At 47.0% G+C, this 144,179-nt stretch overlaps 1 protein-coding gene and 2 long non-coding RNA genes across 3 annotated transcripts; 2 read left to right on the forward strand and 1 right to left on the reverse strand.

The window, feature by feature from the left end:
- The first annotated feature begins 14,803 nt into the window (after window positions 1-14,803).
- Window positions 14,804-75,930, forward strand: LOC309368842 (hemoglobin subunit beta-1-like). Its single transcript, XM_081909150.1, has 3 exons — window positions 14,804-15,020; window positions 74,107-74,233; window positions 75,756-75,930. Exons 1-3 carry the CDS (start codon window positions 14,929-14,931, stop codon window positions 75,888-75,890), a joined length of 354 nt encoding a protein of 117 aa, XP_081765276.1. The 5' UTR covers window positions 14,804-14,928; the 3' UTR covers window positions 75,891-75,930.
- On the forward strand, window positions 15,142-16,397 carry LOC309369437. Its single transcript, XR_014168132.1, has 2 exons — window positions 15,142-15,263; window positions 16,148-16,397. It is a non-coding gene; the product is annotated as an uncharacterized lncRNA (long non-coding RNA).
- LOC309369372 lies at window positions 36,250-65,174 on the reverse strand. The gene is made up of 4 exons (XR_014168058.1): window positions 65,019-65,174; window positions 61,614-62,069; window positions 61,324-61,499; window positions 36,250-36,505 (listed from the first exon to the last, which is right to left on the reverse strand). It is a non-coding gene; the product is annotated as an uncharacterized lncRNA (long non-coding RNA).
- Window positions 75,931-144,179: the final 68,249 nt, after the last annotated feature.

Genomic DNA, 144,179 nt, shown 5'->3' on the forward strand with positions numbered 1-144,179 from the left:
TCCAATTTGTAGCAAATGTAACCAGCAAAGTCCTCGTAGCAAAGTTCTCTTTTTATTCTTCCACTTTGACAGCTCCTTTGACAGCTGTCAAAACCTCTATTTCTCCTCTCCCGGCGCTCTTATGGATCGCTCCCGGGGTTCCGGGGGGGGGGGTGCATTTAGTTCACCTTCCACTTTTCTCCTCCAGCCCAGTCTTATAATTTTCCATCGCGAAATTAATAACTTTAACAAAAAAAGGTTACACTCGATCTTAGTTGTCAAATCCTTTGCTTTAGCTCCTCTACAACAGGGGGGAGGCTGACTTCCTTTTTTGCACCTCCCCCGCTCGCTCCGAATTTAAAAAAGAATTTTTCCCCCTTTTTAGTCCAAGTTCCAATTACTCACGGGTTATCTTTTAGAGTCCAAATTCTCAATGGAAGAAGTCAGCGCTCTCCGTCGAATGACATGTGGCTTCGCTCGGCGGGGGAGCGGAGGACTCACAGCACCCCCCCCCGTCACCCACTCCGCAGCCTTTAAAAAGGCTCCTTCGCGCGGTCGGGGGGGGGCAAAAGGTGCCCGCCGAGTCACCATGCCCATGGGTTTCAGCGCCCATGGTTTTTGAGGGTCCCCACGTCGCCGGCGCGGTAGAACCCAGCCCCTGCTGAGCAGGCTCCCTCCGGAGCTCGGAGGGAGTCCACCATTCGGCGATGGCACCAACCCGGAAGTCTGTATTCCCTATTCCTTTCAATGGCTGTGTTCTACCCAATCAGAACCATGCATTCGCTTTGCAGAGCTAGCTCCGCAAGCTCCTGCACGCCTCATTTATCCTCTTGACAAGCTGCTGACGGCTCCCCGCTGGGAGAACAATGGAAATCCTGCAACAATGTATCTATTTTGTTTCCAACTTCACTTATCAATATAAGAATGGACTGAAACGGACTAAAAACTTCTAAAATTCGTATAAAATCCACCGCAGCTCCGATTTCCTTGGTTTTGGTGTCGATCGACTCAGTTTCTTCAGGACTCCATGACACCTCCTCTGCCTCCATAATCCCTCGAGCGAGGAGTCACATACTCAGGAAGACCCTAATCCAGTCAAATCACTCTGCCCAACCTTTCCTCCGGGCAATGCCAGGTGGCAGACTTTACATACTTGGACTATTGTCTTCTCATCACCGGCACTCAGGAAGCGCTTATCTGCGCATATCTCCAGCTCTGCATATTCCCCCTCCCTCTTCCATATGTTAATCTGTGTAATCCAACCTCTCTTTAAAATATTCATGATGTAATCTGTGTAACCCAACCTCTCTCTAATGTATTCATGATGTAACTATGATGTATTTTGCACTGTATTCTGGGACGTGGAGGGAAGTTTCAAAAACTCATGTCACCCCTTTCCTGCTGTTCAATCTCGCCTTGAACCTGTTGCGCAATAAACTTGGATCTTCTGCAGCTTGCTCCTGTCTCTGGCTGAGCTCATTTTAAAAAAAAATAAATTAATTTTTATTAATTTTCCAGTTTTAAAACAAAACAACAACAACACACAAACATCCACAAATACAAACACACACAAAAATATCAATTCTTAACCTCATTTTCCTAAACCTCCTTTCTCGGACTTCCCCATACCTCACCCTTTTTGCATCCTTGTTTTACAGTTTTTCAGCAACCCTTTTTGCCAATTAAATTTAAACTTGTTATCTTTTTCAATTTTACCTTAAATCATCAAACAATTTCAGCTGTAATTATGCATCTTCCTTTCCCTTGACATTTTAGCACTCCTCAATTTTACAATAGTCCTTAATATATACTTTAAACTTCTTCCAGTCTTCCATCACCGTCTCCTTCTCTTGGTCACGGATTCTGCCAGTCATTTCTGCCAATCCCATAAAGTCAATCACTTTCGTCTGCCATTCTTCCAGTGTGGGTAGTTCTTGTGTCTTCCAATACTTTGCTAGAAGAATCCTTGCTGCTGTAGTGGCGTACATAAAGAAAGTCCTATCCTTCCTTGACACCAATTGACCGACCATGCCCAAGAGAAATGCCTCTGGTTTCTTATGAAAAGTACATTTAAGTACCTTCTTAATTTCATTATAAATCATTTCCCAAAAGGCTTTAATCTTTGGGCAGGTCCACCAAAGGTGAAAGAAGGTACCTTCAGTCTCATTACATTTCCAACATTTGTTATTGGGCAAATGATAAATCTTCGCTAGCTTGACTGGGGTCATGTACCACCTATAAATCATTTTCATAATATTTTCTCTTAGGGCATTACATGCCGTAAATTTAATACCGGTGGTCCATAACTGTTCCCAGTCAGCAAACATAATGTCATGACCTAGGTCTTGTGCCCATTTAATCACAGCTGATTTGACTGTCTCATCTATTGTATTCCACCTCAGCAACAGATTATACATTCTTGATAAATTCTTAGTATTGGGTTCTAACAGTTCTGTTTCTAGTTTCGATTTCTCCACCTGGAAGCCAATTTTCCTGTCTTGTTTGAAGGTCTCCATTATTTGATAATAATGGAGCCAGTCTCGTACTTTTGACTTCAATTTCTCAAAACTCTGTAGTTTAAATTCACCACTTTCTTGTTCTAAAATTTCAGAATATTTTGGCCATTTAGATTCCATATTAAGTTTCTTCACCTCCTTAGCCTCCATTGGTGATAGCCACCTAGGAGTTTTATTTTCCAACAAATCCTTATATCGAATCCAGACATTGTATAATGCCTTCCTTACAATATGATTTTTGAAACCCTTGTGAACTTTAACCTTGTCATACCATATATATGCATGCCAACCAAACCTGTTGTCAAATCCTTCCAGATCTAGAATGTCTGCATTCTCAAGAAGTAGCCAATCTTTCAACCAGCAGAAAGCTGCCGATTCATAGTACAGTCTTAAGTCCGGCAGGGCAAACCCCCCTCTTTCTTTTGCATCAGTAAGTATCTTAAATTTTATTCTGGGCTTTTTGCCCTGCCAGACAAATTTAGATATATCTTTCTGCCACTTCTTGAAACAATCAAATTTATCCACAATTTGTAATGTCTGAAACAAAAATAACATTCTAGGCAATACATTCATTTTGATCACAGCGATTCGGCCTAACAAGGAAAGCTTCAAATTCGACCATATTTCTAGATCTTTCTTTACCTCTGCCTAGCATTTATCATAGTTATCTTTAAATAAATTCACATCCGGCTGAGCTCATTTTCCTCCGCAGGGACCCGCGGACTTAGTCCGACGAGCTGGGTGGCAGAGCAGCCTCGCACCCAGATTTTACCGTAACACTGTCAGAACACATTTCTGAACATTTAATCGGAATCTCCTTTCTTGCAACTTGAAGCCATTGGTTCAAGTCCTCCTCACCAGAGCAGGAGAAAACAAGGTTGTTCCCTCTTCCATGGGACAACCCTTGAGATATTTGAAGATGGCTCTCATATCTCCTCTCAGTCTCTTCTTGCCACTCCTCTTTTGTTGGTATTTCTTCTTGCTTCCATCTTTGGGCTAGTAATATTCTTGCTGTAGTAGTCACATATAAAAACAGGGTTTTTAAAAATCATTCTTATGTATTTCTAAACCTACCAAAAGACCTTCTATTTTTTTGGGGGGGGGGGTATATTTCAACATTTTTAACATTTCATTATAAATCATTTCCCAGACGTCTTTCACTTTTTTACATTCCCACCACGTGTGGTAAAATGTGCCCTCTTTTTCTTTACATTTCCAACATTTATTATTTGTTTTGTACATTTTGGCTAGTTTTACCGGTGTTCTATAGCATCTGTACATCATTTCTGTTATATTTTAATGCACTGCAGGCTGTAAAGTTTATTCCCTCTTTCCATAACCTCCCCCAATCGTCTCTTGGTATATTATGCCCTAGTTCCTCCCCTTTAAATTATTGGATACTAGTTCCTCCCCTTTAAATGCCCAAGGGCTTAAAAGGATGATAAGAAATGACTCTGTTAACAACTCACCAACTCAAACTATGGATGAAGTGAGGTCCTGTCAAGTCTTGCAAACGAACCAGATAATGCTTGAGATTCACCGATACACTCACAGGTGGCTGAACCGCAGACAAATTACTATGTCCTTGTCTCAGCTCCTGAATTACCATTACCGAAATGTAGATCTAGAAAATTTCCACTTCCTGCCTACCTTGAGAAACACCATGCGCCTATTTATGACCTTTAGGTCATCAACCCTCCCATCTCGACTCATGGAGATAAAGGATACCCTATGGTGGTTCCATTCTCTCCGCCCAGTGAGGGTATTTAGGGACGAAACAAGGAGGCAATTGCTCCCTTGCATAGAGTCAAAGCTAATGCAGATAAGGGAAACCAAGCTCAACACTAGAAAAACTAATTGCCCGAAGGAAGAAAAGAACTCTGTAAGCCTAGAATTACAAGACCTGAAGAAGAGGCTAATGAGTATAAAGACTGAGATTTCTACCCAAAATATAAGGACAGTAGAGCCTAGAGCACAATATTTAAAGACATCCAACAGCTCTTTATCCCATAGAAAGACATCAGTGCAACTCCCTGTTCCCTATTCAAACGACACCAAATTAGATGAGGAATTTGGCGCCTCCGACATTTCTATGGCAACAACACATAAATAACTCTATGTTGCTGACAATCTGGAGATCTCCAGCACCAAATCTACATCTGGACCTTTGCCTAATGTTCCAAAAACTTACCAGAATGATCAGCCTTCTCTACTGTACTCCTGGCGAGACAGGATGGACAGATCTTCCGAATTCGAATTTGGCTCTTTGTTGGCCAGTGATCCACATCTTATAACACATACCTCATTAATACTTCCACAGCCACAGATAGAACCAACAATCCTCCAATTAACCCAGGAGGAAGAGGGGGATTGACAGTTAATGAAACACCATGGGACTGTCCCCCCCGCTTGGGGTGCGGTTGGCTGGGTTTTATCTTCTAGGGATACTTACCCTATCAGACCTCCACCTCTTTCCCATACCACTTTGACCCATGAGTCCTGGCCAAAGGATGACTTGTTATTGAGGGGATGTTACCCTCTATTGGGGAGGCTAGTATGGGATCTGGGATTTCCACAATTGAAGGGCTAGGGAGGAATGGCGGTGGGGCTAGATACCTCTATCGGCGAAGGGTTTCGAGATGCAGTGATCCTTGAACCCCTTCCAATCTACGCCCCATCCCAAGGGATGATGGTAGGGAGAGCAAGGATTACACACCTCCGTCATTGGTGCTGTGCAATGCCAGGTCCATAGGCAACAAAACCGCCACAATGCATGACTTTTTTGTCTCACGGGATTGACCTGGATTGCGTGACAGAGACCTGGGTACGGGAAGGCGAAGTAGTCTCCCTACATGAGATAACACCCCCAGGTTTCTCTGTCCTCCATCAATCGCGGACTGTGGGTCGGGGGGGGGGAGGAATAGCGTTGTTATTCCAGGAGGATTGCTCTTTCAGAGCTCTGCCATCACCAGCGATCTCCAGCATTGAATGTGTTGGTCTCGTGTGGGGCACCAAGGAGAGCTTGGCTGTCTGGCTGGTGTACCGACCACCCAGCAAACCTGCAGCCACCCTGTCAGACCTGCTGGAGGTGGTGGCAGGCTGGGCCTTGGAGTTCCCAAACCTACTGGTTTTGGGAGACTTCAATGTCCATCCTGATGCCGCTCCCTCCTCACAGGCTCTGGACCTAGTGACTTCCATGGCAACACTAGGGCTCTCCCAGGTTGTTTTGGGCCCCACTCATCAAGCAGGCCACACGCTAGATCTGATCTTTGGGGCTGGCATAGATGTGATCATGCTCCCTGCTGTGGAAGTGCCATGGTCTGATCACTACGCTCTGAAAGCCAAGATAGACTTCCCGCTCCTCCCCGGCTCGGGTGGCGAACCTATTTGGGCTCGTCCGCGAAAACTGATGGATCCTGATAGATTCCAACAAGCCTTGCGGAACCCTGCTCCTCCTGGCGACTCATTAGATGACCTTGTTGAGGACTGGAATAACCGGCTCTTGGCAGCCATTGATGAGATCGCGCCTAAGTGCCCTCTGCGATCCCGTCGAAACCGGGCCCCTTGGTTTACTGAGGAGCTCCGGAAAATGAAGCGGGATCTCAGACAGCTAGAGCGAGTATGGCAACGGACTCGGGACGGAGCCTCAAGAACATCTTATAGGACACTTATGAAAGCCTATGAGATGGCTATGAAAGCTGCTAAGAAATCTTACTTTGCAGCTTCCATTGCATCCGCTAGCTCTCACCCGGCACAACTTTTAAAAATAATTAGGTCAATAATGTCCTTAGGAGGACAACCAAATTTAAACACAAATTCGACCCACAGCTGTGAGGCATTCGCGAGTTTTTTTGCGGAGAAAATCCTGTTGCTCCGCCGTGACCTCCCTGCCAATTTAGATTCAGTGACTGAACTGGAGGCCCCTCGACTGACTTCAGGTCCAGTGTTGGACCATTTCGATCGGATACTCCCTACTGATGTGGATAGATTCCTCCAAGTTGGTAGGCCCACCACCTGCCTCCTTGATCCGTGCCTGTCTTGGCTGATTAGGGAGTGTCCAGATGTTGTGCGGACCCTCCTGGTTGCAATTATCAATTTGTCCCTTGACACGGGGACATTCCCAGGGGAATTAAAGGAAGCAGTGGTGTCTCCACTCTTAAAAAAAACTTCATTAGATCCCTTAGACCTATCCAATTACCGCCCAGTTTCAAATCTTCCATACCTGGGTAAGGTAATTGAGAGAGCGGTTGCTGAACAGCTTGGTAGGTTTCTGGAGGAAACATCGGCATTAGATCCATTTCAGTCCGGTTTCCGTCCTGGTTTTGGGACGGAGACGGCTCTGGTTGCCCTAACAGATGATCTCCGTAGACAACTGGATCGAGGCGGGTCAGGATCGCTGATCCTTTTAGATTTGTCAGCAGCTTTTGACATGGTCGATCATGATCTTCTGGACCACCGCCTTGCAGACGTGGGGATACAGGGCATAGCCCGTAACTGGCTGTGCTCTTTTATCTCTGGTCGGGGACAGAGGGTGGCACTAGGGAGGGAAATGTCGTCGCGCCACTCCTTGGTGTGTGGAGTGCCGCAGGGCGCAATTCTCTCCCCAATGCTTTTTAACATCTTTATGCGCCCCCTTGCCCAGATTATCCGGAGCTTTGGGCTGGGCTGTCACCAATATGCTGATGACACTCAGCTCTATCTGCTGATGGATGGCCACACTGACTCGGCCCCGAACACACTGACCAGATGCTTGGAAGCTGTGGCTGGATGGTTTCGTGGGAGCTGATTGAAACTAAATCCTTCAAAGACAGAGGGACTATGGCTAGGTCGGGATGGCATAGGTCGGGGATGAGGGACCAACTCCCTTCTCTTGCGGGGGCCCAATTAGTGCCATTGCCTTCCGTTAAGAGTTTGGGTGTAATCCTTGACGCCTCCCTTTCCATGGAGGCGCAAGTTACAGCAACAGCCAAGGCGACATTTTTCCACCTTCGCCGCATCAAGCAGTTGGTCCCTTACCTTTCCCGCCCCGACCTGGCCACAGTGATCCATGCGACGGTCATCTCCAGGCTTGACTACTGTAATTCTCTCTATGCAGGGCTGCCCTTGAAGCTGTCCCAGAAACTCCAGCGGGTACAGAATGCTGCAGCGAGGCTCCTCACGGGGTCTCTGCCATGGGAGCATATTCACCCAGTGCTTTTCAAGCTGCACTGGCTCCCGGTGGAGTACAGGGTCAGATTTAAGGTGCTGCTTTTGACCTTTAAAGCCCTTCACGGCCTAGGACCCTCGTACCTACGGGACCGCCTCTCCTGGTATGCCCCACATAGAGCCTCAAGGTCCATAAATAACAACACCCTAGTGGTCCCAGGCCCTAAAGAAGTTAGATTGGCTTCAACCAGAGCCAGGGCCTTCTCAACTCTGGCTCCGGCCTGGTGGAACGCTCTGCCTCATGAGACCAGGGCCCTGCAGGATCTGATTTCTCTCCGCAGGGCCTGAAAGACAGAGTTGTTTTGCCTGGCCTTTGGCTAGGAGCCAATTTGATTCCCTCCCTCTCTCTTTTTTTTCTTCTTTTCTTTCTTTTCCTTCTCCTGCGATGAGGCTACATTTTAATATTTTAATGTTCCATTATTTTAATGTTGTATTTTATTTTTGTTTTTAAGTTGTAATCATTCATCTTGTTTTTATTATTGCTTGTAAGCCGCTCTGAGCCCGGCCTTGGCTGGGGAGGGCGGGGTATAAATAAAAATTATTATTATTATTATTATTATTATTATTATTATTATTATTATTATATCTTAGCCCAATGTATCATTACTGATTTAACTTCTTTGTCTTTTACATGCCATTTCAATAGTAATTTGTACATTTTAGATCATATTTTAAACTTATTGTTTAACAATTCCAATTCAAACTTCGATTTAGTATATCCGAATCCCTTTTTCTTTAATCTTCTTTAAACATTTCATTGACTTGATGATAATGCAACCAATCATTCACAAAAAAATTAACCTGTTCATACGGCTTTAATTTCCATTGGTTTCATATTTATCTTTTCCACACTCATAGCCTCTAAAGGTGAGAGCCACCATGGTGTTTTACATTCCAATAGTTTTTTATATCTCTCCCATACTTCATACAGTGACTTATGAAATATGTTGTTTCCAAATCCTTTGTGAACTTTGAATTTATCATACCATAGATATGCATGCCATCCGAATCTGTTATCAAAACCTTCCAAATCTAAAAGATATATATTCCCTAAAAACAGTCCAATCCCTCAACCAACAGAGGCAGGAAGCCTCATTGTACAATTTCAAATCTGGCAAGGAGAAGCCGCCTCTTTCTTTAACATCTGTTAAAAGTTTAAATTTAATTATTGTTTTCGGACTTCCGCTTGAGGTGCCACATGCAGTTCTCGGTGTGTCTAGCTAGAGGGATGTTACGGAAATTACGGGGAGGGGGCCACATCTTTAAAGTTAAATATTACAAACATTATGCCTCAATATATTCTTCCAACTTGACAGCTCAGGGAAGTCACATCTCCTTTCCCATTTCCCCCCATTCCAAAATCATCTCCTTTCCCAGCTCCCCCCATTCCAAAGCTATTTTCCCCTTGCAAAAGGACTCCAGGAAGCTCTCAGAGGTGACAATTGCTGGGCTCATTGTTGTTAGAGTTCAGAACTTAACTGGTTAAAGTTGTTCTGAGTAGTGCGTCACATTCTGACGTCAGTTTTCGAAGCTGGGAGGAGCTTGTACTTTTCTCTGTGTCTTTGAGAGAGAAGGACGCGTCTTTGCTATGGCTGAAAGAAGCCCAGGATTGTTTTGCTGAAATGTCGCAATAAATAACTGTTTAATGGACACAAGTGCTTGCTGTGTTTATCTGAAGCTAGGCGACGGCTTTGACCGCTGTGTTTACTCTGCAAGGCGTGACTGGACGGAGCAGAATTGCCGCAGCTTGTGAGGAAGCGTGCCGGACCACTGTAAATGGCTAATTGGCTATCGTAAAGCAATTAGCAGGTCACGTCCCAATCAATAATACTGACAGGTTATGGGTGACGTCATAAATCGCTTGTAAAGCTGTCGCTGGAGCTGCCGGAACGCTTTGAAGTCGGCGTTCTGAGGCAGAGAAGCTGGCCGGAGGCAAGAGAGAGCTGTGAGCTGAGCTGAGAGCAGCTGGAAAATCATTTCTCCACGGACGGGTGCTGGAAAAGCTGATACGTGAGTAAGCATGGGCCCCCTTGGGAGAACGGAAGAGAATGGCAGCCAGCCAGGTTCCTTGAGGACATACCGCTTGAAAAGCTAACTTTAACAAGTTGGCCAACCTGGTCAAAAAGAGTAAGGGGTTGGTTCCTGGTCACAGGGCTTTGGGAAGTAAGCCAGAGGGAGCCAGTAACCCCTACGCAAGACGTTGCAGGCTTTGAGGCTGCGTTGGCTGAAGATAGCCAGCAGAGAATGCAAAGAGAGCTTGATATGCTGAAGGCATGCGTACATGCATCGCTGAAACCCCATCTGGAGGGCGTAAAGTCAGCAAGGCTGCCTGGGAGGTGCTGAGAAGTTTGTGTGAAACTTCAGCAGGAGGCCAGAGCCCTGGAGAAGCTGGACAAGCAGGCCCAGTTCCCGATGAATCAGCCTCAAGGAACGCTGTTGAGCAGATCGGGGGGGGGGGAAGAATTCCAAAGGCAAGTTTAAAGAATTTTCCACTGTGAGTTCTGGAGTGGAAGGCCGTTTCAGAGGGGGCGGGGCTGGCATGAGGCGCTTTTCCGGAAGAAGGAGGGCCAGGCCAGCAGAAAGGAGCCCCGGGCAGTGTTTTTCCACTGGAGTCGAGCGTTTGCGACGCAATTGCCCCCACCGGAGCAGAGAATCGAAGCAGGATGTTGCCAAGGTCACTTCCCATGGGAACCAGCCGGGTTTCCATGGCAACCAGCCTAGCAAGGCAGGCAGGCGTGGAGCTGAACGTGGCAAACAAGAGGAGGCTTATCAACTGACTGCCAGTATGGCTTTGTTTGAGAACAGCTGTGTGAGAAACTCTGAGCTTTGCTTTGTGATTGACTCAGCAGCTAACCGCAACATGGTTCCAGAGACCCCTGCAATTAAGATGTGGAATTGCAAGGCAGTTCCAGCTGGACAAACTGTTTTATTTGCAAATGGACAAAAAAGGAATGTATCTAACTATGCTACAATATTCCTTTCTGTTTTGCAGGAGGAGGTCGAAGTGTGCACCATCCCAGAGATGCCTCACTGTCTTTTGTCTGTGCCTTATTTGTTAAAAAAGGGGTTTACGGTTTGTTTCCAGAACGACATCTGCAAAATCTCCAAGGAAGGGAGGCAGCTTGTCGAAGTGAGAAAGGGGCAGAATGATCTTTTCATTCTTAAAACGTCTCTTGGGGGTGAGGGGAAGGTTGAGAAAGCACAAGCCCTGCGTGCTACAATTCCCGCTCATGTTACTTGTGCTTGTGTATGGCACCAGAGGACAATTCATGGTTCTCTAGAAGAACTGCAGGTGCTACCAGAGGTTGCCAAAGGGTGTAAGATTAAAGATTGTGGAAGTGCCATAAATTGTGACACTTGCAGACAGGCAAAGGTAAGAGGGTGCAGTTACCCAAAGGTGGAGAGGGTAACCACTAAACCTTTTGATCTTGTCCACATAGATCTGTTTGGTCCCGTAGAGGAACCTAGTCTGGGAGGGGCCAAGTTTCTGCTAACGATACAGGACAGTTTTTCGCAGAACACCTGGACTCACGGTCTCAAGTCCAAGGGAGACGCAGCACAGCTGATCAAAAGCTGGATTGAAGCGGTGGAACTAAGGTTCTCCACCAGAGTGCGAGCGGTCACCAGTGACAGACACGCTACGTTTACTGGTTCTGCTTTGCAGAGGTTCTTTCACAAGAAAGGGATACATCACACAGTTACTTCTCCCCAGCAGAGGGGGGTGGCAGAGCTTAGGAGTGAAGCTCTGGTTAAGGCTGCACAGGTGATGCTGACAGATGCTGGGTTACCTCCAAAGTTTTGGTTGGAGGCGGTCAGTTATGTGTGCTTCACCTGGAATCGTACCTACAATTCACTGGTAGGTGACACACCTTACTTCATGTTGCATGGCAGGAAACCCCAGATTCACTTTCTGCGCACGTTTGGATCACCTGCATCTGTGCCGGTGCCTAAGGCTTTGCGAGGGCCAGATGGATCCAAATTCCAGAAAATGATCTTCTGTGGGTATGAGCCAGCAGCTTGTGCATGGAGATTTGCATACCCATCAGGTGATCAGAGTAAACTGCTGATCAGTAAACACGCTGAGTTCTATGAGCAGGATGAAAGGCCAAAGATTCCTGCACAGCGTGATGTTCTTTCAGAATGTCTTTCTGATGCAGAACAGGAAGGTTCAGATGAGGAGGAAGGAGAGGCTGAGTCTGCTGATGATGACCAGGTCACTGACCAGGGTCAAGAGCAGGATGGGGCATCTCAACAAGTTGTTAAAAGAGAGCCCAAGAGTGAGCCTAGTTCTCCTGTGAGTGTAATGGAGAGGATTTGAAGACGCTTTAAGTCAGAGGGGGAATCCCGTGATGCAGAGGACACACCTGCTGACCACAGTGAGTCAGAGGAAACCCCTGAGTTTGTGCCCAGGCGGTCCAGTCGCACAACGAAGGGTATTCCACCTGAGAGGTATCAGGCCACAGGTGCGTGGGTAAGTTTCGCACAGTGCGAATCTGAGAGTTGTGAGGTTGTTCCACAGTTGCCTAACAGGAACGCCAGGAGAGGGCGCAAGGCATTGGGGGAGGGATTGATCTCACAGAGTTTTGCTGAGGATGTTCCACAGGTCTTGTCAGAACGCGACGCAAGAGGGGGTGTTAGAGTTCAGAACTTAACTGGTTAAAGTTGTTCTGAGTAGTGCGTCACATTCTGACGTCAGTTTTCGAAGCTGGGAGGAGCTTGTACTTTTCTCTGTGTCTTTGAGAGAGAAGGACGCGTCTTTGCTATGGCTGAAAGAAGCCCAGGATTGTTTTGCTGAAATGTCGCAATAAATAACTGTTTAATGGACACAAGTGCTTGCTGTGTTTATCTGAAGATAGGCGACGGCTTTGACCGCTGTGTTTACTCTGCAAGGTGTGACTGGACGGAGCAGAATTGCCGCAGCTTGTGAGGAAGCGTGCCGGACCGCTGTAAATGGCTAATTGGCGATCGTAAAGCAATTAGCAGGTCACGTCCCAATCAATAATACTGACAATTGTTAGCCAAAGGAAGCCAAATCTCATCACCTGACTCGCCTCAGGCTCCAGACATGCAAAGGAACTTCTATTTTACTTTTGGGTGGTGGTACTTAAGACATATTTGTCTATGCTAATCTTATACCTGAGTCTTGCCCTGCCATGTCGGCTTATGCTAAAGTTGTACCAAGGATTTGTCTGAACATGTTTGCCAAGGTTAACCCCTCCCCTTCGAACTGGGATATGGTGGGAAAGTTTTAAAAGTCTTTGTCACCCCATCCTCGGGGTTCAAAATTCCTTTTTGAACCTATTGCGCAATAAACTTTGGTCTACAGCTATTTGCTCCGGTTGGTGGCTGGACTCCTTCCTTCATTCCGCAGGGACCCGTGGGCTCTGCCCGACCAGCTGGGGGACTGAGCAGCCTCGCACCTAGATTTTTCCCTAACAGGAATGTCTTCAGATTGGACCAAGCTCCATTTAGCCCAGTGCTCTGTCACTGATGGTGGTCAGCCAGGGCATGAGGGTGATGGGTTTTTCTGCCAAAAGAGGAAGACCGCTGATGTACGGGTAGCTTTCAGGCCCTGATCATGCACAAGACCTTTGGTGCTTTTTTCTCACAGGAAAGTGTTTCTGGTTTTGTTTTGTTCAGAACTTTCCCCAGCCCTGCATCTGGGAACTGGTCAGTCAAAAAACCAGGCAGCAACAGGACATAGAACCCCAAGTCAAGTGCTTTTCATATCAGCGTTGAGGGTCTTTTCTGCCTTGCAATGCACCAGTTACTCCACTAATGTTTTCATTTGCTTTTGCCAAGGAATTATGGGTGCATCAACACCAGAAACTTAATTCATCTGTGTTATGTACTGAAGTTCTCAACCTGGGCCAGCAGGGGGATACTATAGATAGTTATGCAAATGAAGGATCGAAAAGTGACGTTCAGTGATTGGATAGTTTTAGAAAATGGCAACAGTTACATTGTTCTGGAGCTCTATATAAGCAGGCTGACTGAGCCCCTCAATTTATTTCTGTTCTGACATCTGAATAAAGAAGAGCTGTTTGAAGAATCGCTGTGTCGTCTGCTATTTTCACCCACAACTTAACAATCTGCAAATCACTTCTGCTCCTTGCACTAAATAACCTCAGGTGCAGTAGGTTTCTTGAGTTTATATTTCTGTTAAGAGACCGCTGACACTTTTACACTTTTACACGCCCCAAGGTTGGTAGCAAGAATGAATCTTCAGTGGGAGATCTGCTCAGTTGTCTGCTGGGTGCCGTCTGGGGGACAGCCTGTCCTTTGGATTGTGGGGAATGAATTCAGCCACGGTGTTGAGGGAGGGGGGGACATGTGTTCTTTCCCATGAGCTCAAGTGTGTGCTGGGTGAATCCTTTAGACTCCGCAAAGGACACCCCCTTCCATCTCTGCTTTCTCTAGCAGCACTTGTCATGGCGGACTAGCACGGCCTTTCTTAATGGCGCTGCAACTTGCAAAGCTCATCAGGAGCATAAGGGGGCAATGTATTAGGCACCTCTGAGAAGCCCAGAAATGCTGCCTGATGGTTAGCAATGAATACTCTAGCACAAGATGGGGAAACCCAAATCTTCTCAGGCTCTGTACTCAATGTACAGTGAAAGCACATGATTTCCCCCAAGGACTTCTGGGAAGTGTAGTTTACCCCCTCAAAGAGCCACAATACTTAACAAACTGCAGCTCCCGTGATTCATCTGGAAGCTGAATCTTTGTCTTCAGTGCTGGAGATGGGACAATGTTCTCTCCTGCACCTGAAGGCAGCAAGCCAGCTTGGGGGCGGCGGGCTGTGTTTGTCCTACGATGCCTCACCACTGTGTCCTCCTGCCCAGCATCTGCCCCTGAAGCAGCCACCTCACTCCCAATGACAGGGGTGGCCCTGGGCAATCCTGGCCACATGCCCTGATCTGAACCAGGGCCCAAGAAAGCATTGCAAATAGAGTTGCAATTACGTGTTTCTTGAGGATAATTGAGCCCATTGAGGATAATTAAGTGCACTTACAGTTGATGATTATTACTTCACCATGTATCAATTGAGGGCCCTTGGAATGTAGGACAGGACTCTGCCCCAGGGAGCTCACATTCAGGATTTCTCAGGGGAAATTAGGGATGTCTTCATGAAAAGCAGGACATTCTTAGATCAAATCAGAAACCAGGACAGCTTCTGTAAATCTGGGAGGAGGAGCTTTGGCGCAGGATATAAAAGGCTCCAGCCATGGAAGAAGCTCCAACTCAGCCCAGAAGGTTTTCTCCAGCAGCCAAGAGAAGCTCCCAGCCCACAGCCAGCCTTGGGTGGGGATTCCCTTGGTGAGTAAGGCCAGGCGCTGGTTGCCTCTCTAGGCAGGAGCTCCTCTTTCCACCTGGATAATAACCATCCATGCCTCTCCCTTTCTCCTTCCTTCCTTCTTTCCTTTGTTCCTTTGAACCCTCTCCAGCTGTCCCTCTCATTAGGAACCTCTCCAGCCCTCTTTGCACGAGGTCCAGGAGGCTTTTTCTGAGCTGCGTGAACTGCTCTGCGACAATCTCCACATGGACCCCCTCAACTTCAGGGTGAGGCTGCTCCCCCGCCCCAAGGGGATGCCTGGCGGGGGAGGGGGGACTGGGGATGTCATTTGTGTGTGTGTGTGTGTGTGTGTCACTCTGGGTGGCTTACAGGATATAAAACATTAGACATTAAAAATTTCCTGATACAGGGTTGCCTTCAGATTTCAGTTAGTTTTTCATTTCCTTGACATCTGGTGGGAGGGCATTCGACAGGGCGGGCGCCACAACTAAGAAGGCCCTCTGCCTGGTTCCCTGTAACCTCACCTCTCACAGTGAGGGAACCGCCAAAAGGGAGCTGGACCTCAGAGTCTGGGCTGAACAATGGGGGTGGAGACCCTCCTTTGGGTATACAGGGCTGAGGCCTTTTAGGGCTTTCAAGGTCAGCACCAAAACTTTGAATTGTGCTCGGCGATCTTAGCAGCCAGTCACCAGTCTAGCTGCCGCATTCTGGATTAGTTGCAGTTTCCACGTCACCTTCAAAGGTAGCCCCACATGGGGGGCATTGCAGTAGTCCAAGCGGGAGATAACTAGAGCATGCACCACTCTGGTGAGACAGTCTGCGGGCAGGTAGGGTCTCATCCAGTGGACCAGATGGAGCTGGGAGACAGCTGCCCTGGAAACAGAAATGACCTGCGCCTCCATGGACAGCTGTGAGTCCAAAATGACTCCCAGGGTCCGCACCTGGTCCTTCAGGGGCACAGTTACCCCATTCAGGACCAGGGAGTCCCCCCCCCACACCTGCCTGCTCCCAGTCCACCCCAAACAGTGCTTCTGCCTTGTCAGAATTCAGTCTCAATCTGTTGAATCTGCTCTGGGATCTGTTGTGGGGAGAGTGTGTCCCACACATGGGCCCCCTGGCAGAAGGAGTCACCCTCTTTTTTCTCTTCCAGCTCCTGGGCACCTTCCTCGTCATCATCCAGCTACCCCCCCTTTAGACAGGAATTTATCCCTGCTTGCCACCATGCCTTCCACAAGCTGGTCGGGGTGGTGCCTCATGCGCTGGCCCGCCGGTCCCACTGAGACACCCCCCAGGGAGAAGCGGCCGCCTCCTGCTGGTCTCACCACACACCGGGTGGGGTGGGGGACACCCCTTCCTGCCCCCATGTGACGCTTGACCCTCTAATAAATCCTCCCTGTGCATCTGACCTGGCTTCCCGTGTCTCCTTCTCTGGGACGGAGGGAGGGGACTGGCCTGGGCGTGGGGGTAGAAACACCGCCTGTAAGTTGGGGGGCTGGGAAAGGGGGGGCTTCTCTGTCACTCAAGAGGAACCATTGAGCACCACTGGGGGGGGGGTTTCAGGACTCTGTGGCACTTTGCCCCCCTCCCTGAAGCTGGAGTGCTTTTCGGAACCAGGGACCCTCACTGTTTCCCCAAATCCTTCACCCTCAAAGCTCCGGCCAGACTGACCCCCCCATGGCCCAATTGCCCCCCCCGGTCATCTCCCCACCCAGTTCTGGCAAGTTGCCCTCTCTGTGATTCCTTTTGTGGAGAAATTGGGCGCGAAAGACTCAGAGGGGGATGCGGACCCTTCCCCTGCTCTGGATTCCATCCCTCTGAATAAGGGGTGGGGGTATCAACATGGCCACCCAGGGAGACCCCCAAGGGCCACTCTCCCCCCCCCCGCAATACCCCTCCCTGCCTCTTTCCAGATGTGTGTCGGGGACGGAGCTGCCTCTTAATCGGCAGAGAGAGGGGGCCATTCATTTCGATTTATCCATTTATTTGTTTATTAAATTTGGAGGTTCACAGGATGGAATTACGATATAAAAACACAAAACACATAATCAAATAAAAACAAATACAAACCAATAAACACCCTCGCCAACATATTTCACACCCATAATAACATCAAAGGAGTTTACCACTTTCATTGGAATGTCAAACAAAGCGATCCAAAATAAAACGCCAGAGGGGCAGCGAATCCGGCAAGTCGCCCTTTGGGGGTCCCAGGCGGAGGTCTATGGGGGTATGGGGCAGATCTCCCCTAACCTTCAGAGGGTATAGAATGGGCACGACCCGCGCTCGTCCGGTAATTTATTTGGGGGGGTTTGTGAGCCGGGATGGAAATCGCTGCCTCCCAGACGAAGAAGAGGCGAGGTTCTCCCCCAGTCCCAGGCTTGAAAGCAGCCCCTCCCCCTGTGGCTTTTGTCCTTCTGACTGCCAACCAGGTGTCCTCGGGCGCAGAGCAAGCGCCTTCCTTGCGCCCTCAGGCCATTCGCTGGCCCAGAAAGCTGCCTGGCTCCTTCAGCAAAGGATTTCAAACTGTCCCCGAACAGCCCTGGCCAACTCCCGTGGGGAGGGCGGGGAACAGCTTTGAATGGGGACAGAATTGGCAAGCGAAGAGGCTCCCGCCCCCGTGGAAGAGATCCTGATTTCTGCTGCAGGAGAAGAGCATCTGTGTGGGAAGAGGCTGATTTCTGCTTTGCTTGAACGGGGAAGGAGGGGAGGGAATGTTTTCAGTTATGGGGCTTTTTCGGGATCTGCGTCATCTCCCTTCCCCTGAAGCAAGGAATGCAAAGATTTCGGGAAGAGCGGACTTTAAATTTGCCTCTTTAAATTTGCCTCTGGATTAATTTTAGAAGTCAGGACTTTGCCTGAAAGAAGATGGAGAGCAACAACCTTGAGGGACTTTTGAGGGATTTTGACCCCCCCTTGGGACTTCCTTATGAGAAATAAAAGCAGTAAAGAAGAAAAGAGGGGTGACAACTGGATCTACTGTCTGCTAAGCAGGAAGATTTCTGAGTTCAGGGGGGGAGGAAGGAGAGGAGAGCAGGATTTTGTGGAGATTACCGTATTTGTTGCTCTATGAGACTCACTTTTTCCCTCCTAAAAAGTCAGGGGAAATGTGTGTGTGTCTTATGGAGCTAATGCAGGCTGCGCAGGTAGCCCAGAAGCCAGAACAGCAAGAGGGATTGCTGCTTTCACTGTGAAATGATCCCTCTTGCTGTTCAGGCTTCTGAGATTCAGAATTATTATTTTTCCCTCCTCCCAAAACTAGGTGCGTCTGGTGGTCTGGTGAGTCTTATAGAGCGAAAAATACGGTACCTTCCTGAAGAAACCAGAGGCCTTTCTCCTGGGCATGGTCGGCCAATTGCTGCCAAAGAAGGATAGAAGTTTCTTCATGTATGCTACAGCAGCAGCAAGAATACTCATCACAAAGTATTGGAAGACACAAGATTTACCCACCTTGGAAGAATGGCAGATGAAAGTAATGGACTATATGGAATTGGCGGAAATGACCGGCAGAATCCGAGACCAGGGAGAAGAGTTGGAGGAAGACTGGAAGAAATTTAAAGACTATTTACAGAAACACTGCAAAATTATTGAATGTTAATGATGTTGGAACGAAATGAAATGGTTTTAGCAATAAGGCAAAAGGAATATGTAAAAATGGATTGATATTAGATGAAAATTCGAAGTTATAATATGTGAAGATAAGAAATTAAGGGTAAACAAAGAGGGTATGGATTTGCTGAACTAATTATTAAATGGAATACAAAAAAGGGAGGTGTGAGGAAGTCATGAAAATAAGTAAATGAGTGGTAAGATAATAGAAAGAGGGATTTAACTGTTTTTACTTTTCTTTACTATTTTTACTTTTCTGGTTTTTGTATTTTCTGCATTTTTTTATTATTTATGTAACTTTTCTCTTGTTGAAAAATTTAATAAATATCATTTAAAAAGAAGAAGACTGGAAAAAGTTTAAAGACTATTTACAGAAATACTGTAATGAATGTTAGAAAAACGTTGGAATGAAGTTATATGGCTTTAGTATAAATATTATAAGGAATTAAGTATATATAAATTAATAGAGTATTAAAGGAAAAAATAAGGTTAGAATATGTTAAGATAATTATAGGATAGAAAACAGAGGAAGATGGAAAGTAATTGCTGAAACAATTAACAGAAGTGGAATACAAAAAGGAAGGTGTGAGGAGGTCGTTGAAATAAGTGAATGAAAGATAAAATATTGAAATTGTTTGATGTGTTTTAAATTGTTTTTACAGTGGTGCATCGCAAGACGAAATTAATCCATTCCGCGAGTCTCTTCGTCTTGTGGCTTTTTCGTCTTGCAAAGCACGGCTATTAGTGGCTTAGCGGCTATTAACGGCTTAGCGGCTTTAAGAAAAAGGAAACAAACTCGCAAGAACTCGCAAGACGTTTCGTCTTGCGAAGCAAGCCCATAGGGAAATTTGTCTTGCAGAACGACTCAAAAAATGAAAAACTCTTTTGTCTTGTGCGTTTTTCATATTGCGAGGCATTCATCTTGCGAGGTACGGCTGTATTTTGTTTTGTTAGTCTAATGTGTTTGTTTTGTTAGTCTAATGTGTTAGTGTTATGTAGTGTTTTTGTATTGTATTGTTCATTTTGTTTTGTAGTGTTTAAATTGTTGGAAAAGTAATAAACAGTATTTTTTTAAAAAAAGAAGAAAAAAAATGCAAGAAGTGAGATTCCGGCTGATCATTCGGAAAAGCTCTCTGACAGTAAGAACAGTTCAGCAGTACAACAGACTCTGACAAGCGGAGGTAGACTCTCCTTCCTTGGAGGTTTTGAAGCAGAGGTTGAATAGCCAATTGCCAGGGATGCTTCAGCTGAGATTCCTGGGTTGCAGAGGGCTGGACTAGATGACCCCTGGAGTCCCTTACAGTCTACGATTAAGTTTCTAGATCTCTTGGCCCTTGCAAAGCCAACCTGCTCTGCTAGTAACTTGGCACGTGGGCCTCAGTCCAAGGACGGCTGTCGTAACTTGTGTGTTGCACAAACACTGTGGGCTGCATGGCATTGGCACCAGGCTGGGGAGTGGACTGAAACAGTCGATTGGACAGCGGTCCCTCTTAATGGATGCCACGTGGCTGTTGCATCAAAGTGCCGGCTGCCCTGACATACCTCTCCGTCTGGTGGAAATAGGGACATCCTATTCCATAAGAGAATATAATTCATGCCTTGCCCATCTGACTGGGTTGCCACAGCCACTCTCGGCGGCTTCCAACATATACAAAAACACAATAAAACATTCACAAACTTCCCTTTCCGGGGCTGCCTTCAGATGTCTTCTAAAGGTCGTATAGTTACTTATTTCCTTGGCTCGGGGGTTGCATGACTCCATACCCTCCACCATTTCCCCGATGAAAACAGGGATATCCTAAGGGAAAGTGGGACATTCCGGGATCAAATCAGAAACTGGGAAAGAGGGACGCTTGAAGGGCCTTCCTTGAATGTCATGCTTAGAACTAGGAGCAGCCTCTCCTTTATCGATCCTGGTTGTGTCCTAGTAATCTGCGAAGGAGTTTGGGATATGGGTCTTCTTGTCCCATTGAATCCCCACAAAGACCCTGGGAGGGGGGCCAGGCCAAAGCAGAGGCGAGCTTTTGGGCAGGGGTTCGAACGCAAGTCTCCTTGGCCCTTTATCCTGCACCCGACGACAGCTGCCTCTCCTTCAACACTCCCTAAGTCCATGGCACATATTGGGCTGCTTCTGTTTTCAATGTGCATTTCGTTTTTTTACGTTGTGATTTTATCCTGTGAACCGCCTGAAACCTGAGGGTATAGGGTGGCCTACCAATTTTGATGATGATGATGATGATGAAGTCCTATCATGGCGCCTTGTAGCTGCCTCTTCTCTCCACTCAGAGCTCCCCTTGCTTTCTTCACAGGGCTGTGTTACGGCTAAAATCTGGGTGCAGGGCTACACTGCCACCCAGCTCGTCGGACTAAGTGTCCCCGGGTCCCTGCGGAAGAAAATGAGCTCAGCCGGGCAGGAGCAAAATGCGGAGATGCAAGGTTTATTGCGCAACAGGTTCAAGACGAGATTGAACAGCGAGAAAGGGGTGACATGAACTTTTGAAACTCCCTCCATGTCCCAGAATACAGTGCAAAATACATCCCAGTTACATCATGAATATATTAAGGAAAGGTTGGGTTACACAGATTGTTGTAATTGCAGAGTCCTTTACACAGCAGAAGGATGAGCAGTACATGCCACATGCTTAACTTTACTTTATTTACACTTCAATGCTGAGAGATTACAAGCAGGCATCTTGCCTCTGCGAGAGCAGAGAAACAACTCCTTCTCCTCGGAAACAAAGAACTCCAAGAGAACTGTGAAAAACAGGAAACCAGTGTACGTCACATCCAGTCTCCTATTCCCGTGGGAAACCCAACAGTGCTTTGACTGTGGAATGCAAAACATTGTCCCGTGACAAGCACTTCGCTGCACAGTGAAGGAAGCAGAAACCAACACAGATTACATCATGAATACATTAAGGAGAAGTTGGGTTACACCGGATTAACATATGGAGGAGGGAGGGGGAAATATGCAGAGCTGGAGATATGCACAGATAAGCGCTTCCTGAGTGCCGGTGATGGGAAGACAATGGTCCATGTATGCATAGTCTGTCACCTGGCATTGCCCGGAGGAAAGGTTTGGCAGAGTGATTTGACAGGATTAGGGTCTTGACACCTTACTTGAGGGATTATGGAGGACAGGGGAGGGGTGATGGAGTCCTAGAGAAATTGAGCAAATATATTGTAGTGAAGAAGGTGAAGAAGACATGCCCCCCCCTTCCGTAACAGTCCCCCATTCGGAGATAGATTTGCATTAAAGTTCTGTAAGAACTTGCAAATCTTTTCTCCGCACCCTAAATCTTGGTGAAGGTATGGGTGCCCTGTGAATGGGAATAGGATCTAATGGAAAAGGAGGTGGGTTGATCAGGGCAGCAAAGGAGGGAGCAACACGGACCAATACAATGTACGCGCGTGTTATATAGATGTGCGCTAAATAATAACTTGGTATCTACCGTACCAGATGTGTGGGTTTATGCAAACCTGAAGGGGACTTGCAAGCCATGCCTCTCAAGGTCATTTGCAAGTATAGTAGCAGATAGCTGGATATAGGATATCGCATAAAAGAACACCTGTTGTATTTTGTTCAATAGTGGTCTATGCTTTACATTTAGCAGGAAGGTCCACTACTGACTGGGGGGAAAATGCAGTTTGATTTTTTTTTTAGCTCCACCATTTTTGTGTTCTCAGGTGCGAAGGTAGCTCTTCTGTGGTCTCACACCGGCATGGTGACACAGTAGTGGCAATCCCTGGTGAATCCACTTAGGGCTTTCATATTAACCATGTTGCCTGGCACCCACCACAGCTGGCACAAAACAAACTAAGTATCAGTTGCATATCTTGAGACAATTGTGATATTTTTACACATGTATCTTGAGGTTCAAAAGTGAGAAAATGTCCTTGCAATTCAACTCCACCCCCCTTTGTCAGCCCCACTCCCCCGTCAGTCTATAGTCTTTGAAAGAGATAGCTGTGGGCATTTTGAAAACTCTGGTGTCTGTTGTTGCAGGTCTTGTGATGGTGAAGAACTGAGTTGAGGGGTTCTTGCTGCTTTTTCATCATTGCACATATGTAGAAGTGATATCCTGTAAGGGGGCAGGGGTTTTTTGGGACTTAGAGTTAGAAAAGGAAGGGGCAAAAGCCCCCCAAATCTCCTTGAGTTATCTTAGCACGTTAAGCATTTTACTCATTTTAATATTATTATCACATTTTCATATAATTACTGTTATTATCTGCTACGTTTGTTTGCTTTCCTTCAGTTAGTTTTTGTTGTTGTTTTTTCATATTATTAAATAAAAAATTACTCCATATGTAGAGAAAGAGAACTGTAAGAAAATACAAGGTTAAAATAATAACACACACACACACACACACACACACACAATGACCTATGAGGAACCAAAAGTAAATAAATGCTAAGACACACAATTTTAAGAAATCTGAAGTAACAATGAAAATAAAAGAGTGTTTCTTGATGTGACAACATCGGCTAGAATGTTAATAGCAAAATACTGGGAAATGACTTAATGGCAATTTAAAGTTGTGCAAGTACCTTGAACTAGCCAAAATGACAGAATTAATAAGAAATGCTCAGGCAAAAGGTAAACAAATACCATTCCACAAACAATGTTTGGTTGTGCTTCGATTAACTTCATAGACATCATGGAAAAACGGATTAAATAAGTGAAAACAGATTATTTGTAACTCTAAAAGTGTCAAAGCCACAAAGAGATGGAAGTCACTAATATAGTAGGGATTCAGACTAGTTTCACAGAACAGAAAGAAAGTTGCTGTGGGAGGAAAAGGGGACAAACACTTTGTTATCGGGGTTCACATATCCTGTTAAAATGCACAAAGTCTGTGATTTTAATCCCATTGAGGGGTGGAATGCTTTGATATTTACCTGTGAAAAGAATGTGGCATGTTAAGATTTCAAACTTGGGACACATTAAGGGTGATTTCTCTCAATGGTTCCAAGTTTTACATAAACCTCCTCTCCCCCCCCTTACAGTTCCCCCTCCTTCCTCTCTCTCTTTTCTTTTCCTATCCTTTTTTTTTTTGCTGATCTAGCCTCTGTGCATGTGCGGAGTTCATGTCTCAGCAAACTTTTTATACTATTGAAAATGTTGCATCTTTTGGCTAAATTAGAATTTGAATAAGGGAAGGGTAAGGAGTAGATTTTAAAAATAGGGTTAGATTTGAAAACAAAAAAGAGAAACTCAGTAATTGAAGTATTCACCAACCAAAGCTAGCAATTTCAGCCCAAGCAAAAGGACTGCTTCCTTTATGTACAGGAAAGGGCTAATATCCCTCTGGCCATTCGCGGAACAATGCCACGCCCTTATATACGGAAAAAATGGCCAGAGAGTCAGAATTCATAGGATTTTTAACATTCTAAGTCATTCCAGCCTTACCATTTGCAGACAAAAATTTTCCTGCCCTTTATTTACAGGATTGGTCAAGGCCCATATGTATTTGTATGTGCTTAAACTTTGAATTGACTTTGAAGTCTGATTTTAAATAGTAGACAAAATGATAAACACTGTAATCACTCAAATGCTTGATATTACCAGTTGTGCTTCAAAACATCACAGCTTCACCTCTCACCTTTTAAAACTAAAGAGCAAAGCTAGGCTGAATTTCAACTCCATCACCACACCAGAATTTAAGAATTACCCTCCAATGCTTGCGAACACATGTCCTTCCACACAGCCACAAATTGGGAGAGTTGAAAGGGACCCTGGGGTCATCTAGTCCAACCCTCCAAAATATAGGGTTCACAGCAAGATTTCACAGCAAGGTTTGTACTACCAAAGAGACACACACATAGTTATGTACACAGGCACTACTGGGGAAGAGAGCACAACCAATGCTCCTATCATGTACTAAGGAAGAGGAAAATAAAAGTACCCAGCTTTATACAGAACCCTCTAAAGGAAGAACAGTTTTCCTAAGATAAGATAGGAAGAGAATCTGGGAGAGAATATTTTATAAGAATAGGGTTATTTTAGTTGATATACCCACTCAAATAATAAAACCAGTCATGGATTTGATTTAAACGGGATACAAAAGTTAATAATGTCTCTGCATAGGAATAGTACGCCTAACTACGATTTTTTAAATAACGATACATAGGAAAGTGAGATGTCGGGTACTTTTAGCAAAGAATGTGCCCCCTCCCTTGTTGAAGGAAGCTTACTCAGAAGTAAGAAGGGGGGGGACCTGAAAGAGACTGAAACAAGTGGGGGAGGTATTTTCCAATAAGAAGCCAGGAAACCCTGGTTGATCTTAGAGACTGATATCAGGACTGGACTCTATAGATAGACAATTGTTGTCTATCAAAGCTTCTACCTTTTATTAACAATTTTCTTAGAAGGAACACCTATTTTCATAGGCATGAAATACATACACTGCATTTTAGCTTGAGAGAGCAGTTGGCTCAACTAGGCTTTTGCAGCAGAAACATTAGTTTCTTCACAGCATATTTCAAAATACTGGAAAAAGGACTGGAACACGGATGTAGAATCACAAACTCAAAGGTTGCAACATAACATTATCTACCATCAACTTAAAATCATACTCCTCACTTAAGCTACTCGGAGAAAGACTCTTCGGAGCCTCTCTGAAATAACAAACATTTGCACCCTTCATTCTCATTTTGTTTCCCTAGATATAAATTTTGAAGCAAGCTTGCAGTTTAAACTATGCACACTTAAGAAAGCCAGTCTGTCAGAGACAGAAGGAACAGACAACACACATAACAGACAACATGTAAACATACATATTTTCATATATGTATTAACAGACAACACACATAACAGACAACATGTAAACATATATATTCTCATTCTTTAGTTGGTTATTGCAAGGAGTTGGGCCGCTTCCTTTGGCTTCATTAAGTGAAATTAGTAGGAAGGTCCCACATGGTTTTAAGACCCTCCTTGCCTCTTCAAACACAACCAGTTAACCAAACTGGCAGGGCTCACAATGCTTAGTTGACTGGGTACCCCTTTATATATGCATGCGTTGTTGTTGCTTTTTGTTGTTGTTTTTTCTCTTTTTTGGGGGGGTAGAGAAGGGAGAAAGAGAGGGGTTGATTTGGATTTGGGTAACTTGTACAGGGGGCTATTTAGGGTTTTTCCTTTTCCTTTTTGCTTGGCAACTTCCTAACAATTTAACGAGCTTCACCCACTCGGTTCCTTTTTCTATTCCTTTCCTATTTCCTATTTAATAACCTGGGGTCCTTTTCCACTCTGCCGATCCCGCCCAATTCCTCATGGGCTATCCCTCCTGGCAATCTCCTACCTATCGTCACAATCTCAGGAAAAGGGGCCCTACTGAACGCCCGCGCCGTGCGGTGCCAGATCGGGTGACCCCTGGATAGAGCTTTGAACCGAAAATCCCCCTTGCTTTTGGAAGCGGGCTCACGCACGATACACGTGTTACGTGGCACCGACCAGTGCAGCTGGGATTGGGATAGAAAGCCAGACCCCTTCCTGCCCCCTCCGTAAGGGCACTCGGGAAGTTCGGAAGAAGAACTCCAGCCCCTTGCTTTCAACTGAGATGCCCGTTGCAGAGAGTCGGCTGTCTTTCCAAGCCGGATCTCTCCGTCTTACTTTTGGACTCTCAATTGGTGCGGCTGACTGGAGGGTTTGAGAGGAGAAAGAGATAGAGCTCAGAACCCCCCTTTTGGGTCGAGCAGCAGGTCACGGTCTCTCTCACCAATTGGACCAAGAGATAGGCGAGAAGGAGCGATAGAGAGGAGGGCAGAGAATTCAGTTGCCAGGAGACTTCCACCCCCTTCCCACCAGTGCACTGGATTTTCATTTTCCTTCCTTATACTCACGCGTCCTTTATGATGATCCCAGGATCGATGAATAAGCCAGCTGGATCCCTCTTTGCTCCCCGGCTGAACTCCTGGGGCTTTCGATTACCGCCCGGAAGATGGCCGGGGGTCCAAAGGATCTTCCCAGGCAAAATGGCCTGGTGCCGGCTGAAGATTTTGGGGCCCCTGGTCAGCAACGCGGGAGAACTGCATGCCCCACGTTGTGGGCGCCAACTGTTACGGCTAAATCTGGGTGCGGGGCTACACTGCCACCCAGCTCGTCGGACTAAGTGTCCGCGGGTCCCTGCGGAAGAAAAATGAGCTCAGCTGGACAGGAGCAAAATGCAGAGATCCAAGGTTTATTGCGCAACAGGTTCAAGACGAGATTGAACAGCGAGAAAGGGGTGACATGAACTTTTGAAACTCCCTCCATGTCCCAGAATACAGTGCAAAATACATCCCAGTAACATCATGAATACATTAAGGAAAGGTTGGGTTACACAGATTACATCATGAATATATTAAGGAGAGGTTGGGTTACACCGGATTAACATAAGGAGTAGGGAGGGGGGAATATGCAGAGCTACACCGGATTAACATAAGGAGGAGGGAGGGGGGGATATGCAGAGCTGAAGATATGCGCAGATAAGCGCTTCCTGAGTGTATGCATAGTCTGTCACCTGGCATTGCCCGGAGGAAGGTTTGGCAGAGTGATTTTGACAGGATTAGGGTCTTGACACCTTACTTGAGGGATTATGGATATGGATTTTATAGATTTTAGTTCCCTTTGACATTGACAATTGGGAATAAATGGATATATTGTAGTGAAGAAGGTGAAGAAGACATGCCCCCCCCTTCTGTAGCAACGGGAAAATCCGAGGGCTCCCTTGGACGAAAACAAAGACACCAACCAGGATAACTTGGAGCAAAACAGCAGCCTGTGGGCTTGGCCTTTATTGATCTGTTGCAACACGGTGCTCCCCTCACTTGCAGGAGAGAGGAAGAACCCACAAAAATGGTGTGCAAGTGGACTTCCGGGTTAGCGCGATCGGCTAATGGCAGATTCCCTCCGAGCTCCGGAGGGAATCTGCTCAACGGGGGCTGGGTCTTGCCGTGCCGGCGACACGGGGACCCTTTAAAACTGCGGGCGCGAATGCCCGGGGACGTGGTGACTCGACGGGCACCGTTAACGCCCTCCCGACCCGCGAAGGAGCCTTTTTAAAGGCTACGGAACGGGTGCCGGGGAGCGGCGTGGTGCTGTGAGTCCTCTGCTTCCCCCGCTGAGTGAAGCCGCATGCCATTTGCCGGACAGCGCTGACTTCTTCCGTCTAAAATTCGGACTTAAATTTAAGAACAACAACCCGTGAGTAATCTGGAACCGAACTTTTGAAATTATTTTACATATAGATCTGGCACGAGCGGGGGTAGGTGAAAAGAGGAAGTCCGCCTCACTCCCATTGTAAACAGCTTAACAGCAAGGATCTGTCAACTAAGGTTGTGAGAAGAGTCGTTGGTTATCTTTAGTTGATCGGATAAAAGATATTAATTCCACGGATTTTAAAAGATTAAGTTATCGTGCTGGAGGGCAAGAGCTTAGATATTTGGATTAAGTACCACTTTTCTAAAGACTGGGAGTAACTTGTGAAAGAGCCTGTGGTGGACTTACAAGCCTTTGACAGCTGTCAGATTAGCTGTCAAGGTCTGGAAAGAACTGAAAGTTTTAACATTTAGCCGAATATCTGGATATAAAGTAATTTAAAGCAAAGGAAGATTGATACAAATAACATTGACTTTTGAGTCGGAAGTGAAAGGAATACTAAATAACAAGAATCCCTCTAGAGGGGATCCACGGACACTACAAGATGGAAATATGTCGGGAAATACGAGCAGAGCTGCAAGAGCTGGTCGTTCTCATGAGAAAGCTGCAAGAGACGTACGAGCAAGGTCATGTTTGGTCTACAAGCCCTTCAAAGCTGAAACCAACAGAAAATATAATCACTGAGATGGAAAAGGGCCTGATACTCAAAACACCGGCAGCTGGACAAGAAAGGAAACTAAAGAAAGAAGAGGAGGAAAAGACATTTGTTAAACAAGGGACGGCCAAAGTGATACAGAAGACAAATGAGAGCCGAGGACCTATCAAGATGACTTCAAACCCGACCAGAGTGAAAGTTGGACTAGCTGGGATGTATGAACTTAAGAAACAAAGACGGAGTTTCACACTTAAACAACTTGACTTGGTTGAAAAAATCACTGACAGTATTGGGAAAGTACTTTTTCGAGTTTGGGTATTTAACATAAAAGATTTCCAAAAAAGCCGGCTGAGAGGGACTGAAGGGGACTTGAGAGCCTCGGACGTTAGGGCACCGGGCTAAAAAGATAGATTTACGGACCTAGGTTTGGGGTTGAAACTGGGGATGGAAAAGGAAGGCTTGGGAGCCCGAAGGGGGCCTGATTTTCACTATGCAGTGTAAAAATCCTTTTCTCTTTCTTTTTTATTCATTAGTAATAAAATGGGGAATTCTTGGATGGGAACCAGGGACAACCTTAGGAAAAATATTTTTATTTTTATTTTCTATTTTCTCTGCTCTTCTATCCTGTTTATATATGAACAAGATACATAGTTTAAGTGTCTTTGATTAGATTAAAGTAAATATAATACTGGGAAAAAAACCAAAAATGGTGTGCAAGACCTTATAAAGACTTTTGAAATCTACAGCCACCCTGTAGATCAAGACCACCCCCAGAATCATCATACATACATCACAGATAGGAGGGGTTGAGGGAGGGGTTGTGGTGGTAACCTGAGTGTCCTGGCACCTGGCTGGTTCCCCCTTTCCCCCTCCCCATGAGTGCTTTCCAGGTGACAGAGGGGAGTTTGCAGTTTCCTGCCCCAAGAGGGAAGAGCTGATTATTGTCCTTTGTTCCAGTCCATGCTGAATCCACTCCCATATGCAAGTTCTTTGTGATCTTGATGGTCTTCTGTCTAGGACCATCAGGGTTGGCATAGCAACTGGGCAGGGCTCCTGTGGATGTGCTGGTATGCTGAAGGGATTATGGCTGCCCTGTATCAAACCTTCCCCATTTTGTAGTCCTTCCTTCATGGAGTAAAATAAAAGTGGAACAGTGCAAATCCGATGTATGGTTGATTTTCTATGAATTTATAACAGAAGCGTAGCGTATGTAGTGTGTGAGTGTGAGTGTGTGTGAAGTTTGTACAAACTGAATGATTGGGGGGGGTTTCCTGCGACAGGGGGGGACAAAGTGCCACAGAGCCATGAACACCCCCCCCACTGGTGCTCAATGGTTCCTCTTAAGTGACAGAGAACCCCCCTTTCCTAGCCCCCCAACTAACTTGAGATGTTTCCACCCACCCCCAGGCCTGCCCCCTCCCTCCGTCCCAGAGAAAAAGACACAGGAAACCAGGTCACATTGCAGAGGGAGGATTTATTAGAGGGTCAAGCGTCACATGGGGGCTGGTAGGAGTGGGCCCCACCCCACCCGGTGGGTGGAAAGACCAGAAGACCCTGGGGGTGTCTCAATGGTACCGGTACCTGTCTCTCCTCTCCACTCAGAACTCCCCTTGCTTTCTTCACAGGGCTGGAACAGGAGCTGCTCTGGCATCCCTTTCTGGAAGGCTGTGGTGCACGGTCCCTGCTTCGGGGTCCTGATCCTGCAGCCCCTTCTCTTTACCACTTTGCAAACCTGCCCAGCCTCCTGCTGAGTCAGGCCTGGCCCCCCCTGATAACTCTGCTGCAAGAGGCCGACCTGTTGCTCAGGAGGAGGTGAAAATGACTCTGCTGCAGATCACCCAAGCAGCAGCGATTCTGACACAGCAAAAATATACCTTCGCCCAGCGAGCATTGGAATTAAAGGAGCATAACTCAGTCTGCAGGAGCATCACTGGTTGTTTGCGGGACTCGTTTTACAACAGAGAGAAACTGAACCTTTCGTGTCCTTAGGCCAGTGGAACTCTCTGTCACTGGAGATTCAGGGGGCGCCTTCCATGCAAAGCTTTAGTGGCCTGCTGAAAACATTTCTACTCCTCCCGGACTGTGCAGGCAATTAAGAATGCATCCTTTTGCAAATGGTTAATTGATGTCTGTTGTTCACTTTTTCAAAGGTTAAACAGGTATTATGTCTTTACTGATGTAAATCTCTTGGATTTAGTTTTGTATGACACAGTGGTGTACACATATTTTTATAAATGAATATGAAATGTTTTTATAAATACATGTGAATGAAGGAAATAAACAAATGAGGAGAGCTGGGCTCCCCTTGCTCCCACTGGCCAACCAGATTTCCAATGGAAGCCCCCCTCCCCCAGCCCCCCTCCCGTGCTTTGCTCTCCCCACCCCAGTCACAGGCACTCAGTGGCTCAGAGCATATCCCCTCTACTGTGCCAGAACAAATGGGACATCTCATTTTTCCCTGCGTGAGCTTGGCAGTCATTTGGGGGCCCCTGCTCTCAGGCGATGTCGGAATGCGATCTCCCCTCAAAAAAGCACATTGGGGGGCCAGGGGCCTTGTGTGGGTCAGGTGATTCACACAGGAGTGCGGCCCCAGAAGATGGGGTCCCGCTCCCCCCCCCCCGTGGCATTTGACAGTGTGCCATGGGCTGGCTGAAAGGAGCCTGGTAACCACTGTGCCCAAAGTCCATGAAAAGGTCGTCTTCTGCTGCTGTGAATGTAATATCTTATTCTGAAATATTGTTTTGAGTTTGGGGTGGGTGGCTTAGCCTGTATGATGCTGGAGCGAGTCCCTTCTCATTCCTGGACCCAGCAAGGGTTGAAATCCTTTGCTGAAGGAGCCCGGCACTTTCTGGGCCAGCGAATGGCCGGAGGGCTCAAGGAAGGCGCTTGCTCTGCGCCCGAGGACACCTGGCTGGCAGTCAGAAAGACAAAAGTCACAGGGGGAGCGGCTGCTTCCAAGCCTGGGACTGGGGGAGAACCTCGCCTCTTCTTCGACTGGGAGACAGGGATTTCCATCCCGGCTCACAAACCCCCCAAAATAAATTAACGGACGGCCGCAGATCATACCCTTTCGATACCCTCAGAAGATTAGGGGAGACCTGCCCCTTTCCAGCATTGATCTCCCCTGGGACCCGCAAAACGCAACTTGCCCCCCTGGCGTTTTACTTTGGATCTATTTGTTTGATGTTTCAATGAAGGTGGTAAACTCCTTTCATGTGTGGGTCACCCACACAGCCAGTGTGGTGTAGTGGTTAAGAGCGGTAGACTCGTTATCTGGGGAACCGGGTTCGTGTCTCCGCTCCTCCACCTGCAGCTGCTGGGTGACCTTGGGCCAGTCACACTTCTCTGAAGTCTCTCAGCCCCACTCACCTCACAGAGTGTTTGTTGTGGGGGAGGAAGGAAAAGGAGAATGGTAGCTGCTTTGAGACTCCTTAAAGGGAGTGAAAGGCGGGATATCAAATCCAAACTCCTCTTCTTCTCTTCTTCTCTCCCCACAACAGATCCCACAACGCATTCAACAGATTGAGGCTGAATTCTGATAAGAAAGAATTACTGTTTTGGGGGGACATAGGCTGACCCCCCTAGTCCTGAACGGACACCCTAGTCCAAGGCCTTCTGATGGTTCCCTCACTGTGAGAGGTGAGGTTACAGGGAACGAGGCAGAGGGCCTTCTTGGTAGTGGCCCCTGCCCTGTGGAATGCCTTCACATGAGGGGTCAAGGAAATAAACAACTAACTGAAATCTGAATGCAACCCTGTATCAGGATTTTTTAAATGTTTTATGTCCTGTAAGCCACCCAGAGTGACACACACACACACACACACACACACGGCACCCCCCCCCCCTCAGCAGCCCCTTGGGGCAGGGGAGCAGCCTCACCCTGAAGCTGACAGGGTCCACGTGGAGCAGTTCACTCAACTTGGAAAAGGTCTCCTTGACCTTGTCGAGGTCTATTGATTGTGAAGGGGAAGAAGGGGAAGGGGGACAACAAGAAAAAAAATTCTCCCCCTCTCTGCCCAGCGCCCTTCAGCAAAGCGGCAGGAGGTGCTGCGCAGAGAGGGGTTGAATTTCCCCCCTCTTGTTTTCCCGCTCTAAAACAAGGTGCTGTTTAAGGTGCATTCAGGCAGCTACCTTGGAAGCCTGGAGAGCAAGAGGGGTCGGTGCACAACGAACCCTCTCGCTCTCCAGGCTGCAGGTTCCGTTCGACCTGCTCTTTGCGGCTGGTGGGGGGAAGCCCACCACCAGCCCCGAAGAACACGCCAGGGAGCAGCGGAAAGGCGCAGTGGAGAGGCTCCTGCCATAGCCACGCGTCACCGCTCCAGCCAGGAGAGGGTCGCGGGGCTATGGCGTCTTCGCTCCCTAGGACGCACACACATTTCCCCTTCATTTTTGAAGGGGGAAAAGTGTGTCCTATAGAGCGAAAAATATGGCGATTGTGAGAATATAGTTCCATTCCACCTTAACAGGGTCAGGCATGACTGTTGTGGATCACATGCCTGTTTATGTCCAGCACAGTCTGCTTGGAACTCCCGTTGTATGTTGGTTTTGTGTTACGGCTGTTGTGCCGGAGATGAAGGGATGCAGACATGTTTTCCTGTGTTCCTGAACAATGCTGAATAAATGCTGTAAATAATGCTTAAATCTTCCTCTGTCTGTCACATCTGCTGTGTGATAATTTACACACTCTGCTGAAAGAGCGTGCATGGGTCTCTAAGCATATCTGAGGCTTGTGTCACTGACGGACTGAAGCTGTTCCACAGAAAACCGGTGATCATCCGGAGTAAGCTGGTGGCCTGCCTGATGCCCCCGTTTCCCCGGCAGTATCCCAACAGTAATGCCACCCCCGAGCCAAGGAGACAAGCAACTATACAACTTTTAAAAGACACTTGAAGGCAGCCCTGGATAGGGAAGTCCCAAAGGAGCGTCTCCACCCCATTGCTCATGACTCATGAATCACCCAGACTCATGGAGGAGAAGCTATCAATGGCTCCCATGGCTGGCTCTGCTCTCCCTCCACCATCTGAGGCAGCGATGCTTCTGGATCCCATGTGTGTATTTGCCCAGACTGATTCAGGTGGCATTTCAAGGGGCGCAGAATCATCTTTCTCCTGAGAAACACCTGCCTGGGACCTTAACTTTTCTGGCTGTAGGACTTTGGGTCACTTTAGAATTCTTCAATTCTTTCCTCACTCCTGCCCCCTTTTGTACACCTCTTCTGCTTCAAATCCCATATTCTGAGTGAAGCTCTTGCTCAGGGCTGGGGAACCTGAGGTCTTACGGATGTGGTCTGACTCTGCTTCCCATTGGCAGGCAGTGGGCTCCCAATCCTTGCCCTTGTTGAATCTCCCTGTCTTCCTACCCCTGCCGCTTCCAACTCTCCCTCTGCTTTTCTCTCCCCATGCTGTTAAACCTGAATGTGAGCTCCCTGGGGCAGAGTCCTGTCCTACATTTCAAGGGCCCTCAATTGATAAATGGCAAAATAATAATAATGACCATCATCATCTGAAAGTGCAATTAATTATCCTCGATGGGCTCAATTATCCTCAAGAGACAAGCAATTGAAACTCTGTTCACAATGCTTTCTTAGGCCCTGCTTCCTCCCCGACAACATCCACACCTTCCTCCCTTACCTGGCCTTGAACATGGCTGTCCGACCTCCAGCCCCCATAACCAGCAACTCAGCCTCACTAGAGCGGACTGCAGAGGGTGAACATGAAACCCCATGGGGTTTTTTGTATAAATATATAATATACATCCCCTCCTGTAACACTCCCAATCTCCCAGCGCCACCCACCCTTCACATTGCTCCAAATTTAATCCTCAGTTTTACATACAACCAGCTCATTAAGAAATATGCAGAATCCATTTCTCTTCTTTTGCGTCTCAGAAGCCGTCAAGATGCTGCACAATGTGGTCCCTCCTGTCCCTTTCGCTGCTCTTGTTTCCACCTTCAGGCTCCAAGGAGGGGGGGTGATGTACCGTATTTTTCGCTCTATAAGACGCACCAGACGCCTCTAGTTTTTGGAGGAGGAAATCAAGAAAAAAAAAATCTGAATCTCAGAAGCCTGAACAGCAAGAGGGATCATTTCACAGTGAAAGCAGCAATCCCTCTTGCTGTTCTGGCTTCTGGGCTACCTGCGCAGCCTGCATTAGCTCCATAAGACACACACACATTTCCCCTGACTTTTTAGGAGGGAAAAAGTGAGTCTCATAGAGCAACAAATACGGTAATCTCCACAAAATCCTGCTCTCCTCTCCTTCCTCCCCCCTGAACTCAGAAATCTTCCTGCTTAGCAGACAGTCGATCCAGTTGTCCCCCCTCTTTTCTTCTTTACTGCTTTTATTTCTCATAAGGAAGTCCCAAGGGGTGTGTGTGTCAAAATCCCTCAAAAGTCCCTCAAGGTTGTTGCTCTCCATCTTCTTTCAGGCAAAGTCCTTACTTCTAAAATTAATCCATCGCAAAGAGGCAAATTTAAAGTCCGCTCCTCCCAAAATCTTTGCATTCCTTGCTTCAGGGGAAGGGAGATGAAGCAGATTCCGAAAAAGCCCCATAACTTAAAACATTCCCTCCCCTCCTTGCCCCGTTCAAGCAAAGCAGAAATCAGCCTCTTTCCACACAGATACTCTTCTCCTGCAGCAGAAATCAGGATCCCTTTGAAGGGGGCGTGTGGCTCTTCGCTCGCCAATTGTGTCCCCATTCAAAGCGGTTCCCCGCCCTCCCCACGGGAGTTGGCCAGGGCTGTTCTGGGACAGAAATCCTTTGCTGAAGGAGCCAGGCAGCTTTCTGGGCCAGCGAATGGCCTGAGGGCGCCAGGAAGGCGCTTGCTCTGCGCCCGAGGACACCTGGCTGGCAGTCAGAAGGACAAAAGCCACAGGGGGAGGGGCTGCTTCCAAGCCTGGGACTGGGGGAGAACCTCGCCTCTTCTTCGTCTGGGAGACAGGGATGTCCATCCCGGCTCACAACCCGCCCCCCCCAATAAATTACCGGACGAGGGCGGGTCGTGCCTATTCTATACCCTCGGACGAGTAGGGGAGACCTGCCCCATACCCCCATAGACCTCCGCCTGGGACCCCCAAAGGGTGACTTGCCGGGTTCGCTGCCCCCCTGGCTTTGTTTGACATTCCAATGAAGGTGGTAAACTCCTTTGATGTTATTATGGGTGTGAAATATGTTGGCGGGGGTGTTTATTGGTTTGCATTTGTTTTTATTTGATTACGTGTTTTGTGTTTTTATATCATAATTCCATCTTGTGAACCCCCAGATTTAATGAAGAAATAAATGGATAAAACGAAATGAATGGCCCTCTCTTTCTGCCGATTAAGAGGCAGCTCCGTCCCCGACACCCATCTGGAAAGAGGCAAGGAGGGGCATTGCGGGGGGGGGGAGTGGCCCTTGGGAGTCTCCCTGGGTGGCCATGTTGGTACCTCCACCCCTTATTCTGGGGGATGGAATCCAGAGCAGGGGAAGGGTCCGCATCCCCCTCTGAGTCTCTCACCCCCAATTTCTCCAGAGTAGAAAGAACAGAGAGGGCAACAGAACAGGAGCAAATACCAAGAAATGGATGGGGAGACAACCAATGAGACCGGGGGGGGGGCTGGGAGCATCGGGGGGGATCTTGCCAGGAATTTTGGGGATAAAAGATTTGGGGACACAGCAGGGGTCTCTGGCTCTGAAAAGCACTGCAGCTTGGAGGGGGCAAAATACCATAGCGCCCTAAAACCCCCACTGATGCTTAATGATTCCTCTTGAGTGACAGAGAAGACCCCCCCTTTCCACGCCCCCCAACTAACCCCCCACCCCCAGGCCTGTCCCCTCCCTCTGTCCCAGAGAAGAAGACATAGGACGCCAGGTCAGATTGCAGAGGGAGGATTTATTAGAGGGTCAAGCGTCACATGGGGGCTGGAAGGGGTGGCCCCCACCAAACCTGGTGAGTGGCGAGAGCAGAAGGAGGCAGCCGCTTCTCCCTGGGGGGTGTCTCAGTGGGACCGGCAGGCCAGCGCATGAGCCACCACCCTGACCAGCTTGTGGAAGGCATGGTGGTAAGCAGGGGTGAATTCCTGTCCAAGGGGGGGCTAGCAGGAGGGTGATGAGGACCTCGCCCAGGAGCTGGAAGAGAAAAGAGAGGGTGACTCCTTCTGCCAGGGGGCCCATGTATGGGGCACCCTCTCCCCACAACAGATCCCACAGCAGATTCAACAGACTGAGGCTGAATCCTGACAAGACAGAATTACTGTTTGGGGGGGACAGGAGGCAGGCAGGTGTGGGGGACTCCCTAGTCCTAAATGGGGCAACTGTGCCCCTGAAGGACCAGGTGGGCAGCCTGGGAGTCATTTTGGACTCACAGCTGTCCATGGAGGCACAGGTCATTTCTGTGTCCAGGGCAGCTGTGTCCCAGCTCCATCTGGTCCACAGGATGAGACCCCACCCGCCCTCAGCTTGTCTCGCCAGAGTGGTGCATGCTCTGGCTATCTCCCACTTGGACTACTGCAATGCCCCCCATGTGGGGCTACCTTTGAAGGCGACCCTTTTGGCGGTTCCCTCACTGTGAGAGGTGAGGTTACAGGAAACCAGGCAGAGGGCCTTCTCGGTTGTTGTGCCTGCCCTGTGGAATGCCCTCCCACCAGATGTCAAGGAACTGAAAAACTAACTGAAATCTGAATGCAACCCTGTAACAGGAAATGTCTAATGTCTTCCCATGTTTTATGTCCTATAAGCCACCCAGAGTGACACACACACAGCACCGCCCAGTCCCCCCCCCACCAGGCATCTCCTTGGGGCGGGGGAGCAGCCTCACCCTGAAGTTGAGGGGGTCCACGTGGAGATTGTCGCAGAGCAGTTCACGCAGCTCGGAAAAAGCCTCCTGGACCTTGTGCAAAGAGGGCTGGAGAGGTTCCTAATGAGAGGGCAGGGCCAGAGAGGTCCCCAAAATTAGGGTCCAGGGGAAACAAACGCCGGGCCCAGGGGTAGACGATCACCAAGCTGGAGAGAAGGAAGGAAGGAAGGAAGGAAGGAAGGAAGGAAGGAAGGAAGGAAGGAAGGAAGGAAGGAGAAGGTAGAGGCACGGATGGTTATTATCCAGGTGGAAAGAGGAGTTCCTGCCCAACCTGCTTAGACAGGCGACCACCCCTGGACTTACCAGTGTTACCGGACAATCCGAGGGCTCCCTTGGACAAACAGAGACACCAACCAGAGCAAGTCAGAGCAAAACAGCAGCCAGTAGGCTTGGTCTTTATTAGAAGAAAGACTGTCGCGACAGGGCTCCCACCGCCCACAAGGTGAAGCAAGATGGAAGCCCCGAACAAAGGATGACCCTAACTTTTATTAGTTGCTAATTCCCCAAACTACACCCCCAGAATTACATCATATTTACATCATGATTATATTAGAATGAGGAGGAGTCGAGGAGGGGCTCCACAGGTAATCTGAGTGTCCCGACACCTGGCCAGAGCCTGCTCCCTCCTCCCCACATGAGTCACTCTGAAAACAAAGGAGAAGGGCGAAGTCTTCCTGCCCCCTGAGGGGAATCCGGTCAGTGGCCTTTGTGAGAGTCCGCGCAAAATACACTAAGATATGCAAGTTATTGTATCCGTGATAGCCCTGTGTCTGAGCCCATCACGAGGGCTATCAAGGTTGTCTTGTCAGCGGGGAAAGGTCGCAGAGTACATGACTGCTCGGTCAAGGGATTATGGCCACTCCGTCCCAAGTCACCCCCCTTTGATAGTCCTTGTAACATGCAGAGGAATAAAAGTGGTCCGATGAAAATCCGACGTACGGCTGATTTTTGGTGAATATAAAACGGCGAAAGACTTTGAAGTTCAAACCAGCTCCAAGTTCAGGAAACAATGTAGCAAGGTCTTGATTGGATCAGTCACGGTTGACTGAACTCGGAAACGTTGTATCAGTGAGCTGTCAAACAGGGACGCAGTGAATGCCGGCTGCAGTACCAGCGCAGCCGCCACCAGGGGCGCTGTTCGGCAACAATGATTGGCTGAGGCGGCCGCTGTTTGACCTAGAGTTCAGGCGCCCGGTCTACTCACAGTAAAATGGGGCGAAGCGGAGCGCTTATGGCGAACGGTTGTCAGTCTAGCGCTTCCTTATTTACGGAAGGCTTTTAGGAGATGACCCTCTAAAGGGACATCTCTCGGGCGAGGGAGGGGAGATGCGTGTATGTGTGTGTGGTGCTTGTGTGGTACGCGTGTAGATGAGGGGGGGGGTGATTTCCGGTGACACCAGGAAATGATGTCCCCACCCAATTCTGCCACGTCGCCTGTCATCATGACACTTGCCATGATGGCTGGCTGTGGGCTGGGAGCTTCTCTCGGCTGCTGGAGAAAACCTTCTGAGTTGAGCTGGAGCTTCTTCCAGGGCTGGAGCCTTTTATACCCTGGGCCAAAGCTCCTCCTCCTGGATTTACAGAAGCTGACCTGGTTTCTGATTTGATCGAAGAATGCTGTAATTTTCCTTATGACATTCCTATTTTCCACTGAGAAATCCTGGAGAGTATGGAGTAATGCCACCCCTGTGCCAAGGGGATAAGCAAGTATAAAGGCTTTAGAAGACATCTGAAGGCAGCCCCAAAGGAGCGTCTCCACCCCCATCGCTTGGCCTGGACATTGAGGTCCTCCTCTGGTGACTCAGCTACAGGGTACCAGGCAAAGGGCCTTCTTGGCAGTGGCTCCCTCCCTGTGGAAAGACATCAGATGTCAACCTGGGTGGCCTGAAAGAAGGACTAGGCAGACTTATGGAGGAGAGGCTATCAATGGCTCCTAGTCTGGCTGGCTCTGCTCTCCCTCCACCATCAGAGGCAGCGATGCTTCTGAATCCCATGTATGTATTTGCCCAGACTAGTTCAGGTGACCTTTCAAGGGGCGCAGAATCATGTTTCTCCAGAGAAACGCCTGCTTGTGACCTCAACTTTTCTGGCTGTACGACTTTGGGTTACATTAGAAGTCCTCAATTCTTTCCTCACTCCTGCCCCCTTTTGTACACCTGTTCTGCTTGAAAGCCCATATTCTGAGCGAAGCTCTTGCTCAGAGATGGGGAACCTGAGGTCTTCCGGATGTGGTCTGACTCTTCTTCCCATTGGCAGGCCGTGGGCTCCCAATCCCTGCCCTTGTTTAACCTCCCAGTCATCCTACCTTTGCCACTTCCAACTCTCCCTCTGCTGTTCTCTCCCCACGCTGTCAAACCTGAATGTGAGCTCCCTGGGACAGAATCCTGTCCTACATTCCAAGAGCCCTCACTTGATAAATGGTGAAGTAATAATAACAGTAATAATCTGAAAGTTCAATTAATTATCCTCAATGGGCTCAATTATCCTCAAGCGATTGCAAATCTGTTTGCAATGCTTTCTTGGGCCCTGGTTCAGATCAGGGCATGTGGCCAGGATTGCCCAGGGCCACCCCTGTCATTGGGAGTGAGGTGGCTGCTTCAGGGGCAAATGCTGGGCTGGAGGACACAGTGGTGAGGCATCGTAGGACAAACACAGCCTGCCACCCCCAAGCTGGCTTGCTGCTCTGTCACTGATGGTGGTCAGCCAGGGCATGAGGGTGATGGGTTTTGTCCCCACCCTCAGCAAGGATGGGGAAAACCAAATCTTCTCAGGCCCTGTACTCAACGTACAGTGAAAGCACATGATTTCCCCCAAGGACTTCTGGGAAGTGTAGTTTACCCCCTCAAAGAGCCACAATACTTAACAAACTGCAGCTCCCGTGATTCAGCTGGAAGCTGAATCTTTGTCTTCAGTGCTGGAGATGGGACAATGTTCTCTCCTGCACCTGAAGGCAGCAAGCCAGCTTGGGGGTGGCAGGCTGTGTTTGTCCTACGATGCCTCACCCCTGTGTCCTCCAGCCCAGCATCTGCCCCTGAAGCAGCCACCTCACTCCCAATGACAGGGGTGGCCCTGGGCAATCGTGGCCACATGCCCTAATCTGTACCAGGGCCGAAGAAAGCATGGCAAACAGAGATGCAATCGCTTGCATCTTGGGGATATTTGAGCCCATTGAAGATAATTAATTGCACTTTCAGATGAATATTATTATTTCACCATTAATCAAGTGACGGCCCTTGGAATGTAGGACAGGACTCTGCCCCAGGGAGCTCATATTCAGGTTTGACAGCTTGGGGAGAAAACAGCAGAGGGAGAGTTGGAAGCGGCAGGGGTAGGAAGACAGGGAGGTTAAACAAGGGCAGGGATTGGGAGCCCACTGCCTGTCTTTTTGGGGTTTATGAGCCGGGATGGAAATCCCTTTCTCCCAGACGGAGCAGAGGCGAGGTTCTCCCCCAGTCCCAGGCTTGGAAGCAGCCGCTCCCCCTGTGACTTTTGTCCTTCTGACTGCCAGCCAGGTGTCCTCGGGCGCAGAGAAAGCGCCTTCCTTGCGCCCTCCAGCCATTCGCTGGCCCAGAAAGGTGCCTGGCTCCTTCAGCAGAGGATTTCAACCCTTGCTGGGTCCAGGAATGAGAAGGGACTCGCTCCAGCATCATATGGGCTAAGCCACCCACCCCAAACTCAAAACAATATTTCAGAATAAGATATTACATTCATAGCAGCAGAAGATGACCTTTCCGTGGACCTTGGGCACAGTGGCTACCAGGCTCCTTTAAGCCAGCCCATGGCACACTGTCAAATGCCACATGGGAAAAGCGGGGCCCCATCTTCTGGGGCCACACTCCTGCATGAATCACCTGACGCACACAAGGTCCCTGGCCCCCCAATGTGCTTTTTTGAGTGGAAATCACATTCCGACATTGCCTGAGAGCAGGGGGGCCAAATGACTGCCATGCTCACGCAGGGAAAAATGAGATGTCCCGTTAGTTCTGGCACAGTTGAGGGGATATGCTCTGAGCCACTGAGTGCCTGTGACTGGGGGAGGGGCGAGCAAAGCACGGGAGGGGGGCTGGGGGAGGGGGGGCTTCCGTTGGACATCTGGTTGGCCAGTGGGAGGAACGGGAGCCCAGCTCTCCTCATTTGTTTATTTCCTTCATTCACGTGTATTTATAAAAACATTTCATATTTATTTATAAAAACATTTCATATTTATTTATAAAAACATTTCATATTTATTTATAAAAACATTTCATATTTATTTATAAAAATATTTGTACACCACTGTGTCATCCAAAAGTATATCCAAGAGATTTACATCAGTAAAGACCTAATACCTGTTTAACCTTTGAAAAAGTGAACAACAGACATCGATTAACCATTTGTAAAAGGATGCATTCTTAATTGCCAGCACAGTCCGGGAGGAATAGAAATGTTTTCAGCAGGCAACTACAGCTTTGCATGGAAGGCGCCCCCTGAATCTCCAGTGGCAGAGAGTTCCACTAGCCTGAGGACACAAAAGGTTCAGTTTCTCTCTGTTGTAAAACGAGTCTCGCCAACAACCAGTGATGCTCCTGCAGACTGAGTTATGCTCCTTTTATTCCAATGCTCGCTTGGCAAAGGTATATTTTTGCTGTGTCAGAATTGCTGCTGCTTGGGTGATCTGCAGCAGAGTCATTTTCATCTCCTCCTGAGCAACAGGTTGGCCTCTTGCAGCCGGAGCTATCAGGGGGAGCCAGGCCTGAGTCAGCAGGAGGCTGGGCAGATCTGCAAAGTGGTGAAGAGAAGGCGCTGCAGGATCAGGACCCTGAAGCAGGGTCCGTGCACCACAGCCTTCCAGAAAGGGATGCCAGAGCAGCTCCTGTTCCAGCCCTGTGAAGAAAGCAAGGGGAGCTCTGAGTGGAGAGGAGAGGCAGCTACAAGGCGCCATGATAGTACTTCATCATCATCATCATCATCAAAATTGGTAGGCCACCCTATACCCCGCAGGTCTCAGGCAGTTCACAGGATAAAAGAACAATGTAAAAACACGAAATGCCTATTGAAAACAGAAGCAGCCCAATATGTGCCATGGACTTGGGGAGTGTTGAAGGAGAGGCAGCTGTTGTCAGCTGCAGGATAAAGGGCCAAGGAGAATTGCGTTTGAACCCCGCCAAAAAGCTCTGCTCTGCTTTGGCCTTGCCCCCCTCCCAGGGTCTTTGTGGGGATTCAATGGGACAAGAAGACCCATATCCCAAACTCCTTCGCAGATTACTAGGACACAACCAGGATTGATAAAGGAGAGGCTACTCCTAGTTCTAAGCATGACATTCAAGGCAGGCCCTCCAAGCATCCCTATTCCCAGTTTCTGATTTGATCCTGGAATGTCCCACTTTCCCTTAGGATATCCCTGTTTTCATCAGGGAAATGGTGGGGGTCATGCAACCCCCGAGCCAAGGAAATAAGTAACTATACGACCTTTAGAAGACATCTGAAGGCAGCTCTGGAAAGGGAAGCTTGTGAATGTTTTATTGAGTTTTTGTATATGTTGGAAGCCGCCGAGAGTGGCTGTGGCAACCCAGTCAGATGGGCAAGGCATGAATTATATTCTGTTATGGAATAGGATGTCCCCATTTCCACCAGACGGAGAGGTATGTCAGGGCAGCCGGAACTTTGATGCAACAGCCACGTGGCATCCATTAAGAGGGACCGCTGCCCAATCGCCTGTTTCAGCCCACTCCCCAGCCTGGTGCCAACGCCACGCAGCCCACAGTGTTTGCGCAACACACAAGTTACGACAGCCGTCCTTGGACTGAGGCCCACGTGCCGAGTTACTAGCAGAGCAGGTTGGCTTTGCAAGAGCCAAGAGATCCAGAAACTTAATCGTAGACCTGTAAGGGACTCCAGGGGTCATCTAGTCCAGCCCTCTGCAACGCAGGAATCTCAGCTGAAGCATCCCTGGCAATTACTATTCAACCTCTGCTTCAAAACCTCCAAGGAAGGAGAGTCCACCTCCGCTTGTCGGAGTCTGTTGCACTGCTCTGAACTGTTCTTACTGTCAGAGAGCTTTTCCAAATGATCAGCTGGAATCTCCTTTCTTGCATCTTGAAGCCTTTGGTTCGAGTCCTGCCCTCCAGAGCAGGAGAAAACAAGCCCGCTCCCTCCTCCATGGGACAACCCTTGAGATATTTGAAGATGGCTCTCATATCTCCTCTCCGTCTCCTCTTCTCCAGGCTTAACATACCCAGCTCCTTCAACCGCTCCTCATACGGCTTGCCTTCCAGACCCTTGATCAACCTGGTCTCCCTCCTCTGCACACCTTCCAGCTTGTCCACATCCTTCTTAAACTGTGGTGCCCAGAAGTGGACACCATGTTCCAGGTGTGGTCTGCCCAAGGCAGAAGAGAGCAGGACTATGACTTCCCTGGATCTGGACACTAGACTTCTGTGGATGCAGACTAGAATGTTGTTGTTGTTTAGTCGTTTAGTCGTGTCCGACTCTTCGTGACCCCCTGGACAGAGCACGCCAGGCCCTCCTGTCTTCCACTGCCTCCCGCAGTTAGGTCAGACTCATGTTTGTAGCTTCGAGAACACTGTCCAACCATCTTGTCCTCTGTCGTCCCCTTCTCCTTGTGCCCTCCATCTTTCCCAACATCAGGGTCTTTTCCAGGGAGTCTTCTCTTCTCATGAGGTGGCCAAAGTATTGGAGCCTCAGCTTCAGGATCTGTCCTTCCAGTGAGCACTCAGGGCTGATTTCCTTCAGAATGGATAGGTTTGATCTTCTTGCAGTCCATGGGACTCTCAAGAGTCTCCTCCAGCACCAGAATTCAAAAGCATCCGTTCTTCGGCGATCAGCCTTCTTTATGGTCCAGCTCTCACTTCCATACATGACTACTGGGAAAACCATGGTTTTCACTCTGCGGACCTTTGTTGGCAAGGTGATGTCTCTGCTTTTGAAGATGCTGTCTAGGTTTGCCATCACCTTTCTCCCAAGAAGCAGGCGTCTTTTAATTTCGTGGCTGCTGTCACCCTCTGCAGTGATCATGGAGCCCAAGAAAGTAAAATCTCTCACTGCCTCCATTTCTTCCCCTTCTATTTGCCAGGAGGTGATGGGACCAGTGGCCATGATCTTCGTTTTTTTGATGTTGAGCTTCAGACCATATTTTGCGCTCTCCTCTTTCACCCTCATTAAAAGGTTCTTTAATTCCTCCTCACTTTCTGCCATCAAGGTTGTGTCATCTGCATATCTGAGGTTGTTGATATTTCTTCCGGCAATCTTAATTCCGGCTTGGGATTCATCCAGCCCAGCCTTTCGCATGATGAATTCTGCATATAAGTTAAATAAGCAGGCAGACAATATACAGCCTTGTCGTACTCCTTTCGCAATTTTGAACCAATCAGTTGTTCCATATCCAGTTTTAACTGTAGCTTCTTGTCCCACATAGAGATTTCTCAGGAGACAGATGAGGTGATCAGGCACTCCCATTTCTTTAAGAACTTGCCATAGTTTGCTGTGGTCGACACAGTCAAAGGCTTTTGCATAGTCAATGAAGCAGAAGTAGATGTCTTTCTGGAACTCTCTAGCTTTCTCCATAATCCAGCGCATGTTTGCAATTTGGTCTCTGGTTCCTCTGCCTCTTCTAAATCCAGCTTGCACTTCTGGGAGTTCTCGGTCCACATACTGCTTGAGCCTTCCTTGTAGAATTTTAAGCATAACCTTGCTAGCATGTGAAATGAGTGCAATTGTGCGGTAGTTGGAGCATTCTTTGGCACTGCCCTTCTTTGGGATTGGGATGTAGACTGATCTTCTCCAATCCTCTGGCCACTGCTGAGTTTTCCAAATTTGCTGGCATATTGAGTGTAGCACCTTAACAGCATCAACTTTTAAAATTTTAAATAGTTCAGCTGAAATATCATCACTTCCACTGGCCTTGTTATTTGCAGTGCTTTCTAAGGCCCATTTGACTTCACTCTCCAGGATGTCTGGCTCAAGGTCAGCAACCACACTACCTGGGGTGTACGAGCCATGCATATATTTCTGGTATATTTCCTCTGTGTATTCTTGCCACCTCTTCTTGATGTCTTCTGCTTCTGTTAGGTCCTTACCACTTTTGTCCTTTATTATGGTAATCTTTGTACGAAATGTTCCTTTCATATCTCCAATTTTCTTGAACAGATCTCTGGTTCTTCCCATTCTGTTGTTTTCCTCTATTTCTTGGCATTGCTCGTTTAAGAAGGCCTTCTTGTCTCTCCTTGCTATTTTTTGGAAATCTGCATTCAATTTCCTGTATCTTTCACTATCTCCCTTGCATTTTGCTTGCCTTCTCTCCCCTGCTATTTGTAAGGCCTCATTGGACAGCCACTTTGCTTTCTTCCATTTCCTTTTCATTGGGATGGTTTTCATTGCTGCCTCCTGAATAATGTTGCGAGCATCCACCCATAGTTCTTCAGGCACTCTGTCCAGCAAATCTAAATCCTTAAACCTGTTCCTCACTTCCACTGTGTATTCATAAGGGATTTGATTCAGATTGTATCTTACCGGCCCAGTGGTTTTTCCTACTTTCTTCAATTTAAGCTGGAATTTTGCTATAAGAAGCTGATGATCTGAGCCACAGTCCGTTCCAGGTCTTGTTTTTGCTGACTGTATAGAGCTTCTCCATCTTTGGCTGCAGAGAATATAATCAATCTGATTATGATGCTGCCCATCTGGTGATGTCCATGTGTAGAGTCGTCTCTTGTGTTGTTGGAAAAGCGTGTTTGTGATGACCAGCTTGTTCTCTTGACAGAACTCTATTAGCCTTTGCCCTGCTTCGTTTTGATCTCCAAGGCCAAACTTGCCAGTTGTTCCTTTTATCTCTTGATTCCCTACTTTAGCCTTCCAATCCCCTATAATGAGAAGAACATCCTTCTTTGGTGTCACTTCTATAAGGTCTTGTAAGTCTTCATAGAATTTGTCAATTTCAGTTTCTTCAGCACCAGTAGTTGGTGCATAAACTTGGATTACTGTGATGTTAAAAGGTCTGCCTTGGATTCGTATCGAGATCATTCTATCATTTTTGAGATTACATCCCAGTACAGCTTTTGCCACTCTTTTGTTGACTATGAGGGCCACTCCATTTCCTTTATGGGTTTCTTGCCCACAGTAGTAGATAAGATGGTCATCCAAACTGAATTCGCCCATTCCCGTCCATTTTAGTTCACTGATGCCCAGGATGTCAATATTTATTCTTGCCATCTCATTTTTGACCACATCCAACTTACCCAGGTTCATGGTTCTTACATTCCAGGTTCCTATGCAATATTTTTCTTTACAGCATTGGACTTTCTTTTCGCTTCCAGGCATATCCGCAACTGAGCGTCCTTTCGGCTTTGGCCCAGCCGCTTCATCAGCTCTGAATCTACTTGAACTTGTCCTCCGCTCTTCCTCAGTAGCATGTTGGATGCCTTCCGACCTGAGGGGCTCATCTTCCAGTGTCATAACTTTTATATGCCTATTGTCTTTGTCATGGAGTTTTCTTGGCAGGGATACTGGAGTGGCTTGCCGGTTCCTGCTCCAGGTGGATCACGTTTGGTCAAAACTCTCCACTATGACCTGTTCATCTTGGGTGCCCTGCTCGGCATAGTTCATAGCATCTCTGAGTTATTCAAGCCCCTTCGCCACAGCAAGGCAGTGATCCATGAAGGGGGCAGACTAGAATAGCATTCCCTTTTCTTTTCTTTTTTTTGCTGCTGCATCACACTGTTGAGCTTGTGGTCCACCAAGACCCCTAGATCCTTTTCACATGGACTGCTTCTGTTCCTTGCATTAAATAACCTCAGGTGCCATAGGTTTCTTGAGCTTAGATTTCTGTTAAGAGACCGCTGACACTTTTACACTTTTACACGCCCCAAGGTTGGTAGCAAGGATGAATATTCAGTTGTCTGCTGGGTGCCGTCTGGGGGACAGCCTGTCCTTTGGGTTGTGGGGAATGAATTCAGCCACGGTCGGGGGGGGGCATGTGTTCTTTCCCCATGAGCTCCAGCGTGTGCTGGGTGAATCCTTTAGACTCCGCAAAGGACACCCCCTTCCATCTCTGCTTTCTCTAGCAGCACTTGTCATGGCGGACTAGCACGGCCTTTCTTAATGGTGCTGCAACTTGCAAAGCTCATCAGGAGCATAAGGGGGCAATGTATTACGCACCTCTGAGAAGCCAAGACATGCTGCCTGATGGTTAGCAATGAATAATCTAGCACAGTCCTTCAAAGGAAGTCCCTATTATTCCCATTTGACAGATAAGAACATAGAGTGGAATGCAAACTAAGTTTGTTGAGCTTAGAACTCATCAAAATCAAATTAATCATGGCCAATACAAATGGGATTTAAGGGCAACAAGTAACAGCGCAGTTCTCGGCGTGTCTAGCTAGAGGGGTGTCTTCTTGAATTTGATGGGTCTAACTCACAGATATTGGGATGCGGGTGGCACTGTGGGTTAAACCACAGAGCCTAGGACTTGCTGATCAGAAGGTTGCGGTTCGAATCCCCGTGACGAGGTGAGCTCCCGTTGCTCGTTCCCTGATCCTGCCGACCCAACAGTTTGAAAGTATGCCAAAGTGCAACTAGATAAATAGGTACCGCTCCGGCCAGAAGGTAAACAATGTTTCCGTGCGCTGCTCTGGTTCACCAGAAGTGGCTTAGTCATGCTGACCACATGACCCGGAAGCTGTATGTCGGCTTCCTCGGCCAATAAAGCGAGATGAGCGCCACAACCCCAGAGTCGGCCACGACTGGACCTAATAGTCAGGGGTCCATTTACATTTACCCTTTTACTCACAGGTAACTCCCATCACAGAGAAATAGATACCTCTCGCAGAGTTTTAGGGCGAGTTCCTGGGAAATTTGAAACTGCCCTGTCAGACTGGACCAAGATCCATTTAGCCCAGTGCTCTGTCACTGATGGTGGTCAGCCAGGGCATGAGGGTGATGGGTTTTGTCCCCACCCTCAGCAAGGATGGGGAAAACCAAATCTTCTAAGGCTCTGTACTCAACGTACAGTGAAAGCACATGATTTCCCCCAAAGACTGCTGGGAAGTGTAGTTTACCCCCTCAAAGAGCCACAATACTTAACAAACTGCAGCTCCCATGATTCAGCTGGAAGCTGAATCTTTGTCTTCAGTGCTGGAGATGGGACAATGTTCTCTCCTGCACCTGAAGGCAGCAAGCCAGCTTGGGGGTGGCAGGCTGTGTTTGTCCTACGATGCCTCACCACTGTGTCCTCCAGCCCAGCATCTGCCCCTGAAGCAGCCACCTCACTCCCAATGACAGGGGTGGCCCTGCGCAATCCTGGCCACATGCCCTGATCTGTACCAGGGCCCAAGAAAGCATTGCAAACAGGGTTGAAATCGCTTGAGGATAATTGAGCCCATTGAGGATAATTAAGTGCACTTACAGATGTTGATTATTACTTGACCATGTATCAATTGAGGGCCCTTAGAATGTAGGACAGGACTCTGCCCCAGGGAGCTCACATTCAGGTTTGACAGCGTGGGGAGAGAACAGCAGATGGAGAGTTGGAAGCGGCAGGGGTAGGAAGACAGGGAGGTTAAACAAGGGCGCCCACTGCCTGCCAACGGTCAGTGGGGATGGGAAGCAGAGTCAGACCACATCCGGAAGACCTCAGCTTCCCCATCCCTGAGCAAGAGCTTTGTTCAAAATATGGGCCCCGGGATCTGGACCTCAGGGTCTGGGCTAAACAATGGGGGTGGAGACGCTCCTTTGGGTATAGAGGGCTGAGGCCTTCGATGGCTTTCAAGGTTGCAGTTTCCGGTTCACCTTCAAAGGTAACCCCACATGGGGGGCATTGCAGTAGTCCAAGCAGGAGATAACCAGAGCATGCACCACTCTGGTGAGACAAGCTGGGGACGGGTGGGGTCTCATCCTGCGTACCAGATGGAGCTGGGAGACAGCTGCCCTGGACACAGAAATGACCTGTGCCTGCATGCACAGCTGTGAGTCCAAAATGACTCCCAGGCTGTGCACCTGGTCCTTCAGGGGTACAGTTACCCCATTAGGGACCAGGGAGTCCAGGATGTTTCAATGAAGGTGAGTTTATGGGTGTGAAATATGTTGGCGGGGGTGTTTATTGGGTTGTTTTTGTTTTGTTTATGTGTTTTGTGTTTTTATATTGTAATTTCATCCTGTGAACCCCCAAATTTAATAAACAAATAAATGGATAAAACAAAATGAATTCGGGGGGCCACTGGGGGCGCATCGGAAGATGGCTGACAATAACATCTCTCCGACCAACACGAGGTAATTTGGAAGCTATGATGGGAGTAATTAGCCTCCCTACCCCCCCCCAGGATGGTGGGGGGTACTGCCCTTGCCTGCTGTGCCCTATACCACCCCCGAATTTGTGGGGATGGGGGCACTAGGCACAAAGCCCTCCTGTGGGATTCCGGTGCTCCTGATCCGCGCCACTAGCTGCAAGAACTTCAAAAGAAACAATTTGGATGAAGGAATGCACATATCTCAAGGAAGGAGGGGGAGTAAAGACTGCTAACAGAAGAGATCTCTGATAAAACAAGACAAGAATAAAACATGAGAAGATACCCCAAGATACGGTATGGCAAATGACTGATGGGGGAGGGGGAAAACCTTTCCTTTCTTTCCTTATGTGATTAAACCAGAATCCCCTCCTCTCAAGAGTCAGAATTGTTGTTTTAAGGACTTAAGCTGTGGATTTAAGGCTGTGTGGAGATAAACTTTCGAACCAAAGCATGTTTTAAGAAGAGCGTGGAATGTATAAGAGCTTTGGAATGACGCAGTTAAAAATGCCGTCGCCATATTGGGAAGTTCTGTCGGAGGACTTAAGTCTGAGAGGAGAAATAGAGAAATAGAGCTTTTTATATTGTGGGTGAAACTCCTCAGTGGGACTTAAGAATGACAGTTCTGTAATTAATGATGGAAAGAGCGCTGTTATCTATGAAGGTGATGATATATGGAAACCATCTCGATTTGAGGATTGGAAGAACGGAAAATTCACGCAGGATTATTATTAGTGTTTATCGGCTTAAGGAGACTATCAGAAGAGATCATAAAGAAAAAAGAGAAAATATATGAACAAGATGTGATGTGGAAACAGCAAGATAAGACTGGATAGAATTATGAACTCTGTTTGGACTGATTTGGATTGATTTGGACATTAACGCAGTAGCAAGAAGATGATCAGAATCCCCCTTCGGATCTTGAAATATGGGTTCCCCCAACAAAATTTAAAATTTGGCTTTGTAATTCGGCCGGTTAATAAAAATTATTTTTAAAAAACAACGAAATGAATTCCACCCTCTCCCTGCCGATTAAGAAGCAGCTCCGTCTGCGATACCCATCTGGAAAGAGGCAGGGATGTGCATTGTGGGGGGAGAGTGGCCCTTGGGGGTCTCCCTGGGTTGCCCATGTGGTACCTCTACCCCTTATTCAGAGGGATGGAATCCAGAGCAGGGGAAGGGTCCACCTCTCCCTCTGAGTCTCTCATCCCCAATTTCTCCAGAGTAGGAAGATCAGAGAGGGCAACAGACCAGAACTGGGTGGGGAGATGACCAACGAGACAGGGGGGGCAACTGGGGCATCAGGGGGTCAGTCTGGCAGGAGCTTTGAGAATGAAGGATTTGGGGAAACAGCGGGGGTCCCTGGCTCCCAAAAGCACTGCAGCTTTGGGGGTGTTAACGGAGAAATCCGAGGGCTCCCTTGGACAAAAACAAAGACACCAACCAGGATAACTTGGAGCAAAACAGCAGCCTGTAGGCTTGGCCTTTATTGATCTGTTGCAACAGGGTGCTCCCCTCACTTGCAGGAGAGAGGAAGGACCCACAAAAATGGTGTGCAAGACCTTATAAAGACTTTTGAAATTGCCACCCTATAGATCAAGACCACCCCCAGAAACATCATACATACATCACAGAAAGGAGGGGTTGAGGGAGGAGTTGTGGTGGTAACCTGAGTGTCCTGTCACCTGGCTGTTTCCCCCTTTCCCCCTCCTCATGAGTATTTTCCAGGTGACAGAGGGGAGTTTGCAGTTTCCTGCCCCAAGAGGGAAGAGCTGATTATTGTCCTTTGTTCCAGTCCATGCTGAATCCACTCCCATATGCAAGTTCCTTGTGATCTTGATGGTCTTCTGTCTAGGACCCTCAGGGTTGGCATAGCAACTGGGCAGGGCTCCTGTGGATGTGCTGGTATGCTGAAGGGATTATGGCTGCCCTGTATCAAACCTTCCCCATTTTGTAGTCCTTCCTTCATGGAGTAAAATAAAAGTGGAACAGTGCAAATCCGATGTATGGTTGATTTTCTATGAATTTATAACAGAAGCGTAGCGTATGTAGTGTGTGAGTGTGAGTGTGTGTGAAGTTTGTACAAACTGAATGATTGGGGGGGGGGTTTCCTGCGACAGGGGGGGACAAAGTGCCACAGAGCCATGAACACCCCCCCCACTGGTGCTCAATGGTTCCTCTTAAGTGACAGAGAACCCCCCCTTTCCTAGCCCCCCAACTAACTTGAGACATTTCCCCCCACCCCAGGCCTGCCCCCTCCCTCCGTCCCAGAGAAAAAGACACAGGAAACCAGGTCACATTGCAGAGGGAGGATTTATTAGAGGGTCAAGTGTCACATGGGGGCTGGTAGGAGTGGGCCCCACCCACCGGGTGGCAAGACCAGCAGGAGGCGGCTGCTTCTCCCTGGGGGTGTCTCAGTGGTACCAGAACCTGCCTCTTCTCTCCACTCAGAGCTCCCCTTGCTTTCTTCACAGGGCTGGAACAGGAGCTGCTCTGGCATCCCTTTCTGGAAGGCTGTGGTGCACGGTCCCTGCTTCATGGTCCTGATCCTGCAGCCCCTTCTCTTCACCACCCATGGGCTCTCCCCCCCCCTCCTGACTTGCTGCATGAGCTCCATATGCAGGGATGATTTTGCAGATCTGCCCAGCCTCCTGCTGAGTCAGGCCTGGCCCCCCCTGATAGCAAGAGGCCGACCTGTTGCTCAGGAGGAGGTGAAAATGACTCTGCTGCAGATCACCCAAGCAGCAGCGATTCTGACACAGCAAAAATATACCTTCGCCAAGCGAGCATTGGAATTAAAGGAGCATAACTCAGTCTGCAGGAGCATCACTGGTTGTTGGTGAGACTCGTTTGACAACAGAGTGAAACCGAGCCTTTCGTGTCCTCAGGAAAGTGGAACTCTTTGCCACTGGAGATTCAGGGGGTGACTTCCATGCAAAGCTTTAGTTGCCTGCCGTAAACATTTCTATTCCTCTCGGACTGTGCAGGCAATTAAGAATGTATCCTTTTACAAATGGTTAATTGATGTCTGTTGTTCACTTTTTCAAAGGTTAAACAGGTATTATGTCTTTACTGATGTAAATCTCTTGGATATACTTTTGTATGACACAGTGGTGTACAAATATTTTTATAAATGAATATGAAATGATTTTATAAATACATGTGAATGAAGGAAATAAACAAATGAGGAGAGCTGGGCTCCCGTTGCTCCCAGTGGCCAACCAGATGTACAACGGACGCCCCCCTCCCCCTCCCCTCCCATGCTTTCCTCTCCCCTCCCAAGTCACAGGCACTCAGTGGCTCAGAGCATATCCCCTCAACTGTGCCAGAACAAACGGGACATCTCATTTTCCCCAGCCTGAGCTTGGCAGTCATTTGGAGCCCCCTGCTCTCAGGTGATGTCGGAATGTGATCTCCCCTCAAAAAAGCACATTGGGGGCCAGGGACCTTGTGTGGGTCAGGTGATTCACACAGGAGTGCGGCCCCAGAAGATGGGGTCCTGCTTTCCCCCCATGTGGCATTTGACAGTGTGCCATGGGCTGGCTTAAAGGAGCCTGGTAGCCACTGTGCCCAAGGGCCATGAAAAGGTCATCTTCTGCTGCTATGAATGTAATATCTTATTCTGAAATATTGTTTTGAGTTTGGGGTGGGTGGCTTAGCCAGTATGATGCTGGAGCGAGTCCCTTCTCATTCCTGGACCCAGCAAGGGTTGAAATCCTTTGCTGAAGGAGCCAGGCAGCTTTCTGGGCCAGCGAATGGCCTGAGGGCACAAGGAAGGCGCTTGCTCTGCGCCCGAGGACACCTGGCTGGCAGTCAGAAGGACAAAAGCCACAGGGGGAGCGGCTGCTTCCAAGCCTGGGACTGGGGGAGAGCCTCGCCTCTGCTTCGTCTGGGAGACAGCGATTTCCATCATGGCTCACAAACCCCAAAATGACATTATCGGACGTCCGTAGATCATTCCCTTTCATACCCTTGGAAGATTAGGGGAGACCTGCCCCATACCCCCATAGACCTCTGCCTGGGACCCCCAAAGGGCGACTTGCTAGGTTCGCTGCCCCCCTGGCATTTTATTTTGCATCGCTTTGTTTGACATTCCAATGAAGGTGGTAAACTCCTTTGATGCTATTATGGGTGTGAAATATGTTAGTGGGGGTGTTTATTGGGTTGTCTTTGTTTTTATTTTGATACGGAAGGGGGGGCATGTCTTCTTCACCTTCTTCTTCTCTACAATATATCAATTTATTTCCAATTGTCAATGTCAAAAGGGACTAAAATCTATAAAATTCATAGAAAATCAACGTGCCAATTTCTCTAGGACTCCATCACACCTCTCCTGTCCTCCATAATCCCTCAAGCAAGGTGTCAAGACCCTAATCCTGTCAAATCACTCTGCCAAGCCTTTCCTCCGGGCAGTGCCAGTACATGGACCATTGTCTTCTCATCAGGATGTGCTCATTTTCCTCCGCAGGGACCCGCGGACTTAGTCCGATGAGCTGAGTGGCAGAGCAGTCGCGCACTCAGATTTTTACTGTAACAGATGGCGCCCAACGTGGGGCTTTGCGGTTATCCTGTGTTGCTGACCGGGGGCCCTGAAATCTTCAGCCGGCACCGGGCCATTTTGCCTGGGAAGATCCTTTGGACCCCCGGCCATCTTCCGGGCGGTAATCGAAAGCCCCAGAAGTTCAGCCAGGGAGCAAAGAGGGATCCAGCCTGCTTATTCATCGATCCCGGGATCATCGTAGAAGACGCGTGAGTATAGGAAAAGGAAAATCCAGTGCACTGGTGGGAAGGGGTGGAAGTCTCCTGGCAACTGAATTCTCTGTCCTCCTCTCTATCGATCCTTCTTGCCTTTCTCTTGGTCTGGTTAGTGAGAGAGACCGTGGACCACCGCTCGACCCGAAAGGGGGGTTCTGAGCTCTATCTCTTTCTCTAAAACCCTCCAGCCAGCCGCACCAATTGGGTGCCCGAAAGTAAGACGGAGAGACCCGACTTGAAAGATAGCTGACTCTCCGCAACGGGCATCTCAGTTGAAAGCAAGGGGTTGGAGCTCTCTTTCCGAACTTCCCTAGCGTCCTAGCAAGGGGGCAGGAAGTGGTCTTGCTTTCTATCCCAATCCTAGCCCCACTGGTCGGTGCCACGTAACACGTGTATCGTGCGTGAGCCTGCTTCCAAAAGCAAGGGGGATTTTCAGTTCAAAACTCTATCCAGAGATACCTGATCTGGCACCGCACGGCGCGGGCGTTCAGTAGGGCCTCTTTTCCTGAGATTGTGATGATAGGTAGGAGGTTGCCAGGAGGGATAGCCCATGAGGAATTGGGCGGGATCGGCAGAGTGGAAAAGGACCCCAGGTTATTAAATAGAAAAAGAAATCAAGTGGGTGGAACTCATTAAAACTGTTTAAATAGGAAATAGGAAAGGAAAAGGAAAAGGAACCGAGTGGGTGAAACTCATTAAACCGTTAGGAAGTTGCCAAGCAACAAGGAAAAGGAAAACCCTAAATAGCCCCCTGTACAAGTTACCCAAATCCTAATCAACCCCTCTCTTTCTCCCTTCTCTATCCCAGACACCCCAAAAAAGAAAAACAACAAAAAAGCAACAACAGCAACGCATGCATATATAAAGGGGTACCCAGTCAACCAAGCATTGTGAGCCCTGCCAGTTTGATTAACTGGTGGTGTGTTTGAAGAGGCAAGGAGGCTCATAAAACCATGTGGGACCTTCCTACTCTTTTCACTTAATGAAGCCAAAGGAAGCGGCCCAACTCCTTGCGATAACCAACTAAAGAATGAGAATATATATGTTTACATGTTGTCTGTTATGTGTGTTGTCTGTTCCTTCTGTCTCTGACAGACTGCTTTTCTTAAGTGTGCATAGTTTAAACTGCAAGCTTGCTTCAAAATTTAAATCTAGGGAAGCCATGCTGGACCTTATCAATCTTAAAACAGGAAAAAACAAAAACAAAATGAGAATGAAGGGTGCAAATGTTTGTTATTTGAGAGAGGCTCCAGAGTCTTCCTCCGAATAGCTTAAGTGAGGAGTATGATTTTAAGTTGATGGTAGATAATGTTATGTTGCAACCTTTGAGTTTGTGATTCTACATCCGTGTTCCAGTCTTTTTTCCAGTATTTTGAAATATGCTGTGAAGAAACTAATGTTTCTGCTGCAAAAGCCTAGTTGAGCCAACTGCTCTCTCAAGCTAAAATGCAGTGTATGTATTTCATTAAGCACATGCCTATGAAAATAGGTGCTCCTTCTAAGAAAATTGTTAATCAAAGGTAGAAGCTTTGATAGACAACAATTGTCTATCTATAGAGTCCAGTCCTGATATCAGTCTCTAAGATCAGCCAGGGTTTCCTGGCTTCTTATTGGAAAATACCTCCCCCACTTGTTTCAGTCTCTTTCAGGTTCCCCCCCTTCTTGCTTCTGAGTAAGCTTCCTTCAACAAGGGAGGGGGCACATTCTTTGCTAAAAGTACCCGACATCTCACTTTCCTATGTATCGTTATTTTTTTTAAAAAAAATCTTAATTAGGCGTACTATTCCTATGCAAGTTCAGAAACATTATTAATTTTTGTATCCCTTTTAAATCAAATCCAGGACTGTTTTTATTATTTGAGTGGTTATATCAACTGAAATAACCCTATGCTTATAAAATATTCTCTCCCAGATTCTCTTCCTATCTTATCTTAGGAAAACTGTTCTTCCTTTAGAGGGTTCTGTATAAAGCTGGGTACTTTTATTTTCCTCTTCCTTAGTACATGATAGGAGCATTGATTGTGCTCTATTCCCCAGTAGTGCCTGTGTACATAAGTATGTGTGTGTCTCTTTGGTAGTACAAATCTTGCTGTGAAATCTTGCTGTGAACCCTATATTTTGGAGGGTTGGACTAGATGACCCCAGGGTCCCTTTCAACTCTCCCAATTTGTGGCTGTGTGGAAGGACATGTGTTCGCAAGCATTGGAGGGTAATTCTTAAATTCTGGTGTGGTGATGGAGTTGAAATTCAGCCTAGCTTTGCTCTTTAGTTTTAAAAGGTGAGAGGTGAAGCTGTGATGTTTTGAAGCACAACTGGTAATATCAAGCATTTGAGTGATTACAGTGTTTATCATTTTGTCTACTAATTAAAAATCAGACTTCAAAGTCAATTCAAAGTTTAAGCACATACAAATACATATGGGCCTTGACCAATCCTTTAAATAAAGGGGAGGAAAATTTTTTGTCTGCAAATGGTAAGGCTGAAATGACTTAGAATGTTAAAAATCCTATGAATTCTGACTCTCTGGCCATTTTTTCCCATATATAAGGGCGTGGCATTGTTCTGCGAATGGCCAGAGGGATATTAGCCCTTTCCTGTACATAAAGGAAGCAGTCCCTTTGCTTGGGCTGCAATTGCTAGCTTTGGTGAATGCTTCAATTGCCGAGTTTCTCTTTTTTTGTTTTAAAATCTAACCCTATTTTTATTCAAATTCTAATTTAGCCAAAAGATTCAACATTTCAATAGTATAAAAGGTTTGCTGAGACATGAACACTGCACATGCACAGAGGCTAGATCAGCTAAAAAAAAGGAAAAGAAAAAGAGAGAGAGAGAGAGAGAGAGAGAGAGAGAGAGAGAGGGGAAGGAGTGGGAACTGTAGGGGGGAGAGGAGGTTTGGAGAGCTTGGACTGCAGGGAGAAGCTTATCCAAATTTCCTTATGTAAAACTTGGAACCATTGAGGGAAATCACCCTTAATGTGTCCTTTGCTCCAGGGGCTACGTAAGACAAAAGGGTTAAGTACTGGACCATCAAAGTCAAAAGGTTGCCAAGTTTCAGATCTTAACATGCCAAATTCTTTTCACAGGTAAATATCAAAGCATTCCCCCCTTTCAATGGGATTTAAATCACAGACTTTGTTTGTGTGCATTTTAGGAACAGCATTTCCTGACAGGCTTCTCACATGAAATAATTTTCCCTTTTAACAGGATATGTGAACCCCGATAACAAAGTGTTTGTCCCTTCTTTTCTCCCACAGCAACTTTCTTTCTGTTCTGTGAAACAAGTCTGAATCCCTGCTATATTAGTGACTTCCATCTCTTTGTGGCTTTGATACTTTTAAGTTACAAATAATCTGTTTTCATTTATTTATGTCTATGAAATTAATCGAAGCACAACCAAACATTGTTTGTGGAATGGTATTTGTTTAGCTTTTGCCTGAGCATTTCTTATTAATTCTGTCATTTTGGCTACTTCAAGGTACTTGCACAACTTTAAATTGCCATTCATTTTTCTTGGTATTAAGTCATTTCCCAGTATTTTGCTATTAACATCCTAGCCGATATTGTCACATCAAGAAACACTCTTTTATTTTCATTGTTACTTCAGATTTATTAAAATTGTGTGTCTTAGCATTTATTTATTTTTGGTTCCTCATAGGTCATTGTGTGTGTGTCTGTCTGTGTGTGTGTACCTTGTATTTTTTTACAGTTCTCTTTCTCTACATATGGAGTAATTTTTTATTTAATAATATGGGAGGGAGAAGAAAAAAACCAAAGTGAAGGAAAGCAAACAAACTTAGCAGATAATAACAGTAATTATATGGAAATGTGATAATAATATTGAAATGAATAAAATGCTTAATCCGCTAAGATTTTTATTATTTGCAGCTTCCCACGGAAACTGAAGGACATCCTTTTTGCCTTTCGCCCCTTCCCTTTTTTTTTAACTCTGTCTTTTAAGTCCCCAAAACCCTGCCCCTTACAGGATATCTCTTCTACAAATGTGTTACTACAGATCCAATGAAAAGCTTCGCCACCACAAGACTTGCAACAATAACAGACACTAAAGTTTTCAAAGTGGCCACAGCTATCTCTTTCAAAGGATATAGACTGCCGGGGGAGTGGGGCTGACAAAGGGGGGAGGAGTTGAATTGCAAGGACATTTTCTCACTTTTGAACCTCAAGACTGTGCTCCAGCATTGAGAAGATACATGCGTAAAAATATCACAATTGTCTCAAGATATGCAACTGATACTTAATTAGTTTGTTTTGCATTATGTGTTATTATGTAGGAATGTTGAAATGTGTCTGGCAGTGTGTTATTTCCACAAATGGGGGGGCTATTTCGTGGCTATTTTTGTGTGTAATTGTTTTTATGTTTAATGTCTTATTCCTTACACCCCAGTGGAGGATCCTCATACATTTTATGCCTTTTAACAGATCAGGCTATTATGTAGTCCAATGTTTAGAATTAGATAAATTTATAACCACATTTCGTTGTTTCACCTGGCACTCTGCCAACTTCCCTACCCATTTAAAATGTGCTAAAATTCACTTTACCAAGGAGGAGCTTCAGGAATGTGTATATGCTTTGGTTTAGCAGGAATAATCCCTTATAGTTAAATTGACTTATTTGGACAAGTGCCCCTTAAGAATGGTTTTGCTTTAACAGATTGGTTTGAAAAGTTGAGAACCATGGGGCAAGATAAATTCAAATTGGACTCAGTTTGAATTGGGCAAGTGTATCCAGGCTGCAATTGGCTTTTTGGTCCTTAATGTACAAGTGAGCAACTTCCCATGACTGCAAGACCAGAGCCTATAATAATAAAATCCCATAGAATGGCCAGGCAAGGACATTTCTCTCCTGACGTGCCCAAACCTGTGCCAGCTGTGGTGAGTGCCAGGCAACATGGTTAATATGAAAGCCCTAAGTGGATTCACCAGGGATTGCCACTACTGTGACACCATGCCGGTGTGAGACCACAGAAGAGCTACCTTCGCACCTGAGAACACAAAAACGGTGGAGCTAAAAAAAAAATATCAAACTGCATTTTATTTTTTCCAGTCAGTAGTGGACCTTCCTGCTAAATGTACTATATTTGCAAATGACCTTAAGAGGCATGGCTTGCAAGTCCCCTTCAGGTTTGCACAAACCCACACATCTGGTACGGTGGATACCAAGTTATTATTTAGTGCATATCTATATAACATACACGTACATTGTATTGGTCCATGTTGCTCCCTCCTTTGCTGCCCTGCTCAATCCACCTCCTTTTCCATTAGAGCCTATTCCCACTCACAGGGCACCCCTACCTTCACCGAGATTTAGGGTGCGGAGAAAAGATTTGCAAGTTCTTACAGAACTTTGATGCAAATCTATCTCCGAATGGGGGACTGATACGGAAGGGGGGGGGCATGTCTTCTTCACCTTCTTCTTCGCTACAATATATCAATTTATTTCCAATTGTCAATGTCAAAAGGGACTAAAATCTATAAAATTCATAGAAAATCAACGTGCCAATTTCTCTAGGACTCCATCACACCTCCCCTGTCCTCCATAATCCCTCAAGCAAGGTGTCAAGACCCTAATCCTGTCAAATCACTCTGCCAAGCCTTTCCTCCGGGCAGTGCCAGTACATGGACCATTGTCTTCTCATCACCGGTACTCAGGATGTGCTTATCTGCGCATATCTCCAGCTCTGCATATTCCCCCCTCCCTCCTCCATATGTTAATCCTGTGAAACCCAACCTCTCTTTAATGTATTCATGATGTAACTGGGATGTATTTTGCACTGTATTCTGGGACATGGAGGGAAGATTCAAAAGTTTATGACACCCCTTTTTCGCTGTTCAATCTCGCCTTGAACCTGTTGCGCAATAAACTCGGATCTTCTGCTGATTGCTCCTGTTTCTGGCTGAGCTCATTTTCTTCCTCAGGGACCCGCGGACTTAGTCCGACGAGCTGAGTGGCAGAGCAGCCTCGCACTCAGTTTTTTACCGTAACAATTTGATTATGCGTTTTGTGTTTTTATATCGTAATTCCATCCTGTGAACCCACAAATTTAATAAACACCCACCCCCAGGCCTGTCCCCTCCCTCTGTCCCAGAGAAGAAGACACAGGAAGCCAGTTCAGATTGCAGAGGGAGGATTTATTAGAGGGTCAAGCGTCACATGGGGGCTGGAAGGGGAGACCAGCAGGAGGCGGCCGCTTCTCCCTGGGGGTGTCTCAGTGGGACCGGCAGGCCAGCGCATGAGCCACCACCCCGACCAGCTTGTGGAAGGCATGGTGGCAAGCAGGGGTGAATTTTTGTCTAAAGGGGGGGGGTAGCTGGATGATGATGAGGATGTCGCCCAGGAGCTGGAAGAGAAAAGAGGGGGTGACTCCTTCTGCCAGGGGGCCCATGTATGGAACACCCTCTCCCCACAACAGATCCCACAGCAGATTCAACAGACTGAGGCTGAATCCAGACAAGACAGAATTACTGTTTTGGGGGGACAGGAGGCGTGGTGTGGGGGACTCCCTGGTCCTAAATGGGGCAACTGTGCCCCTGAAGGACCAGGTGCACAGCCTGGGAGTCATTTTGGACTCACAGCTGTCCATGGAAGTGCAGGTGAATTCTGTGTCCAGGGCAGCTTTGTATCAGCTCCATCTGGTCCACAGGATGAGACCCCACCCGCCCTCAGCTTGTCTCGCCAGAGTGGTGCATGCTCTGGCTATCTCCCGCTTGGACTACTGTAATGCCCCCCATGTGGGGCTACCTTTGAAAGCGACCATTTTGGTGGTTCCCTCACTGTGAGAGGTGAGGTTACAGGAAACCAGGCAGAGGGCCTTCTCGGTTGTGGCACCCGCCCTGTGGAATGCCCTCCCACCAGATGTCAAGGAAATGAAAAACTAACTGAAATCTGAATGCAACCCTGTAACAGGAAATATCTAATGTCTTACCATGTTTTATGTCCTGTAAGCCACCCAGAGTGAGACACACACGCACACACACACACACACACACGGCACGCCCAGTCCCTCCCCCCCCGCCAGGCAGCCCCTTGGGGCGGGGGAGCAGCCTCACCCTGAAGTTGAGGGGGTCCATGTGGAGCTTGTCGCAGAGCAGTTCACGCAGCTCGGAAAAAGCCTCCTGGACCTCGTGCAAAGGGGGCTGCAGAGGCTCCTAATGAGAGGTCAGGGCCGGAGCGGTTCCCAAAGTTAGAGCGCAAACCCTGTGTCCAGGGGAAGACCGTCAGTCGGCTGAAGAGACGGAAGGAAGGAAGGATAAAAAGAGAGACATGGATGGTTATTATCCAGGTGGAAAGAGGAGTTCCTGCTCAACCTGCCTAGAGAGGCGACCACCCCTGGACTTACATGCCAAGGGTATCCTCAGCCATGGCGGCCATGTCGACTGTCATCATGACGGTTGCCATGATGGCTGGCTGTGGACTGGGAGCTTCTCTCGGCTGCTGGAGAAAACCTTCTGAGTTGAGCTAGAGCTCCTTCTAGGGCTGGAGCCTTTTATACCCTGGGCCAAAGCTCCTCCTCCTGGATTTGCAGAAGCCGTTCTGGTTTCTGATTTGATAAAAGAATGCTGCGATTATCCTTTAGACATGCCTATTTTCCTCTGAGAAATCCTGGAGGGTATGGAGTAATGCCACACCTGTGCCAAGGAGACAAGCAAGTATAAAGGCTTTAAAAGACATCTGAAGGCAGCCCCAAAGGAGCGTCTCCACCCCCATCGCTCAGCCCAGACACTGAGGTCCTCCTCCTCCGGTGATTCAGCTACAGGGTACCAGGCAAAGGGCCTTCTTGGCAGTGGCTCCCTCCCTGTGGAAAGACATCAGATGTCAACCTGGTTGGCCTGAAAGACAGACTAGACAGATTCATGGAGCAGAAGCTATAGTGGCTCCAAGTCTGGCTGGCTCTGCTCTCCCTCCACCATCAGAGGCAGCAATGCTTCTGAATCCCATGTGTGTATTTGCCCAGACTGATTCAGGGGACATTTCAAGGGGCGCAGAATCATCTTCCTCCTGAGAAACACCTGCCTGTGGCCTCAACTTTTCTGGTTGTATGACTTTGGGTCACGTTAGAAGTCTTCAATTCTGTCTTTGCTCCTGCTCCCTTTTGTACACCTCTTCTGCTTCAAAGCCCATATTTCGAACAAAGCTTTTGTTCAGGGATGGGGAACCTGAGGTCTTCTCTTCCAGATGTGGTCTGACTATGCTTCCCATCCCCACTGCCAGTTCACAGGCCATAGGCTCCCAATCCCTGCCCTTATTGAACCTCCCTGTCTTCCTACCCCTGCCGCTTCCAACTCTCCCTCTGCTGTTCTCTCCCCACGCTGTGAATGTGAGCTCCCTGGGACAGAGTCCTGTCCGACATTCCAATTGATAAATGGTGAAATAATAATCATCATCTGAAAGTGCAATTAATTATCCTCAATGGGCTCAATTATCCTCAAGAGACACACAATTGCAACTCTATTTGCAATGCTTTCTTGGGCCCTGGCACAGATCAAGGCATGTGGCCAGGATTGCCCAGGGCCACCCCTGTCATTGGGAGTGAGGTGGCTGCTTCAGGGGCAGATACTGGGCTGGAGGACACAGTGGTGAGGCATCGTAGGACAAACACAGCCTGCCACCCCCAAGCTGGCTTGCTGCCTTCAGGTGCAGGAGAGAACATTGTCCCATCTCCAGCACTGAAGACAAAGATTCAGCTTCCAGCTGAATCACAGGAGCTGTAGTTTGTTAAGTATTGTGGCTCTTTGAGGGGGTAAACTACACTTCCCAGAAATCTTTGGGATAAATCATGTGCTTTCACTGTAGGTTGAGTACAGAGCCTTAGAAGATTTGGGTTTCCCCATCCTTGCTGAGGGTGGGGACAAAACCCATCACCCTCATGCCCTGGCTGACCACCATCATGACAGAGCACTGGGCTAAATGGAGCTTGGTCCAATCTGACAGGGCAGTTTCAAATTTCAAAGGAACTCGCCTTAAAGCCCTGCCAGAGGTATCTATTTCCCTGTGGTGGGAGTTACCTGTAAGACCCATCAAATTCAAGAAGACACCCCTCTAGCTAGACACGCCGAGAACTGCGCTGTTACTTGTTGCCCTTAAATCCCATTTATATTGGCCATGATTAACTTGAATTTGATGAGTTCTAAGCTCAACAAACTTAGTTTGGATTCCATTGTATGTTCTTATCTGTCAAATGGGAATAATAGGGACTTCCTTTGAAGGGTAGCTGTGAAGTGATGCCAGGGGGATACTATTAGAATGGGAGATGAAAGATGAAGAGGTAATATCACTTATGATTAAATGGGCACAAGATGTAGGTCACAACATTATGATGGAAGATTGGGTTAAATTAAGCTGAATGTCTTTCTTCAGTGCTGGAGATGGGACAATGTTCTCTCCTGCACCTGAAAGCAGCAAGACAGCTTGGGGGTGGCAGGCTGTGTTTGTCCTACGATGCCTCGCCACTGTGTCCTCCAGCCCAGCATCTGCCCCTGAAGCAGCCACCTCACTCCCAATGACAGGGATGGCCCTGGGCAATCCTGGCCACATGCCCTGATCTGTACCAGGGCCCAAGAAAGCATTGCAAACAGAGTTTCAATCACTTGTATCTTGAGGATAATTGAGCCCACTGAGAATAATTAAGTGCACTTACAGATGGTGATTATTATTTCACCATTTATACAATTGAGGGCCCTTGGAATGTAGGACAGGACTCTGCCCCAGGGAGCTCACATTCAGGTTTGACAGCGTGGGGAGAGAACAGCAGAGGGAGAGTTGGAAGCGGCAGAGGTAGGAAGACAGGGAGGTTAAACAAGGGCAGGGATTGGGAGCCCACTGCCTGTCTTTTTGGGGTTTGTGAGCCGGGATGGAAATCCCTGTCTCCCAGACGAAGCAGAGGCGAGGTTCTCCCCCAGTCCCAGGCTTGGAAGCAGCTGCTCCCCCTGTGGCTTTGTCCTTCTGACTGCCAGCCAGGTGTCCTCGGGTGCAGAGCAAGTGCCTTCCTTGCGCCCTCAGGCCATTCGCTGGCCCAGAAAGCTGCCTGGCTCCTTCAGCAGAGGATTTCAACCCTCGCTGGGTCCAGGAATGAGAAGGGACTCGCTCCAGCATCATACAGGCTAAGCCGCCCACCCCAAACTCAAAACAATATTTCAGAATAAGATATTACATTCACAGCAGCAGAAGACGACCTTTTCATGGCCCTTGGGCACAGTGGCTACCAGGCTCCTTTAAGCCAGCCCATGGCACACTGTCAAATGCCACATGGGGGGTAACCATTTTCTGGGGCCGCACTCCTGCGTGAATCACCTGACCCACACAAGGTCCCTGGCCCCCCAATGTGCTTTTTTGAGGGGAGATCGCATTCCGACATCGCCTGAGAGCAGGGGGCCCCAAATGACTGCCAAGCATACGCAGGAAAATATGAGATGTCTGGTTTGTTCTGGCACAGTTGAGGGGATATGCTCTGAGCCACTGTGTGCCTGTGACTGGGGGAGGGGAGAGCAAAGCATGGGAGGGGGAGGGGGGCTGGGGGGCTTCCGTTGGACATCTGGTTGGCCAGTGGGAGGAACGGGAGCCCAGCTCTCCTCGTTTGTTTATTTCCTTCATTCATGTGTATTTATAAAAATATTTCATATTTATTTATAAAAACATTTCATATTTATTTATAAAAACATTTCATATTTATTTATAAAAATATTTGTACACCACTGTGTCATACAAAAGTATATCCAAGAAATTTACATCAGTAAAGACATAATACCTGTTTAACCTTTGAAAAGGTGAACAGACATCGATTAAACATTTGCAAAAGGATGCGTTCTTAATTGCCTGCACAGTCCGGGAGGAATAGAAATGTTTTCAGCAGTCAACTAAAGCTTTGCATGGAAGGCGCCCCCTGAATCTCCAGTGGCAGAGAGTTCCACTGGCCCAAGGACACAACAGGTTCAGTTTCTCTCTATCGTCAAACGGGTTTCGCCAACAACCATTGTTTGCTCCTGCAGACTGAGTTATGCTCCTTTTATTCCAATGCTCGCTTGGCGAAAGTACGGTATATTTTTCCTGTGTCAGAATCGCTGCTGCTTGGGTGATCTGCAGCAGAGTCATTTTCATCTCCTCCTGAGCAACAGGTCGGCCTCTTGTAGCAGAGCTATGAGGGGGAGCCAGGCCTGACTCAGCAGGAGGCTGGGCAGATGTGTAAAGTCATCCCTGCATATGGAGCTCATGCAGCAAGTCAGGAGGGGGGGGGAGAGCCCATGGCTGGTGAAGAGAAGGGGCTGCAGGATCAGGACCCCGGAGCAGAGACCGTGCACCACAGCCTTCCAGAAAGGGATGCCAGAGCAGCTCCTGTTCCAGCCCTGTGAAGAAACAAGTGGAGCTCTGAGTGGAGAGGAGAGGCAGCTACAAGGCACCATGATAGGACTGCATCATCATCATTATCATCATCATCATCATCATCAAAATTGGTAGGCCACCCTATACCCGCAGGTCTCAGGCAGTTCACAGGATAAAAGCACAACGTAAAAACACGAAATGCATATTGAAAACAGAAGCAGCCCAATATGTGCCATGGACTTGGGGAGTGTTGAAGGAGAGGCAGCTGTTGTCGGGTGCAGGATAAAGGGCCAAGGAGAATTGCGCTCGAACCCCTGCCCAAAAGCTTGCCTCTGTTTGGCCTGGCAACCTCCCAGGGTCTTTGTGGGGATTCACTGGGACAAGAAGACCCATATCCCAAACTCCTTCGCAGATTACTAGGACACAACCAGGATCGATAAACGAGAGGCTACTCCTAGTTCTAAGCATGACATTCAAGGCAGGCCCTCCAAGCGTCCCTATTCCCAGTTTCTGATTTGATCTCGGAATGTCCCACTTTCCCTTAGGATATCCCTGTTTTCATCAGGGAAATGTTGGAGGGTATGGAGTCATGCAACCCCCAAGCCAAGGAAATAAGTAACTATACGACCTTTAGAAGACATCTGAAGGCTGCAGATTGTGGACAAGACGGAGTGCTTCTGGAAGTGGCAGAGAGATATCTCTAAATTTGTCTGCCAGGGCAAAAAGCCCAGAATTAAGTTTAAGATATTAACTGATGCGAAAGAAAGAGGGGGCTTTGCCCTGCCAGACCTAAAGCTGTACTATGATGCCGCAGCTTTCTGCTGGCTAAAAGACTGGCTACTTCTCGAAGACACTGACGTGCTGGACCTGGAAGGTTTTAATAATGCTTTTGGTTGGCATGCATACTTATGGTATGACAAGGTTAAGATCAATAAGGCCTTTAAGAACCATATTGTCAGGAAAGCAGTATTTAATGTCTGGACAAGATACAAAGACTTATTGGAAAACAAAACTCCAAGGTGGCTTTCACCTCTGGAAGCTAAGGCCCGAAAAAGACCCAATATGGAGGCCAAATGGCCAAAATATTGGGAAATATTAGAAAAAGATGGAGACAATTGGAAATTGCAGAGTTTGGAGAAAATGAAGGATAAAGTGCGAGACTGGTTACATTATGCTCAGATTAAAGAAGTTTTCAAAAATGACAAAAAGGTAGGGTTCCAGGTGGAGAAATCGAAGTTGGAAACAGAATTGTTAGAACCAAAGACTAAGGTACTATCAAGAATGTATAACTTGCTGTTAAAATGGAATACACAAGACGAAATGGTTAAATCGGCTATGATAAAGTGGGCACAGGACATTGGGCACAACATTATGTTTGAGGACTGGGAAAGGTTGTGAACCACTGGGCTGAACTTCACTGCATGTAATGCTCTGAAGGAAAATGTAATGAAAATGATATATAGATGGTACATGACCCCAGTTAAACTTGCCAAAATATACCATTTGTCTGAAAATAAATGTTGGAAATGTAAAGAAAGTGAAGGAACATTCTTTCACCTCTGGTGGACCTGCCTTAAGTGAAGGCCTTCTGGGAAATGATATATAATGAGTTGAAAAAGGTATTTAAGTATACCTTTACTAAGAAACCAGAGGCCTTCCTTCTGGGTATTGTCGGTCAGAAGGTGTTAAAGAAGTACCCAACATTTTTTATGTATGCAACAATGGCAGCAAGGATACTTATCGCTAAGAACTGGAAAACTCAAGATCTACCCACACTGGAAGAATGGCAGATGCAGCTGATGGACTATATGCAATTGGCCGAGATGACTGGCAGAATCCGAGACCTGGGAGAAGAGAGGGTTGAAGAAGACTGGAAGAAATTTAAGATTTATCTACAAAAATATTGTAATTTGGTTGAATGTTAAGAAGGATGCTAGATCATTAATAACTGCCCACCACTAAATTAGATTCAAATTTGATGATAAGTGAGACTAAGGAAAATATAAACCTTTTGGAGAATTGTTAGATTGTATTTAAATGAATGGATACAAGATTATAAACAAGATGATAATTTGCTTGAAAAAACTTTTTAACGATGTAAGTGGGAGCGGGAGACGTGAGGAAGTCTAAAGAAATGATGAAACTATGTTATGATTTAAGTAATGTTGTTTATTATTTATGCATTTGTTGTCAAAAAATTTAATAAATATTTATATAAAAAAATAAAGACATCTGAAGGCAGCCCTGGAAAGGGAAGCTTGTGAATGTTTTATTGTGTTTTTGTATATGCTGGAAGCCGCCGAGAGTGGCTGCGGCAACCCAGTCAGATGGGCAGGGCATGAATTATATTCTCTTATGGAATAGGATGTCCCTATTTCCACCAGACGGAGAGGGCAGCCTGCACTTTGATGCAACAGCCACGTGGCATCCATTAAGAGGGACCGCTGCCCAATCGACTGTTTCAGCCCACTCCCCAGCCTGGTGCCAATGCCATGCAGCCCACAGTGTTTGCGCAACACACAAGTTACGACAGCCGTCCTTGGACTGAGGCCCACGTGCCTAGTTACTAGCAGAGCAGGTTGGCTTTGCAAGAGCCAAGAGATCCAGAAACTTAATCATAGACCTGTAAGGGACTCCAGGGGTCATCTAGTCCAGCCCTCTGCATTGCAGGAATCTCAGCTGAAGCATTCCTGGCAGTTGACTATTCAACCTCTGCTTCAAAACCTCCAAGGAAGGAGAGTCCACCTCCGCTTGTCAGAGTCTGTTGCACTGCTGAACTGTTCTTACTGTCAGAGAGCTTTTCCAAATGATCAGCCGGAATCTCACTTCTTGCATCTTGAAGCCTTTGGTTCGAGTCCTACCCTCCAGAGCAGGAGAAAACAAGCACGCTCCCTCCTCCATTGGACAACCCTTGAGATATTTGAAGATGGCTCTCATATCTCCTCTCCGTCTCCTCTTCTCCAGGCTTAACATACCCAGCTCCTTCAACCGCTCCTCATACGGCTTGCCTTCCAGACCCTTGATCATCCTGGTCACCCTCCTCTGCACACCTTCCAGCTTGTCCACATCCTTCTTAAACTGTGGTGCCCAGAAGTGGACACCATGTTCCAGGTGTGGTCTGCCCAAGGCAGAAGAGAGCAGGACTATGACTTCCCTGGATCTGTGGACACTAGATTTCTGTGGATGCAGACTAGAATAATATTAGCTTTTTTTTGCTGCTGCATCACACTGTGGACTCATGTTGAGCTTGTGGTCCACCAAGACCCCTAGATCCTTTTCACATGTACTGCTAGTAAGCCAGGTCTCCCCCACATTACATTGATTTTTACTTCTCCATTCCAATTATGCATAAAATAGTCTTTTCAAGTCTTTTGTGCTTTTTCATATATTTCTTGATCATCTAATAAGTTATCATTCAGTCTCCAACGAAAAGTCTATTCCTATAATTTCACACAAAATTGGAGTATGATCTGAAAGAGTTTTTGGTTGACTGTTAAGGTCATTTTGAATCCTGATTGTGTCTTCTGCGGCATTAGCTACCATTCCCAGTTTGGTGCCAACCGCAGATTGGATGAGCACCCCTCAATTCTTTCATCCAAGTCCTTTATAAAGACGTCAAACAACAACAGACCCAGGACAGCACACTGCACACATCACTTATCACTTCTCCCCACTTTGATGAGGAACCATTAAGGAGTCCTCTTTGGGTTCGGTCAGTCAACCAGCTACCAATCCACCAAATAGTTACCTTGTTCAACCTCCATTTCAACAGCTTCCTCACTAGAATATCATGGGGGATTTTGTCAAAAGCCTTAATGAATTCAAGATACACTATGTCCACAGCATTCCCCTGATCCACCAAGTTTGTAACTCCGTCCAAGAAGAGAAAAAAGAAAGAAAGAAATCAGATTGGTTTGGCTGACTTTTTTTGAGAAACCTATGCTGGGTCTCAGTAATCGCAGCATCTTTTCCTAAATGCTTGTAGACCGACTGCTGATGAATCTAACAGGCTGAGCAAAAGAGCGACTGCTCTGGCTTACCTCCCGCTTCAGTTGGGGAACTCAAGCCCAGATCCTCAGTTATAGATGGCCCAGAGAGCCCCTCTTGGCTCTGCAGATCAGCTCATCCAGCTGACGGGACAAAGGACCTTCCAGCCATCTTCAGCAGCCAGGATCACATACCCTCCAGCATATCTGTGTATCTGAAGAAGTGTGCATGCACACGAAAGCTCATACCTAGAACTAACTTAGTTGGTCTTTAAGGTGCTACTGGAAGGAATTTTTTTATTTTGTTTTGACTATGGCAGACCAACATGGCTACCTATCTGTAACATACCCTCCACCATTTCTCTGATGATAAGAGGGCCGTCCATCAGGCTAGCAATTCCCTCTGCCAAGAGAGCAAGGCAGCTGATGGACGGGCAGCTTTCAGGCCCTGATCATGCACAAGACCTTTGGTTCTGTTTTCTCACAGGAAAGTGCTTCAGGTTTTGTTTTGTTCAAATCTTTCCCCAGCCCTGCATCTGGGAACTGGTCAGTCAAATAACCAGGCAGCAACAGGACATAGAAACCCAACTCAAGTGCTTTTCATATCAGAAAAGAGTCTTTTCTGCCTTGCAGTGCACCAGGTACTCCACTAATGTTTTGATTTGCTTTTGCCAAGGAATTATGGATGCATCAACACCAGAAACTTAAATCACCTGCAAATAACTTCTGCTCCTTGCACTAAATAACCTCGGGTGCTGTAGCTTTATTGAGCTTAGATTTCTGTTAAGAGACCACTGACACTTTACCAAGGTTGGTAGCAAGGATGAATCTTCGGTGGGAGATCTGCTCAGCTGTCTGCTTGGTGCCGTCTGGGGGACAGCCTGTCCTTTGGGTTGTTGGGAATGAATTCAGCCATGGTCTGGGGGGGGGCATGTGTTCTTTCCCCATGAGCTCAAGCGTGTGCTGGCTGGGCGAATCCTTCAGACTCCGCAAAGGACACCCCCTTCCATCGCTGCTTTCTCTAGCAGCACTTGTCATGGCGGACTAGCATGGCCTTTCTTAATGGCACTGCAACTTGCAAAGCTCATCAGGAGCATAAGGGGGCAATGTATTAGGCACCTCTGAGAAGCCCAGAAATGCTGCCTGATGGTTAGCAATGAATAATCTAGCACAGTCCTTCAAAGCAAGTTCCTATTATTCCCATTAGACAGATAAGAACATACAGTGGAATCCAAACTAAGTTTGATGAGCTTAGAACTCATCAAAATCAAGTTAATCATGGCCAATACATATGGGATTTAAGGGCAACAAGGGCAACAAGGGCAACGCAGTTCTCGGCGTGTCTAGCTAGAGGGGTGTCTTCTTGAATTTGATGGGTCTTACTCACAGCTATTAGGATATGGGTGGCGCTGTGGTTTAAACCACAGAGCCTAGAAATGGAAACTATTCACTCCCCTGCTTATAAATCTGTTGTATTTATGCAAGTCTCAAGTCACTTATTAGGTCTGAACTTGTGAAAGGTCTGAAATGTGCAACAAACAAGCTAACTAGGCCATTCTCCGTGTTCACTTTTAAATATAAAATAGCAATTCTCTTCTAGGATAAGAAATTCAGTATGCACAGTACCATAGCCTCTTACCTTAGCTCCTTCGAGAATATGAGTGTCTTTCTGCAAAGTATTTTTAAGACCTTCTTCTGTAGAAAATCCAACCCAGCCAAAACCTTTGTGGAATCCCGTTTCTTTATCCTAATCATCCAAAACAAGTACGTTGAATTGATTTAGATTTGATGGATCCTATGCACTTAATCAGGGACGCAGGTGGCGCTGTGGGTTAAAGCCTCAGCGCCCAGGACTTGCCGATTGAAAGGTCGCGGTTCGAATCCCTGCGGCGGGGTGCGCTCCCGCTGCTCGGTCCCCGTGTGCAGCTCTGGCTTGCCAGATGCAGCTTTGTCACGCTGGCCACGTGACCCGGAAGTGTCTCCGGACAGCGCTGGCCCCTGGCCTCTTAAGTGAGATGGGCGCACAACCCTAGAATCTGTCAAGACTGGCCCGTACGGGCAGGGGTACCTTTACCTTTACCTTTATGCACTTAATCAACTACTGCTTAAATCTCGATGGCCCTTGTGGTCTCTTCCAACTCTATGATTCTATGATTCTATGACTTGCTGATCAGAAGGTCGCGGTTCAAATCCCCATGACGAGGTGAGCTCCCGTTGCTTGTTCCCTGCTCCTGCCGACCCAACAGTTTGAAAGTTCGTCAAAGTGCAAGTAGATAAATAGGTACCGCTCCGGCCGGAAGGTAAACAATGTTTCTGTGCGTGGCTCTGGTTCACCAGAAGTGGATTAGTCATGCTGGCCACATGACCCGGAAGCTGTATGAGCGCCACAACCCCAGAGTTGGCCACGACTGGACCTAATGGTCAGGGGTCCCTTTACCTCTACCCTTTTACTCACAGCTAACTCACATCACAGAGAAATAGATACCTCTCGCAGAGCTTTAGGGCGAGTTCCTGGGAAATTTGAAACTGCCCTGTCAGACTGGACCAAGATCCATTTAGCCCAGTGCTCTGTCACTGATGGTGGTCAGCTAGGGCAAAAGGGTGATGGGTTTTGTTCCCACCCTCAGCAAGAATGGGGAAACCCAAATCTTCTAAGGCTCTGTACTCAACGTACAGTGAAAGCACATGATTTCCCCCAAAGACTGCTGGGAAGTGTAGTTTACCCCCTCAAAGAGCCACAATACTTAACAAACTGCAGCTCCCGTGATTCAGCTGGAAGCTGAATCTCTTGCTTCAGTGCTGGAGATGGGACAATGTTCTCTCCTGCACCTGAAGGCAGCAAGCCAGCTTGGGGGTGGCAGGCTGTGTTTGTCCTACGATGCCTCACCACTGTGTCCTCCAGCCCAGCATCTGCCCCTGAAGCAGCCACCTCACTCCCAATGACAGGGGTGGCCCTGGGCAATCCTGGCCACATGCCCTGATCTGTACCAGGGCCCAAGAAAGCATTGCAAACAGAGTTGCAATCGCTTGAGGATAATTGAGCCCATTGAGGATAATTAATTGAACTTTCAGATGATTATTATTACTTCACCATGTATCAATTGAGGGCCCTTGGAATGTAGGACAGGACTCTGCCCCAGGGAGTTCACATTCAGGTTTGACAGCTTGGTGAGAGAGCAGCAGAGGGAGAGTTGGAAGCGGCAGGGGTAGGAAGACAGGGAGGTTCAACAAGGGCAGGGATTGGGAGCCCACTGCCTGCCAATGGGAAGCAGAGTCACACCACATCCGGAAGACCTCAGGTTCCCCATCTCTGAGCAAGAACTTCGCTCAGAATATGGGCTTTGAAGCAGAACAGGTGTACAAAAGGGGACAGGAGCGAAGACAGAATTGAGGACTTCTAAAGTGACCCAAAGTCATATAATCAGAAAAGTTGAGGCCACAGGCAGGCGTTTCTCAGGAGAAAGATGATTCTGCGCCCCTTGAAAGGTCACCTGAATCAGTCTGGGCAAATACACACAACCAAGTTTTATTGGCTTGAGAATATTGCAGAATTCTGGGGACTTGAAGGTCTGGAATGTCTGCTGAAAGTTCTGTTGGAAATTCCTAGTGCTCCCTGACAGAACTCCATTTCCCAGAGTTCCCTAAGACTGGGAATGACAAAAGTCAGAGCCTTCTGGGTCAGGCCAAAGGGGACCCACCGAGTCCAGAATCCTCTTCTCCCAGTGGCCAACTATGGACCCCAATGGGCAAGCAGGATTGGAGCCCCAGAGCCTCCCCCTTGACGCCGTTTCCTGCAAGTGGGATTCAGAAGCATCGCTGCCTCTGATGGTGGAGGGAGAGCAGAGCCAGCCAGACTAGGATCCATTAGAGCTTCTGCTCCATGAATCTGTCTAGTCCGTCTTTCAGGCCACCCAGGTTGACATCTGACGTCTTTCCACAGGGAGGGAGCCACTGCTAAGAAGGCCCTTTGCCTGGTACACTGTAACTGAATCACCAGAGGAGGAGGACCTCAGTGTCTGGGCTGAGCGATGGGGGTGGAGACGCTCCTTTGGGGCATCCTTCACATGTCTTCTAAAGCCTTTATACTTGCTTGTCTCCTTGGCACAGGCGTGGCATTACCCCATACCCTCCAGGATTTCTCAGGGGAAAATAGGGATGTCATAAAGAAAATCACAGCATTCTTAGATCAAATCAGAATCCAGGTCAGCTTCTGTAAATCTGGGAGGAGGAGCTTTGGCACAGGGTATAAAAGGCTCCAGCCCTGGAAGAAGCTCCAGCTCAGCCCAGAAGGTTTTCTCCAGCAGCCGAGAGAAGCTCCCAGCCCACAGCCAGACATCATGACCGATCTCATCACCACTATTTGGATGAGATGGGATATGGACGTCAGTGGTGTGAATGCCCTTGGCAGGTAAGGCCAGGGGTGGTCGCCTCTCTAAGCAGCTTGGGCAGGTGCTCCTCTTTCCACCTGGATAATAACCATCCATGCCTCTCCCTTTTTCCTTCCTTCCTTCCTTTCTTCCTTCTTTGCAGCCTGCTGGTGGTCTACCCCTGGTGCCAGAGGCTCTTCGCTAACTTCGGGAACCTCTCCAGCCCTGCCCTCTCATTAGGAACCTCTCCAGCCCTCTTTACAGGAGGTCAAGGAGGCTTTTTCCGAGCTGCGTGAACTGCTCTGCGACAATCTCCACATGGACCCCCTCAACTTCAGGGTGAGGCTGCTCCCCCGCCCCAAGGGGATGCCTGGCGGGGGGGGGGGACTGGGAGTGCCGTGTGTGTGTGTGTGTGTGTCACTCTGGGTGTCTCACAGGACATAAAACATTGTAAGACATTAGACATTTCCTGATACAGGGTTGCCTTCAGATTTCAGTTAGTTTTTCATTTCCTTGACATCTGGGGGGAGGGCATTCCACAGGACAGGGGCCACTACCAAGAAGGCCCTCTGCCTGGTTCCCTGTAACTTCACCTCTCACAGTGAGGGAAGCCAAAAGGGAGCTGGACCTCAGAGTCTGGGCTGAACAATGGGGGTGGAGACCCTCCTTTGGGTATACAGGGCTGAGGCCTTTTAGGGCTTTCAAGGTCAGCACCAAAACTTTGAATTGTGCTCTGCGATCTTAGCAGCCAGTCACCAGTCTAGCTGCCGCATTCTGGATTAGTTGCAGTTTCCGCATAGACCTTCAAAGGTAGCCCCACATGGGGGGCATAGCAGTAGTCCAAGCGGGAGATAACTAGAGCATGCACCACTCTGGTGAGACAGTCTGCGGGCAGGTAGGGTCTCATCCTGTGGACCAGATGGAGCTGGGAGACAGCTGCCCTGGAAACAGAAATGACCTGTGCCTCCATTGAAAGCTGTGAGTCCAGAATGACTCCCAGGCTGGCGCACCTGGTCCTTCAGGGGCACAGGACCAGGGAGTCCCCCACACACACCCGCTTGCCCCCAGTCCACCCTAAACAGTGCTTCTGTCTTGTCAGGATTCAGTTTCAATCTGTTGAATCTGTTGTGGGATCTGTTGTGGGGAGAGTGTGTCCCACACATGGGCCCCCTGGCAGAAGGAGTTGTGAGAATGTTCTGGGGTGCAGGAGAGGATATATTGACTAATTATATCCTTATCCAACTTGTACTAACAAGTTCCCAAAATATCAGCAGAGTTTATAGACATTCCCCTTTAAGTACGCAACGGTAACGCTTGCACAGGTTCGCTAGAACCTCTATAATAATTACTCTGGTAATTTCCCCTTTTGTTCCCTCTTAAAATACAAGACACGACACAGTCTTTATAAAAGTATAAAAGAGTTTACTCACGTTCTGTTCACGATATGATCCCAGAAGGTAGGCAGGCTTAAAAAGGTTACATACACTTAGAAACTATCTTATAGGAAGATAGTACTGTCCTCTCTTGGCTGAGAGCCAAGAGGGCATGTTGCTCCTTCAGAAGATGAAGATGGCAGAGAGGCAAGAGGCAAGAGAGAGATGGCTGGTCTGCCCTGTGCTTTTATCATTACCTGCACAGGTGAGGCCACACCCACCTCTGATCACATGCGGAGGAAGTCCGTCCCCAGGAAGTTTACCTGCTTGCTGGACAGACATCCCTCCCCATGTTCTAACATGTACACTCTAGGAATCTTGTCATTGATTGCTCCTGTGTTTACATCCCACAGGAGTCACCCTCTCTTTTCTCTTCCAGCTCCTGGGCGAGGTCCTCAGCACCCTCCTGCTAACCCCCCCCCCCATTGGACAGGAATTCACCCCTGCTTGCCACCATGCCTTCCACAAGCTGGTCGGGGTGGTGGCTCATGCGCTCGCCTGCCGGTCCCACTGAGACACCCCCAGGGAGAAGTGGTCAGCACCTACTGGTCTCACCACCCCTTCCAGCCCCCATGTGACGCTTGACCCTCTAATAAATCCTCCCTCTGCATCTGACCTGGTTTCCTGTGTCTCCTTCTCTGGGAGGGGACTGGCCTGGGCGTGGGGGGTAGAAACACCTCCTCTTAGTTGGGGGGCTGGGAAAGGGGGGGCTTCTCTGTCACTCAAGAGGTACCATTGAGCACCACTGGGGGGGGGGTTTCAAGACTCTGTGGCACTTTGCCCCTCTCCCTGAAGCTGGAGTGCTTTTCCGAACCAGGGACCCCGCTGTTTCCCCAAATCCTTCATCCTCAAAGCTCCTGCCAGACTGACCCCCCCATGCCCCAATTGCCCCCCCCCCGTCATCTCCCCACCCAGTTCTGGCCAGTTGCCCTCTCTGTTCTTCCTACTGTGGAGAAATTGGGGGCGAAAGACTCAGAGGGTGTTGCGGACCCTTCCCCCGCTCTGGATTCCATCCCTCCGAATAAGGGTGGGGGTACCAACAGGGGCCACCCAGGGAGACCCCCAAGGGCCACTCCCCCCCCAATGCCCCTCCCTGCCTCTTTCCAGATGGGTGTCGGGGACGGACATAAATAGATTTATCTATTTATTTGTTTATTAAATTTGGAGGTTCACAGTATATAAAACCACAAAACACGTAATCAAATAAAAACAAATACAAACCAATAAACACCCTCGCCAACATATTTCACACCCATAATAACATCAAAATAATTTACCACCTTCATCGGAATGTCAAACAAAGCGATGCAAAATAAAACGCCAGGGGGGCAGCGAACCCGGCAAGTCGCCCTTTGGGGTATGGGGCAGGCCTCCCCTAATCCTCCGAGGGTATAGAATGGGCATGACCCGCGCTCGTCCGGTAATTTATTTGGGGGGGGGTTGTGAGCCGGGATGGACATCCCTTTCTCCCAGACGAAGAAGAGGCGAGGTTCTCCCCCAGTCCCAGGCTTGGAAGCAGCCGCTCCCCCTGTGGCTTTTGTCCTTCTGACTGCCAGCCAGGTGTCCTCGGGCGCAGAGCAAGCGCCTTCCTGGCGCCCTCAGGCCATTCGCTGGCCCAGAAAGCTGCCTGGCTCCTTCAGCAAAGGATTTCAGACTGTCCCGGAACAGCCCTGGCCAACTCCCGTGGGGAGGGCGGGGAACAGCTTTGAATGGAGACACACTTGGCAAGCGAAGAGCCACACGCCCCCTTCCAAGGAATCCTGATTTCTGCTGCAGGAGAAGAGCATCTGTGTGGAAAGAGGCTGGTTTCTGCGTTGCTTGAACGGGGAAGGAGGGGAGGGAATGTTTTCAGTTATGGGGCTTTTTCGGGATCTGCGTCATCTCCCTTCCCCTGAAGCAAGGAATGCAAAGATTTCGGGAAGAGCGGACTTTAAATTTGCCTCTTTGCGATGGGTTAGTTTTAGAAGTAGGGACTTTGCCTGAAAGAAGATGGAGAGCAACAACCTTGGGGGACTTTTGAGGGATTTTGACCCCCCCCCTTGGGACTTCCTTATGAGAAATAAAAGCAGCAAAGAAGAAAAGAGGGGTGACAACTGGATCGACTGTCTGCTAAGCAGGAAGATTTCTGAGTTCAGGGGGGAGGAAGGAGAGGAGAGCAGGATTTTGTGGAGATTACTACATCAGCCCCCCTCCTTGGAGCCTGAAGGTGGAAACAAGAAGAGGGAAAGGGACAGGAGGGACCACATTGTGCAGCATCTTGACGGCTTCTGAGACGCAAAAGAAGAGAAATGGATTGTGCATATTTCTTAATGAGCTGGTTGTATGTAAAACTGAGGATTAAATTTGGTGGAATGTGAAGGGTGGGTGGCGCTGGGAGATTGGCAGTGTTACAGGAGGGGATGTATATTATATATTTATACAAAACACCTCTAGGGGTTCCATGTTCACCCTCTGCAGTCCACGGTAGAGAGGCTGATTTGCTGGTTATGGGGGCCAGAGGTCGGACAGCCGTGTTCAAGGCCAGGTAAGGGAGGAAGGTGTGGATGTTGTCTGGGAGGAAGCAGGGCCTAAGAAAGCATTGCAAACAGAGTTTCAATCGCTTGTCTCTTGAGGATAATTGAGCCCACTGAGGATAATTAAGTGCACTTTCAGATTATTATTATTATTATTATTATTATTATTATTATTATTATTTTGCCATTTAACAATTGAGGGTTCTTGGAAAGTAGGACAGGAATCTGCCCCAGGAAGCTTACATTCAGGTTTGACAGCATGGGGAGAGAAAAGCAGTGGGAAAGTTGGAAGTTCTCTTGGAAATTCCTAGTGCTCCCTCACAGAACTCCATTTCCCAAGGTTCCTTAAGATTTGGAATGACAAATGTCAGAGCCTTCTGGGTCAGGCATTGCAGATGGAGCCGGTAGACAGCCGCCCTGGACACAGAATTGACCTGCACTTCCATGGACAGCTGTGAGTCCAAAATGACTCCTAGGCTGTGCACCTGGTCCTTCAGAGGCACAGTTGCCCCATTCGGGACCAGGGAGTCCTCCACACCTGTCTACCCCTGTCCCCCAAGAACACTACTTCTGTCGTGTCAGGATTCAGCCTCAATCTGTTGAATTGGCAGTGGGATCTGTTGTGGGGAGAGGGTGACCCACATACGGGCCCCCTGGCAGAAGGAGTCACCCCCTCGTTTCTCTTCCAGCTCCTGGATGAAGTCCTCATCACCCTCCTGGCTGCGCATTTTGGGAAGGAATTCTTTTATTATTATTTTTTTATTGATTTTAATTTGTTTTGCTAACATTAAAACAAACAAAAGAAACATACATAACACATACACACAAAAAAGAAATACATAAGAAAGAGAAATAATAATAATGAAAACAAAAGAAAAAACATCTCCTAACATAAGATACCAACAAATTAACTTACATTTACTAAATAACACACAACACTGATTGACTTCCCTTCATCTCGGTTTCAGAATATATTATATGATTTTTTATCTGCAGTTTCTTTTCCTCAAAAAACTCTTTACATCACAAGTGTTACGTCACACCTACTGTGATTTTTAGATTTTTTTACCTCTGTTTCCATGTATGTCATAAATTTATTCCATTCTTTGTTAAACTTTATATCTTTTTGATTTCTTATTTTCTGTCTCATTTTTGCCAATTCTAAATAATCAAATAGTTTGGATTGCCACTCGTTTATAGTTGGGATTTTTTATGTCTTCCAATTCTGCGCTATTAGAGTTCTGGCAGCCACTGTCGCGTACTGAAAGAGTGTTTGATCTTCCTTTTTTATTTCCTCTCCAATTATCCCCAGCAAAAAGGCTTCGGTTTTTTTTATAAAGGTATATTTGAAGATTTTTTTTAGTTCATTGTAAATAGATTCCCAGAATTTTTTATTCCGCGTATCTCTGGGGTTTTCCTTATCTTATTTGTAATTGTCTATAACATCATGATAAACAGAAGAGGTGACAGAGGGCACCCCTGCCTTGTACCCTTCGAAATTTCAAAGGGTTCTGTTAGGTTATTATTAATAATTAATTTAGCACTTTGTTGTGAGTAAATTGCTTTTATTCCTTCAAGGAATGTGCCCTCTATCCCTGTCTTTTCCAAACATTTTATAAGAAAACGCCAGGATACATTGTCAAAAGCCTTTTCGGCGTCAATGAACATTAAAGCTGCGGGGATTTCATTTTTGCATTCTAAGTATTCAATAATGTTTATTGTATGTCTTATGTTGTCTTTTATTTGCCTATTAGGTAAAAAACCAGCCTGATCGGTATGGATGAGGTTAACTAAACACTTTTTAAGTCGGGTCGCCATTACGTCTGCGAAGATCTTATAATCATTATTCAATAATGAAATCGGTCTGTAGTTGTCAGGGAACTGACATCTAAAGCGCCGGAGGCGCAAAGGCTCACTGAGGGTGAGAGAGCAGTAGCAGCGGAAGAGGGAACCAGTAGAGGGCGAGCAAGAACTCCAAGGGAAAGTGAGTCGGAGGGATGGCTCAGAGACGCTTCAAGCGAAACCAGTGGGGAGGTCTCAGGACCTCCTATAGGGACACCCACACCTCGACGGAAACTGTCACGCCGAGAGGCCAGACGACGTGTTTCCGTTAAGGAGCTTTTATGTTGGAAACGTTTCCGAAAGCAGCCACTTTCGGATTCTACTAGTGATTGACGCAGCCATGCTGGAGGGGCTCCGTCACAGGCAGAGGTTTGAAAACCTGATCAAACTCTGAGGGACTTGCATTTTACGCACAAGCAGCTCATCGTCCCATCACAGCAATCCGAAAGTCTCCGAAAGCCAGCTTGTGCAGGGAGAAGCATCATGAGCAATCCAGCCGGAACCGGGGAAGCAGGAGCAGCTGGAGGAGGTCCAAGCCTGGAAGAAAGGTACAGGGCGTTGGAGATCCAGTTGGCGTTGCAAACGGCGAGGCTTGAGGAGAGGAGGGCTCAGGATGCAGAAAAGGGAAAGGAGAAAACCACCCCGCTCGCCAGAAAGGTGCCAGGATTGGTGCAGAAATTCGGGGGGGATCCCAGGAACTATCATGCCTTTAGAACAGAGATGCAATACGCTCTAAACTTGCAGTTTGATGACTTCCCCGATGAGGAATCGCGAGTGGCGTATGTGATTGGCCATCTCGAATCCGGGGCGAAAGATTGGGTTAGACCCCTGATGGCAGCGAATAATGAGATCTTAAAGGACACGAGGAAGTTTTTTCGTGCCATGGACCTGATGTTTTCCAGCGATATTGAGCAGGGGGTGGTGCGAAGGCAGTTAATGGCTTGCCAGCAAGGAAGCAGATCTGTCCGTGAGTACTGGACTGAATTTACCATGTTGATTCACAAATTGGGGTGGGACCTATCGGCGGAGCCCATCCAAATGCTTTTCGAAGAGGGGCTTTCTTCAACCGTCAAAGATGAGCTTTCCCGGGGCCCCAGGGCGGAGTCTATGGACCAGTTAACCAAATCTGCGCTGGCCATAGGAGCGCGCCAGGAGGCGAGGGCTATGGAAAAGCGGGAAGGGAAAGGAGACCGTTGGAGGGAGTTCCGCATTCCAGACATTCCAGAGCCACCTTTCCCGCCGGCAGAGCCGATGGAAGTTGGAACAGCGCGGGCGCGCGCAGTTTCAAATCCCAGTGAAGGGCGGAAAAAGGAGGGAAAGAGCGCCAAGAGATGTTATCTCTGCCAACAGCCAGGGCACTTTGCCAGAGTTTGCCCACAAAGAAAGGAATGGCAAGGGATGGCAGGAGCTGTTGGGGGAAAGGAAGAGGAAGGCAAGGAGCAAGTAAAAGCCAACGCCTGGCTGCCACCGTTGGGGCACAGCAGCCAGGCCAAAGAGCAATGAAAGTGCCCATGCCAGAACCCCCCAGACCCGCTTTAGTGATAGAGGTGTTACTAGAACTGCCAAACGGACACCCACTAAAGGTCAAGGCGCTTTTGGATTCAGGCAGCTCCTGTAATTTCATGAGTAAGGAGTTTGCAGCTGAGCACCAGATACAGACTATCCCTTTAAGTAACCCCTTGCAGGTGACTACGATTGACGGCAGAGAGCTGTTGGGGGGAGAAGTTAGCCAACAGACTGTCCCGATGATAATGAGAGTGGCAAGGCACACCGAACAGATAGCGTTTAATGTGGCCATCCTGGGAGGAGCGCCCATCATTTTGGGGATGAGCTGGCTGGCGCTACACGATCCGCTAGTGGGCTGGCATCAGAGGGTGGTCTCCTTTGGGTCAGCGCATTGCCTAGAACACTGCAAGGAGGGGAAGGTTTCGGGAGGAGACAGAGTCACCCTAGCGGGGATGGAAGTGATGGACAAAGGGAAGGTGCCCCCGCAATACGCAGATCTGAGCAACGTATTCAGCGAAAGGGAAGCAGACAAACTGCCACCGCATAGACCCTTTGACTGTCAAATCAACCTACTCCCAGGGGCCCAACTCCCAGTAGGCAAGCTGTACGCCATGTCAGACAGGGAGATGCAGGAGCTGAGGGAGTTCATTGACAAAAACTTGAAGCGAGGTTTCATCAGAGAGTCCCAAGCGGTGGGGGGCAGCCCAGTGTTTTTTGTGGACAAAAAGAACACAGACAAACCGAGACTGGTGTGTGACTTCAGGGCCCTCAATGCAGTGTCGGAGCCCCTGGCTTTCCCTATGCCCCGAATTGATGACATTTTGACCAGAGTAAGGAAGGGAAAGATTTTTACAAAACTGGACCTGCGGGGGACGTACAATCTGATACGCATAAGGAAGGGAGATGAATGGAAGACCACCATGTTTACCCCGTTGGGAGCCTTTGAATACCTCGTTATGCCCTTCGGTCTACAAGGGGGCTCCGCGTGTTTTCAAGCTTTTATAAACCACGTTCTGGGACCTTTGCTCTACAAGAATTGTGTGGCCTTTTTAGACGACGTGTTGGTGTATTCGGAAAATGAGGAACAGCATGTGAGGGACGTTCGAGAAGTGTTGGGCAGGCTGCAAGCCAACCAGCTGTGGGTGAAACTGGAGAAGTGCCAGTTTCATACCAAGGAGGTGGAATTCCTGGGGTACCGCTTGTCAGACAAGGGATTGGCCATGGATCCAGGCAAGGTCCAAGCGGTACTGGAATGGAAGACACCGAAGACCAAGAAGGACGTGCAAAGATTCTTGGGATTTGGGAACTTTTATCGGAAGTTCATCAAGAACTTTGCCCACTTGACGGCGCCCATCACCGACTGTCTCAGCAGCAAGAAGAAATTTGTTTGGACGGCAGAGGCGGATCGAGCCTTTGAAGAACTGAAAAGGGCTTTCGCCTCGGAAGAACAACTTCTGCATGTGGATTTACGAAAACCCATGAGAGTGGAAACAGATGCATCCGACCGGGCGGTAGGGGCGGTCCTTCTTCAACCGGGGAGGAGTGCGTCGGAGTGGAGACCGTGTGCCTTCTTCTCGCGGAAGCTGAATAAGTCCGAGAGGAATTACACGGTGTATGACAGGGAACTACTTGCCATTCACGAAGCATTCCGGAGGTGGAGACATTTATTAATTGGGGCACAACACAAGGTGCAAGTGTGCACCGACCACAAAAATTTAGAGTATTGGAGAACAGCTCGAGTGCTCAACCAACGACAAGTGAGATGGGCACAGGAATTCTCCAAATTTAACTTTGAGATTTGTTATGTGCCAGGCCCAGAAAACGTCAGGGCGGACGCGCTCTCACGCAAACCAGAATATTGGGAAGGGGAGGGGGTGATCGAAGAGAGACATGTCATCCCGGAGGACCGCTGGGTGTGTGGGGCGGCGATGGTGGGGCCACGAGAACTGGTGGAGGAAACGGAAAATGATGAATATGCCCAGGATAAGCTCAGAGGTCTCAGGGGGGAGGGCGAGAGCCCCGGAGGTTTTGAGGAAAGAAATGGGGCATTGTATTACAAAGGGGCACTGTATATACCCGAAGGTGAATTGAGGGGGAGAGTACTCAAGCAGTTGCATGATAGCCCCACGGCGGGACATTTTGGGCAACACAAGACCATGTGGTTGGTTACCAGGGAATTTTGGTGGCCTAAGGTGAGGGAAGATGTAAGGGAGTATGTAAGAGGGTGTGACCAATGTCAGCGAGCCAAAGGGGAAAGAAGGGCGCCGGCAGGGTTATTAGAACCTTTACCCACACCAGAACGGCCTTGGGAAGCGATATCAATAGATTTTATGACGGATCTGCCAAGGTCCAAGGGGAAAACAGCCATCATGGTAGTAGTAGACCTGTTAACTAAGATGTGCCACTTTGTAGCATGCTCACATGCAGTCACAGCGGAAGAAACGGCGAAGTTGTTTGTGGAACATATCTTTAGGTTGCACGGGGCTCCCTCGAGGGTGATCTCAGATCGAGGCAAACAATTTACTTCCAGGTTCTGGAGGAAGCTCATGAGCTTGTTACACGTGGAAGTCAATTTTTCAACTGCCCGGCACCCTGAAACCAACGGGCAGGCGGAAAGGGCAAATGGCATTCTTCAACAATATCTTAGGTGTTATGTCAATGACAGAGAGAACGATTGGGTCGAAAAGTTGGCGTTGGCAGAATTTGCCTACAATAATGCGGAGAATGTGTCCACAGGGATGAGTCCCTTTTTGGCTAATTACGGGTGTCACCCCAGGGCATTTCCAGGGGAAGGAGGGGAGAGATGGAGCGTCCCAGCGGCTGAACATTTTGTAGAAGAGATGGAAGCCATCCATCAGCAGCTCCAGCTCAACTTAGAAAGGGCTAAGGCACAATATAAGAAGCAGGCAGACAAGAACAGAAGGGAAGGTGAAACCATAAGGGTGGGGGATCAAGTGTGGTTGTCAACCCAAGGGTTGCCGTTCAAAGGGGGTTGTAAGAAACTGAGGCCCAGAAGATTGGGACCCTTTGAGGTGATTCAGCAGGTCAACCCGGTAGCTTTCAAACTCCGATTACCCAATCACATGAAATTGCACCCAGTGTTCCACAGGTCGTTACTGTCACCATACAGGGGAGGAGGTGAAGGGGAGCAAGTCAGGGGACCAGCCTTGGAAGAGAGGGAACGCCGCAACCATGTAGTGGAAATCCTCGATTCCAGGTGGAAGGGAAATCAGGTGGAGTATTTAGTGGCGTGGGAAGGGGAACCGGAGTCAGAAAACACCTGGGTAAGTGCGCAGGAAGTCAATGACGAGGTTTTAACAGAAACGTTCCATCAAAGGTTCCCGAGGAAACCTCAGCCGATAGCAAGGTTTAGGAGGGAGTATTTCGGCACCACCGATGAGGAAGAGGAAATGGAAGGGTTCGCGGAGTCGGAGTTGGAAGAGGGAGTGGACTCTGATGACGAAGAGTACCTAGAGAGTAGGAACAGCAACAAGTGGAAGGAAGTGTTCGCGACGTCGGAAGATGAGGGAGGTTCTTTCAAGGGTTTTACCTCCTCACCGCCAGTAGGAGAGGAGACGGGAGGGGGTGAAGGGGGCCCTGGAGGGGAGGTGGATGTCAGGGAACTGACATCTAAAGCGCCGGAGGCGCAAAGGCTCACTGAGGGTGAGAGAGCAGTAGCAGCGGAAGAGGGAACCAGTAGAGGGCGAGCAAGAACTCCAAGGGAAAGTGAGTCGGAGGGATGGCTCAGAGACGCTTCAAGCGAAACCAGTGGGGAGGTCTCAGGACCTCCTATAGGGACACCCACACCTCGACGGAAACTGTCACGCCGAGAGGCCAGACGACGTGTTTCCGTTAAGGAGCTTTTATGTTGGAAACGTTTCCGAAAGCAGCCACTTTCGGATTCTACTAGTGATTGACGCAGCCATGCTGGAGGGGCTCCGTCACAGGCAGAGGTTTGAAAACCTGATCAAACTCTGAGGGACTTGCATTTTACGCACAAGCAGCTCATCGTCCCATCACAGTAGTTCTTAATAATCAGTCTATCCGAGTCAGGTTTCGGTATCAACGTAATGTATGCCTCTTTCCAGGACGCCGGCGTTCTTCCTCCTTCTAGAATCTCATACATTACTTCACATAGCACCGGTGTTATAAGTTCTTCTAGGACTTTATAGTACTTGGCCGATAAGCCATCTGGGCCTGGGGATTTCCCCAGTTTCATCCTCTTTATCGCCTCTTGAATTTCCTCTGCTTTTATGGGTTTATTTAATAAACTTCTTTCCTCTTCCGATATGCTGTTAATTCTGTTTTCCATTTTGGGAAGGAATTCAGCCCTGCTTACCACCATGCCTTCCACAAGCTGGTTGGGGTGGTGGCTCATGCGCTGGCCTGCCGGTCCCACTGACACACCCCCAGGGAGAAGCGCCCGCCTCCTGCTGGTCTCGCCACCCCCCAGGGAAGAAGAGGAGCCTTCCTTTGTCCAGTGCTTCTTCCTGCTTCTTGTGGGATGTAAAACACAGGAGCAGTCAATGACAACATTCCTAGAGTGTACATGTTAGAACATGGGGAGGGATGTCTGTCCAGCAAGCAGGTAAACTTCCTGGGGACGGACTTCCTCCGCATGTGACCAGAGGTGGGTGTGGCCTCACCTGTGCAGGTAATGATAAAAGCACAGGGCAGGCAGCCATCTCTCTCTCTTGCCTCTTGCCTCTCTCTCTTGCCTCTCGCTGCCATCTTCCTTCCATGAGGAACATCTAAGGATGCTCTCTTGGCTCCCAGCCAAGAGAGGAGATAAGGACTATCTTGCTACAAGATAGATTCTAAATGTATTTTACCTTTTTAAGTCTGTGTGCCTTCTGGGATCATATTGTGAACAGAACGTGAGCAAACTCTTTTATACTTTTATAAAGACTGTGTAGTGTCTTGTATTTTAAGAGGGATCAAAGGGGAAATTACCAGAGTAATTATTATAGAGGTTCTAGCGAACCTGTGCACACGTTACCGTTGCAAACTAAAAAGGGAATGTTTATAAACTCTGCTGATATTTTGGGAACTTGTTAGCACAAGTTGGATAAGGATATAATTAGTCAATATATCCTCTCCTGCACCCCAGAACATTCCCACAAAGGGTTATGGGGCCCAGTATTGCATATTTCTGCGTATTTTTGAAGGATTGCTTTGGATTGTGATTTTGAGTTGAGTAGTATTTTTCTGAGTTAACTTCCTGGTAAGCACATGGTCCTTTGTTCCATTGTGCAGTGGGGATTAAGCAACCCCCCCTTTCCCTCAGAGTTCACAGTGACCCAAGGCAGTGAAGAATTATTTTGAGATTTTTGAGATTTTGATTTAAAAATTTTGAGAAATTTTGAAATTTTGAAGAATTTTCAAATTTTTGGATTTTAAGATGGCTAGAGCAGCTTTTGATAGTGATGCAAAGCTAGGAATGCCTGTGCTGAATGAACACAAATTCATACACTGGAAGCAGCGCTTGATAGCATGTTTAGATTATAAGCACATTTTGGAAGCTTTAAAGCCTCAGCCTACAGGATCGTCTGAGGAGGATTTAGCCAAGATAAGTGCTTGGAAACGCATGAACAGCGAAGCTAGACACATAATTTTGAGTGGACTTCGCGATGAGCAGCTATCATTAATAAATAGTACAGATGATGCATCTCAAATCTTAAGAGATATTGAGCGCGTGTATGGAGAATCTAGCATAAACTGCTTCAGAAACTTGGTGTGTAAATTAACCAGATTGAGGATGAATTCAAAAGAGGAATTCACAGAGCACATCAACAAGTTTACTGAGATTATTCAAAGAATTGATTTGACTCCCAAAGCTTTTGATGAAGATACAAAGGTAGCATTTTTGTTATCATCACTTGGACCACGCTTTAGCGCATTTGTAAGTTTGATGGATCATAGACAAGGTCTGACTTTTAAAGACTTGATTGGTTATTTAAAAGAAGAATGCAGAGATAGAGCTGAATCTCCAGTGAGAAATGCTAGAAGCAAAGACAGTAGTTATGCATCTAGGCAATTTACAAAGTCGAAAGAGATGCCTAAGAAAGTGATTTGTTTCAATTGTAACAAAGAAGGACACATTGCAAAGAATTGCAGGGCTCCTAAAGCAAAGAAACCCCACCCCTTTCAGCCAAAAGGAGAAAAGAAGGGGAAATGTGAATGCACATGGCTACTGCAAGAAAGGAATTTAACAGTCCAGAATCGTGAGAATAGACGTAATAAATGGATTTTAGATTCAGGTGCCAGTTCACATTTTTCATATAAAAAGGACTATTTTAATGAGATAAATGATGAAGAAGGATCTGAAATTGAGATTGCAGATGGCAACATTGTTAAAGCAAAAGGTGCAGGTTCCATGAGTCTGAAATGCAATATAAACAATGAATGCATTGAGAACACAATCTCTAGAGTTTTGTATGTTCCAGAGCTGAGCTGCAATTTAATTAGCGTGTCCACTTTGGACAAGAAAGGTTTCCAGATCACATTTGGAAATGGAGAATGTAAAGTGACTAGAAATGGCAAAGTGTTTGCTCAAGCAAAGCTAATCAATGGTGTATATGAGCTTGATCTTTCAGAGAATCAGTCTGCAAAAGTGGCACATTCCAGCCAGAAGGATGAAGCAGATCTGGACCTATGGCACAGAAGGCTTGGACATAGAGACACCAACGTCATTCTGGATCTACAGAAAAGAGATCTTGTAAGAGGTTTGCAGGTAAAGCAGAGCAACAAAGCTCCAGCAAAGTGCATAAGCTGTATTACTGAGAAGGCTGTAAAACCTTCATTTCCACGTTGTGCAGAACAAAGAAGCAACAAAGTGCTTGACATAGTGCACACTGACATATGTGGACCCATGAATGTTCCCTCACTGGGAAAGAATAGATATATTTTAATATTTCTGGATGACTTTTCAAGATTTTGTGTTGTATATTTCCTCAAAGAGAAGAGTGAGACAGTGGACAAGCTCCAGGAATACATTGCCATGGTCAAGAATAAATTCCAAAGAGCTCCAGCTGTGCTAATGAGTGACAATGGAGGTGAGTACTGCTCAAATGAAACGCAGGCTCTCCTGGCCAAGGAAGGAATTGCACACGTAACCACAATTCCTTACACACCACAGCAGAATGCCATAGCTGAGAGAAAGTTTAGGTCCATTATGGACATGACAAGGTGCATGCTAAAGGATGCATGTTTGCCACAGAAGCTGTGGGCCGAAGGAGTGTACACGTCGGTCTATTTGCAGAATAGACTGCCAACTAAAGGTGCAGAGCGCACACCATTTGAACTTTGGCATGGGAAAGCTCCCAATCTTTCGCACATACGTGTGTTTGGAAGTCCGTGTTACTTCCACGTGCCCAAAGAACACAGACACAAGCTTGACTCCAGGGCAAAAGCAGGTATCCTTGTGGGATATGCCTCTGGAGGCAAAGGATACAGAATTATGGACTTACAAACTGGTAAGACAAATGCATACCATGCGGTTTATTTTGATGAATATGGAAAAGTAGACACTAAGAACACTGTTGTGGATTCTTCAGATGAGTCAGAAAGGACTCAAGAGTTTGTATATTTCCCTTTTGAGACCCCACAAAGTAATAATCTGCCTTCGAGTGTTACAGCGCCCCCTACAGGCAACACACTAGAAGACGCAGAGGACCAGAACCCTGGCGGCACCAGAGACGAAGATGAGGACTCAGATGGGGACATGCCTGCGTTGGAGGAGGATGAGGAAGCTGATGCGGTTGCAGAACCAGAGGTCAGACGCTCGTCCAGAACCAACAAAGGTGTCCCACCATTACGGTTGTCCTACTTTGCAGGGTCGGCGTTTCCACAGGAACCTTCCACTTGGGAAGAGATACAGGAGATGCCAGCTGCAGAAGCCAGTCTCTGGAGGAAGGCCGCGCAGGAGGAGATGGATGCACTGCATCAGAACAAGACCTGGACACTCACTGAGCTGCCTCCCGGTAAGAAGGCCATTGGCAGTAAATGGGTTTTCAAGGTTAAGAAGGGGTCAGAAGGAGAAGTGCAGCGCTACAAAGCTAGACTTGTAGCACAGGGATTTTCACAGCGTTTTGGTGAAGACTATGATGAAGTTTTTGCACCAACCGTGAGGTACAGCAGTGTAAGAATGCTTTTAAGCATTGCAGCCTCCAAGAAAATGAGAGTGAAACACATAGACATTGCTACCGCTTTTCTACATGGGCAGATTTCAGAAGAAATTTATATGAAACAGCCCAAAGGTTTTGTGAAACCACATGAGGCGCATTTAGTGTGCAAACTCCAGAAAGGACTTTATGGACTTAAACAGGCTGCTAGAGCCTGGAACCAGAAGTTGCATAAAATGCTGACGCAACTTGGGTACAAGCAAGGCGACGCTGACAAGTGCTTGTACAGTAAGTCAAATAATGGACAATTCTCATATATTCTAGCATTTGTTGATGACCTGATTATTGCCACAGCAAGTGAGAAAGACTATACACAGATAGTAAAACACCTTAGCAAAGAGGTGGAGGTCAAGGAGCTAGGAGATGTCCAGTACTACCTCGGGATCCAGGTGGAAAGAGAAGAGGACGGTTCATTTCTTCTCAGCCAAAGACAGAAGATCCACGAGCTAATTGAGCACATGCAGATGCAAGACGCACATCCAGTTGCTACACCGATGGCTACTGACTTCCTGAAGAATCAGCAGGATTCGAAGCAGTTGCCAGACAACAATGACTACAGGTCGGCGATTGGTAAACTTTTGTATTTAGTTACCACATGTAGACCTGACTTAGCTAATGCTGTGGGGATTCTTAGCAGAAAAGTGAATTCTCCCACTGAGCATGATTGGGCAGGTGTAAAGAGGGTGGTGCGATATTTGAAGGGTACCATGAATTGTAAATTAAGGTTACCAGCCGTCAGAGACCCTAAGTTGGTTGGGTATACTGATGCGGATTGGGCTGGGGATAATGCTGATTATAAATCAACAAGTGGTCATGTTTTCATGTTTGGTGATGGACCTGTTGCATGGGGCAGTTATAAACAGAGCTGTGTAGCATTATCTTCCACAGAATCAGAGTACGTTGCAGCAACAGAAGCCTGCAGAGAGATCGCCTGGCTTGATCAACTCATAAAGGACTTTGGGTTGGTGAGAAAAGGGCCTGTCAGCTTGCTGGAGGACAATCAAAGTTGCCTGAAGCTGACACAGAGTGAGAAGTTCCTGGCCAGAACAAAACACATTGGGGTTAAATACCACTACATACGCCAGATGATCCAGGATGGACTTGTGGAGCTATCCTACTGCAGCACCCAAGAGATGACTGCTGACATCCTGACGAAACCCCTACCAAGAGAGAGTTTCCAGAATCTACGTGTCAAGCTGGGACTCTGGGTGGTTGAATAAAGTTGTTTATATTTTGTGTATGTTGTATTGCCTGAGAAGGGGTATGTGGGATGTAAAACACAGGAGCAGTCAATGACAACATTCCTAGAGTGTACATGTTAGAACATGGGGAGGGATGTCTGTCCAGCAAGCAGGTAAACTTCCTGGGGACGGACTTCCTCCGCATGTGACCAGAGGTGGGTGTGGCCTCACCTGTGCAGGTAATGATAAAAGCACAGGGCAGGCAGCCATCTCTCTCTCTTGCCTCTTGCCTCTCTCTCTTGCCTCTCGCTGCCATCTTCCTTCCATGAGGAACATCTAAGGATGCTCTCTTGGCTCCCAGCCAAGAGAGGAGATAAGGACTATCTTGCTACAAGATAGATTCTAAATGTATTTTACCTTTTTAAGTCTGTGTGCCTTCTGGGATCATATTGTGAACAGAACGTGAGTAAACTCTTTTATACTTTTATAAAGACTGTGTAGTGTCTTGTATTTTAAGAGGGATCAAAGGGGAAATTACCAGAGTAATTATTATAGAGGTTCTAGCGAACCTGTGCACACGTTACCGTTGCAAACTAAAAAGGGAATGTTTATAAACTCTGCTGATATTTTGGGAACTTGTTAGCACAAGTTGGATAAGGATATAATTGTTATTCTAAAGCAGCAATGCGGCAGCAAGCAAAGGCTATAGCAGCCAAGTCTGCTGCTTGTGGCTGGAAAGCCAAACAGGAAGTTTGTGACTGTTGCCATGGGAACAAAGGGGCAGTCCATTCTGTACTGAGCACCGGATGTTAGCTCAGTGGGTTTGTCATATGACCTGTACAGGATGTACATGGGTGGAGGTGGAGTTTATTCTAACTGCTGATGAGTGCAGACATGTTTTCTCTGTACTGAAGTAAAAGACAGGAATAAAAGATGTAAATAGATTTCTGTCTGCTTCTTTCCCCTCCCTGGGGACACCAAAGGGGAGAGAGGAGCAGTTGGTGTGTTTTCCTCACAGCCTGAGGAAAATCGCCGGAACGGACCTCGCGTATGTTTTATCCTGCCGGGAGTCGCCGGAGGGAGGTCTAAGGAATTCAGCCGGTGCCTGAACAGATAGGCAAATACCTCTAGTCGGGCCAGAATTCCAACAGTGGTAGCAGATGCCGGTTGCTGTTTTCATCGACCTCTGCATCAAGAAGTGGCCTCCATGGAAGCCTGAGGTGAGAAGGCTGATTCTCTGCAGCCAGAAGCTGACCAGAAGAATCTGAAAGCCAAGCAACGGAGCCCAGGTATGAGATTTTCGGGCTTAGAAGTGTGAATGCAGATTGATTTATTCTCTGCTTCGAGGGAGAAACGTTTGGGAGACACAGCTCCAGTCAAAAGAGAAACCGCATTCCAAACATTCCTGTGGTTAATCCTGTCCAAGGGATGGAATCCACTGTTGCTAAGCGACGCCCTTCAATGAAGGCCATGCCTCAGAGAGGAGAAGTGAAAGTTAAAATGGAATGTTTTGACTACACAGTCTGAAGAGCTCTTGGAAAATTCCAAAGCAGCTAGCGTTGAGAGCTGCCAGGTGGCACAGAGTGTAAACAAGCCAGCTATTGGATTTTAGAGGCTTGTGTTTGAGAGTCAATGCAAGGACTCAAAATGGATGCCAAGAGGGGGGGAGGCCTGCCTACTCCAGACCTCCTGACCAGTGACAATTATGCATCTTGGTCTATTAAGATGAAGGCCCTGCTGCAGAATCAGAGACTGTTTGGGGTGATTGAAAATCCCATTCCAGCAGCACCAACGCGTGCTTGGGAGTCACAGGATGTGAAGGCCAGAACTGCTATAATTCTGTGCGTGTCAGATTCGCAGTTGATCCACATACAAGATTTACTCCACGCGAAAGACGTTTGGGACACGCTGAGACGGACACATCAGAGAGATGCAGGTTCTTCAGCGTTGCTGTATTTTGAGAAGCTGACCAACCTAAGGCTTGCGCCTGATGGAGATGTTCAAGCGCACCTGACGGAAATGAAATTTCTGTGTCAACAGATGGTGGAACGCAATTTCCGTCTGCAGGAGGAAGTGTTTTGCTTCATGGTGATCAACAGCCTGAATCGGACTTACAAAACAGTTGCCAGTCAGCTGGGGTCTCTCCCAGCAGCGGATCTCACTTCGGAGAGGGTCTTTGCCGTCGTGTTGAATGAACATGACAGACTTGCCGCCCTGGAAGTGAAGGACAGGGGGAGCCAAGAACGGAGTTCTAACACCCCTACTGCTGTTGCTACTGGAGAAAGCGCTGAAGCTTTAAACGTTGTCCAATGCTACAATTGTGACCAGACTGGGCATCTTCAGCGGTACTGCAAGAAGCCACGTAAGAACAGAGGAGCTAAGGCGAGCTCCACAAAGTCTGAGGTGTCAGACAAAGGTCACACCAAGCCAAAGGCAAAGACTGCAAAAGCTTTGATGTCGCTAAAAGCCACACCAGAGGTGGGAAACTTCTTTATCCTAGACACCGGATGCACGCAGCATATGTGTCGACACAGAGGACTATTTTCTACGTTTGAGAAGCAAAGCTTCGCTGTGCAACTAGCCAACGGTCAAAAGCTGGAAGCGACCGGAATTGGAACTGTGTATCTTAAAAGTCTGAACTTGACTATAAGCAATGTTTATTTGGTTCCAGAGTTGAAGTTTAATCTGCTCAGCGTTTCGCAGATTGCCAAGAAGGGACTAAAACTGTCCTATGATGATGAGAAATGCGAGATCTACAAAGATGGAGAGTTGTATCTTTCTGCCAAAGAGAAAGATGGACTGTATTTGCTGACTTTTGATCAAAGTGATTACATGAAATGTAATTCTTGTGATTCTAACATGATCTCTTTTACAGGTGTAGCCAAGAAGAACACCAAGCAGGTGACCTCGAGGGTCGACAAGGCTTTTCAGTGGGTGTATGCTGATGTGATTGGTCCTTTAGCACCATCTAGAGGCAATGCAAAGTATTACCTAATATGTGTTGATTCTTTCACAGGTTTTGTCTGGATTTATCTTTTGGAGAGACCGAAAGAAGCCTTAGAAAGGTTTAAAGAGTTTTGTGACAAGGTTAAAAATATGCATGATGCTGACATAGATTGTCTTTGCACAGATGAGAAGCCAATTTTCTTTTTACAGGAGTTCCAGAGGTTCCTGAAGAAGAAAGGGATTAGACACAAAACTGCTAGTTCCGAAGAAGCTTGGAACAAATGTGTTTGTAGTAGAGTGAACAAAGAATTGCAAAAGGGAATGCATGCGCAATTGCTTAGTTCACATCTGCCACATGAGTACTGGGCTGAGTCGCTAATGTCATATTGTTACACGTGGTTGAGAAAGTTTTCAACAGAGTTGGGATGTTCTCCTTTTGAGAAACTGTTCCACAGAAAACCTTCTGTTGCCCATTTCAAGGTTTTTGGGTCTCATGTGAGAACAGAAGCTCCAGGTGGGGTAAAGAATGCCAGAGGCATTTTTGTGGGTTATGAAAAGGGTCTCTACAGAGTAATTTTGTCTGAATCTGGTCAGGTGATTCTCACAAAATTTCTAGAGAGTGCTCCTGAACAGGAGAGAGTGATTGTTCACACATTTCCCACAGGTGATGATGATTCTGATGATGATGATGATGAGTTTGATTTTATTGAGTTCAGTAGTACTGATGATGACAGCGATAGCTCAGATAGCTCAGTTGTCACAGTCATTGAGAGGAAATCTCACATAATGACTAGACCCTCAGAAGAGGAGGATGAACCACTGATTAAGCTTAGTACTGGTTCTCCAGAGAGTTCAAAGGCTGAACCAGAAAGCAAAGAAGAGCAGCACCTCTTACGTAGGTCTGAGAGAGCAACGAAGGGTGTACCACCCAAGAGGTATTCACAAGAGTTTGCTAACTTATGTGTTGCTGTTGTAAACGACCAAGGTCAAATTGAAGCTGTGTCTGAGTCAGAGACAAAGGCACAACAGAGAGTTGCTAACCAAGGTAATGCAGAAGCACTCATTCCTTGGAAGTCACACAACCAGAGAGGTACATTGGTAAAACCAGTGGCGGGTAGTTCCAAGGGTGGAACTGAAACAACAGGGGAATGTTATAAGTATAACAACTGTTTGTTTTCTTCTCTGGATGACGCTTTGCTTGCAGCACGCATTGATACTTTAGGGGGAGTATGTTATTCTAAAGCAGCAATGCGGCAGCAAGCAAAGGCTATAGCAGCCAAGTCTGCTGCTTGTGGCTGGAAAGCCAAACAGGAAGTTTGTGACTGTTGCCATGGGAACAAAGGGGCAGTCCATTCTGTACTGAGCACCGGATGTTAGCTCAGTGGGTTTGTCATATGACCTGTACAGGATGTACATGGGTGGAGGTGGAGTTTATTCTAACTGCTGATGAGTGCAGACATGTTTTCTCTGTACTGAAGTAAAAGACAGGAATAAAAGATGTAAATAGATTTCTGTCTGCTTCTTTCCCCTCCCTGGGGACACCAAAGGGGAGAGAGGAGCAGTTGGTGTGTTTTCCTCACAGCCTGAGGAAAATCGCCGGAACGGACCTCGCGTATGTTTTATCCTGCCGGGAGTCGCCGGAGGGAGGTCTAAGGAATTCAGCCGGTGCCTGAACAGATAGGCAAATACCTCTAGTCGGGCCAGAATTCCAACAATAATTAGTCAATATATCCTCTCCTGCACCCCAGAACATTCCCACACTTCTTTCATGTGGTAGTTTGAAGTCTTGTTGCAACAATAAAGATCAGGCCAAGTGGCTGCTGTTTTGCTGCAATACTCTTGACTGGTGTCTTTGTTTGACAATCCAAGTGAGCCTGGGGGATGTTCCCATAACAGGTATGTCAGGGGAGCCGGCACTTTGATACTACAGCCACGTGGCATCCATTAAGAAGGACCACTGCCCAATCGACTGTTTCAGCCCACTCCCCAGCCTGGTGCCAACGCCATGCCGCCTAAAGAGTTTGCGCAACACACAAGTTACGACAGCCGTCCTTGGACTGAGTCGCAGGTGCCAAGTTGCTAGCAGAGCAGGTTGGGTTTGCAAGAGCCAAGATGAAATATACTCAAAGTCGAGTGTGGATTTCATGCTCTTTATTCAGCTCATAATAGTGAGGAACGAAAGTTCCCCCAAAGTATCCGCTTTATATACATTATTTACACAATGGGTTGCATGTGATTGGCTAATTCCAGGATTCTCCTGTAGGCCAATCAGGTTGCGGATTCACTTCCACCTGGAGTTGGATTGGGTGGCTCCTGCGGACCAATCAAACTGCTGCATTCTGGATCCTATTTTTCTAGGACCAATCAAACTGCTGCATTCTGGATCCTATTGTTCTAGGACCAATCAGACTGCCGCATTTTGGATCCTATTCAACTCAGTACATAACACAAGAGATCCAGAAACTGAATCACAGAGCTGTAAGGAACTCCAAGGGTCATCTAGTCCAGCCCTCTGCGATGCAGTTATCTCAGCTAAAGCAACCATGACTGGTGGCCATCCAACCTCTGCTTCAAAACCTCCAAGGAAGGAGAGTCCACCTTCTCCCATGGGAGACCGTTCCACTGCCAAACAGCTCTTGCTGTCTGATACAGAAAGGGGGGGTGCCTTCTTTCACCCTTCCACCGGTCACCAGAGGGTCCGAGGCGATGACCTCAAGGGCACCCAGCCCTACATTCACCCCTCAGCCCCACACCGTTGTACAAGCACCACACCCTACCCCAAGCCCCCAAATTAAAGTGCCTTTCCCTTTTCCACATGGGCGAAATAACCCCAAACTCTTAAGCCTCTTTCTCTTAAGCCTCTTTCTCGCTCCATCTTTATTGTGGGTAGACTGTATCAAACTGTATCCCCCATGTGTTTCAATGGCTGCATTCTACCCAATCAGAACCATGCATTCGCTTTGCAGAGCTAGCTCAGCGAGCTCCTGCACGCCTCATTTAACCTCTTGACAAAAGCTGCTGACGGCTCCCCGCTGGGAGAACAATGGAACCGAAACTTGTGAACCCATAAAAGTGTCAAATCCTGCAACAGTGTATCTATTTTGTTTCCAACTTCAATTATCAATATAAGAATGGACTGAAACGGACTAAAAACTTCTAAAATTCTTATAAAATCCACCGCAGCTCCGATTTCCTTGGTTTTGGTGTCGATCGACTCAGTTTCTTCAGGACTCCATGACACCTCCTCTGCCTCCATAATCCCTCGAGCGAGGAGTCACATACTCAGGAAGACCCTAATCCGGTCAAATCACTCTGCCCAACCTTTCCTCCGGGCAATGCCAGGTGGCATTCTTTAGATACTTGGACTATTGTCTTCTCATCACCGGCACTCAGGAAGTGCTTATCCGCGCATAACTCCAGCTCTGCATATTCCCCCTCCCTCCTCCATATGTTAATCTGTGTAACCCAACCTCTCTTTAAAATATTCATGATGTAATCTGTGTAACCCAACCTCTCTCTAATGTATTCATGATGTAACTATGATGTATTTTGCACTGTATTCTGGGACGTGGAGGGAAGTTTCAAAAACTCATGTCACCCCTTTCTCCCTGTTCAATCTCGCCTTGAACCTGTTGCGCAATAAACTCGGATCTTCTGCAGCTTGCTCCTGTCTCCGGCTGAGCTCATTTTCCTCCGCAGGGACCCGCGGACTTAGTCCGACGAGCTGGGTGGCAGAGCAGCCTCGCACCCAGATTTTACCGTAACACTGTCAGAACACATTTCTGAGCATTTAATCGGAATCTCCTTTCTTGCAACTTGAAGCCATTTGTTCAAGTCCTCCTCTCCAGAGCAGGAGAAAACAAGGTTGTTCCCTCTTCCATGGGACAACCCTTGAGATATTTGAAGATGGCTCTCATATCTCCTCTCAGTCTCTTCTTGCCACTCCTCTTTTGTTGGTATTTCTTCTTGCTTCCATCTTTGGGCTAGTAATATTCTTACTGTAGTAGTCACATATAAAAACAGGGTTTTTAAAAATCTTTCTTATGTATTTCTAAACCTACCAAAAGACCTTCTATTTTTTTGGGGGGGGGATGTGTATTTCAACATTTTTTAACATTTCATTATAAATCATTTCCTAGAAGTCTTTCACTTTTTTACATTCCCACCACGTGTGGTAAAATGTGCTCTCTTTTTCTTTACATTTCCAATATTTATTATTTGTTTTGTACATTTTGGCTAGTTTTACCGGTGTTCTATAGCATCTGTACATCATTTCTGTTATATTTTCTTTAAATGCACTGCAGGCTGTAAAATTTATTCCCTCTTTCCATAACCTCCCCCAATCGTCTATTGGTATATTAGGCCCTATATCTTAGCCCAATGTATCATTACTGATTTAACTTCTTTGTCTTTTACATGCCATTTCAATAGTAATTTGTACATTTTAGATCATATTTTAAACTTATTGTTTAACAATTCCAATTCAAACCTCGATTTAGTATATCCAAATCCCTTTTTCTTTAATCTTCTTTAAACATTTCATTGACTTGATGATAATGCAACCAATCATTCACACAAAAATTAACCTGTTCATACGGCTTTAATTTCCATTGGTTTCATATTTATCTTTTCCACACTCATTTTTATATCTCTCCCATACTTCATACAGTGACTTATGAAATATGTGGTTTCCAAATCCTTTGTGAACTTTGAATTTATCATACCATAGATATGCATGCCATCCGAATCTGTTATCAAAACCTTCCAAATCTAAAAGATATATATTCCCTAAAAACAGTCCAATCCCTCAGCCAACAGAGGCAGGAAGCCTCATTGTACAATTTCAAATCTGGCAAGGAGAAGCCGCCTCTTTCTTTAACATCTGTTAAAAGTTTAAATTTAATTCTTGTTTTCGGACTTCCGCTTGAGGTGCCACACGCAGTTCTCGGCGTGTCTAGCTAGAGGGATGTTACGGAAATTACGGAAGGGGGGGCACATCTTTAAAGTTAAATATTACAAACATTATGCCTGAATATATCCTTCCAACTTGACAGCTAAGGGAAGTCACCTAGCTTTAAAAATAATATAAAATCATCTTCTTTCCCAGTCCCCCTCCCCCCATTCCAAAGCTATTTTCCCCTTGCAAAAAGACTCCAGGAAGCTCTCAAAGGCGGCAATTACTGGGCTCAATGTTAGCCAAGGGAAGCCAAATCTCATCACCTGACTCGCCTAAGGCTCCAGACATGCAAAGGAACTTCTATTGTACTTTTGGGTGGTGGTACTTAAGACATATTTGTCTATGCTAATCTTATACCTGAGTCTTGCCCTGCCATGTCTGCTTAGGCTAATCTTGTACCAAGGACTTGTCTGAACATGTTTGCCAAGGTTAACCCCTCCCCTTCAAACTGTATTCTGGGATATGGTGGGAAAGTTTTAAAAGTCTTTGTCACCCCATCCTCGGGGTTCAAAATTCCTTTTTGAACCTATTGCGCAATAAACTTTGGTCTACAGCTATTTGCTCCGGTTGGCTGGACTCCTTCCTTCATTCCGCAGGGACCCGCGGGCTCTGCCCGACCAGTGGGTGACTGAGCAGCCTCGCACCTAGATTTTTCCCTAACAGGAATGTCTTCAGATTGGACCAAGCTCCATTTAGCCCAGTGCTCTGTCACTGATGGTGGTCAGCCAGGGCATGAGGGTGATGGATTTTTCTTTCTTTTTTTAATTTTTTTTTTATTATTTTATTAGAAAAAAGATTCGCATTACACATCAGACATCAGATACATATATACATATACATACAATTAAAAAGTAGAAAAAAACAAAAGAAAAAGAGATTACAAAAAAAAACCGCATTCAAAAGAAGAAAAAAAGAAAGAAAAGAAAGGAAAAGAGAAAAAACGGTAAAAGACAAACTTCCGTTCAACTTGGTCTAGGATTGCATAACCATTATATAATCTTTGCAGTAGAACTTACATTAGTATTATACATCGAAGGTGTTAATTATCATCTGCTGTTGTGTTACTAATGCCCATATTGTTCTCAACATAAATTAAAAATTTCTTCCATTCATCTTTAAGTTTCGTAGTGTTATTTTGCCTTATTTTCTGTGTTAATCTCGCTAATTCTATATATTGATATAATTTCACTTGCCACTCTCCAATCGTAGGCATATCAGGGGATTTCCATTTTTGTGCAATTAAGATCCTCGCTGCGGCTATCGTATATTGGAAAAAGGTTTGATCTGATTTTTTTATTTCCTCGCCAATCATACCCAAAAGAAACAACTCGGGTGTTTTGGGGAAGTTGTACTTTAAGATTTTTTTCAATTCGTCATAAATCTTTCCCCAGAATTCCTTCACTGCCTCACAGGTCCACCAGATGTGAAAAAGGATCCCAATCTTATCTTTGCATCTCCAGCAGTTATTATCAACTGTTTTATACATCTTTCCTAGCTTTGCTGGGGTCAGGTACCAGCGGTACATCATTTTCTCTAGATTTTCTCGGAGGGTTGCACACGCTGTAAATTTCATACCTTTCCTCCAGAGTGTCTGCCATTTATTATAATCGATATTGTGTCCAAGGTCTCTATCCCACTTTACCATCACACCCTTCACCAAATCCTCTCTTGTGTCCCATTCCAATAATTGTTTATATAATTTGGAGAGGTGTTTATCATTACTCTCTAAAATTTCCACTTGAAATCTTGATTTTTTATCCCTCATCCCCAGTTTCTTGTGCTCACCCCACAGTGCATTGATCTGGTGAAAGTGTAGCCATTCTTTTATCTTATCTTTCAACTCGTCATAAGACTTCACCTTCCAACCTTCTTCTGTCTTAATTAAAAGATCCTCATAGGTCCATCTTTCCCCCGTCATGTTTGGTTTTTTTATTTTAATGATATCCACTGGGGAGAGCCACCAAGGGGTCCCTTCTTCAATCAGTTTTTTATATCTATTCCACACCTCCAATAGTGAACCTCTAATTATATGACTAGAAAACCCTCTATGAACCTCACCTTTCTCCTGCCACAGGTAAGCGTGCCACCCAAACCTAATATCAAAACCCTCCAAATCCAATAAATCAGTATTTCTAAGGGTGGCCCACTCCTTTAACCAACTTAAACAAGCTGCCTCGTGATATAACCTTATGTTCGGTACCGCAAAACCACCTCTTTCCCTTGCATCTGTCAGGTATTTAAATTTTATCCTGGCTCTCTTCCCCTGCCAAATAAACTTAGTCATAATTTTTTGCCAGTTCCTAAAACGGGTGGTGCCTTTTATTATCGGGATATTTTGGAACAAAAACAGTAACCTTGGAAGAATACACATTTTAATCGCCGCCATCCTCCCTGTCCATGAAAGCTTCAACCTGTGCCAGGTGTCCAGATCTTTTTTAATTTCCTGCCAAATCTTGTCATAATTATCTTCAACCAAATTTATATTTTTCGGAGATAGCCATATTCCCAAATATTTTACCTTATTCACAATTTTTATACCAGTCTTTTGTTCCAATTGGGTTTTGTCCTCATTGGCCAGATTCTTTATTAGAATTTTTGTTTTCTTCCTGTTTAATCTAAATCCTGACAATCTGCCAAACTCCTCCAATAATTCTATCACCTTGCAAGCACTGTCCATTGGTTCTTCCAGGGATAGGACTAGGTCATCGGCATATGCCTTTAGCTTAAATTCTTTCTTTCCAATTCTTATCCCCTTCACGCTCACTGCATCTCTTATTCTATTTGCGATAACTTCCAAAACCATTATAAATAACAGGGGGGATAAAGGACAGCCCTGCCTTGTACCTTTCCCGATCTTAAATGGTTTGGTCAGGTTGTTGTTTATAATCAGCATGGCCTGTTGTTCCGAATATATTGCTTTAATACCTTTCATGTAGGGGCCTTCTATACCTGCCTTTTCCAAACATAGTGATAAGAATTCCCAGGAGACATTATCGAAAGCCTTTTCGGCGTCTATAAAAATTAATGCTGCTGGAGTGTCTATCCTTGTGTCTAGATATTCGATGATATTTAATATATGGCGGACATTATCTTTCTGGTATCGATTAGGGAGGAATCCCGCTTGATCTTTATGTATGTATTTCCTTAATAACTTCTTAAGTCTACTTGCCATTATATCGGCAAAGATCTTATAATCATTATTAAGCAGAGAGATTGGCCTATAGTTTTTTATATCTGTTTTCTCAATTTCTGATTTTGGAACCAGAGTTATGTATGCCTCCTTCCAGGAACCGGGAATTTTCCCTCCCTGGAGAATGTTATTAATAACGTCTCTAAGCACCGGAGCGAGGAGTTCCCCTAGTATTTTATAGTATTTTGAGGACAGGCCATCCGGCCCAGGGGCCTTTCCATTTTTCATCCTATTAATGGCCTCCTTAACTTCATTTACTGTAATTTCCTTATTTAATTGTATTCTGTCCTCTTCCGGTATATATTTTCCTCTATCCTGCTCCAAATATCTTTCAATTTCTAATCTGTCTTCCGTTCCTCTCTCATACAACTTTTCAAAAAACTGAACAAACCTTTTTTCTATTTCATCTGGGTCTTCTATGATGTTATCTCCCATTATTATTTTACTTATCACATTTTGCTTCTTTCTCTTTCTCAGCTGCCACACGAGTAACTTCCCCATTTTGTTTGCCGATTCAAAGTACCTCTGCTTCATAAATTTGATTCTCCAGTCTATTTCTTGGTTCAATATAGCTGAGTATTGGGCCTGTAGCACTTTTGAGGCACGAATAGCCTCATCATCTGCTGGATTTGTGGTCAATTTCCTCTCATAGTTTCTCAATTGTGTGAGGATTTCTTCTTTCTTTTGTTCTCTTAATTTCCTCCTATAATTATTTTGTTGAATTAAGATACCCCTCATGACCGCCTTACTGGCGTCCCATACAGTATCTATGGTGGGTTCCCCCTTTAAATTTAAATCAAAATAATCTTTCAAAGTGCCTTTAACCTTTTCTTTCACCTCATCAACATCCAGTAAATTTTCATTCAGCCTCCACCTATATTGTCCCTTAAGCCCACTTTTAATTTCCATAACCAACACGCAATGATCAGAAAGCGTCCTGGGTAAGATTTCGCATCTCTTTACCCTTAAAGCAAGGTTTCTTGTCATCCAAATTTGGTCAATTCTGCCCCAACTTTGATGGGGTTCTGAATAATGAGTGAATTGTTTGGAAGTAGGGTTTTTATACCTCCAGACATCAATTAAGTCTAAGTTTTCCTCTAAATCATTAAAAGATTTCGGCAGTTTTCCTCTGTTTAAATTCCCTCTCTTTTCGCTCCTGTCCAGCTCCGGTACTGGGACACCATTCATGTCCCCGAGCAAGATTAATTTATGCGTTTCTAGTTCTAATAAGATTCCTTCAAGTTTCTCAAAAAACTCTGCTCTGTTTTTATTCGGGGCGTAGACCGTCACAGCATTGATTTTTCCCCCCCGGAAATTTAGTTGGATCCCTAAAATTCTTCCTTCTTCATCTTTACAGATTTGTACGGGATCCCACTTCTCTTTTACGTATATCACTACTCCTTTTTTTTTATTTACCTCCGAATTAATAAACTCTACTCCCAATTTTTTATTCATCAGGATATGTTTATGTTTCTTCGCAATGTGGGTTTCCTGGAAGCAAATTACATCATAATTTTTGTTTTTCAACACTCTCTCGATTTTATTCCTTTTAACTTTCTCATTCAACCCATTCACATTCCAGGATAAAAAATTTAATGCATGTGTTATTGTTTTCCTTTATCTGTTACGGTTACTCTGATCGGAGTCTCGAACTAGAATCTACTGCCTCTATTACCTGAGAGCTCCCCCTCCTCTGCCGTCCCCGCTCCCACCACGGCCTCATCATCTTCCTCATCTGTTTCCTCCATCCTCTCCTCCCCCTCCCGCCCTCCCTCCTTTCCTCCTCCTCCCGCCTCCTCCTCCTCTTCCTCCCTGCTCCTAGGCCTATTCTCTGGCCTTCCCAAGTATTTCTCATATCTTCTCAGATGGATTTTTCTGCCAAAAGAGGAAGACCGCTGATGTACGGGTAGCTTTCAGGCCCTGATCATGCACAAGACCTTTGGTGCTGTTTTCTCACAGGAAAGTGTTTCTGGTTTTGTTTTGTTCAGAACTTTCCCCAGCCCTGCATCTGGGAACTGGTCAGTCAAATAACCAGGCAGCAACAGGACACAGAACCCCAAGTCAAGTGCTTTTCATAACAGCGTTGAGGGTCTTTTCTGCCTTGCAATGCACCAGTTACTCCACTAATGTTTTCATTTGCTTTTGCCAAGGAATTATGGGTGCATCAACACCAGAAACTTAATTCATCTGTGTTATGTAATGAAGTTCTCACCCTGGGCCAGCAGGGGGATACTGTAGATAGTTATGCAAATGAAGGATCGAAAAGTGACGTTCAGTGATTGGATAGTTTTAGAAAATGGCAACAGTTACATTGTTCTGGAGCTCTATATAAGCAGGCTGACTGAGCCCCTCAGTTTATTTCTGTTCTGACATCTGAATAAAGAAGAGCTGTTTGAAGAATCGCTGTGTCGTCTATGTTCGCCCACAACTTAACAATGCAGTGCAATCCTGGCCACATGCCCTGATCTGTACCAGGGCCCAAGAAAGCATTGCAAACAGAGTTTCAATCACTTGTATCTTGAGGATAATTGAGCCCACTGAGGATAATTAAGTGCACTTACAGATGGTGATTATTATTTCACCATGTATCAACTGATGGCCCTTGGAATGTAGGACAGGACTCTGTCCCAGGGAGCTCACATTCAGGTTCGACAGCGTGGGGAGAGAAAAGCAGAGGGAGAGTTGGAAGCGGCAGGGGTAGGAAGACAGGGAGGTTCAACAAGGGCAAGGATTGGGAGCCCACTGCCTTCCAATGGGAAGCAGAGTCAGACCACATTCTGGAATACCTCAGGTTCCCCATCCCTGAGCAAGAGCTTCGTTCAAAATATGGACCCCGGGATCTGGACCTCAGGGTCTGTTCGAAACAATGGGGGTGGAGACGCTCCTTTGGGTATAGAGGGCTGAGGCCTTTCATGGCTTTCAAGGTCAAACTTTGAATTCTGCTCGGCGGTCTTAGCAGCCACTCCCAGTCACCAGTCTAGCTGCCACATTCCGGATTAGTTGCAGTTTCCATATCACCTTCAAAGGTAGCCCCACATGGGGGGCATTGCAGTAGTCCAAGCGGGAGATAACCAGAGCATGCACCACTCTGGCAAGACAAGCTGGGGACGGGTGGGGTCTCATCCTGCGTACCAGATGGAGCTGGGAGACAGCTGCCCTGGACACAGAAATGACCTGTGCCTCCATGCACAGCTGTGAGTCCAAAATGACTCCCAGGCTGTGCACCTGGTCCTTCAGGGGTACAGTTACCCCATTAAGGACCAGGGAGTCCTGGATGTTTCAATGAAGGTGAGTTTATGGGTGTGAAATATGTTGGCGGGAGTGTTTATTGGGTTGTTTTTGTTTTGTTTATGTGTTTTGTGTTTTTATATTGTAATTTCATCCTGTGAACCCCCAAATTTAATAAACAAATAAATGGATAAAACGAAATGAATTTCCCCTCTCCCTGCCGATTAAGAAGCAGCTCCGTCCCCGACACCCATCTGGAAAGAGGCAGGGATGTGCATTGCGGTGGGAGAGTGGCCCTTGGGGGTCTCCCTGGGTGGCCATGTTGGTACCCCCACCCCTTATTCAGAGGGATGGAATCCAGAGCAGGGGAAGGGTCCGCAACACCCTCTGAGTCTCTCATCCCCAATTTCTCCAGAGCAGGAAGATCAGAGAGGGCAACAGACCAGAACTGGGTGGGGAGATGACCAACGAGACGGGGGGGGGGGAATTGGGGCATCGGGGGGGGTCAGTCTGCCAGGAGCTTTGAGGATGAAGGATTTGGGGAAACAGCGGGGGTCCCTAGGACCCTCAGGGTTGGCATAGCAACTGGGCAGGGCTCCTGTGGATGTGCTGGTATGCTGAAGGGATTATGGCTGCCCTGTATCAAACCTTCCCCATTTTGTAGTCCTTCCTTCATGGAGTAAAATAAAAGTGGAACAGTGCAAATCCGATGTATAGTTGATTTTCTATGAATTTATAACAGAAGCGTAGCGTATGTAGTGTGTGAGTGTGAGTGTGTGTGAAGTTTGTACAAACTGAATGATTGGGGGGGGTTTCCTGCGACGGGGGGGACAAAGTGCCACAGAGCCGTGACCCCCCCCACTGGTGCTCAATGGTTCCTCTTAGGTGACAGAGAACCCCCCCCCCTTTCCTAGCCCCCCAACTAACTTGAGACATTTTCCCCCACCCCCAGGCCTGCCCCCTCCCTCCGTCTCAAAGAAAAAGACACAGGAAACCAGGTCACATTGCAGAGGGAGGATTTATTAGAGGGTCTATGGTGCACGCTCCCTGCTTTGGGGTCCTGATCTTGCAGCCCCTTCTCTTCACCACCTATGGGCTCTCCACCCTCTCTCCTGGCTTGCTGCATGAGCTCCAGATGCAGGGATGACTTTGCAAATCTGCCCAGCCTCCTGCTGAGTCAGGCCTGGCCCCCCCTGATAGCTCCGGCTGCAAGAGGCCAACCTGTTGCTCAGGAGGAGGTGAAAATGACTCTGCTGCAGATCACCCAAGCAGCAGCAGCGATTCTGACACAGCAAAAATATACCTTTGCCCAGCGAGCATTGGAATTAAAGAAGCATAACTCAGTCTGCAGGAGCATCACTGGTTGTTGGCGAGACTTGTTTGACAACAGAGAGAAACTGAACCTTTCGTGTCCTCAGGCCAGTGGAACTCTCTGCCACTGGAGATTCAGGGGGCGCCTTCTATGCAACGCTTTAGTTGCCTGCCGTAAACATTTCTATTCCTCCCGGACTGTGCAGGCAATTAAGAATGCATCCTTTTGCAAATGCTTAATCGATATCTGTTGTTCACTTTTTCAAAGGTTAAACAGATATTATGTCTTTCCTGATGTAAATCTCTTGGATATACTTTTGTATGACACAGTGGTGTACAAATATTTTTATAAATGAATATGAAATGATTTTATAAATAAATATGAAATGTTTTTATAAATACATGTGAATGAAGGAAATAAACAAATGAGGAGAGCTGGGCCAACCAGATGTCCAACGGAAGCCCCCCAGGCCCCCTCCCCCTCCCGTGCTTTCCTCTCCCCTCCCCCAGTCGCAGGCACTCAGTGGCTCAGAGCATATCCCCTCAACTGTGCCAGAACCAAGGGGAAATCTCATATTTCCCTGCGTGAGCATGGCAGTCATTTGGGGCCCCTGCTCTCACGCGATTTTGGAATGCGATCTCCCCTCAAAAAAAGCACATTGGGGGGACCAGGGACCTTGTGTGGGTCACGTGATTCACGCAGGAGTGCGGCCCCAGAAGATGGGGTCCCACTTTCCCCCCATGTGGCATTTGACAGTGTGCCATGGGCTGGCTGAAAGGAGCCTGGTAGCCACTGTGCCCAAGGTCCATGGAAAGATCGTCTTTTGCTGCTGTGAATGTAATATCTTATTCTGAAATATTGTTTTGAGTTTGGGGTGGGTGGCTTAGCCTGTATGATGCTGGAGCGAGTCCCTTCTCATTCCTGGACCCAGCGAGGGTTGGAATCCTTTGCTGAAGGAGCCAGACAGCTTTCTGGGCCAGCGAATGGCCGGAGGGCTCAAGGAAGGCGCTTGCTCTGCACCCGAGGACACCTGGCTGGCAGTCAGAAGGACAAAAGCCACAGGGGGAGGGGCTGCTTCCAAGCCTGGGACTGGGGGAGAACCTCACCTCTGCTTCGTCTAGGACACAGAGATTTCCATTCCGGCTCACAACCCCCCCAAAATAAATTAATGGACGGCCGCAGATCATGCCCTTTCATGCCCTTTCGATACCCTCAGAAGATTAGGGGAGACCTGCCCCTTTCCCCCATTGATCTCCCCTGGGACCCACAAAAGGCAACTTGCCCCCCTGGCGTTTTACTTTGGATCTGTTTGGTTGATGTTTCAATGAAGGTGGTAAACTCTTTTCATGTGTGTTTCACCCACACAGCCAGTGTGGTGTAGTGGTTAAGAGCGGTAGTCTCATAATCAGCGCCCCCCCGAAACCCTAAAGGGACCTCGTAAGGGGTTCCGGAGCGTGACGGGGTTGGCGCGGTGCTGTGAGTCGATCGCTCTTTCTGTGGGGTGAAGCCGCGAAGCTGTTGTCGGTGAGCGCTGACCTTTTTCCTGGGATTATTCAGTTAAGAAAACAACTACCCGTGAGTAGGTGAAGTTTAACGAACCTGTGATCAATCAGAAAATAGAGTCTGAATTTGGCACTGAAGCGGGAGGCGCAACCAGGAAGTCCGTCTCCCGGCTCTGTTTAAGGTTTTAAAGCAACGACGTTTAAGTCTAATGCTTTGGAGATTGTGATTTTAAAGACTTAAATCTCAACATCAAACAGAAGATCCCCTCTCAAGTAAATTGAGGGGGAAAGGGACAAACTTGATCTTTGCCTCTTCATTTGTGGATTTACAAAAACGTCTGAACTCCAGGCAATCGGGCTGCCAAGTTGTTAGAGCTGTCAGGCTGTTTTGAACTGTTATATTGTAACTCACACTCCTTGGAGACATTGTAATTTTATTAGGACTAACTCTGCAAAAGTTAAAACAAAAAAAATTCCTTCCAGTAGCACCTTAAAGACCAACTAAGTTAGTTCTTGGTATGAGCTTTCGTGTGCATGCACACTTCTTCAGATACACTGGGGGATTTTTCCATCTCAGGATTTGGGGATTTTCCATGGGAAGAGCTGACCGTGGGACTGACCTTGACTCATAGACAGAAGTGGGATGAGCAGGACAACAAGATCAACTAAAACAAAAACACAGCAGCCCAGCATAATTTCTCAGCTACGCAGATCATCTGTTCCCAGTCTCCCGGTGGCACAAGGGGAAGACTTAGATCAAATTGGGCCTGAGGGAATGGCCTCAGGAGGGGACTTTACTTCTGTGTTAAATAAAATTTATGAAAAATTGGATGGCCTAAGTAAGCAAGTGACTGAACAATCAACCAAAATTGATCAAAATACAGCTAGCATTAATAATTTAACTCAGCAAGTGAGCTCAAATGCACAAACCATTGGGAAACTTTTGGAAGAAACTGCGTCGAATCGGAAAACAGCTGAGGAGGCTAAAGAGAAAGTAGAGGCTGTGCAACAGGAAATAAAGCCGATGCGTAAACAAATTGGGGAACATCAGGACTTTCTGTCTATGATAGAATTGAAAAATAAGGAGAATAATTTGAGGATTGGGTCAGTCCCAGAACTTGAAAAAGAGAACTTAAGTGAGTATCTTACACAGGAATTTAAAAAATTTTGGTCCTTGGAAGAGGATAAGGACTTTAAGATAGTAAGTGCGTTTAGACTTGGTAAGGGAGGGAGGAAAATCAGGTTGAGAGACACTTTGATCTCCCTCAGATCGAAGGAAGAGAGAGACAAGATATTGAGTGCGCACTTCCAGAAAACTTTAGAGATCCAAGATTCAAGAGTGGAAATTTACAAGGACATCCCCAAACATTTGCTTGAACTTAGAGCTAACTACGGAGACTTAGTGGTATTACTGAGAAGCAATAAAGTTGTTTTTAGATGGGAATTCCCCCAGGGGGTATCTTTCTCATATAAAGGGAAAAAAGTTAAAATAAGATCAGTTGAAGATAAGGAAAAATTTTTGAGTGACCACGGAGGAGACCTTCAAAAAGAGGTTGAGGAAGAATTGAGAGCCCTAAGATCTGGAGTATTAGGCTCAATACTACCACCTTTGGGATCCGGTCAACCAGGGAAAGTGATACCACTGTCAAAGGAGGAAGAACCTTTGGGAGCAGTAGGAAGGAAATAGAAGTACAGCATTATGTCTCTGCAACTATTAAGTTGGAATATTTGTGGTCTAAATTCCCCGGAGAAGAGGAGGAAGGTTTTTCATTTATTAAAAAAGGAACAATTGGACTTAATTTGCCTACAGGAAACACATGTGATTAGGCTTCATAGGAAAGTTTTGATTAATAAAAGACTGGGCCAGGAGTTTATTGCATCGGACAAGATTAAAAAGAGAGGAGTGGTCATTTATGCAAAAGAAAGCCTATCACCTAAATTTATTTTTAAAGATGAACAAGGAAGGACTTTGGCAATTGAAATTCAAATTCAAGGAGAAAAAATTCTGATTTTAGGCATCTATGCACCAAATGAGGGGAAATCGGAGTTTTATAAGAAGTTGCATGAGACAATGTTGGACTATATGGACTATAATAACATCATCATGATGGGAGATATGAATGGAGTGGTATCCACAAACATAGATAAGGCACAGAAACAGACTGTAACAAAAGAGGGCAGACTACCAAAAACTTTTTTTGAACTGACTGACAATATGGACTTAATTGACATATGGAGAACCAAAAACCCCCTGGAAAGAGAAGGAACATTCTTTTCTGAAGCCAAACTGACATGGACTAGAATTGACCAGATATGGATAACTAGAGCACTGGCACCTAAGATTAAAAAAGGTGAAAATCTGCCCAAGAACTTGCTCCGACCATAATGCTGTAAAGAGGAAATGGAACTAACACTAACCGGTTCCTTTAGATGGAAGATGAATGACACCTTATTACGAGACCAAGAGATTATCAAGAAGGCCCAAAAGACACTGAGCGATTATTTCCAAAATAAATTTGAGAACTATGGTGGAAAAAAGAGCAATCTGGGACGCAAGTAAAGCGGTCATGAGAGGGTTTCTAATTCAACAGAATGCTATAAAAAAGAGGACTCAAAATGAAAAAAAGGACAAAAATTTGGAAAAAATAAAAGAAGGGGAGAAGAAATTAAGGTCGAAACCCAATTCTAAGGAGATTCTGAGAGAAATTAAACTCTACCAAGTACAATATATGAAATTGATAAATCAAGAAGTAGAATGGAAAATAAAACAGATGAGGCAAAAGACATTTGAATCGGCTAATAAATGTGGGAAGCTGCTAGCTTGGCAGTTGAAAAAAAGACAGAAGTTAAACACCATTACAAACCTCGAGATACAAGGGAAAAACATTCAGAATCCTGTGGAGATTAGAAGGTGTTTCCAGAGATACTTTAAACAACTTTATACACAAGGGCCTCAGAAAGAGACTGACATAGACCAATTTTTAAGATCTAATGGATTACAAAAAATATCTCAAGAAAGAAAGAAAATGTTGAATCACGCAATTACAGAACAGGAGATTGAAGGTGCCATTCAGAATATGCAGTTGGGCAAATCTCCAGGGCCAGACAGGCTAACCTCCAAGTATTATAAAACTTTGAAAGACTACCTAATTCAACCATTAAAGGAGGTTTGCAACGAAATCATGGAGGGGAAGAAGGCGCCGGAGTCATGGAAAGAAGCTTTTATTACGCTTATACCCAAACTAGAGTCCGAAAAGACACAACTCAAGAACTACCGTCCCATCTCCCTTTTAAACGTGGATTACAAAATTTTTGCTGACATTTTAGCTAACAGATTTTTAAAAAGTATTAGTAGAAGAGATTCATAAGGACCAGGCAGGCTTTCTCCCAGGTAGACACTTGTCTGATAATACAAGGAATATAATTGACATTTTGGAGATGTTACAAGTGAATATCAATACAAAAGCTGTCTTAATTTTTATTGATGCGGAGAAGGCCTTTGATAATATCTCCTGGAACTTCATGAAGAAAAATCTTAAGGGAATGGGGGTGGGACAAGGGTTTGAAAATGGTATAAGTGCAATTTATTCAGAACAAAAAGCCAAATTGATAGTTAACAATGTGGTGACTGAAGAATTTAAGATAGAAAAAGGAACACGACAGGGTTGCCCTATCTCTCCATTATTATTTATTTCGGTCCTGGAGGTGCTGCTGAATATGATTAGAAGGGACAGTTTGATTAAAGGAATTCAGGTCGGAGCCAAACAATATAAATTGAAGGCTTTTGCAGATGACCTAGTTTTGACATTACAGGAGCCAGAATCTAGTACGAAAAGGGTATTAAACTGATTCAAGAATTTGGTCAGGTGACAGGATTTAAATTGAACAAGTCAAAAACGAAGGTTCTAGAGAAAAATTTAACACAGACTGTAAAAGAAAGGTTTCAGAATGAGATTGGTTTGACCTTAGTTAAGAAAGTGAAATATCTGGGGATCAATATGACAGCTAAAAATTTGAATTTGTTTAAGGATAACTATGAGAAATGTTGGTTAGACGTTAAAAAAGATTTAGAAATATGGTCTAATTTGAAGCTTTCCTTGTTGAGTCGAATTGCAGTTATAAAGATGAATGTATTGCCAAAAATGTTGTTTTTATTTCAAACTTTACAGATTGTGGAAAAGATGGATTGTTTCAAGAAGTGGCAGAGAGAAATCTCTAAATTTGTCTGGCAGGGCAAAAAGCCCAGAATAAAATTTAAAATATTAACTGACGCGAAGGAAAGAGGGGGGTTTGCCCTGCCGGAATTTAAACTCTATTATGAATCAGCAGCATTCTGCTGGTTGAAAGATTGGCTACTTCTTGATAACACTGACATTTTGGATTTGGAAGGCTTTAATAATGCTTTTGGATGGCATGCATATTTGTGGTACGACAAGGTTAAAGTGCATAAAAACTTCAAACACCATATTGTCAGGAAGGCATTGTTTAATGTCTGGAATAGGTATAAAGATTTATTGGAAAATAAGACCCCAAGGTGGTTGTCACCTATGGAAGCAAAGGCTCTGAAAAGACTCAATATGGAAGCCAAATGGCCGAAGTATTGGGAGATATTAGAACAGGAAGGAGACAAGATGAATTTGCAGAGTTTTGAGAAATTAAAAGACAAAGTGCGAGATTGGCTTCATTATTATCAAATAAGAGAGGCCTATAATTTGGATAAAAAAATTGGGCTTCCACGTGGAAAAATTGAAACTGGAGACAGAACTGTTAGAACCTAAAACTAAGATCCTTTCAAGAATGTATAACTTGCTGTTGAAATGGAACACTCAGGATGAAACAGTTAAATCAGCCATGATTAAATGGGCACAGGACATAGGGCATAACATTTTGTTTGCTGACTGGGAAAAGTTATGAAATTTACGGCATGTAATGCCCTAAGAGAGAATATTATGAAAATGATTTATAGGTGGTACATGACCCCAGTCAAGCTTGCTAAAATTTATCACCTGCCTGATAATAAATGTTGGAAATGTAAAGAAACTGAGGGTACTTTCTTTCACCTTTGGTGCCCAAGGATTAAGGCTTTCTGGGAGATGATATATAATGAGCTGAAAAAGGTATTTAAATATACCTTCCCTAAGAAACCAGAGGCCTTTCTCTTGGGTATAGTCGGCAAATTGGTGTTAAAGACAGATAGAACGTTTTTTATGTATGCAACAACAGCAGCAAGAATACTTACGTATTGGAAGACACAAGATTTGCCCACCTTGGAAGAATGGCAGATGCAAGTAATAGACTACATGGAATTGGCAGAAATGACTGACAGAATCCGAGACCTGAGAGAAGAAGTGGTGGAAGAGGATTGGAAGAAGTTTAAGGAGTATCTACAGAAATATTGCAAAGCTTATGAATGCTAAAATGATGTTGGATTAAAAATAATATGCATTAGTGATACAGTGTTAAAAAGTATGCAAAAATGTAAATAGAAAATGGATGAAAGACTAAAGTTATATTATGTCAAAAGTAATTAATATGTTAAAGGTGTTTAAACATAAGGAGGAAAGATTGGAGACATAATAGATTTGATTTTTATAACTAGAAATGAGTTTCTAAAGAGGGCAAGGATTTGCTGTATCTGATTGGACAAAGAGGAACACAAAAAAGGGAGGCGTGAGGAAGTCAAGAAAGAAAAAACAAAAAAAAATCCTTCCAGTAGCACCTTAAAGACCTAAAAACTAAGTTGGTCTTTAAGATGCTACTTAGTTGGTCTTTAAGGTGCTGCTGGAAGGAATTTTTTTTGTTTTGACTATGGCAGACCAACACGGCTACCTATCTGTATCAAGAAAGAAAGTTTTGTAAACATGAATTTAAAAATTGGAGTTTTTATTTTGTTCCTTTTATCTGTTTTATGTGTATTTGTGTTGAGGCAAAGGAGAAAGGGCTACCCCTACGCTATCCACATAATCAGTTATCAGAAACCAATATATTCAATATATATTCATATATGCTTACACAAATCAAGGAATACAGTACTTTATAATCCATTTTAAATCAAAAGGGAAGCTGTGCTTTAGCAAACTGCAAACTGCTTGGAACAGCAAAGTTAGGAGTCTAACCTTTCCCCTAAACATCTGCGCACCCCGGACAAGGGGGAAAGACATGAATCAGAGATTCTGATACAAATTCCCCTCTGATACAGGCTAAATTAATCCACAGAACAGGAAGAGCAAAACCGCAGAATGTCCAAGCTCCCTGTCCTGTCATAACTGGGGGGAAAGGTTAGACAGAGCGTCACTGCAAGCTCGGAAAGCAGAACTAGAATCCGGTGCTGACCAAGGCTTGACCGGGGGTCAGGTAGCGTGACAACCGCTTGCTGATTGGCTGATTCTCGCTGACAACATTGTGAGTCCCTCATGATTGTCTTATGATCAATGATTTGCTGTATTCTGCTCAGGTATAAAGACCTCTGGATTCTGTCAATCGGGGTCCCAGTTCTTTGGAAAATATTCCAACTGGGTCCTATTGCCTGGCAATAAACCTCACCTTCTTATTCTCCAAATGCTGTCTGGCTGATCTATATTTTAAACACTTCGCGGGTACCTCTTTGCTTCATTTGGTGCCGTGACTCGGATCAGACAGGCCAGTGGTTTTTTTACCCAAAAGAGCCTCGCCCAGTTCTTGTGGGGGGGGGGGCGTGTCGGGGACCTTGTTCCAGCTCCAGGCGCCACTCGGACATCATTTCCGAAGGAGGGGGGCAATCGCCTCGGCCCGGGCCCCCTGGCAAGACGGAGGCAAGGACCGAGAAGGGAGAATCTGAACATGAGCCAACGGAAAAGGCGCGCCACGAAAGGAACTCACGGTGAGTTGAGATAAACAGCTGTGTGTGTGTGTGTGTTTTTCTGCCAAAGTTGTTTCGCCGCAGGCAAAGGGGGGTGAAAAAGGCGGTGTGTGTATGATCAAATGAAAGAGTGTCCCGGGACTTGTGGTTGAATGAGTAAGGACTGTGAGATATAAAAGGGAGAGTGTATTTGAAAGGGGAAAAAAGGGAAGCGTGTGCTGTGGGTTTTTGTGTCCTATTTTTGAAACTGCCTAGCTGAAAGCTGCCTGGTGAAGAGGGAAAGTTTTGCAAGAACTATGGGGGGGAAATGTTCAAAACCAGTTCAAGCCTGTACACCCCTAGAATGCATGTTAGAAAATTTCAAAAGAATTTTCCCAGAAGAACCAGGAGAGGTCAAACCAAGTAAAGAGGTTTTAAAGAAATATTGCCAACAGATTTGGCCCCAACAGGTCAAAAATTGGCCACGGGGAGGTACCTTCAGGATTGAGTTATGTCAAGCAGTCATGGACTCAATAATGCAGAAACCGGATTTGCTTAAGGAACAGTTTTATTATATTTCAAAATGGACTACTGTTTGTTTAAAAAATCCGGACTGGCTCAGAATAAAGGGGGATAACAGCAGCTGTGAGATTTTTGCTGTAAGACAGGAAGCCGGGAAAACCGCAAATTCTTCTGCAATTGACAGGAAAATTTATGTTGCTCCGCCAGAGGAGGAGGGAATCCCTCCACCGCCATACAATTATAGCAGCACAAATCAAGCAATACAGCCGCCTTCAGGGCAAGTATTGCCAAGTCAAAATGCAATGGCAGGCCAAGCCCAACAGATACCTATGCCCAGCCGATCACAGCTGGCGGTAAATAACTCTCAGCAAGCTTCACAGGCAGCCCCACCTTTTCAAGCAACGCTAGATGTGCCTAGCCTTCCAGATTTGCATTCCCAGCCAAACCAAGCGGCTGCTCTAGATCAAAGCACGTTACCCTCCCCTCCCGAGGAAAAATTCAACCAGGACATGTCAGTCAGACAGACACAGACAGAGGGAGAGGAAGGAGGAACCAGCACATTTCAAATGTCTGGAGCATGGGGGGAACAAACTAATTCATTGAGAACCCCAGGAAGCCATGACAGTTCAAAATTATGGAAATTAATGGAAGCAATTACAGATTCTGGCCAAAAATTGGTCCTGAAAATGAGAGAAAGTGATTTGCCTAGCACATCTCAAAGCCCAGCCTCGCCTCAGTTTCCAAAAGGAGGTTATTACTTACGTAATAATAAAGGGGCACCAGCGCCAATGCTTCCCCTAAGGGCAGTTTTGGGGCCCCAAGAGCCGAGACCCGTAGATGCAAATGGGAGGCCGAGTGGCCCTTGGCCTGAAAGGACAATGACTCTTCAATATGTTCCCTTTACAACCACGGATTTATTAAATTGGAAAACACATACAGTACCCTTTTCAGAAAAGCCTCAGGCCATGTTGGATTTAGTTGCTTCCATTATGGTAACCCATCTGCCTACATGGCAAGATTGCAGGCATCTTTTGATGACCCTTTTCACCTCTGAGGAAAGGAGGAGAATTGATACCACTGCAGATAACAATCTCAAGGCCCAGGTACCAAATTCTGAAAACAATCCAGATGCTTGGGTCCGTGCCAGATATCCACTTACAGATCCAGGGTGGGACCCAGAAAGGGATAAGGACGCCTTGGACAATTATCGGCAGGAAGTTGTAAAGGCTATAAAAGGTGCTGCCAGGAAGCCTACAAATATTTCTAGAGTTGCTGAAATCGTTCAACAGAATGATGAATCTCCTTCTCATTATTTGGAACGCTTGATGGAGGCATATAGGATTTATACCCCCTTTGATCCAGAAGCCCCAGAGAGTAAGCAAATGGTAAATGCGGCATTTGTGGCTCAGAGTGCTACGGACATTAAGAGGAAATTGCAAAAGTTAGACGCTTTTGAAACATTGCAAATGGATCAGCTCCTAGCAATCGCTCAAAAGGTTTTTTTGAACAAGAGAGAGTGAGGTTAAGAAGGACAGAGTTCGGGAAATGAAGCAAAAGGCAGTGTTTTTGGCTGCAGCCATCAGCCAAGGCTCAGCATTTGATGCAGGTGCCCAAGGGAGAGGTTCAAGTAGGGCACGTGGAGGTAGAAGTGGAAGAGGAAGAGGACTGACATTGGGAAGGAATCAGTGTGCAATTTGCAGGAAGGAAGGTCATTGGAAACAGGAGTGCCCTGATGCAAGGGAAACAGAGGGAGAAGGTGGATTCAGGGATCAGAGGGAACGTGGACGTGAATGGGGATCGCAGAGAGGAAGGATGCAAGCAGGAAGATATGTAAGAAACAGAGGAAGTAGCAGAGATTTTGTTGGATTAGCGCAATTGGAGGAATATGAGAATGAGAATGCATAGGACAGACCGGGCTCAACTCTTTCTTTAGGCTCCCAGGAGCCCATGGTCTCGGTTAAACTGGGGAGCCGTTTAGTAAATTTCATGATAGACACAGGAGCGCAATTTTCGGTGCTCACGAAGCCATTAAAAGCAAAAAGCAACCAAGCAGTGACAATTGTGGGGGCCACAGGCAATAGGGTCCTAAAACCGTTTCTGCAACCTCAGGAATGCCAGATTGGAGGGAAAACACTTACACATCAATTTCTGTATGTGCCTGAATGCCCAATTCCCTTGCTGGGACGTGACTTTCTATCAAAGGTTCAAGCGCAGATTACATTCACACCAAAAGGGGCAGAAATGAAATTACCCCAGGCTGCATCTGGGATAGTCACAGTAGAGGTGCCTAGGGAACAGGCATGGAAAATGATGGTGGCTTTATCAAGTAAAGACTCTCAAAAGGAAATTTCACAGATTCCTAAAAATCTGAGAGCCCCACCTGGAGTATGGGCAGAGGACAACCCACCAGGCATGGCAAAGAATATAGCCCCATTCATAATAAACCTAAAACCAGGGGCAAAGCCAATAGCAACTCGACAATATCCAATCCCAAGACAAGCAGCAGAGGGAATGCAGATGCATATAGACAAGTTTTTGCAATATGGGCTTTTGGTAAAGTGCCAGTCCAGCTGGAATTCTCCACTTTTTCCAGTGCGCAAGCCAAATTCAGATCAGTTTCGCCCAGTCCAAGATCTGAAAAGGATTAATAATTTAATACAGACTCTGCATCCATGTTTGCCCAATCCTTACAATCTCCTAGGATTGATTCCATCAGAGGCAACTGTGTTTACAGTATTGGACTTAAAAGATGCATTTTTCTGTTGCCGTGTTGCCTCCCAGAGTCAGCCCATATTTGCATTTCAATGGGAGGATCCTTACAAGGGGACAAAAACCCAATTAACGTGGACAAGGTTGCCCCAGGGCTTCAAGAATTCGCCAACACTTTTTGGAACAGCCCTTGCCCAGGATTTGTCTAAATTCCCTTCAGTACCTGGGAAAACGGTTCTTCTTCAATTTCTGGATGATTTATTGATTGGATGTGACAGCTATGAGACTTGTAAAAAGGCCACAGAGGATTTGCTTTATCTCCTTTGGGAGGCGGGATACAAGGTGTCTCGGAAAAAGGCTCAAATTTGCCAAGAGACAGTGAAATATTTGGGGTTTCACATTTCTCACCAGCAGAGGGCGTTGGGATCCGAAAGAAAAGAGGCCATATGTATCATTAAGGAACCCACCAGCCGCAGGCAATTGCGGGGATTTTTGGGGGCGGCAAGCTTTTGCCGTATTTGGATCCCTGATTTTAGCACTCTAGCAAAGCCTCTATATGAAAGCACGAAAGGCAAAGAGAATGCTCATTTCGAATGGCATGCAGAGCAAAGGAAAGCTTTCAATATGTTAAAGTCTAAACTGATGCAGGCTCCAGCCTTGGCTTTGCCAGACCCAGGAAGAGTTTTTTATCTTTTCGTTCATGAAAAATCTGGAATTGCAGCAGGGGTCTTGACTCAAGTATTGGGAAGTTGGAAAAGACCTGTAGCTTATTTGTCAGAACAACTGGACGCAGTGGCAAAAGGATGGCCACCTTGTATGAGATCAGTAGCTGCCACAGCCCTATTGGTCAAAAAGGCATTTAAATTCACCTTTGGACAAGAGATTTATGTGAATGTGCCTCATGCTGTTTTAACATTAATGGAATACAAGGGAAGTTACTGGCTTTCTAACGAGCGAATGGCGAAATACCAAGGGCTTTTATGTGGTAACCCACAAGTGCATTTGCAAGTTGTGAACACCCTGAACCCCGCTTCTTTGTTACCCCTTCCTGAGTCATTGGATCATGAACCTCATGATTGCATCCAAGTAATGGACACAATTTATTCTAGCCGTCCAGATTTGCAGGATGAGCCTTTGAAAGACCCAGATGTAGAATATTTCACTGATGGAAGCAGTTTTGTAAAGGAGGGGCAGAGGAGAGCAGGATATTCTGTGGTTACTCAAAATGAGGTCATTGAAGCGCAGGCTCTGCCAATTTCATCCTCAGCGCAGAAAGCAGAACTTGTGGCTTTAACAAGAGCACTTCAGCTAGCGGCTGGATGTAGCGTAAACATTTACACAGACTCAAAGTTTGCTTTTTTAACATTACATGCCCACGGAGCCTTGTGGAAAGAAAGGGGGCTCATTGGGGCAGAAGGGAAAGCGTTAAAATATGGCCCGGAATTAGAAGCGCTTTTGGAAGCTGTGTGGGCTCCGAGAAAGGTTGCGGTCATACATTGCCGAGGCCACAGCAAGGGAACCACAAAGACAGCCAAGGGAAATCAATTCGCAGATCTGGCTGCGAAACGGGCAGCATTGCTACCGCCGCCACCTGCCTCTATAACAGCATCTCTTCTTCCTACAGCAGTTGATTTAGAGCAAATAAAGCCCATCTACACAGAAGCAGAAAAGGAATGGGCCCAACAAGAGGGGGCTTACAGAATGCCAACACAGGATGGATGGTTTATCCTTCCAGACCAGCGAATATTTGTTCCGGAAGCCTTGGGCAGGAACATAGTAAAGCAATATCATGAGTCCACTCACTATGGGGCTACGGCATTGCGGGAAAGCCTGAATAGGCAATTTTACATAACCAGGATATCACAGCTGGCGGAAGCAGTATCACGTGCATGCCTTCTGTGTGCAAAAAATAACCCCAAGCAAGGCCCAGTACCTCCGCCAGGAATACAGCAAACAGGCTTAATGCCAATGGAAAATTTAATAGTGGATTTTACGGAAATGCCTAAGGCAAAGGGTTATAAAGCGCTTTTGGTTTTTACATGTTCTCTTACAGGCTGGCCTGAGATATATCCAGCTAGAACAGAAAAGGCCCAGGAAGTAGTAAAGCGCCTCTTAATGGAAATCATTCCAAGGTTTGGTCTACCAAGGTGCATAGGCAGTGACAATGGTCCAGCATTCATTGCATCAATTGTGGATGGGGTATGCAAAGCATTGCAAATACAATGGAAACTACATGCGGCCTATAGACCTCAAAGCTCAGGGAAAACAGAAAGGATGAATCGGACACTGAAAGCGCAATTAGCGAAATTGTGCCAGGAAACTCATTGTAAATGGATAGACATGTTGCCTATAGCTTTGTTTAGGATCAGATGTTCACCAACAAAGGGACTGAAACTTTCTCCGTTTGAACTTTTGTATGGGAGACCACCTCCAATAGCCAGGGGAAAAACAGCAGACTTGACTCAGGTGGGGGGGCTGATAACAGCAGAACAAATCCAGGCTCTTTCTCGTGTTTTTCTTGATTTGAACAGGTGGTGTCTCCAGCGCATTCCCATTTGCTTATCCGACCCAGTTCATCCTTTTCGGCCGGGAGACCGAGTGTGGGTACGAGACTGGAAATACGAACCATTGACGGCTCGCTGGAGAGGTCCCTACACGGTTCTGCTGGCCACACCTACTGCAGTAAAGGTAGCAGAAGTGACCCCGTGGATTCATCATTCTCGTCTGAAGCGGTCTGAGGGTCATTGGAACTGTGAGCTGAACCCGTCTGACCCTCTGAAGCTGAAGCTCACCAGGAAACCTTGCACCTAGCCCCTCCGGAAGCGGGCAGGAGCACGGGCAACGAGACTACAGGTCTGCTCTCACTGCACCTGGAAGCCAGTGAGTCTACGCACACCGGAAGATTTGGAGCTGCGTATGGGAGGACCCCTACCAGTTAAAAATTCAGTCAATCCTAAATTCCAGCCAGACTTTGCACATAAGCCCTTAGTACAAATAACAATAACAAGGGTGGACAAAAGGGGGGACATTCGTGATAAGTGGGTGGATTGGGTAACTGCATACGGTTGTTACATCCCTTTCTTTCTTTGGGAAGTCTACAATCCAGATTGGGCACAAGCAGGTCCAAGACAATAGGGAGAGTACATGCCGGGGGAGCCAGGGAGTGCCATACGAAGCTTCTCCTACCCACCTCCCCAAGGAGCATTTCCCGGTGCTATACTGGTCACTGTAGCTGTTTTTCTCCACCACCCACAGGCCCTTCAAGGTAGCAGTTGCAGAGTATATACAGTGTGAGTTGACCTCACCAGTTCGATCAGAACCTGGGGACCACCAATAGGTCCACTGGGTGCGACCGAGCGGGAGGCTATATCTCACTAAAGGGTATGTTCTGGTACCTGCTACCTTATATAATTGTTGCAATTTCGCTCCTTGTGGTCCTGATCATTGTGTTTTGTGTATACAAAAAGGATCACAGTATTAGTATCGACCTAGAGCCGGAGCTGATAAGGTTCAACCTTGAAGGCATACATGGGGAAAATGAAAATGAAGCTCCTGTTGATATTGATGTGCTTGTGGCTCCAGAGAGGCCCAATGGTACTAGGTAATGTCTTTATAGACCATGCTGAACACATGTTCCAGATATATGGGGAGAATGCTACCCTATATTATGAACACCCAAGGAAGGTAGCAGACATGTCCCTTATACCAGGATTAATCAAGGATCCTGATGTTGTTTTGGCAGGCCTACTTTACAATCAGAGTGGTCTCTTTGCAGCCCCACCTACTGAAATGAATGACATCCCCTACCGATATATCAGATATACCAGAACCACAAAAGGTCTATGTTTTTGTTGTCATGCTACTGGAGTATGGAATTCCAAATGGAAGTATTGGCCCCAAGTTAAGTACCACATTGACAAAGGATGGCTGGGAAACTATACCCAATGCACTGTTAAATTTTGGCTTTGGGGTTCCCACAATGCCTCCTATCAGGGCAATACGACCTCTTCAGATTTGTACCCATACTTTCCTCAGTATTCAGTTAATTTCACCGGACAAGGGTCCATTTGTTCTGGTTGGATGATTAAAGATCCTAACCTCTGGTTTCTATATGATGGATTGGCGACGAATTTCCACCCAGGAAATTTCCAGTGTGTCGGTGTGGGGGCGTTCACCTTTCCGGTTGCAGTGGAGGTCAACCACAACGTACCTCGTCTTGCGAGCAGACGGAAAAGGGCGGCCCTAGGCGAACACTGTGAAGATGAGATTTATCTGACAAATTCTGTAGGGAGCGTTGGGGGTGGATTTATAGGATTCCTCTCAATGGGAATTTACCCAGGAGTAGTTTCTGAGCAAAATAGAAAGGCACTGTTTGCTCTTACATGCAGGCTGGAGAAAACTATCAATGCCACCACCCATGTCTTGCGCTCTTTGCAGTCAGAGGTTGAGGATTTGAACCAACTGACGATGACCCATAGATTGGTTTTGGACTACCTCCTTGCACGTTCAGGCGGTTTTTGTAAAATTGTCCCAAAAGGTCGATGCCAAGTTAAATTCCACGACCTCAACGAGACAATCGAGGATGAATTGGAAAAACTTCAGTCCCTGGTAGTTGACAACACACCCACTCAGAATCCCTGGGGAAAGATGTGGTCATGGATCCCAGGAGAGGGGTGGGTGCATGGCCTTCTGACCGCCTTAGCTATAGGAGGAATTGTTTTTCTGTTGTTTCTTTCTGTAATTCCTTGTTGTCTGTCTTTGCTTAGAGGAATGATAGCCCGCAATGTCAAACATCTCACTGACCCTCAGATTCTGGCAATATATCGAGCTTTGCCACCAGTGCCAGATGAGCCAGAGGAAGACGATGGTTACGAGCGAATGCATCGGGAACCAGTCCCAGTGCAGGAACAGGGCCCATTGCAGGAAACAACGGTTTATTCTGATGTCCTGAGTGGTGTTCAAGCTCAGGAGTCAGATGAATCTTCTCTCTGAGCTTGAAAAGGGAGGAATGAGGCAAAGGGGAAAGGGCTACCCCTACGCTATCCACATAATCAGTTATCAGAAACCAATATATTCAATATATATTCATATATGCTTACACAAATCAAGGAATACAGTACTTTATAATCCATTTTAAATCAAAAGGGAAGCTGTGCTTTAGCAAACTGCAAACTGCTTGGAACAGCAAAGTTAGGAGTCTAACCTTTCCCCTAAACATCTGCACACCCCGGACAAGGGGGAAAGACATGAATCAGAGATTCTGATACAAATTCCCCTCTGATACAGGCTAAATTAATCCACAGAACAGGAAGAGCAAAACCGCAGAATGTCCAAGCTCCCTGTCCTGTCATAACTGGGGGAAAGGTTAGACAGAGCGTCACTGCAAGCTCGGAAAGCAGAACTAGAATCCGGTGCTGACCAAGGCTTGACCGGGGGTCAGGTAGCGTGACAACCGCTTGCTGATTGGCTGATTCTCGCTGACAATATTGTGAGTCCCTCATGATTGTCTTATGATCAATGATTTGCTGTATTCTGCTCAGGTATAAAGACCTCTGGATTCTGTCAATCGGAGTCCCAGTTCTTTGGAAAATATTCCAACTGGGTCCTATTGCCTGGCAATAAACCTCACCTTCTTATTCTCCAAATGCTGTCTGGCTGATCTATATTTTAAACACTTCGCGAGTACCTCTTTGCTTCAGTGTTAGTTTTTGTTGGTATGTATTTTTGTGATGTTTCTTCTTCTTATGTAAAAACAAATAAATATATTTAAAAAAAGAAAGAAAAAGAAAACAATGCCCGACCTGAAGAATTTGGAGCAAATGATTCAGCAGAGGAACACAGCCCAGAATAACTAAGGAGTTAGTACAAGAATACTTGGCTAGTCTAGATGTATTCAAGTCTCCAGGGCCAGATGAACTGCATCCAAGAGTATTAAAAGAACTGGCAGATGTGATCTCAGAACCACTGGCAGTCATCTTTGATAATTCTTGGAGAACAGGCGAAGTCCCGGCAGACTGGAGGAGGGCAAATGTTGTCCCTATTTTCAAAAAGGGGAAAAGAGAGGACCCAAATAATTACCGCCCAGTCAGTCTGACATCAATACCAGGGAAGATTCTGGAGCAGATCATTAAGCAAACAGTCTGTGAGCACCTAGAAAGGAATGCTGTGATCACCAATAGTCAGCATGGATTTCTGAAAAATAAGTCATGTCAGACTAACCTGATCTCGTTTTTTGACAGAATTACAAGCCTGGTAGATGAAGGGAGCGCAGTGGATGTAGCCTACCTTGATTTCAGCAAGGCATTTGACAAGGTGCCCCATGATATTCTTGTAAAGAAGCTGGTTAAATGTGGTCTTGACTATGCTACCACTCAGTGGATTTGTAACTGGCTGACTGACCGAACCCAAAGGGTGCTCATCAATGGTTCCTCTTCATCCTGGAGAAGAGTGACTAGTGGGGTGCCACAGGGTTCTGTCTTGGGCCCGGTCTTATTCAACATCTTTATCAACGACTTGGATGATGGACTCAAGGGCATCCTGATCAAATTTGCAGATGACACCAAACTAGGAGGGGTGGCTAGGGTGTCCCAGAGGACAGGATCACACTTCAAAACGACCATGACAGATTAGAGAACTGGGCCAAAACAAACAAGATGAATTTTAACAGGGAGAAATGTAAAGTATTGCACTTGGGCAAAAAAAATGAGAGGCACAAATACAAGATGGGTGACACCTGGCTTGAGAGCAGTGCATGTGAAAAGGATCTAGGAGTCTTGGTTGACCACAAACTTGACATGAGCCAACAGTGTGACGCGGCAGCTAAAAAAGCCAATGCAATTCTGGGCTGCATCAATAGGAGTATTGCATCTAGATCAAGGGAAGTAATAGTGCCACTGTATTCTGCTCTGGTCAGACCTCACCTGGAGTACTGTGTCCAGTTCTGGGCACCACAGTTCAAGAAGGACACTGACAAACTGGAACGTGTCCAGAGGAGGGCGACCAAGATGGTCAAAGGCCTGGAAACAATGCCTTATGAGGGAGCTGGGCTAAGGGAGCTGGGCATGTTTAGCCTGGAGAAGAGGAGGTTAAGGGGTGATATGATAGCCATGTTCAAATATATAAAAGGATGTCACATAGAAGAGGGAGAAAGGTTGTTTTCTGCTGCTCCAGAGAAGCGGACACGGAGCAATGGATCCAAACTACAAGAAAGAAGATTCCACCTAAACATTAGGAAGAACTTCCTGACAATAAGAGCTGTTCGACAGTGGAATTTGCAGCCAAGGAGTGTAGTGGAGTCTCCTTCTTTGGAGGTCTTTAAGCAGAGGCTTGACAACCATATGTCAGGAGTGCTCTGATGGCGTTTCCTGCTTGGCAAGGGGTTGGACTCGATGGCCCTTGTGGTCTCTTCCAGCTCTATGATTCTATGATTATAGGAAGATAGTCCTTCTCTACTCTCCTGGCTGGGAGTCAAGAGGGCATCTTTAGTCAGTAGATGTTGCAAGAGTGATGGAGGAGAAGCAAGAGAGATATGGCTGCCCCTGCCCTGTGCTTTTATCATTACTTGCACAGGTGAGGCCACACCCACCTCTGGTCACATGCGGAGGAAGTCTGTCCCAAGAAGTTTACCTGCTGGCTGGACAGACATCCCTCCCCATGTCTTAAGATGTACACTCTAGGAATATTTCAATGGACTGTTCCTGTGTTTTACATCCCACAACCCCTAGGGGTTATTTGTATAAATATATAATATACATCCCCTCCTGTAACACTGCCAATCTCCCAGCGCCACCCACCCTTCACATTCCACCAAATTTAATGCTCAGTTTTACATACAACCAGCTCATTAAGAAATATGCAGAATCCATTTCTCTTCTTTTGCGTCTCAGAAGCCGTCAAGATGCTGCACAATGTGGTCCCTCCTGTCCCTTTCGCTGCTCTTGTTTCCACCTGCAGGATCCAAGGAGGTGGGCTGATGTAGTAATCTCCACAAAATCCTGGTCTCCTCTCCTTCCTCCCCCCTGAACTCAGAAATCTTCCTGCTTAGCAGACAGTCGATCCAGTTGTCACCCCTCTTTTCTTCTTTAATGCTTTTATTTCTCATGAGGAAGTCCCAAGGGGGGGGTGTGTCAAAATCCCTAAAAAGTCCCTCAAGGTTGTTGCTCTCTGTTATGTATGAGTTGAATAGGATCCAAAATGCAGCAGTCTGATTGGTCCTAGAACAATAGGATCCAAAATGCAGCAGTCTCATTGGTCCTTGAACAATGCAGCAGTCTCATTGGTCTGCAGGAGCCACCCAATCCAGCTCCAGATGGAAGTCAATCCACAACCTGATTGGCTTACAGGAGAATTCCAGAATTAGCCAATCACATGCAGCCCATTGTGTAAATAATGTATATAAAGCAGATACTGTGGGGAAACAATTCATTCCTCCTCACCACTATGAGCTGAATAAAGAGCATGAAATCACTTTGCGACTCTGAGTATATTTCACTCTCCATCTTCTTTCAGATGTAGCAGGAGACACCCTCCCTTCATTACACTGTAATGCACAAGCACCACACACACCTCCCACCTTCCTGACCCTGGAGATGCCCCTTCTAGAGGGACATCCCCTAAAAGCCTTCCGTAAATAAGGAAGCGCTAGCCTGACAGCTCCTCATTGAAAACCCCGTAATTTCCTCATATATTTCCCCGTAACGCTCCGCATCGCCCTATCTCTATTACGGGTAGACTGGCCGCCTGAACTCTAGGTCAATCGGTGGCCACCTCAACCAATCAGCGTTATCGAACAGTGCCCCTTGCGGCGGCCACGCAGGTACTGCAGGCTACAGGCGCTCTTTTCCCTTGCCTTTTGACAGCTCTCAATACAAAGTTTCTGAGTTCAATTGACCGTGACTGATTTAATCAAAATGTTGCAAGCCGCTTCCGGAAGGCGAAAGTGCTTTGAACTTCAAGAACAGTATTCTTTATAAATTCACCATTAACCAGCCGTACCTCGGATTTTCACCGGACCACTTTTATTTTAATGCATATTACAAGGACTATCAAAGGGGGGTGGCCTGATGCTGGACAGCCATAATCCCTTGACCGAGCAGTCACGTACTCTGCGGCCTTTCCCAGCTGGCATGACAACCTTGATAGCCATCTTGATGGGCTCAGACAGAAGGCTATCAGGGACACAATAAGCTGCATACGTTAGTGTATTCCACGCGGACTCTGACAAAGGACCGTGACCGGATTCCCCTCAGGGGGCAGGAAACTTTGCCCTTTTCCTTCCTTCCTAAAATGACTCATGTGGGGAGGGGAGAGGAGGCTCCTGCCAGGTGTCAGGACATGTCAGATTACCAGTGCAGCCCCTCCTCAACTCCTCCTATTTTTAATATAGTCATGATGTAAATATGATGTATTTCTAGGGGTGTAGCTTAGGGGATTAGGAGCTAATAAAAGTTGGGGTCTTCTTTTGTTCGGAGCTTCCATCTTGCTTCACCTTGTGGGCGGTGGGAGTCCTGTCGCGACAGTCTTTTCTTCAATAAAGACCAGGCCTACAGGAAGGACAGATTGTGAAGCTGAGGCTCCAGTACTTTGGCCACCTCATGAGAAGAGAAGACTCCCTGGAGAAGACCCTGATGTTGGGAAAGATGGAGGGCACAAGGAGAAGGGGACGGCAGAGGACGAGATGGTTGGATAGTGTTTTCGAGGTTACCAGCATGAGTTTGACCAAACTGCGGGAGGCAGTGGAGGACAGAGGTGCCTGGCGTTCTCTGGTCCATGGGGTCACGAAGAGTCGGACACGACTAAACGACTAAACAACAACAACAACACAGGCTGCTGATTTGCTTCCAATTTGCTCTGGTTGGTGTCGTTGTTTGTCCAAGGGAACCCTTGGATTTTTCAGGTAACACAAACAAAGTCCTTACTACTAAAATTAATCCATCGCAAAGAGGCAAATTTAAAGTCCGCTCTTCCCGAAATCTTTGCATTCCTTGCTTCAGGGGAAGGGAGATGACGCAGATCCCGCAAAAGCCCCATAACTTAAAACATTCCCTCCCCTCCTTGCCCCGTTCAAGCAAAGCAGAAATCAGCCTCTTTCCACACAGATGCTCTTCTCCTGCAGCAGAAATCAGGATCTCTTCCACGGGGGCGGGAGCCTCTTCGCTTGCCAGTTGTGTCCCCATTCAAAGCTGTTCCCCGCCCTCCCCACGGGAGTTGGCCAGGGCTGTTCGGGGACAGTCTGAAATCCTTTGCTGAAGGAGCCAGGCAGCTTTCTGGGCCAGCGAATGGCCGGAGGGCGCCAGGAAGGCGCTTGCTCTGCGCCCGAGGACACCTGGCTGGCAGTCAGAAGGACAAACGCCACAGGGGGAGCGGCTGCTTCCAAGCCTGGGACTGGGGGAGAACCTCGCCTCTGCTTCGTCGGGGAGACAGCGATTTCCATCCCGGCTCACAAACCCCCCAAAATAAATTAACAGACGAGCGCGGGTCGTGCCCATTCTATACCCTCGGAAGGTTAGGGGAGACCTGCCCCTTTCCCCCCATAGACCTCCGCCTGGGACCCCCAAAGGGCGACTTGCCGGGTTCACTGCCCCCCTGGCCTTTTATTTTGGATCGTTTTGTTTGATGTTCCAATAAATGTGGTAAACTCCTTTGATGTTATTATGGGTGTGAAATATGTTGGCGGGGGAGTTTATTGGGTTGTATTTGTTTTCATTTGATTATGTGTTTTGTGTTTTTATATCGTAATTCCATCCTGTGAACCCACAAATTTAATGAACAAATAAATGGATAAAACGAAATGAATTCCCCCCTCTCCCTGCCGATTAAGAGGCAGCTCCGTCCCCGACACCCATCTGGAAAGATGCAGGGAGGGGCATTGCGGGGGGAGAGTGGCCCTTGGGGGTCTCCCTGGGTGGCCCCTGTTGGTACCCCCACCCCTTATTCTGGGGGATGGAATCCAGAGCAGGGGAAGGGTCCGCATCCCCCTCTGAGTCTCTCCCCCCAATTTCTCCACAGAAGGAATCACAGAGAGGGCAACAGACCAGGGGCAAATACCAATAAATGTGTGGGGAGACAACCGTGGGGTCCTGGGAGCATGGGGGGGACCTTGCCAGAAATTTTGAGGATAAAAGATTTGGGGACACAGCAGGGCTCTCTGGCTCTGAAAAGCACTGCAGCTTTTTGGCGGGGGGGGGGGGACAAAATACCATAGCGCCCTAAAAACCCCCACTGATGCTTAATGATTCCTCGGCCCCAGACACACTGATCAGATGCTTGGGAGGCTGTGGCTGGATGGTTACGTGGGAGCCGGTTGAAGCTAAATCCTTCGAAGACAGAGGTCCTCTGGCTGGGACGGGACGACATGGGACTGAGGGGGCAACTCCCATCTCTTGCGGGGGTGCAATTAGTGCCAGCGCCGTCCGTTAAGAGTTTGGGTGTAATCTTCGATACCTCCCTCTCCATGGAGGCGCAGATTGCAGCTATAACAAAGGCGGCATTTTTTCATCTCCGCCAAGCTAAGCAGTTGGCTCCTTACCTCTCTCGCCCTGACCTAGCCACGCGACGGTCACCTCCAGACTGGATTATTGTAACTCGCTCTACGTGGGGCTGCCCTTGAGACTGACCCAGAAACTCCAGCGGGTGCAGAATGCCGCAGTGAGACTCCTTACGGGGTCTTCGCTTAGAGATCACATTCATCCGGTGCTATACCAGCTGCACTGGCTCCCGGTGGAGTACAGGATCAGGTTTAAGGTGCTGGTTTTAACTTTCAACGCCCTATACGGCCTAGGGCCCTCGTATCTACGGGACCGCCTCTCCTGGTATGCCCCACAGAGGAACTTACGGTCTTCAAATAAAAACACCTTGAAGGTCCCAAGCCACAGAGAGGTTAGGCTGGCCTCAACTAGAGCCAGGGCTTTTTCGGCTGTGGCTCCAACCTGGTGGAACGCTCTGTCACAAGAGACAAGGGCCCTCCAAGACTTGACATCTTTCCGCAGGGCCTGCAAGACAGAGCTGTTCCACCTGGCCTTTGGTCAGGGCGCAGCCTGACTCCCTCCTTTGGCAATCTTTACAAAACTTTAGTTTATGGTTGCCATCAATTTTGATTTTAATTCATTTTTATAATGTTTTATAATGTTGTACTGGTTAAGCCGCCCTGAGCCCGGCTTCGGCTGGGGAGGGCGGGATATAAATAAAACTTATTATTATTATTATTATTATTGAGTGACAGAGAAGACCCCCCCTTTCCATGCCCCCCCAACTAACCCCCCACCCCCAGGCTTGTCCCCTCCCTCCGTCCGCAGGAAGCCAGGTCAGATTGCAGAGGGAGGATTTATTAGAGGGTCAAGCGTCACATGGGGGCTGGAAGGGGTGGTGAGACCAGTAGGTGCTGGCCACTTCTCCCTGGGGGTGTCTCAGTGGGACCAGCAGGCCAGCGCATGAGCCACCACCTTGACCAGCTTATGGAAGCCATGGTGGCAAGCAGAGATGAATTCCTGTCCAAAGGGGGTGGGTGATGAGGACTTCGACAGGAGCTGGAAGAGAAAAGACGGGGTGACTCCTTCTGCCAGGGGGCAGATCCCACAGCAGATTCAACAGATTGAGGCTGAATCCTGACAAGACAAAAGTACTGTTTTGGGGAGACAGGAGGGGGCAGGTACAGAGGACTCCCTGGTCCTAAATGGGGTAACTGTGCCCCTGAAGGACCAGGTGCGCAGCCTGGGAGTCATTTTGGACTCACAGAGGTGCAGGTCAATTATGTTTCCAGGGCAGCTGTCTCCCAGCTCCATCTGGTACACAGGATGAGACCCTACCTGCCTGCGGACTGTCTTGCCAGGGTGTTGCATGCTCTGGTTATCTCCCGCTTGGACTACTGTAATGCACTCTATGTGGGGCTACCTTTGAAGGCGACCCTTTTGGCGGTTCCCTCACTGTGAGAGGTGAGGTTACAGGGAACCAAGCAGAGGGCCTTCTTGGTTGTGGCGCCTGCCCTGTGGAATGCCCTCCCACCAGATGTCAAGGAAATGAAAAACTAACTGAAATCTGAATGCAACCCTGTAACAGGAAATGTCTAATGACTTACCATGTTTTATGTCCTGTAAGCCACCCAGAGTGACACACACACACACACGGCACCCCCAGTCCCCCCCCCCCGCCAGGCAGCCCCTTGGGGCGGGGGAGCAGCCTCACCCTGAAGTTGAGGGGGTCCACGTGGAGCTTGTCGCAGAGCAATTCACGAAGCTCGGAAAAAGCCTTCTTGACCTTGTGCAAAGAGGGCTGGAGAGGTTCCTAATGAGAGGGAAGGCTGGAGAGGGTCCACGAGGTGAGAGGACAAACCCCGGTTCCAGGGGAAAACGATCAACAAGCTGGAGAGAAGGAAGAAAGGAAGGAAGGAGAAAGGAAGAGGCATGGATGGTTATTATCCAGGTGGAAAGAGGAGCACCAGCCCAACCTGCTTAGAGAGGCGACCACCCCTGGACTTACCAGGCAAGGGTCTCCCCACCCAAGGGGGCCACATCGACTGTCATCATGACACTTGCCATGATGTCTGGCTGTGGGCTGGGAGCTTCTCTCGGCTGCTGGAGAAAACCTTCTGGGCTGAGCTGGAGCTTCTTCCAGGGCTGGAGCCTTTTATACCCTGCGCCAAAGCTCCTCCTCCTGGATTTGCAGAAGCCGTTCTGGTTTCTGATTTGATCTAAGAATGTCCTGCTTTTCCTTAAGACGTCCCTATTTTCCTCTGAGAAATCCTGGAGGGTATGGAGTAATGCCACCCCTGTGCCAAGGAGATACTGTAAGCAAGTATAAAGGCTTTAGAAGACATCTGAAGGAGCGTCTCCACCCCCATCGCTCGGCCCGGACACTGAGGTCCTCCTCCAGTGATTCAACTACAGTGTACCAGGCAAAGGGCCTTCTTGGCAGTGGCTCCCTCCCTGTGGAAAGACATCAGATGTCAACCTGGGTGGCCTGAAAGACGGACTAGACACATTCATGGAGGAGAAGCTCTAATGGCTCCTAGTCTGGCTGGCTCTGCTCTCCCTCCACCATCAGAGGCAGCGATTCTTCTGAATCCCATGTGTGTATTTGCCCAGACTGATTCAGGTGACCTTTCAAGGGGCGCAGAATCATCTTTCTCCTGAGAAACACCTGCCTGGGACCTCAACTTTTCTGGTTGTATGACTTTGGGTCACTTTAGAATTCTTCAATTCTTTCTGCACTCCTGCCCCCTTTTATAAACCTGTTCTGCTTCAAAGCCCATATTCTGAGCGAAGCTCTTGCTCAGGGATGGGGAACCTGAGGTCTACTCTTCCAGATGTGGCCTGACTCTGCTTCCCATCCCCACTGACTGTTGGCAGGCAGTGGGCTCCCAATCCCTGCCCTTGTTGAACCTCCCTGTCTTCCTACCCCTGCCGCTTCCAACTCTCCCTCTGCTGTTCTCTCCCCACGCTGTCAAACCTGAATGTGAGCTCCCTGGGGCAGAGTCCTGTCCTACATTCCAAGGGCCCTCAATTGATACATGGTAAAGTAATAATCATCATCTGAAAGTGCAATTAATTATCCTCAATGGGCTCAATTATCCTCAAGCAATTGCACCTCTGTTTGCAATGTTTTCTTGGGCCCTGGTACAGATCAGGGCATGTGGCCAGGATTGCCCAGGGCCACCCCTGTCATTGGGAGTGAGGTGGCTGCTTCAGGGGCAGATGCTGGGCTGGAGGACACAGTGGTGAGGCATCGTAGGACAAAAACACCGCCTGCCACCCCCAAGCTGGCTTGCTGCCTTCAGGTGCAGGAGAGAACATTGTCCCATCTCCAGCACTGAAGACAAAGATTCAGCTTCCAGCTGAATCACGGGAGGTGCAGTTTGTAAAGTATTGTGGCTCTTTGAGGTGGTAAACTACCCTTCCCAGCAGTCTTTGGGGGAAATCATGTGTTTTCACTGTACGTTGAGTACAGAGCCTGAGAAGATTTGGGTTTCCCCATCCTTGCTGAGGGTGGGGACAATACCCATCACCCTCATGCCCTGGCTGACCACCATCAGTGACAGAGCACTGGGCTAAATGGATCTGGTAACAACGTTCAGATTTTTGGGCATTGAATTACAAGAGGATCTGTCCTGGAGTGTCAACACAAGGGGGCTTGCGAAGAAGGCGCAGCAGAGACTGTACTTTCTGAGAATGGTAAGGAAAAACCATCTTCCACAGAAACTGCTGCTTGCCTTCTATCCCTGTGCCATTGAGAGCGTGCTCACTTAGGGCTTATGTGTGTGGTACAGAAGCTGTACTACCCAGGACAGGATGGGGTTGTGCAGAGTTGTTAAGGCGGCAGAGAGCATTGTTGGCTGCCCACTCTCCACCTTAGAGCAGATTTATGCCACAAGGTGCCAGAGGAAGGCACTGGACATAGTAAAAGATCCATCGCATCCTGGTCACTGTCTCTTCGAGCTCCTGCCGTCGGGACGGAGATACAGGATGATGAAGGCAAGAACGAGCTGTCTTAAGAACAGCTTCTTCTCCAGAGCGATCTCGGCCCTGAATGGGAAGCCTGGACTTTGAAAGTCATCTAATCTTCCTTGCTGTATTATACTGTATTGTTTTAATTAGTGTTTTTATAGTTGTTTTGATTTTGTGTGGAGTGCCCTACCTGGGTGGATGGAGCAGCCAAGTAATTTCGTTGTCCCCGAGAGGGGGCAATGACAATAAAGATATTATTATTATTATTATTATTATTATTATTATTATTATTATTATCTTGGTCCAGTCTGACAGGGCAGTTTCAACTTTCCCAGGAACTCACCCTAAAGCTCTGCCAGAGGTATCTATTTCTCTGTGTTCAGAGTTACCTGTGAGTAAAAGGGTAAAGGTAAAGGGACCCCTGACCATTAGGTCCAGTTGTGGCCAGTTCTGGGGTTGTGGTGCTCATCTCGCTTTATTGGCCGAGGCAGCTGACATACAGCTTCCGGGTCATGTGGCCAGCATGACTAAGCCGCTTCTGGTGAACCAGAGCAACACATGGAAACACTGTTTGCCTTTCCGCTGGAGCGGTACCTATTTATCTACTTGCACTTTGACATGATTTCGAACTGCTGGGTTGGCAGGAGCAGGGACCAAGCAACAGGAGCTCACCCCGTCGCGGGGATTTGAACCGCCGACCCCCTGATCCGCAAGCCCTAGGCTCTGTGGTTTAACCCACAGCGCCACTTGTATCCTAGTACCTGTGAGTAATACCAATCAAATTCAAGAAGACACTCCTCTAGCTAGACACGCCAAGAACTGCGCTGTTACTTGTTGCCCTTAAATCCCATTTGTATTGGCCATGATTAACTTGATTTTGCTGAGTTCTAAGCTCAACAAACTTAGTTTGCATTCCACTGTATGTTCTTATCTGTCAAATGGGAATAATAGGGAATTCCTTTGAAGGGTAGCTGTGAAGTGATGCCAGGGGCAAACAGCTCTTTGCATGTTAAAAGTGTTGTTCAAAAGAATAACATCAGCAATTCGAGATCCACCCTGACCCTTGACCAATGTGCTGCTAGATCAGTGCTTCTTCTCTGGGAGGACACAGGGGTGCACATACCCCTAAACATTTCCTGAATGTTGGCCTCATTGAGGGGCATCAAGGAAGAGGCTCTGGGGCTCCAATCCAGCTTGCCCATTGGGCACCTGGTTGGCCATTGTGAGAAGAGGATCCTGGACTTGATGATCCTCTTTGGCCTGACCCAGAAGGCTCTGACTTTTGTCATTCCCAATCTTAAGGAACCTTGGGAAATGGAGTTCTGTGAGGGAGCACTAGGAATTTCCAAGAGAACTTTCAGCAGACATTCTAGACCTTCAAGTCCCCAGAATTCTGCAATTGTTTGTTAAATTTTCTCAAGCCAATAAAACTTGCTTGTGTGTATTAGCCCAGACTGATTCAGGTGACCTTTCAAGGGGCGCAGAATCATCTTTCTCCTGAGAAACGCCTGCCTGGGACCTTAACTTTTCTGGCTGAACGACTTTGGGTCACTTTAGAAGTCCTGAATTCTGTCTTTGCTCCTGTCCCCTTTTGTACACCTGTTCTGCTTCAAAGCCCATATTTTGAAGGAAGCTCTTGCTCAGGGATGGGGAACCTGAGGCCTTCTCTTCCAGATGTGGTCTGACTCTGCTTCCCATCCCCACTGCCAGTTCACAGGCCATAGGCTCTCAATCCCTGCCCTTGTTGAACCTCCCTGTCTTCCTACCCCTGCCACTTCCAACTCTCCCTCTGCTGTTCTCTCCCCACGCTGTCAAACCTGAATGTGAGCTCCCTGGGGCAGAGTCCTGTCCTACATTCCAAGGGCCATCAATTGATACATGGTGAAATAATAATAACAGTAATAATCTGAAAGTTCAATTAATTATCCTCAATGGGCTCAATTATCCTCAAGAAACACGTAATTGCACCTCTGTTTGCAATGTTTTCTTGGGCCCTGGTACAGATCAGGCCATGTGGCCAGGATGTTGGTTTCTGCTTTCTTCTCTGTGCAGCGAAGTGCTTGTCACGAGACAGGTTGTTTACATTCCACAGAGTCTGTACTGTTGGGTTTCCCACGGGAACGGGAGACTGGATGTGACGTACACTGGTTTCCTGTTTTTCACTGCTCTTTGCAGTTTCTGTTTTGTGATTCTCTCCGTGCTTTAGAGGAGAGATGACGCTTTCTCTGCTCCGGCAGAGGGAAGATGTTTTTCTGTAACTTACCAGTTTTGAACTGTAAATAAAATAGTATAGAGCATGTTGGCTCATACTTTTCATCATTCCGCTGTGCACTGGACACTGCTTATCCCCAACATTTGGTTATGGGCCCAGAAAAACGCAGTGTTTTGAGAATGGACTCCAGAAGTCGGGCTCCTGGCAAAGGAACAAAGGAGCAAAGAGACGAAGTGCCGGCAAAGCATCGGAACAGCGGCAGAGAGACGGAACGCACGGTATCTGCTCTGCGCGTCAAGATGATTGATGAAGGTATGTGCTACTGCTCCGGGCAGCCTGCCAGCTTCTAATTAATGGCTTTATGGCTGGACTTTGAACTTTTAATAGCCGGTTTTTGCCGTGGCACAGGCAAAAGGCTAAAAGGGCAAGATTTCCTATGCTGGGGGAAATCGAAAGTAACTTTTGGAATGCAGTTTGAAGCAGCTGCAGATAAGCAAAGCAAATAAACAGAAGAGCGGCACAGGCTCATAGGCAGAGGCTGTTTTGAAATTGCTTCTGGATTGAAGCAGCTGTACACAAACGCAGCATGTATAAAGCAGTTTGATTTAAAGCAGCAGAGATGATGCAGGAGGCAAATGCCAGAGTCATGATGGCTAGCTGCAGAAAGCTGGATGAGGCAAGTGGGGATTTCATACCACTGATCAGCCAAATGCTCAACTCACAGTAGCTTGTGATACTGCCATGATTCAGAATGAAGCAGATCGGCGGGGTGATAGCTGCATGGGAAATGGGGAGACTTCACAGACGTCATCCCATAGTGCAGTGGAACCACCAGATGGCGCCAAAGCTTTGAAGGCAGTGAAATGCTACACGTGTGGACATCTAGGCCATATGAAGAGGGAATGCAGATATCCCAGGGCCAAGACAGAGCAGCGCAGCGGAAGCTCATCGCGTGGAAAAGGCCAGAGCAAAGGCAAAGGTCCGGTGTCCAGGACAACGCAGCACAAGGCAATGGTCTCACGCTACGCTCCAAAGGTTACAAAGGTTGCAGAGGTTGCGGAGGTTGCAGAGGTCCAGAAGACGTCTAAATCTTTCTTCGTTATTGATTCAGCGGCAACGCATCACATGTGCAACGATAAGCGACTGTTCGTGTCTTTTACACCGCAGGAAGGTGCGATTCACCAAGCGGATGACCACACAATCCCCAGTAAAGGCTACGGAACTGTTGTTCTTCACAGTTTGGACTTATCGATACAGAATGTTCTTTATGTCCCGGATGCGAAACATAATCTGCTCAGCGTTGGACAGCTGAATGAGCGGAACATTGACGTTTCCTTCAAAAACAAGAAGTGCATCATCACAAAGAAAAATGATTATGTATTGCATGCCAAATATGTTGATCGTTTGTTTGTTTTGTATTATGATGATGTTGTGCAGGATGACACTTGTTGCATTGCAGGTTCTAACAAAAGTTTGCATGCAGAATGTATTCACGATTTTCATCGAAAATTTGGTCATTTGCATTTTGAGGCAGTATCTAAAATGCCTGCCTTGGTTGAAGGTATGACTATTAAACCCTGCAGGTACCACATGAAGTGCAAGGCATGCGCAGCAAACAAGGTGAAAATGGCTGCGAAAGGTAAGGTGTCTAGTAGGCAAGCTACAGAACCATACCAAATTATTCATGCTGATTTGGTTGGACCACTAGCGCCCTCTTTGGGTGGAAATAGGTACTTCATGGTTCTCCTTGATGCATTTTCCAGGTATATTTTTGTGTACAATCTCAAGCAGAAATCAGAGTCTTTTCCTAGGTTCAAGGAATTCTGTGCTTGGTTGGGAAATGTGCATGGTAAGAAGATAAAGATTCTTTTCACTGACCGGGGGGGAGAATTCACTTCTCAGCAGTTTGAAGCTTTTCTGGCTGAGAAAGGAATTCAACACGATTTGTCTAGTCCTCGCTCGCCATGGCAGAATGGACTTGCGGAACGGGCAAATCAGACATTGCTTCAAGGGTTAAAAACCTTGCTGCATGATGCAAATCTTCCAGAGAGTTATTGGGCCGAAGCTCTCTCATGTTTCACTTACAGTTATAATCGCAGGTTATCTTCAGCGATTGGTTGTACCCCCTATGAGAAGATGTTTGGCAAGAAGCCATACATCAAACACATGAAAATTTTTGGTTCGGACATGTGGGTTCACTCACCACAAAACTCCAAGTTAGACAAGCGTGGATTGCATGGTATCTTTCTAGGTTATCAGAAAGGGTCTTACAGAATAATGATGACTGACTCTAAGGAAATTAAGCTCACAAGAAGTGTTGAGTACAATGCCAAGTGGGGGGAGAATGTGGGAATTTTCCAATGTTATCCTGATGACAGTGATGAGACTGAGGATAGTCAAAAGCAACCACAACAACCCACACCCACTGATGAAGGTTCTGATTCTGAGTCTGAAACTGAATCAGATGATTCAGAGGATTTCAAGAGTGCGAAAGCCTCTATGCGACCCTCTGAAAGCTCTGATCAAGAATTGGAGGAACCATTGTTCACAATAGGTCGTTTTTCTCCTAAGAAGGAAGAGGAGAGTGTTGAAGACTTAAGGCTAATTCGCAGGTCACAGAGAGCCACAAAAGGCAGACCTCCAAAGAGATTTGCTGATGAGTTTGCTAACATAGCAGTAACAGCTGTTAAAAGCTCCAAGAAGGTATTTGAACCTTCAAGTTTCCAAGAAATCCAGGATTTGGATTCAAAGGAAGCTGAGCCATGGTTAAATGCCATGAAGGCTGAGCTTGATTCCTTGGAAAGGAACAAAACATGGGAACTAGTTCCAGTAGTTCCAGGAATGAAACTGCTTGGAAGCAAATGGGTCTTCAAAGCGAAGACTGATCAAAATGGCAAGATAGTCAGACACAAAGCCAGATTGGTAGCCAGAGGTTTTGCACAGGTACCAGGTGAAGATTATCACGAGACCTACTCACCCACAGTGAGGTATGAGAGCATTAGGCTTATGCTCAAGCTAGCTGCAGAGGAAAATCTACACATTAGTCACCATGATGTGAATACAGCTTTTCTGTACGGATCTCTAGGTGAATCACTTTATATGCTTCCACCTGATGGCGTACAGGTAAAACAGGGATTTGTTTGTGCTCTGAAAAAGTCCCTTTATGGTCTCAAACAAAGTGCACGGTGTTGGCACTCAAAACTCACTGAAGTATTGTTTTCTCTAGGTTTTAAGCAAGGGAAAGCTGATCCATGTGTATTTGTCAAAGAGGAGGGGCAAAAGAAACTGTATTGCTTGTTTTATGTTGACGATCTTTTATTCTTTTGGAAAGATGTCACAATGTACAATAACGCCCTAGCTCAACTGAAAGAGCACTTTGACATGAAAGATCTTGGTGAGGTAAACAACTACCTATCTCTGGAAATAGAGAGAGATCAAGATGGTAACATTCTAGTACACCAGTCACGGAAAATTGCTGATGTGTTAAGCAAACTAAACCTGATGGATGCTAACCCTGTAGACACACCGATGATAACAGGTTATCAGGTAGATGACACTGAAGAAGCATTTTCTGACACTACACTGTACAGAAGTGTGCTAGGCAAGCTAAACTTCATTGCCAGATGTTCAAGACCAGACATTGCTGTTAGCTGTAATTTGCTAAGCAGACAAGTCAACAATCCTACTGTTAAGGATTGGAAAGCTCTAAAACGCATAGCGCGGTATTTGAAAGGCACTATGCATTACAGACTGAGGTTTAACAATCAGAAGTCTGGTGGTCTTGAGATATTTGCAGATGCAAGTTTTGGAAGTGACACTACAGACAGGAAAAGTACGTCTGGAGTTTGCTATAAGTACAATCAGGGTCTATTTGATTGGTCATGCAAGAAGCAAACAACAGTTAGCTTAAGTACTTGTGAAGCTGAACTGAATGCACTGTCTTATTCATTTAAGGATTGTGAATGGTTGTTACAATTGTGCAAAGACATGAAAATTCCTGTCAAATGTCCAATCCAGGTTTACCAGGACAACAAAGCATGTTTGGCTTTGCTGAATTCTGAAGGTTGTAAGCAAAGCACGAAGCACTTGCAATTGAAGTTGCAACATGCTAGGGAACGTATTCAAAAGGGACTCGTAACGGTGTCCTATATGCCAGGTAATGAAATTCCTGCTGATGTATTGTCCAAGATTGTATCAAGGGATCAACACTGTACCTATGTGCAGAAGTTGGGTTTGTACTGATATTGTACGAACACGCTGCCCAGAGATGTTCACAGAAAGGGGGAGGATGTTGGTTTCTGCTTTCTTCTCTGTGCAGCGAAGTGCTTGTCACGAGACAGGTTGTTTACATTCCACAGAGTCTGTACCATAGGCGCCGACTCCATGGGGCCTGAGGGGGCCTGAGCCCCCTCAAAAATTTTATTGGGGGGGCAGAGCCCCCCCAATAATTAAAAAAATTTTCGCGCGCCTTGGCTCCCTTGTCGCGCGCCTTGGCTCCCGCGGCCGGCGAGGGGAGCCCGGGCCGCGCGCGGCTGCTGCTGCCGCCGCCGTTTGTGGTCACGGCGGAGCTGCCGCCTAGGGAGGAGGGGAGAGGGGGCTGGCGGGGGGGGCAGGCGGTGAAGGGTGCTTGGCTGCTCTCTCTCTCTCTCGCTCTCTCTCTCTCTCTCGGGCTCTCTCTCTCTCGCTCTCTCTCTCTCTCTCTCTCTCTCTCGGGCTCTCTCTCTCTCTCGCTCTCTCTCTCTCGCTCTCTCTCTCTCTCTCGGGCTCTTCCCGCCCAGGGCTTGTGGGCATCTGCTCTGAGAGGAAGATGGAGGCGACTTCCCTTAAAGGTCATGGAATCATAGAGGTGGAGGGGACCCAAAGGTCATCCAGTCCAACCCCCAGCAATTCAGGACTCACAGCTAAAGCATCCCTGGCAGATGCCCTCCCCCCGACCTCTCCCTAAAAGCCCCTTCCCCTGTCTGACTGCTCTCACCACCAGAAAGGCCTTCCTAATGTTTTGTGGGAATCTCATTAAGCCTACAGAGCTATATATGCAAATGGATTTACTTATTCTTTCCCTTGAAGATACATTGATTCGTTTGTTACTGTGGTTTCGATCAATACTTTCCAAAGATCTTTACATTTGTCCATGCATGATCTTTGAAAGCTCATGGGTTGCAGGAGTTGTCATAGGAGGTTATATTTTTGTCCTTCCAACTGGTATGGAAATTACAGGGGGGGGCACATCTTTAAAGTTGTTAAATGTTGCAAATATTATGCCTGAATGTACCCTTTCAACTTGACAGATCAGGGAAGTTACCTAGATAAAATCCTGTAACACAATGTATCAGCCTTAATCATTTTGCAGATGTTAAGGGGGGGGCAGAGCCTGCAGCCACCATCCCTTTCCGGTGGGGAGGGGGCAGAGGAAAGACAGGAAGCTTTTCCCTGCAGAGTTAGACCCCTTGGCTGCGTGGCCCTCGGGTCCCTTCAAACTCCTGGGCGTTTTGCTGGTGGGGGGCTGCGTGGGGGCCTGGGCGATGTCAGAAGAGGAAGCTTGCAGGCCTGGTTGTCTGTTGGGGGCAGCAGGAAGAGGCGGAGGGCAGGATGTGCAGCCCCTGCCTGGCTTTCCTGTGGGACCAAGGAAGCGGCTGGGGGGGGGGACTTGGCCGCTGGCCTTTGTTGCGGAGGTGGCAGTGTGGGAACGCCAGTCCCAAGGGCAGCCTCTGGGGTCTGGGTGCTGCTGCCTGTCTCCTGCCATGGACTTGGCGGGGGGGGCTGTGCTATTGGGCTGGCAGAGACTTAACGGGGGCTGCCTCTCCCAGCCAAAGCTGACCCACAAAATTGCAACCCAGTGTGTGTGTTTGTGTGTGTGGGGAACCAGCCTGCGCAGGGTAAGCCCCGATGGGGCTCCTGGGCTCCTTCTGATGCATGAACATTGGAGGTTGTCCTTTACAGCTCAGCTCCCCAAGGGGCTCAAAGCCTCCCAAGTCCATTATCAGTCGGAGACGAATGAGTGGAAGCTGGAAGAAAGGGGGAATCTTTATTTTTCTGTTGAAACAGAGCCCTCCTTCCCACTGACATTTGCAAGGAGGGGAGGACCCCAAACAAAGGTGTGCAGCAGCTTTGAAAGACTTTTCCGGCTCAACATCAGGAAGAGCTTTCTGACAATAAGAGCTGTTCAGACGGTCTCTGCTCCCTGGGAGAGGCTAGGTGGCCATCTGTCAGGGATGCTTGAGCTAAGATTCCTGCATTGCTGGGGGTTGGACTAGATGACCTTGGGGTCCCTTCTGTCTCTATGATTCTATGATTAGCATAATACAAGCATCTCAGGAAGAGGCATCTACCAACAGAAATCCAAGAGTGTGGCTTCTCTCCTGTCTGTCAAGGGACCTGCAGATGCTGATTGCCTTACTTGGCCAGTTCCTTAGGACTGGTACATACAGTCATACCTCGGGTTACAGATGCTTCAGCTTAAGCATTTTCAGGTTATGGATGCACTGAAACCCAGAAGTACCGGAATGGGTTACTTCCAGGTTTCGGCACTTGTGCATGCGCAGAAGCGCTAAATCACAACCTGTGTGTGCGCAGACGCAGCAATGTGAGTTGCGAACACTGCGGGTTGCGAACGTGCCTCCCACATGGATCACGTTCGCAACCCGAGCGTCCACTGTACCTTGGTTCTCGAACAGAATGCGTTCCGGGAGTCCATTCGACTCCCGGAACCATTTGAAAACCAGAGCGCGGCTTCTGCCAGAGGAGCCCCCTGCAGCCAATCGGAAGCCGCACCGGATGTTCGCCCTCCAAAAATCATTTGAAAACCAGAACACTCACTTCCGGGTTTCAATTGTTCAGAAGCCAATTTGTTTGGGAGCCAAGGTGCTCGGCTTCTCAGGTACAACCGAACCTGAGTCCTTGGGGGCGCCGCCTCCCCGGGCGGGAACGCTGCGGGTGCGCGAGGGAGGAGGGCGGCCCCCGGGGGCTGGGAGAGCCGGGCTGCCGTGGCCGAGAGGGCTGCTCTGCTGGGCGCCGCTGACATTGGAACTTAGAAAACTTCCTGGGGCAGGACCCCGGTATGGGCCCCCCCAATATTTTTTATAAGTCGGCGCCCCTGGTCTGTACTGTTGGGTTTCCCACGGGAACGGGAGACTGGATGTGACGTACACTGGTTTCCTGTTTTTCACTGCTCTTTGCAGTTTCCGTTTTGTGATTCTCTCCGTGCTTTAGAGGAGAGATGACGCTTTCTCTGCTCCGGCAGAGGGAAGATGTTTTTCTGTAACTTACCAGTTTTGAACTGTAAATAAAATAGTATAGAGCATGTTGGCTCATACTTTTCATCATTCCGCTGTGCACTGGACACTGCTTATCCCCAACACAGGATTGCCCAGGGCCACACCTGTCATTGGGAGTGAGGTGGCTGCTTCAGGGGCAGATGCTGGGCTGGAGGACACAGTGGTGAGGCGTCGTAGGACAAACACAGCCTGCCACCCCCAAGCTGGCTTGCTGCCTTCAGGTGCAGGAGAGAACAGTGTCCCATCTCCAGCACTGAAGACAAAGATTCAGCTTCCAGCTGAATCACGGGAGCTGCACTTTGTTAAGTATTGTGGCTCTTTGAAGGGGTAAACTACACTTCCCAGCAGTCTTTGGGGGAAATCATGTGCTTTCACTGTACGTTGAGTACAGAGCCTTCGAAGATTTGGGTTTCCCCATCCTTGCTGAGGGTGGGGACAAAACCCATCACCCTCATGCCCTGGCTGACCACCATCAGTGACAGAGCACTGGGCTAAATGGATCTTGGTCCAATCTGACAGGGCAGTTTCAAATTTCCCAGGAACTCGCCTTAAATGAGAGGCACAAATACAAGATGGGTGACACCTGGCTTGAGAGCAGTACATGTGAAAAGGATCTAGGAGTCTTGGTTGACCACAAACTTGACATGAGCCAACAGTGTGACGCGGCAGCTAAAAAAGCCAATGCAATTCTGGGCTGCATCAATAGGAGTATTGCATCTAGATCAAGGGAAGTAATAGTGCCACTGTATTCTGCTCTGGTCAGACCTCACCTGGAGTACTGTGTCCAGTTCTGGGCACCACAGTTCAAGAAGGACACTGACAAACTGGAACGTGTCCAGAGGAGGGCAGCCAAAATGGTCAAAGGCCTGGAAACGATGCCTTATGAGAAACGGCTAAGGAAGCTGGGCATGTTTAGCCTGGAGAAGAGGAGGTTAAGGGGTGATATGATAGCCATGTTCAAATATATAAAAGGATGTCACATAGAGGAGGGAGAAAGGTTGTTTTCTGCTGCTCCAGAGAAGCGGACATGGAGCAATGGATCCAAACTACAAGAAAGAAGATTCCACTTAAACATTAGGAAGAACTTCCTGACAGTAAGAGCTGTTCGACAGTGGAATTTGCTGCCAAGGAGTGTGGTGGAGTCTCCTTCTTTGGAGGTCTTTAAGCAGAGGCTTGACAACCATATGTCAGGAGTGTTCTGATGGTGTTTCCTGCTTGGCAGGGCGTTGGACTCGATGGCCCTTGTGGTCTCTTCCAATTCTACTATTCTATGATTCTAAGCCCTGATAGAGGTATCTACTTCTCTGTGATGGGAGTTACCTGTGAGTAAGACCCATCAAATTCAAGAAGACATCCCTCTAGCTAGACACCCTGAGAACTGCACTGTTACTTGTTGCTTTTAAATCCCATTTATATTGGCCATGATTAACATGATTAACTTGATGGAAATCCCTGTCTCTCAGATGAAGCAG

The sequence above is a fragment of the Podarcis melisellensis genome (assembly GCF_964234715.1).
Source record: "Podarcis melisellensis genome assembly, chromosome: 4".
NCBI classification, from domain to species: domain Eukaryota; kingdom Metazoa; phylum Chordata; class Lepidosauria; order Squamata; family Lacertidae; genus Podarcis; species Podarcis melisellensis.

Excerpts from the sequence above, each read along its gene's own strand:
- LOC309368842 (XM_081909150.1), top strand. The coding sequence starts at position 14,929 with ATGGAAGAAGCTCCAACTCAGCCCAGAAGGTTTTCTCCAGCAGCCAAG. Across the intron at positions 15,021-74,106 it reads CTTGGGTGGGGATTCCCTTG|CCTGCTGGTGGTCTACCCCT; the intron begins GTGAGTAAGGCC and ends CCTTCTTTGCAG. Across the intron at positions 74,234-75,755 it reads AAGGAGGCTTTTTCCGAGCT|CTCCTGGGCGAGGTCCTCAG; the intron begins GCGTGAACTGCT and ends TTTCTCTTCCAG.